At 43.8% G+C, this 144,179-nt stretch overlaps 1 protein-coding gene across 1 annotated transcript; it reads right to left on the bottom strand.

The window, feature by feature from the left end:
* Positions 1-43,277: 43,277 nt before the first annotated feature.
* MYOZ1 (myozenin 1) lies at positions 43,278-109,496 on the bottom strand. Its single transcript, XM_069753241.1, has 6 exons — positions 109,269-109,496; positions 92,091-92,193; positions 71,174-71,364; positions 46,746-47,013; positions 44,942-45,125; positions 43,278-43,956 (listed from the first exon to the last, which is right to left on the bottom strand). Exons 2-6 carry the CDS (start codon positions 92,158-92,160, stop codon positions 43,725-43,727), a joined length of 945 nt encoding a protein of 314 aa, XP_069609342.1. The 5' UTR covers positions 92,161-92,193; positions 109,269-109,496; the 3' UTR covers positions 43,278-43,724.
* Between the last annotated feature and the right edge of the window lie 34,683 nt (positions 109,497-144,179).

Consider the following 144,179-nt stretch of genomic DNA (forward strand, 5'->3'; position numbering starts at 1 on the left):
AGCACCTTAAACAATAACGGTTGAGCACCTATTATCCTTTGTAAATATATGTGTGGTCAGTACAAAGGACTAGCACATGACTTATTCCATCCAAGGACCATACTGAGGACCAGGGGACATTCATTATGGGTGGAAGAAAGGTGATGCCCAACGACAAGAGCTATTAATGGCAGACATTATAACTGCTTTTAAAAAAGGGCTGGATGATTTTCTCAATACACATAGCATTGCGAGTTATAATCAATTTAGTGACAAAATGTATAATTGGCGGAGAAAGGTTGATCTTGATGGACAGTTCTTTTTTCTGTTTTCAACCTATGTAACTATATAACTATGAAATAGGTGAGGTGATGGTCACACCTCATCTATTCATCCTCTCTATTGACCTCTCAACAGATCACAGACATTGCCTAAAAACAGGAATCAATAACTCATCTCCACATCGTTGGTTCCTGTGGTTCATGTGACTGCTGAAAAACATATTTCCAAATGCTATTAAGCAAAGCAGAGCATCAGCTTAGACAAGCCACTGCCATAAACGTGTACAGAAATATAATTGACTTAAAATCAGAAAATACAAGCAATAATAAAAAAGTGTCAACCTGGTTTTAATTAGAAAATTAAAAACCTAGATGACATATTGTCTTTAACTTTGATGCCATGAATCATAATTGAATGTGCTTTATCGCAAGTGAACACTGTGCATGAAAGGTAAACCCTGCTTTGGAATGACATTTTACTTATTACAGTTTAGATCTACACAAAAAGTCACTATGTCAATTAATTATTTGCTTATCTTGTACCACATTTTAATTACATGATGTTTTATTGGAATTTTAGACAGGAAGTTAAATTTACACCTTTACTGAATGCCTGTCACCAAAGAACATCACATTGTAGAAGTTTGGATGACAGTTAACAGAACCCTGCTGTTAGATCAGATGTGGAGGCAAATCTAAATGTTAGGCAATCCAAAACTATAAATCTAAATATTTCTTCACATTTGAATTGTATTTTTAGTTAGAAAGTGAATTTTGCTTTACAATTCTCCACTCTTTTAGGCATGATTACAGAAGATCATGATTTAAGCCTCGTTCAGACATCAGTGAGTCAAGTACTTATTAAATTCTATTGGCCTGTTCATCAAGTGGTCCACAGAAAATCAGAGCGACATATCTGAGTCACCGATTGATAGTACCCATACAAGTCCATAAGTTCATGAAAATCTCCACTTTTATAGACTTACAATAAAACATACAAAACCATAGATAAAATGGATTTTACTGGAAAAATGTTAAGAAACTTTCTTTCTAGGTTAATGGCTTGCATAAAAGAGGCTAAATAGATAAAAGACCAAAAAATGCTCCTTTACACATAGGGCTATGATCACACGCAGTGCTTTTGCTGCTTTTTTGCATGTTTGCGTTGCTTTCAATTGTGAAAAAGCATTTAACAGGAAATGTATTGTTATCATGTTAATACCTTATCTGGCCATGTGGTGTGTGAGACATGATCAGACACATACTGTTTAATTTATGAAGGCGGGACTCTGAAAGTCACAAAAAAAAATTTCAGAGTCATCAAGCGGCCTTCAGTATTTGTAGAGGGCCACTAGGCGGACCTTTCTATTGTTAGAGGGCTAGAAGTCAGCCCTCTCTATTGTTAGGGGGCCTCTAGGTGGCCCTCATTATTGTCAGAAGGCCATCAGGCAGCCCTTAATCTAATTTTAGAGGGCCAGCAGCCAGCACTAAACAATTTTGGAAGGCTAGTAGAAATCTATGCTTTGCATAGCCATATATTGCTACTGCAATATAATTTATCTATCTGAGGTGGGCACATTTTATTTTTCGCATACAGCAAAACTTGAAACTTGGAGGGCCAGAAGGTGGCGATCACAATTTATAGAGGGCCAGCAGGTAGCTATTACTATTTTTAGAGGGCCAGCAAGTGTCTTGTGGACGGATGAGACCAAGATAGAGTTTTTTTGTAACGCACATCATTTTACTGTTTACTGTAAATAGTAGGTGGCCTAAAAATAAAAGAACACAGTAGTTACAGTCAAATATGGTGGAGGTTCAAAGATATTTTGGGGTTGTTTTGCTGCATGTAGCCCTGGGTGCCTTGAGTGCATGCAAGGCATCATGAAATGTGATCATTCCCAAAGGATTGTAGTGTAGCGATGTAGTGTCTGAATCAGAAAGCTGGGTTTGCGTCTTAGGCCCTGGGTCTTCCAGCAGGACAATGACCCAAACATACTTCAAGAAGCACCCAGAAATGGATTGAAACAAAGCACTGGAGTGTTCAGAAGTTGTAATTCCAGCTCCAGTAGCGTAAAGTCTCCCACCACTACCTCTTACATACAGATGCTACAGAGAAACTTTGAATGGACACATTACATTAATCTTGTCAGCTTTGATGAACTTCTGAGTACAGATCACCGTAAAAAAAATGAATCGGTCAATGAGTGCATAGAAAAAAGCAGCAGCAAGGCTTTTTTCCTATGACTAAAGGCACTAACTTGCCAGAAACGCATCAGCTTTCATTTTAATTTTTTATGTTTTGACTTCAATAAAATTTTTACTACTTGGATGGTCGTGCTGAACTCCACTTCCCCCCCCCCCCTTCCATTGCTTCTATTTGGCTGCCATCACTGGCTGGACAAGCACCCTCTGGGATCACACTAATTGGGACTCTTCATCATACGGCCTGGCAAGCTGAACTCACTCTCCATTTTGCGGTGCAAATTTTTTAATTCTTCAACTAGGGCCTTCTGGTACTGCAACATTTTATTAGACTGCTCCGCCACGGGAAGGATAGATGTAAAGTTTTCTTTGTAGTGTGGGTCTAGAAGGGTGACCAACCAGTAATTCGTGTTGACCAAAATGCGTTCAACACGAGGGTCACAGGAAAGGCAGCGGAACATGAAGTCAAGCATGTGTGCCAGACTGCCAACAGCCAAGACTTTTCTGTCCCAACCAAGAGGATGACTGTCTGCTGAAAAAAATTGGCAGGAATAATAGAACAGACAAATTTGCCTACCTCACTTGTAACTGTGCTGGAGCGACATAGGGATGCTATTTCTAAAAAAACAACTTTGGCTTTTTTTATTTTCATGTATTACTGGCACAGTATAACTGGGGTATAATATTTGTCTAAAAATTGTCAGGAATACTAGCATAGTAAAATTTGCCTACCTAACATGGACTTTTCACACTGCAGTATCAACATAGCGATGCTATTGAGATCCAACTAAGTCTGGCTGTATGGTTTTTATGCACAACTGGCACACTATAAATGCCATATATTATTTCACTGGAGTATTACTGTATCTGGAAAATTTGCATACCTCAGATGGACTGGTTATACTTCAAGAGCAATATACCGATGATATTGGGATCCAACCAACTGCTACAGTAAAAATGGTGTACAATATTTCTCTGCTCAGAACTATTTGCAGGATTAATAGCAAAAATATTATTAGCTCTGAGAAAGGCTTCTGATGTGAGTTGCAGCTGAAAGGAAGGAAGTGCAATTAGCCCTATCCTGTCCTACCCTATCTATTCACCACAATCAGTGCTGCTAACAGCAGTATTAATATTGCTTATAATTAGCCCTAAGAAAGGCTGTTGTAGTTGAAAGAAATAAAAATGTGGTTGAATCCCTGCCTAACACGCAGCTGCAATTCTGTCCCTCTTTCAGCAGCACCTCTCCCTGCTCTGCCTGTTTCCGGGTTATAGTGTGCCGAGCATAGCGTCATGAGTCTTATATAATCAAACAAATAATGCAGCACTCTGTACCACCATAGCATACAAATATTAAACATGAGAATTGAATTGCATTACTGCACTAGAAATAAGAAAACTTGAGAACGCTTAGTGCATAAATTGGCCAATTCATGCATACCTGGAAGCCACGTTAAGACGATTCTCATTTCCAAGACCTAACTTAATGCCAATCCTCTCTTAGAATAAAGTCTTCATCTGTATGTGAAACTTAATGTGAATCCTCTCTTAGACTGAAATCTATATCTCGGTGGAGGGGTAGGGTCCTGCTGTGATTAAAAATGAGTCTTATAAAGTCCTGATGATGCTATGCAGCCAGTTAATGACAGTAATGCAACAACCAAGATGGCAACAACATTACTGTGACTGACAGGCAATCCCAGCATGTTTATTGGCTATTTTAAAAATGACAAACATGTGGGGCAGTGATTCGAGCATCTGCTCGAGCATTCAAAAAATACTCGCCGAGTAATCAAAAAATACTCGCCGAGTAATCAGCACCACAAGCAAACTGATGCTCAAGCAAGTAACAAGTAGTGACGAGCACGCTCTCATTACTAGTAACTAGCACTCGAGCATTTTAGTGCTCGCTCATCATTAATAGATAAAAGAAAGTATGACTACAGGGTCAGCCCACACAGTATTTGGATGTCTGATCCAGACCTGTCATCTGTCTGTTTGTATGTCTGATTCAAAAGAAGACCTTTTGACCTACTCTCACCAGGGCTTGCAACTCCCAATCCCAATGAAACTTTCCCAGTTAACAGCTGAAAGAACGCAGGATGCTCTTTGTTCTGCATTAATCTCAGTGCTGCCATCGAAATTACTGCCATTACTGCCTTATGGGGCTCAGTGAACATAAGTAAAGAGTGGGGGCCCCCTCTTTGGCTTCTGCTCACCGGGTCCCAGGGTATCGAGTACCAGCACACTGCCATCGGCAGAGTACAAGAGTACATCTCTGTGCAGGGAGGCTGGGAGCTCTCACAGACGTGACGGCAGTGCAGCTTCAAGTGAGTCCCTCTGCCTCCTCTATGACGCACTGCTAATGGCACATACGCGATGACATCATCGTGTATGCGCCGCCCTGTAAGAGCACCAAAATGCAGGTCCAGAAGTGGAGCTGCACAGGATCGTGTGAGAGGTACTGTAAGTATAGAAAATGTTTTTTTTAATAGAATTAATTAAATGTTCTTGGGGGACAGCAAGTGATGCATTAGTAGTGGGGGGGGGAGAGTGTCCACCAATGGACCTAGTGGGTAAGAGCACACGGAATGACCTAATAGTTACTAATAATATAGGACGAGCTCTGAGACGTGGGAACTCTGCTGACCGCAATCCCTAATCCTATCACACACACTAGAAATAGCCGTGGATTGCTCCTAACGCTCCCTATGCAACTCGACACAGCCTAAGAAACTAGCTAGCCCTAGAGATAGAAAAATAAAGCCTACCTTGCCTCAGAGAAATTCCCCAAAGGAAAAGGCAGCCCCCCACATATAATGACTGTGAGTAAAGATGAAAATTACAAACACAGAGATGAAATAGATTTAGCACAGTGAGGCCCGACATACTGAACAGACAGAGAATAGGAAAGGTAACTTTGCGGTCAGCACAAAACCCTACAAAAAGACCACGCAGAGGGCGCAGAAAGACCCTCCGCACCGACTCACGGTGCGGAGGCGCTCCCTCTGCGTCCCAGAGCTTCCAGCAAGCAAGACAAAAATCAAAATAGCAAGCTGGACAGAAAAACAGCAAACCAGAGAAAAACAAGCAGCAACTTAGCTTCAGCTGAGAAGACAGGTCACAAGAACGATCCAGGAGAGAGCTAGACCAATACTGGAACATTGACAGGTGGCATGGAGCAATGATCTAAGTGGAGTTAAATAGAGCAGCCAGCTAACGAATTAGCCTCGTCATCTGTAGAAGAAAACTCAGAAGCCGCAGCTCCACTCACAACCACCAGAGGAAGCCCATGGACAGAACCAGCCGAAGTACCATTCATGACCACAGGAGGGAGCTTGACAACAGAATTCACAACAGTACCCCCCCCCTTGAGGAGGGGTCACCGAACCCTCACCAGAGCCCCCAGGCCGACCAGGACGAGCCAAATGAAAGGCACGAACCAGATCGGCAACATGAACATCGGAGGCAAAGACCCAGGAATTATCTTCCTGACCATAACCCTTCCACTTGACCAGGTACTGGAGTTTCCGTCTCGAAATACGAGAATCCAAAATCTTCTCCACCACATACTCCAACTCCCCCTCAACCAACACCGGGGCAGGAGGATCAACGGATGGAACCACAGGCGCCACGTATCTCCGCAACAATGACCTATGGAATACATTATGGATGGCAAAAGAAGCTGGAAGGGTCAAACGAAACGACACAGGATTGAGAACCTCAGAAATCTTATACGGACCAATGAAACGAGGCTTAAACTTAGGAGAGGAAACCTTCATAGGAACATAACGAGACGACAACCAAACCAAATCCCCAACACGAAGTAAGGGACCCACACAGCGCCGGCGGTTAGCGAAACATTGAGCCTTCTCCTGGGACAATGTCAAATTGTCCACCACATGAGTCCAAATCCACTGCAACCTATCCACCACAGTATCTACACCAGGACAGTCCGAAGACTCAACCTGCCCTGAAGAGAAACGAGGATGGAAACCAGAATTGCAGAAAAACGGCGAAACCAAAGTAGCCGAGCTGGCCCGATTATTAAGGGCAAACTCAGCCAAAGGCAAAAAGGACACCCAATCATCCTGATCAGCAGAAACAAAGCATCTCAGATATGTTTCCAAAGTCTGATTAGTTTGTTCGGTTTGGCCATTTGTCTGAGGATGGAAAGCCGAGGAAAAAGACAAATCAATGCCCATCCTAGCACAAAAGGCTCGCCAAAACCTCGAAACAAACTGGGAACCTCTGTCCGAAACGATGTTCTCCGGAATGCCATGTAAACGAACCACATGCTGGAAAAACAATGGCACCAAATCAGAGGAGGAAGGCAATTTAGACAAGGGTACCAAATGGACCATCTTAGAGAAGCGATCACAAACCACCCAAATGACCGACATCTTTTGAGAGACAGGGAGATCCGAAATAAAATCCATAGAGATATGCGTCCAGGGCCTCTTCGGGACCGGCAAGGGCAAAAGCAACCCACTGGCACGAGAACAGCAGGGCTTAGCCCGAGCACATGTCCCACAGGACTGCACAAAAGAACGCACATCCCGCGACAAAGACGGCCACCAAAAGGATCTAGCCACCAAATCACTAGTACCAAAGATTCCAGGATGACCAGCCAACACCGAACAATGAACCTCAGAGATAACTCTACTAGTCCATTTATCAGGGACAAACAGTTTCTCCGCTGGGCAACGGTCAGGTCTATCAGCCTGAAATTTTTGCAGCACCCGCCGCAAATCAGGGGAGATGGCAGACAAAATTACCCCCTCTTTGAGAATACCCGCCGGCTCAGGAACACCCGGAGAGTCGGGCACAAAACTCCTTGACAGGGCATCAGCCTTCACATTCTTAGAGCCTGGAAGGTACGAAACCACAAAATCAAAATGGGAGAAAAATAGCGACCAACAAGCCTGTCTAGGATTCAACCGTTTGGCAGACTCGAGATAAGTCAAATTCTTGTGATCCGTCAAGACCACCATGCGATGCTTGGCTCCTTCAAGCCAATGACGCCACTCCTCGAATGCCCACTTCATGGCCAACAACTCTCGATTGCCAACATCATAATTGCGCTCAGCAGGCGAAAACTTTCTAGAAAAGAGTGCACATGGTTTCATCACCGAGCCATCAGAACTTTTTTGCGACAAAACAGCCCCTGCTTCAATCTCAGAAGCATCAACCTCGACCTGAAACGGAAGCGAAACATCTGGCTGGCACAACACAGGGGCAGAAGAAAAACAATGCTTCAACTCCTGAAAAGCTTCCACAGCCGCAGAAGACCAATTGACCACATCAGCACCCTTCTTGGTCAAATCAGTCAACGGTTTAGCAACACTAGAAGAATTACTGATGAAGCGACGATAAAAATTAGCAAAGCCCAGGAACTTTTGCAGACTCTTCACAGATGTCGGCTGAGTCCAATCATAAATCGCCTGGACTTTAACAGGGTCCATCTCGATAGTAGAAGGGGAAAAATGAAACCCAAAAATGAAACCTTCTGAACTCCAAAAAGACACTTTGACCCCTTCACAAACAAAGAATTTGCACGAAGGACCTGGAACACCATTCTGACCTGCTTCACGTGAGACTCCCAATCATCCGAGAAGACCAAAATATCATCCAAATATACAATCAGGAATTTATCCAGGTACTCTCGGAAGATGTCATGCATAAAGGACTGAAATACTGATGGAGCATTGGAAAGCTCGAATGGCATATCCAGGTACTCAAAATGACCCTCGGGCGTATTAAATGCTGTTTTCCATTCATCGCCCTGTTTAATACGCACAAGATTATACGCACCACGAAGATCTATCTTGGTGAACCAACTAGCCCCCTTAATCCGAGCAAATAAATCCGACAGCAGCGGCAAAGGGTACTGAAATTTAACTGTGATCTTATTAAAAAGGCGGTAATCAATACAAGGTCTCAAAGAACCATCCTTCTTGGCCACAAAAAAGAACCCTGCTCCCAATGGTGACGACGACGGGCGAATGTGACCCTTCTCCAAGGATTCCTTTACATAACTCCGCATAGCGGCGTGCTCTGGCACAGATAAATTAAACAGACGGCCCTTAGGAAACTTACTACCAGGAATCAAATTGATAGCACAATCGCAATCCCTATGAGGAGGTATGGCACTGGATTTGGGCTCATCAAATACATCCCGGTAATCCGACAAAAACTCCGGGACTTCAGAAGGGGTGGATGACGAAATAGACAAAAATGGAACATCACCAAGTACCCCCTGACAACCCCAGCTGGACACAGACATAGATTTCCAATCCAATACTGGATTATGGACCTGTAGCCATGGCAACCCCAAAACGACCACATCATGCAGATTATGCAACACCAAAAAGCGAATATCCTCCTGATGTGCAGGAGCCATGCACATGGTCAATTGGGTCCAGTACTGAGGCTTATTCTTGGCCAAAGGCGTAGCATCAATTCCTCTCAATGGAATAGGATACTGCAAGGGCTCTAAGAAAAAACCACAGCGCCTAGCAAACTCCAAGTCCATCAAATTCAGGGCAGCGCCTGAATCCACAAACGCCATAACAGAATAGGATGACAAAGAGCAAATCAGAGTAACGGACAAAGGAAATTTCGACTGTACCATACCAATGGTAGCAGACCTAGCGAACCGCTTAGTGCGCTTAGGACAATTGGAGATAGCATGAGTGGATTCACCACAGTAAAAACACAGCCCATTCCGACGTCTGTGTTCTTGCCTTTCAGCTCTGGTCAAAGTTCTATCACACTGCATAGGCTCAGGCCTATGCTCAGAGAACACCGCCAGATGGTGCACAGCTTTGCGCTCACGCATGCGCCGATCGATCTGAATGGCCAAAGACATAGACTCATTCAGACCAGCAGGCGTGGGAAATCCCACCATGACATCCTTAAGGGCTTCAGAAAGACCCTTTCTGAAAATTGCTGCCAGGGCACATTCATTCCACTGAGTAAGCACAGACCACTTTCTAAACTTCTGACAGTACACCTCCGCTTCATCCTGACCCTGACACAAAGCCAGCAAGATTTTCTCTGCCTGATCCACTGAATTTGGTTCATCATAAAGCAATCCAAGCGCCAGAAAAAAACGCATCAACATCACGCAATGCCGGATCTCCTGGCGCAAGGGAAAATGCCCAGTCTTGAGGGTCACCACGCAACAAAGAAATAATGATTTTTACTTGTTGAGCAGGGTCACCAGAGGAGCGGGGTTTCAAAGCTAGAAACAGTTTACAATTATTTTTGAAATTCAAGAACCTAGATCTATCCCCAGAAAATAAGTCAGGAATAGGAATTCTAGGCTCTAACATAGGATTCTGAACCACAAAATCTTGAATGTTTTGTACCCTTGCAGTGAGATGATCCACACAAGAGGACAGACCTTGAATGTCCATACCTACACCTGTGTCCTGAACCACCCAAAGGTCTAGGGGAAAAGAGAAAAAAAACACAGTGCAAAGAAAAAAAAATGGTCTCAGAAGTTCTCTTATCCCTCTATTGAGATGCATTAATACTTTGGGTCACCTGTACTGTTATGACCTGGTGGTAAGGACACCAATGGACCTAGTGGGTAAGAGCACACGGAATGACCTAATAGTTACTAATAATATAGGACGAGCTCTGAGACGTGGGAACTCTGCTGACCGCAATCCCTAATTCTATCACACACACTAGAAATAGCCGTGGATTGCTCCTAACGCTCCCTATGCAACTCGACACAGCCTAAGAAACTAGCTAGCCCTAGAGATAGAAAAATAAAGCCTACCTTGCCTCAGAGAAATTCCCCAAAGGAAAAGGCAGCCCCCCACATATAATGACTGTGAGTAAAGATGAAAATTACAAACACAGAGATGAAATAGATTTAGCACAGTGAGGCCCGACTTACTGAACAGACAGAGGATAGGAAAGGTAACTTTGCGGTCAGCACAAAACCCTACAAAAAGACCACGCAGAGGGCGCAGAAAGACCCTCCGCACCGACTCACGGTGCGGAGGCGCTCCCTCTGCGTCCCAGAGCTTCCAGCAAGCAAGACAAAAATCAAAATAGCAAGCTGGACAGAAAAACAGCAAACCAGAGAAAAACAAGCAGCAACTTAGCTTCAGCTGAGAAGACAGGTCACAAGAACGATCCAGGAGAGAGCTAGACCAATACTGGAACATTGACAGGTGGCATGGAGCAATGATTTAAGTGGAGTTAAATAGAGCAGCCAGCTAACGAATTAACCTCGTCACCTGTAGAAGGAAACTCAGAAGCCGCAGCTCCACTCACAACCACCAGAGGAAGCCCATGGACAGAACCAGCCGAAGTACCATTCATGACCACAGGAGGGAGCTTGACAACAGAATTCACAACAGGAGAGCAAATGCTGAATTGGGAGTGAGGGTGGGGAGAGCAAATGATGAATTGGTAATGGAGGGGTGGGGAGAGCAATTGCTAAATTCGGAGTGGGGGATGGGAAGAGCAAATGCTGAAGTGAGAGTGGGGGTGGGGCAGCAAGTGCTGAATTGGAAGTGAGGGTGAGGAGGGCAAATGCTGAATTGGGAGTGGGGGCAGGGAGTGCAAATGCAGAAGGGGGAGTAGGGGAGGGCAAATGCTAAAGTGGGGATGGGGAGGGCAAAAGATGAATTAGAAGTGGGGAGGCCAAATTCTGAAGTGGGGGTAGGGGAGGGCAAATGCTAAAGTGGTGATGGGGAGTGTCATGATCCCAATGGCAGGGGATCACAAAAGGACAAGCACAAAAACAAAACAAGCTCTAGGGTGATGGAACCTGAGCTGACCGCGATCCTGAACCTAAACACACAACTAGCAGTAGCCGGGGAACGTGCCTACGATGATTCCTAGACGTCTCGCGCCAGCCGAAGGATTAACTTCCCCTATTAGAAGAAACACAGACCTCACTTGCCTCCAGAGAAACACCCCACAGAAATAGCAGCCCCCCACATGTAATAACGGTGAAATGAGAGGAAAGCACAAACGTAGTTATGAAAATAGAATCAGCAAAAATGAGGCCCGCTAAAGCTAGATAGCAGAGGATACAAAAGTGAACTGCGCGGTCAGCGAAAAACCCTTCAAAAAACCATCCTGAAATTACTTGAACTCATGTGCCAACTCATGGAACATGAGGAGTAATTTCAGCCCACTAGAGCAACCAGCAGCAAGGAATCACATATCAGCAAGCTGGACTAAGACAAAAATAAAGCAAAACGTGGAACAGGAAAATCAAAACTTAGCTTGTCCTGAAGATAACAGACGCAGGGAGCAGAGGTAAAAAGACACGCTGATTACATTGATAGCCGGCGAGGAAATGACAAAAAGGCCAGGTTAAATAGGAAACTCCCATAACCTGATGGAACAGGTGGACACCAGAGACCGCAGAGAACACAAGTCACCCAGTACCATCAGTAACCACCAGAGGGAGCCCAAAAACAGAACTCACAACAGTACCCCCCCTTTGAGGAGGGGTCACCGAACCCTCACGAGAACCACCAGGGCGACCAGGATGAGCCCTATGAAAAGCACGGACCAAATCGGCAGCATGAACATCAGAGGCAATCACCCAAGAATAATCCTCCTGACCATAACCCTTCCACTTGACCAAATACTGGAGTTTCCGTCTGGAAACACGAGAATCCAAGATCTTCTCCACAACATACTCCAATTCACCCTCCACCAGCACCGGAGCAGGAGGCTCAAGCGAAGGAACAACAGGTACCTCATACTTCCGCATCAACGACCGATGGAACACATTATGAATAGCAAACGATGCCGTGAGATCCAAATGAAACGACACAGGGTTAAGAATTTCCAAGATCCTATAGGGACCGATGAACCGAGGCTTGAACTTAGGAGAAGAGACCTTCATAGGAAGAAAACGAGAAGACAACCACACCAAGTCCCCAACAAGAAGTCGAGGACCCACGCGGCGACGGCGATTAGCAAACTGCTGAGCCCTCTCCTGGGACAACTTCAAATTGTCCACCACATGACTCCAAATCCGATGCAACCTATCCACCACCATGTCCACTCCAGGACAATCAGAAGGCTCCACCTGACCAGAGGAAAAACGAGGATGAAACCCCGAATTACAAAAGAAAGGAGAAACCAAGGTAGCAGAACTAGCCCGATTATTAAGGGCAAACTCGGCAAGCGGCAAAAAGGAAACCCAGTCATCTTGATCAGCAGAAACAAAACACCTTAAATAAGTTTCTAAAGTCTGATTAGTTCGTTCCGTCTGGCCATTCGTCTGGGGATGGAATGCAGACGAAAAGGACAAATCAATGCCCATCTTAGCACAGAACGTCCGCCAAAATCTAGACACAAACTGGGATCCCCTGTCAGAAACGATGTTCTCCGGAATGCCATGCAAACGGACCACGTTTTGAAAAAACAAAGGGACCAACTCAGAGGAGGAAGGTAACTTAGGCAAGGGTACCAGATGAACCATCTTAGAAAAGCGGTCACACACAACCCATATGACGGACATTTTTTGAGAGACAGGGAGATCCGAAATAAAGTCCATGGAAATGTGCGTCCAAGGCCTCTTCGGGATAGGCAAAGGTGACAACAATCCACTGGCCCGAGAACAGCAAGGCTTAGCCCGAGCGCAAACTCCACAAGACTGCACGAAAGAACGCACATCCCTCGACAAGGAAGGCCACCAAAAAGACCTGGCCACCAAGTCTCTAGTACCAAATATTCCAGGATGACCTGCCAACACAGAAGAATGGACCTCGGAGATGACTCTACTGGTCCAATTATCCGGAACAAACAGTCTTTCCGGCGGACAACGATCAGGTTTATCCGCCTGAAACTCCTGCAAAGCACGTCGCAAGTCTGGGGAGACAGCCGACAAAATCACCCCATCCCTAAGGATACCAGTGGGCTCAGAATTTCCAGGGGAGTCAGGCACAAAACTCCAAGAAAGAGCATCCGCCTTCACATTCTTTGAACCTGGCAGGTATGAAACCACAAAATTGAAACGGGAGAAAAACAGTGACCAACGAGCCTGTGTAGGATTCAGACGCTTGGCAGACTCAAGGTACATCAAATTTTTGTGATCAGTCAAGACCAGCACACGATGTCTAGCACCCTCAAGCCAATGACGCCACTCCTCAAATGCCCACTTCATGGCCAAAAGCTCCCGATTACCAACATCATAATTCCGTTCAGCGGGCGAAAATTTTCTAGAAAAGAACGCACATGGCTTCATCACTGAGCCATCGGAGCTTCTCTGTGACAAAACCGCCCCCGCTCCGATCTCGGAAGCATCAACCTCAACCTGAAAAGGAAGCGACGTATCTGGCTGACGCAACACAGGAGCAGAAGAAAACCGGCGCTTAAGTTCCTGAAAGGCCTCCACAGCCGCAGGAGACCAATCAGTAACATCAGCACCCTTCTTAGTCAAATCCGTCAAAGTCTTAACAACACTAGAAAAATTAGTTATGAAGCGACGATAAAAATTAGCAAAGCCCAAGAACTTCTGTAGACTCTTAAGAGATGTAGGCTGCGTCCAGTCACAAATAGCCTGAACCTTGACGGGATCCATCTTAATAGTAGAAGGGGAAAAAATATACCCCAAAAAGGAAATCTTCTGGATTCCAAAGAGACATTTAGAACCCTTTACAAACAAAGAATTGGCCCGCAGGACCTGAAACACCTTCCTGACCTGCTGAACATGAGACTCCCAGTCATCAGAAAAAAACAAAACATCATCCAAATACACGATAATAAATTTATTCAGATATTCACGGAAAATATCGTGCATAAAAGACTGGAAGACAGAAGGAGCATTAGAAAGTCCAAAAGGCATCACCAAATACTCGAAATGGCCCTCAGGCGTATTAAATGCGGTTTTCCACTCATCACCCTGCCTTATCCGCACAAGATTATACGCACCCCGAAGATCAATCTTAGTGAACCATTTAGCCCCCTTAATGCGAGCGAACAAATCAGTCAACAATGGCAAAGGATACTGATATTTGACTGTAATCTTATTCAAAAGACGATAATCTATGCAAGGCCTCAAGGAACCATCTTTTTTGGCCACGAAAAAAAAACCTGCTCCCAAAGGGGACGAAGATGGACGGATATGTCCCTTTTCCAAGGACTCCTTAACATAATTCCGCATAGCAGTATGCTCTGGCACTGACAGATTGAACAAACGACCTTTAGGGAATTTACTGCCAGGAATCAAATCTATAGCACAATCGCAATCCCTGTGAGGAGGAAGCGAACTGAGCTTAGGCTCCTCAAAAACCTCCCGATAATCAGACAAAAATACCGGAACCTCAGAAGGAGTAGATGAAGCGATAGAAATCGGAGATGCATCATCATGAACCCCCTGACATCCCCAGCTTAACACAGACATTGTTTTCCAGTCTAGGACTGGGTTATGAGTTTGTAACCATGGCAGACCAAGCACTAAGACATCATGTAAATTATACAGTACCAGGAAGCGAATCACCTCCTGATGAACGGGAGTCATACGCATGGTCACTTGTGTCCAGTACTGAGGTTTATTCATAGCCAAAGGTGTAGAGTCAATTCCTTTCAAAGGAATAGGAACTTCCAGAGGTTCCAGACTAAACCCACAGCGATTGGCAAATGACCAATCCATAAGACTCAGGGCAGGCCTGAATCCACATAGGCATCAACGGAAATGGATGATAATGAACAAATCAGAGTCACAGACAGAATGAACTTAGACTGTAAAGTACCAATGGCAACAGACTTATCAACCTTTTTTGTGCGTTTAGAGCATGCTGATATAACATGAGCTGAATCACCACAATAAAAACACAATCCATTTTTCCGCCTATAATTTTGCCGTTCACTTCTGGACTGAATTCTATCACATTGCATTATCTCAGGTGCCTGTTCAGAAGACACCGCCAAATGGTGCACAGGTTTGCGCTCCCGTAAACGCTGATCAATCTGAATAGCCATAGTCATGGACTCATTCAGACCTGTAGGCGCCGGAACCCCACCATAACATCTTTAATGGCCTCAGAAAGGCCATCTCTAAATTTTGCAGCCAGAGCGCACTCATTCCACTGAGTAAGCACCGACCATTTCCGAAATTTCTGACAATATATTTCTGCTTCATCTTGCCCCTGAGAGAGAGCCAATAAAGCTTTTTCAGCCTGAGTCTCTAGGTTAGGTTCCTCATAGAGCAAACCCAATGCCAGAAAAAACGCATCCACATTGAGCAACGCAGGATCCCCTGGTGCCAATGCAAATGCCCAATTCTGAGGGTCACCCCGCAGGAAAGATATAACAATCTTGACCTGCTGAGCAGGGTCTCCAGAGGAGCGAGATTTCAAAGAAAGAAACAACTTGCAATTGTTCCTAAAATTCAGAAAACTAGATCTATCTCCAGAAAAAAACTCTGGGATAGGAATTCTAGGTTCAGACATAGGCGTATGTACAACAAAATCTTGTATATTTTGAACCTTAGCAGCAAGATTATTCAGGCTGGAAGCCAAACTCTGGACGTCCATGATAAACAGCTGAGGTCAGAGCCATTCAAGGATTAAGAGGAGGAAAAAAAAAAAAAACCAAGCTGCAATTAAGGCTAGGCAGCAAACACTGAGGAGGGGAAAACAAAAAAAAAAAAAAACTTCCTCAGACTACTTTTCCTCCTACTTCAGCCAAAACGATGACCAATTTTTTAGGGCCGGCTATACTGTCATGATCCCAATGGCAGGGGATCACAAAAGGACAAGCACAAAAACAAAACAAGCTCTAGGGTGATGGAACCTGAGCTGACCGCGATCCTGAACCTAAACACACATCTAGCAGTAGCCGGGGAACGTGCCTACGATGATTCCTAGACGTCTCGCGCCAGCCGAAGGATTAACTTCCCCTATTAGAAGAAACACAGACCTCACTTGCCTCCAGAGAAACACCCCACAGAAATAGCAGCCCCCCACATGTAATAACGGTGAAATGAGAGGAAAGCACAAACGTAGTTATGAAAATAGAATCAGCAAAAATGAGGCCCGCTAAAGCTAGATAGCAGAGGATACAAAAGTGAACTGCGCGGTCAGCGAAAAACCCTTCAAAAAACCATCCTGAAATTACTTGAACTCATGTGCCAACTCATGGAACATGAGGAGTAATTTCAGCCCACTAGAGCAACCAGCAGCAAGGAATCACATATCAGCAAGCTGGACTAAGACAAAAATAAAGCAAAACGTGGAACAGGAAAATCAAAACTTAGCTTGTCCTGAAGATAACAGACGCAGGGAGCAGAGGTAAAAAGACACGCTGATTACATTGATAGCCGGCGAGGAAATGACAAAAAGGCCAGGTTAAATAGGAAACTCCCATAACCTGATGGAACAGGTGGACACCAGAGACCGCAGAGAACACAAGTCACCCAGTACCATCAGTAACCACCAGAGGGAGCCCAAAAACAGAACTCACAACAGGGGAGGGCAAAATATGAATTAGGAGTGGGGAGGCCAAATTCTGAAGCAGGAGGTGGGGAGGCCAAATTCTGAAGTGGGGGTTAGGATGGGGAGAACAAATGATGAATTGAGAGTGTGGGTGGCGAGTGCAAAAGCTGAACTGGGAGTGTGGATGACTAGAGCAAATGATGAATTGAGGGTGTGGGGAGCAAATGATGAACTGCGAGTAGACAGTGGAGAGAGCAGATGCTGAACTTGGAGTGGAGGTGGGGAGAGCAAATGATGAATTAGGAATGGGGGGTGGGGAGAGCAAATGATCAATTGGGAATGGGGGAAGCAAATGATGAAGTAGGGTAGGGAGAGAGCAAATGATGAAGTGGGGGTGGGGAGAGCAAATGGCAAATTGGGAGTGGGCAAAACAATTCATGAATTGGGAGTGGGGTGAGAGCAAATGACGAATTAGGAGTGGGGAGAGATAATGATGAATTGGGAGATCTTACTTTGAAGAGCAAATGATGAATTGAGGGTAGACCACAGCAAATGATGAATTGAAGGTGGGGAGAACAAAATGATAATGAATTGTGTGTGGGGCAGTGTAAATGATGATGAATAGAGGGTGAGGGTGGAAGAGAGCATATGACATAAGGAATTGGGGCAGAGGGTTGCATGTAAATGTAATGAATCAGGGGAGCGGGAGGCACAGAATGGGGGCATTGAGAATGCAGGAGTGTGACTGTTAATGAATTGAGGAAAAGAGTACTGATGTTAACTAATTTATATATTTATTGGTTGGGGAAAGTGGCTATTTATAGTTAGTAGGGGCACAGTGGTGGATTACAATTTATATTTTGAATGGTGGGTTGCAAATTAACTATATATTAATGGCGTGTATCTGTATTCAGCGGCGTAGTGTAGAAGTTGGGGAATGTGCTCTGGAAACGAGGCACTAGGTAACTGTGTTATTTTATGTAGAGATGAGTTCTAGCTGGAAGAAGTGACTGGCGATCTGACCTGGATGAAGGAGAAACGCGAAGATGAAAGACTTTAACTAAAGATGTCACCGGTGAGTAAGTGTGTTTTCTGCACTCTGACACTAAATACAATGTACATAGCATATGTGTATAATGTCACTGATGATACCCGTACTTTGACACAATATACACAGCTCCTGTGTATAATGTCACTTGTGATCATTGTATTACCTGTACACTATATACAGGGCTCCTGTATGTAGGGTCACTGGTAATTACTTTATGACCTGTACACTGACACTATATACAGAGCTCCTGTGTATAATGTCACTGGCGATCACTGTATTACCTGTACACTGACACTGAACTATAAACAGAGCTCCCGTGTATAAGTTCACCGGGGAGCCCTGTATTACCTGTACACTATATACAGGGCTCCGATGTGTAATGTCACAGGTAATTACTGCATTACCTGTACACTGACGCTATATAAAGAGCTCCTGTGTATAATGTCACTGATGATCATTGTATTACCTGCACACTTACACTATACACTCCATACTATGAGAAGAACCCCTAAGTATAATGGCACTTATGATAATATTAATATTGTGATTTTTTTAATTGATGATCAGTATTGTAGTATTTGTTCACTATGTGGTGGCAATATGTAAGGTGGCCAGAGTGGTAGTCATAGGGCAGGGCTGCTATTCCAGCACACCCTGGCACTCTGCAAAGAAAACACCGTGTCCTAACTGTTCTGTGATTTGTGTGCAATGTAAGTCACTCAGTTTTAGATTGGAGTTCTCCTCAGGTTGTATGGTCCTGGTTCCAGATGTCATCACTCACTGACTGACAGAGTCCAAGTCCATTTTTAACAAAACAACTTTATTCAGCAAGTTCAGTACAGTTACACACATCGCACAGTAATTCTCACTGATCATAGATCCTTTCCTCTGTGTTGTCCCTTGCTCTCCTTGCAATTTTTGATCTGGTAACATACCCTCCAGTACTGGAGCTTCCTGATTAGCCAGACAAGTTCTTGCCTGGGATCCTCGCCCATTTTCCCCTCTAAGGGCAAAATAAAGGAAACCTTTTCCAGACCGTAGGTTTCAGACGTTCCGAGTGACGTTTCCCACTGAAGCACGCCCCACTTTTCAGTTTTTGAAATTCCACAAAAATTTTAAATAACCAATAAATTTCATTCAACTTCACAATTGTGTTCCACTTGTTGTTGATTCTTCACCAAAAATTTACATTTGGTATCTTTATGTTCGAAGCATGATGTCACGCCGTTGATGGTGATAAAGGGGCAGGATGGTGTACTGGGACCCGCACCTGTCCCTGCCACTATAAAGGTGCCCTGGCTTTCCCTTATCTCAGGGGTGCCTATAATGGTTAGGAGGCCTGAGCCGCCAGCATATCCCTGTCTCCTATGCAGGTCCTATCAGTGGCCCCTTCTCCCCCCCAGGGAGGAGGACTGCACCAGTGTATAAATATGACAAGTAAACATGGTATGCAGACAAGGTAACTAAAATCTCAAACTCACCAAATGCTCACACAGCCACAGAGGAAACACAGAGAAGGGAAGAGGGGGGAAAAAACTAGGAAGGAAAACAGGTTTAACATGAAACCAAAACAGCAGACAACAATCTCTGTAGATAAACCTCCAAGCTCCTAATACCACGCTACTTCCCACTTCAAGCCAGGCAGCAGAACTGATCACTGACAACAGTTGTAGTCAAAGCTGAGTCTATATAGGAGAGGAGATTACAAAAACCAATTCAGCTGAGAGACCAAGCTCTCAGCAACTTCAGAAACTAGGTTTAACTCCTGCCCTGCTGGCACAAGACAGCCAGGTCAGAATTCAGGAGAAGAGCTTCTGTTCATCGTGTCTGAATGAGGCCCAGAGTGCTGCGGTTCTCTGGAACCTCTCTGTCGCGGTAGCCCCGTGACACATGATAGGTGGGAAAAGGTTGAAAAGTTCCAGGGAGCCGAATACTTTCGCAAGGCACTGTATGCGGCATTATTGGTCATTTTAAAAATGTATGTGACACATTCCTTTAAAGAAAAATAAATAAAAATATACCTAAAAAGGGCATTGGATATTTTAAGAGATATTTAATAAGCTAGAGTAGAGCTCTGACAAAAAAGTGGTGGTGGCAGCTTGAAAAATCCTTGGTCCAAAACAAAATCTGCTGGCTATGTGTGTGATCTGATGTTCAGTGGGAACTGTTAATGTACAATTGGTGAGGACATGGTGCAGAAGTGGAGTTTTTCCAAGGGAGGGTGGTGGAAAGTTTTAGAGGTGTAGGCGGAGCTGGGTGGGTCAGCTGAGTCTCAAAGGGGCCCGAAAATGTTGCCAGTATGGCACCCTGAAAAGTGGCAACCCTGATCTCGGCTGCTACATTGACGTGTTTACTACCAGGCTGCTTTAGTGATTTTCATTCAGTTTCAGATAGCTCATTGACACGTTGAACTAATACATCTTTAGGATTTTGGAACTGTTATGGCTCTCCTGGTTAGTTGTATTTGTTAAGCCATAGTTCTGGTTTAACAGCTTGAACCAGAGACATTTGTCTTCAAAATACAGTGCAGCTGCACAAGTTGGACAGCAGAGCTGGATTAAGTCGGCACCTGGAGCGTATGGAACAGTGGGACTGGAAATTCAGTCAGTACCTTCGTACAGCTGAGCCGAGTATTCAGACTGGCATTTTGGAACATCAGAATGAAGTACATAGACTTGCACCTTGATACAGCTAAGCCAAATGTGTAAACAGCACATTAGAACAGCACACTGGAGTATGTAGACAGTACCTTGATGCAGCAGTGCTGAGTGTGCAGTCCGCACCTTGAAACAGCAGAGCTGGGTGACCTGAGACTAGTTAGCTAGCAAGTCTCCTTTGGTGAATGTATACTGTAGAAGAGTACAGTAAAATAACAGAACTGGGTTTGAATAGTGGCTTATGAGACATTGTAGTCAGAGTATCAGCGTATCCTATGTGATGTACAGAGAAGATTCTCATTGTATCGTATCTAAAGTATATAGCAGGGTCCTGAGTGATGTATACAGCAGCCCAGTGTATCCTATGTAATGTATACAGTACTCTCAGTGTATCCTGAGTGATGTATAAAGCAGTCTAGGTGTATCCTGAGTGATATATACAGAAGTCTCAGTGTATCCTATGTGATATTTACAGTACTCTCAGTGTTTCCTATGTGATGTATACAGCAGCCTCAGTATATACTATGTGATGTAAACAGTAGAGTTTTGTTGTATCCAATGCATTGCAGCTTCAGCGTAACTCACTATCCTCTTACATATGTAAGACAGAAATAATTGTGCAGATCTATGAAAATATCTGTCAGAAAAAGAACAAAATGAGAGTGCAGATTGCAAAATGAAAGCTGCTCTATGATTGATTGTTATGAGCAGCAAAGCTAGTTTTTCCGTTAGACAGTTTGATAAGTCTTCTTCACCCACATTCTTAGTTGCATGGGAGGACTTTCAGAGGGACAAGGACAGTGGAGCCGGGAGTGGAGGGTGATAACATCCACCTGTAGTTCACAGGAAGTTAGAAAATGACTTCCTGTCAGCATATTAGCAGGTGTTATGGGCTGTTTTTCAAATTGGTGATCACATGACCCAACTTCCTACAAATGAAGAGAAGGAAATAAACAGATGTAACTCAGGTGAAATGCGATAAATTCAATTAAACAGTGACAATATGGATGGCGAGTAAGCATTAGAAATACTAGTAAAAAATGCAGTAATTAGTAACATGATAAGCAGCAGACATAGGAGCTATCTGTATAGATGCAGGTGATTACTATGTAACCACTGTGTATGGGGCAGGCTCAGCACCTGAGCTCTATTCATACACCTACATGCGAAATCAGGCTCGGACTGGCCGACAGGGTAACAGGGGAATCTCCCGGTGGGCCCCTGTGTAGATCTGGGCCCCCAACCCCACTGTATGGAGAATGCAAATCCAAGAAAAACGCAGTCATAAGTCCCAATATATAGAAATATACAAACTCTATTCAATTATAACAGGTGCACAGTAAAAAGTGGGAAAACCACCCGTGCCATCAACAGCACGCACAAATGGACAGGAGACAATGCACACTAACCCATGTATTGGATAACATAACCACATCAATACACAGCATGTATACAGATCAAAAGAAACACGTAACAGCGATCCATAGCAGTGTCAAAGTATATACATACCGGTAGTACAATGGTGAGTACGTGTGCGCATCAAAGACCCGTCCCCCCCAACGCACGTTTCGGCGAATGCCTTTCTGAAGGGGTGACTGGTGAACAAACTGACTTAAAATATATACTCACAGGACCGGAAATGATTGGAACAATGCCCATGACTCACGGTGACTGTCCCGCTCGGCCCCATGTGATCACAGGGCAGCGGCACCGCGGTATCACAGGCCGGAGGTGATGTATATGTTGTGGGAATGAAGAAGCTGAGCCGCCATCTTGGTATAGACAGAGGAGGACATGCGCAGATGTAGCTATGTGGTCATAGACTACAAATGGGCAGTACTTGGCATAATTCGCTTGATTCACTCAGTACAGAAAAAAGCAGCATCTCATCATTCATTAACCACGCTACGCAGTTTATTATTATATAGAGAAATAGGTAAATTTGTGAACGAAGGTAGTATAATATTTGCATGCAGGTGCAAAATGGGCCCCTCCAAGGTCAATGTTACTGGTGGGCTCTTGTCACCCCAGCCCAACACTGTGCGAAATGGATAGACGTTGACTCTGAAGATAAACCCCCTGCAACCAGAGGCAAAGCTAATGGGGGTTTCTAAGTAGCATTCAAAAGTAATCTTAGATATCTGTTACATAAGAAGTCACTCATTTTATAAATGATTCATGCTAGGTAAAAAGGGCCATTACAGATCTTCGTTGGGGTCATAAGCTTCAAATGATCTTTCTGGTAGCGGCAGCTAAATCAGGACATGATGTGCAATGTGAAGTTTTTTCAGTTGTTTCCCCTCAGCAGATTCAGCACCATATCTGTCCTACTTCTGATTCATACAGCTATAGAAGTCCCTCCCATATGGTTCTGTGCTTAATACCTTGTGGTCTGGGTCTTTGGAGAATATGCCTAGATATTTAACAGTTTTCTGACATGGAAAATAGTCAAATGGCATAATAAAAGTAATGTGCGAGCATAGTCATGTTTGCTATGGAGCCAATCTACTGCCTGCTGGAGTGGGTGGGGAAGCGAGCGTACAGATAAATCATCATGACACATTTTCAGGAAATTTAATTGTATACTTATTTGCAAATAATGTGTCAATTTGTGTGAACTTCTGCTTCATTTAGTGATAAAAGGAGTGTTCATCTGGAAACACAGACTTTCCTGTGTGACACATGATGTGTGGGTGACTAGAAAGGAAACCTTCAATAATTCCTTTATCAAGACACAACTAGAAAGACGAATTATCATCTCACAAAATTTCTTTAAAAATCATCATTCAATCGTGCGGTAAATCTATACGAGGGTTTGCAAAGTACGTGGAGCTTTTATTTCTTAATAACACATGAAGACAATTTTTACAGGAGGAGAAATAATTGTGAGAAGAGCTTCTATTTGCTTATTAAAAATAAGAAGCATGAAAATTTAAGTTGCGTAAATTTCCTCAGAAATATGGTGGCATAAGACCAGGGCCAGACTGGCCATCGGGCACTTCTGGCAAATGCCAGAAGGGCCGGTGCCAGGAGTGGGCCGCTGCCGCTATCAGCGGCGCCAGGGCCGACTCCTCCCACCAGCGCCGACTCACCCCCCTCCCGATCGCCCGCCCCACCCAACCCCACCCCACATTCAACTATACTGGCGCAGCAGATACAGCTGTAATTATATGTGTGTGTGTGTTGCTTCCATGTGCCTGTATGACGTCCCTACAATGCCTGGGCATGCTCCTGATGAGGCAGCGGATGGTCTTCTGAGGGATCTCCTCCCAGACCTGGACTAAAGCATCCGCCAACTCCTGGACAGTCTGTGGTGCAACATGACGTTGGTGGATGGTGCGAGACATGATGTCCCAGATGTGTTCAATCGGATTCAGGTCTGGGGAAGGGCGGGCCAGTCCATAACATCAATGCCTTCGCCTTGCAGGAACTGCTGACACACTCCAGCCACATGAGGTCTGGCATTGTCCTGCATTAGGATTAGTGTTGAGCCACCTCCCTAGTGTTCGGGTTCGGTTCGTCGAACAGGGAGGTGTTCGCTGAACTGTTCGTCGAACGTTCGACGAACACCGTCGAACCCCATTGAAACCAATGGCAGGCAAAGACATACAAACACATGGAAAACACATAGAAAACACCTTAAAAGGTGTCCAAAAGCTGACAAACTGCTCAGAAGACACAACAAACACATGGAAAAGTCACAACTACATATAGTCATGCGAAAAGAAAAGAGGTGGAGGAGTAAAAGGAGGAGGAGACACAGATATACAGTAGGCATGTCATGCCCTTCTAAAATCAAGAAAGGCTGGAGTAAAAATCTAAACTCACTCTACCAACACCCAGACGTCTTGACAAAAAAAATAAAAAAATAAATATCTTTAGGTAGAATGGCGGTGGGTCCATTCAGAACACTTTCCTTAGAAGACGTAGTGGTACCCCCGTTGGGAGTTGTGCCAAAAAATGAACCCAATACATTCGGACTAATTCACCATTTGTCATATCCAAGGAGCAGGTCAGTAAAAGACAACATGGACGCGGAACCAAGTACAGTACTATGTACTGTACCTCCTTTGACGAGGCAATCAGGCGGGTCAAGAAGTTGGTAAGGGGCACCCTAATGGCAAAAACAGACATTGAGGGGGAGTTCCGGTTACTACCTGTACCTCCTAATAGTGTCCTCCCATTGGGCTGCTTCTGTGAAGGAGCATACTACATAGATCGCTGTTTGCCCATGGGGTGCTCCATATCCTGCTCACTATTTGAGGCGTTTAGTTGGGCTAGATGCCGTTAAAAAATAGTACTTAGGTAAACAGGCGGTGTAGCTTGCTTCATGGGTGGGGTACGCTGCTGAGTTGCACCAAATTCTACTAGGCCCAAAAGGATTTCCTGTGCTAGATGCTGTTACAAAATAGTAGTTAGGTAAACAGGCGGTGTAGCTTGCTTCATGGGTGGGGTACGCTGCTGAGTAGCAGAAATTGCTACTAGGCCCAAAAGGATTTCCTGAGCCAGATGCCGTTAAAAAATAGTAGTTAGGTAAACAGGCGGTGTAGCTTGCTTCATGGGTGGGGTACGCAGCTGAGTTGCACCAAATTCTACTAGGCCCAAAAGGATTTCCTGGGCTAGATGCCGTTAAAAATAGTACTTAGGTAAACAGGAGGTGGGTGGCTGGGTTACTCTGCTGACTAGCAGACACTGAAGCTTTGGAGCAGACCTCTGAATCCCAGGTCATAGTATGAGTAAACAACTCTGCAGACGGCCCCACCCACGTGGAATTGACGATGGCAACGTCATGTAAAACCCAGCAAGAGGACTAAATAAAGAGTCTCCATTTTTTCCAAAAAATCGGCCACAGACACCACTTAAGTGGCATCAATTTCGCCAGAGTTTTTTAAAACAGTTGGTGAGGTGATTTTCAAAAATCATCAAGCTTTTAGTCTCCCCAAGATGACACAGGGGTAGAAAAGTCCTTGCGGATCCAGGATTTGTTCATCTTCATGAACGTTAGTCTGTCTACATTGTCACTGGACAGCCGCTTGCGCTTAGAAAACTGAACAACTCTTCAGAGTGTCCAAGTGTAGGATTAGCTGTCTCAGAGCACTTGGCATGGTTGGAGGAAGGAGGATCAGGGTGAGGAATATCCTGGCCACACTCACAGCTACTCAGACTTGACTGTGTGGAAGACAAGGTGGTGGTGGTGGCTAAGTGACTGGAAGCATTATCCGCTATCCAACCAACAACAGTTTCACACTGGTCTGGCTTCAATAGTGGTGTGCTGCGGTCCCCTAGAAAGTGGGACAGGAAGGTCGAGAGAGAACATGTGGGTCTTTGTTGTTGCCCACTTTCACCTTGCCCCCGACCTCGTCCTCTGGATGCACCATCAGCATCACGTCCACTTCCCCATCCCTTGCCCCTTGCCTTAACCATTTTAAATGGACTACTGAACTATTTCAAATGCTCAACACAAATGTCTTTATTAGTAGTGAAATAATATCTGATTAGTATGCCTACAAATCTACGATTTTTCAAACCCAAACACCAGGCAGGCCTCAGCCTGACCTAACAGACTGTATTCAATTTTTGGGGCCTTTTTTTAAGTTAATTTATACAAAATAGTGCTGTATATAATTTGAGTATAAGACAGCCAAAAAATAAGTACACCGGCCTACAATGCCCAAACTTGGAGTTGAGATATATGAGGGCTCTCACAGAAATACCACACTGGCAAATCTGTGGCCTGTTTATATTATTGTATGCTCAATAGTGCTGTATATAATTTCAGTAACACACAGCAAAAAAAGTGGTCCTCCTGAATCGCCCCCAGACACAGGGCCACGCGTTTCGGTACAGGGCCTCTCTGGTTCGGTTCTGAGGCTGTCACGGTGGCTAGACCCGGTCCGCAACCCTGCTAAGGGGCATCCAATAAAGGTGATGCAGTCTGTCAGGGGTTCGTGACGCCACCTGTGGTGTTCGGTCAGGGTGACCGACGCTGCTGTGGGGTCCGCTGGGGTGATGGAATGGCAGCTGGATGGTATACCTTCCCACAGGTGAAGTATGTCCCCAGGGCTTCCCAGTAAGGTAGATGGTGATGGTGTGAGGTGCAGGCAATAACGAGGACACAAGGTTGCAGTCTCTTTACCTCTTTACTGAAGGCTTCAGGATCCTCAGTCCAGAGCACGTTCAACCGGGCTATCAGAGACCGGCTGGTCCGATGGGCACATCCAGAGTTTCCTTCGCAGATGGAAATCGTTGCCTACCAATAGCGCCTGTGTGTTGTAGTCCTACCCTGCTGAGCATTCGGAATAGTCCTCACAACTGCTGTTCTCGTTCGTTCGTTCTCTACAGCTTTCTTTCTCTCTCTCATTCTTTGGTTCCAGATGTTACTAGTTTCTAACATCCCCCAGATATGTTTTGGCTAGGACGCCACCCGTTTGACAGGAAGGCTTGGAGGTCTTCCGGGACCCTAGAGACGCCCCTCTCCCAATGTTGCCCCCTATGTCTTCGTAGGTGTAGAAGGTAGACAGCCAACCTATGATTAACTGTCCAGCGGAATTTGAAGTAAGGCCTGAAGTCAGTTACTCCTACGGTGATCCGGCCACCGACTACGCGCCTCAGTAAGATGTTGCCTCTCTTTCTCGACATGACTCTTACTGGCTCTCCTTTGTGCTGATCTCGTTTACACTGTGTTAGGGCTAGCGGAACACACCAAATAATAAGACTGATAGTGTACAGTGCGTTCGTAGCCCGGGGTCCACCGTGCAGAGATGGAACCTGCTGCTGAGTAATGACGGACTATATGGCGGTACTCATAAGTATACTCGCGTGGGTTAAACTTCACCCAACGTGAAGAAAGCGATCCTGTTGCGTCACAGGATCGCGGTACCGCACATAGAAGGCGAGCAAGCAGTCAGCGAACTTAACCCCAACTAGGATTGAAGTCCGATTAGACCACTTGCTGACACAACACCGCAACAGGGTGTGTTAGGAAACTCTTATAATTAGAGCACCGAAGTGCGAACTGTGCCGTGCTGGCAGGCACCACTAAGCACCCAGACGTGGGTCAGGAAGCGCACTACTGGCGCGTGGCGCCGCACTGGCGGTCACAGCAATAGACGCTGATACGTGTGTGACACGTTGAGTGATTTGTCGGGCGCTAGATAGCAGCCATACTCCATACGCGAACAGTCATACAATAGGGTAGGGGTATTTAATGAACGACTTGCACTCACAACAAACACACGTATTCAATTGTACACTAGCGCATGGCCGTGCGGTCATGCGCAGTTTATATAATTGCAGGACAGGAAGTGGCCACAGAAACTTTGCCCTTCCAGGGCCTGCCAAGAGGACCAATGGAATGCGCTGCAGAGCCAGAGCACATGACCCTCGATCTCCAACGGGAGATCTTGCTCTGGGCATGCTCAGTGTGCGCAAACAAGGACTTAGTCCCAGGGAAGTCCGCTCGCCGCTGACCAGCACTGACTTTAATGGCAGGAGCTGAAGAAGCAGCAGTAACTCTCTGTACAGAGTGAGAGCGAGCAAGACACTGGGAGCGACGTTCCTGCTGAGCAGACTCCACTGCGGCTGGAGGAGAATGGGAGACCGCAGCGGAGACGGATCGAGATTCCCCCTGTGCAGCAGCGGAAACTCGACTCCTAACACACTGTTCCACAATATCCTTCCCTTCGTGTCTCTCTCCTGGATACCGCCGCAAGGTAGTGCAGGCGCAGTTCCGTTACGTTCTGTTCTGTTCGCTAGGCACCTGCAAGGTTCCCACGCCTGACAGGGACCCCCCTGTGTCTTCTCCCTGCAACACCCCCTGCCACGGGATGTTGCCTGGTTCCAACCCAGTCAGCTTCTGACTAACTTCCTCCCAGCCCCTAGTTTTAACAGTGTGAGGAGTGGCCCAATAAATAAAGCCTTTTTCTCCCCCTAGTGGCTGGAGTGTGAAGTGTAATGTGTTCTGGTGATACCTGGTCAGGAGAACTCTTTAGTGCCATCAGACGTACCGCTGCTCCCCTTAGCGGCAGAGCGCTATACTGCAACGACCAGGTCTCTGGGGCGCTGCACTCCGGCCTACAATGACCAAACTTGGAGCACACAGATATATGAGGGTTCTCACGGAAATACCACACTGGCAAATATGTGGCCTGTTTATATAATTGTATGCTAATTAGTGCTGTATATAATTTCAGTAACACACAGCAAAAAAAAGTGGTCCTCCGGCCTACAATGACCAAACTTGGAGCATACAGATATATGAGAGCTCTCATGGAAATACCACACTGGCAAATATGTGGCCTGTTTTTATTATTGTATGGTAAATAGTGCTGTATATGATTTCAGTAACACACAGCAAAAAAAGTGGTCCTCCGGCCTACAATGACCAAACTTGGAGCACGCAGATATATGACGGCTGTCACGGAAATAGCACACTGGCAAATCTGTGGCCTTAGAATTTTTTTCTATGCTGAATAGTGCTGTATAGAATTTGAGTATCAGACAGCCCAAAAATAAGTACACCGGCCTACAATGCCCAAACTTGGAGTACAGAGATATAGGAGGCCTTTTTCGGTGAAGTTAAAACATCCGGAAAAAAAAAGAAAAAAAGTGGCACAAGGGGAGCACACACAACTATGCTACGTGTGCCTGACAAACTATGATTTTTCAACAGCCTCCTCAGTCTGACAGAACAGACTGTATTTTTTTTTTTTTGGGGGGGGGGGTGAATTTTTGGAAAAAAAATAGGTTTATAGTAAATAAGCTGCAGCAGCATTAGGCAGTTATGGAGCTTTGGGAAGGATGCAGTGGGAGCAATGGATGCACATACAGTGCCTGCAGCCCTTGCACTGATGTGGATATGCCGTGCCGTGCCTGCCTAGCGCTGCAATATCGGGACCCATGAATTAGCCATAAAAAGGACTTTTGGTTTCTGAGGAGTTGTGGATGTTAGAGTTGCAGACCTACACTAAGGCCGGGGTCACACTAGACCATAATACAGACGAGTGCAATGCGCTAAAAAATCGCATTGCGCTCGTCCCAATGTTAATCTATGGGGCAGCTCCCATCATCCGATATTTTCTCGGCCGTATTCAGGATCCGAGTGAAATCGCAGCATGCTGCGATTGTCAGCGTATCTCGGCCGAGAATCGCCAAGGTAAGTCTATGGGGGTGAGAAAAAATAGCACAGCACACGGACCATCAGTGTGACTTGTGAGAAATTCTCAGGCATTGGGCAGGTGACAGGAAAGGCTCAGCCATTATTTGCTCATTTTGCAAGTGTGTGAAAAAATCTCACCATACGGATGCCATACGGATGTCACACGGATGTTAAACGGATCATTTGATGCGAGAAAATCGCATCCTCGCACTGCACACGGATCACTGTTTTGGTAACATTTGTGCAATTCTCGTCCGTCAAAAACGGACCGTTTTTTTATACGTTGTGTGTGTCCCCAGCCTAACTCTAAAAACCACGATTCTGACCCTATCTCGGCAGCAGCTCTCCCTACTCTTGCTGAAACAGGAACAGAATGCGGCGAGCAGGGCGGTGCCTGGTCTCTTATACTCGGGATGATGCTGTGCGGCTCAGCCAATCACTGCACGACCACAACAAAGATGGCTGCAGTGTTTCATGGCTTGGCAGACAATCCCTGCACCATGATTGGGTATCTAAAGTCCACCAAAAACGCTGGGTGGAGACAACAGCTACTGCCGAATAATCCCGGAAATGCTTGCTGCTCGGCAAGTACCCCAAGTGCCCCGATACTCGGGCAAGTAACGAGCAGTGGCGAGCAAGTTCGCTCATCACTAGCTGCACTACCTGAGCCACTTGTGTGGGTTGTAGAGTCTGTCTCATGCTACCACGAGTGTGAAAGCACAACCAACATTCAAAAGTGACCAAAACATCAGCCAGAAAGCATTGGTACTGAGATGTGGACCTGCAGAACCACTCCTTTATTGAATGTGTCTTGATAATTGCCAATAATTTCTATCTGTTGTCTATTCCATTTGCACACCACCATGTGAAATCGATTGTCAATCAGTGTTGCTTCCTAAGTGGACAGTTTGATTTCACAGAAGTTTGATTTACTTGGAGTTCTATTCTGTTGCTAAAGTGTTCCCTTTATTTTTTTGAGCAGTGCATATATATATATATATATATATATATATATATATATATATATACACATATATGATATATTGTGATAAAGTTACTGGTAAGGTAATAGAGGGGATATATGTGTCGCTGCGCTTAATGGCATCAGTGATATGAAACCAGAATATTTTCCTCCAGCACACTAAATGTTGTGGGGGTTAAGTTAAAGTTGCATAATCGGCTGGTTTCATGTGGACCTTCATAGAGCGGGTGGGAGGAGGTCCACTTTATCTCCATCTGCACAGCTGCCAGGCCCTCTGTGATGTCATGACCATGTGGTCAATCACATAATGGAAAGAGCCACATGGTCTGGGGTTTAAGTAAATGGGCTCTACAGGCAGACTGGGTTCAGCAAGACTAGAGAGAGTGTTGCTCTAGAGCAGGGTGCCACCCGCAACGTATGGACTGTGTTGCAGAATTTTTGTTTTTTCTTTGTTGTTTTCCTGTTTTAGCCAGAAACGCTGAGTTTATTTTCCCTCGTATTGGTTCATCCCACTTAACTTTGTTCCTATTTTTCTACCTCCGTATACCACCATGTGTGTTCAACTACCACTATATATATATATATATATATATATATATACCGTATATACTCGAGTATAAGCCAAGATTTTCAGCCCAAATTTTTGGGCTGAAAGTGCCCCTCTCGGCTTATACTCGAGTCACGGTCTGTGACAAGGTCGGTGGGTGAGGGGGAGAGAGGATTGTCGCATACTCACCTTGTCCCGGCGCTCCTGACGCTCCCCCTGCCTGTCACACTGTCTTCGGGTGCAGCAGCTCTTCCCCTGTACAGCGGTCATGTGGGACCGCTCATTAAACTTATGAATATGGACTCCACTCCCATAGGGGTGGAGCCGCATATTCATTCCTCTAATGAGCGGTGCCAGTGACCGCTGACAGGAAGAGCTGCGGCACCCGAAGACAGTGTGACAGGCAGGGGGAGCGTCAGGAGTGTCGGGACTAGGTGAGTATTTTATATCCACCTGTCCACGTTCCAGCCGCCGGGCGCCGCTCCGTCTTCCCGTCCACTTGCACTGACTGTTCAGGTCAAAGGGCGCGATGACATACTAGTGTGCGCGGCTCCCTCTGCCTGAACAGTCAGTGCGGAGAGACGCCGAGACGGGATGCTGAGGAGCTGCAAGCAAGAGAAGTGAGTATGTGTTTTTTTTTATTATTGCAGCAGCAGCGTTATATATGGCACAGATTTATGTGGAGCATCTATGGGGCCATAATGAACGGTGCAGAGCATATATGGCACAGCTTTATAAGGAGCATCTCTAGGGCCATAATGAACGGTGCAGAGCATATATGGCACAGCTTTATAAGGAGCATCTATGGGCCCATAATGAACAGTGCAGAGCATATATGGCACAGCTTTATAAGGAGCATCTATGGAGCCATAATGAACGGTGCAGAGCATATATAGCACAGCTTTATAAGGAGCATCTATGGGGCCATAATGAACGGTGCAGGGCATATATGGCACAGCTTTATAAGGAGCATCTATGGGGCCATAATGAACGGTGCAGAGCATTATATATGGTGCAGCTTTATAAGGAGCATCTATGGGGCCACAATGAACGGTGCAGAGCATATATGGCACAGCTTTATATGGAGCATCTATGTCTCATAATGAACGGTGCAGAGCATTCTATATGGCACAGCTACAGTTAGGGCCAGAAATATTTGGACAGTGACACAAGTTTTGTTATTTTAGCTGTTTACAAAAACATGTTCAGAAATAAAATTATATATGTAATATGGGCTGAAAGTGCACACTCCCAGCTGCAATATGATAGTTTCCACATCCAAATCGGAGAAAGGGTTTAGGAATCATAGCTCTGTAATGCATAGCGTCCTCTTTTTCAAGGGACCAAAAGTAATTGGACAATGGACTCTAAGGGCTGCAATTAACTCTGAAGGCGTCTCCCTCGTTAACCTGTAATCAATGAAGTAGTTAAAAGGTCAGGGGTGGATTCCAGGTGTGTGGTTTTGCATTTGGAAGCTGTTGCTGTGAGCAGACAACATGCGGTCAAAGGAACTCTCAATTGAGGTGAATCAGAACATCCTGAGGCTGAAAAAAAAGAAAAAATCCATCAGAGAGATAGCAGACATGCTTGGAGTAGCAAAATCAACAGTTGGGTACATTCTGAGAAAAAAGGAATTGACTGGTGAGCTTGGGAACTCAAAAAGGCCTGGGCGTCCACGGATGACAACAGTGGTGCATGATCGCCGCATACTTAATTTGGTGAAGAAGAACCCGTTCACAACATCAACTGAAGTCCAGAACACTCTCAGTGAAGTAGGTGTATCTGTCTCTAAGTCAACAGTAAAGAGAAAACTCCATGACAGTAAATACAAAGGGTTCACATCTAGATGCAAACCATTCATCAATACCAAAAATAGACAGGCCAGAGTTAAATTTGCAGAAAAACACCTCAAGAAGCCAACTCAGTTCTGGAAAAGTATTCTATGGACAGATGAGACAAAGATCAACCTGTACCAGAATGATGGGAAGAAAAAAGTTTGGAGAAGAAAGGGAACTGCACATGATGCAAGGCACACCACATCCTCTGTAAAACATGGTGGAGGCAACGTGATGGCATGGGCATGCATGGCTTTCAATGGCACTGGGTCACTTGTGTTTATTGATGACATAAGAGCAGACAAGAGTAGCCGGATGAATTCTGAAGTGTACCGGGATATACTTTCAGCCCAGATTCAGCCAAATGCTGCAAAGTTGATTGGACGGCGCTTCATAGTACAGATGGACAATGACCCCAAGCATACAGCCAAAGCTACCCAGGAGTTCATGAGTGCCAAAAAGTGGAACATTCTGCAATGGCCAAGTCAATCTCCAGATCTAAACCCAATTGAGCATGCATTTCACTTGCTCAAATCCAGACTTAAGACGGAAAGACCCACAAACAAGCAAGACCTGAAGGCTGCGGCTGTAAAGGCCTGGCAAAGCATTAAGAAGGAGGAAACCCAGCGTTTGGTGATGTCCATGGGTTCCAGACTTAAGGCAGTGATTGCCTCCAAAGGATTTACAACAAAATATTGAAAATAAAAATATTTTGTTTGGGTTATGTTTATTTGTCCAATTACTTTTGACCTCCTAAAATGTGGAGTGTTTGTAAAGAAATGTGTACAATTCCTACATTTTCTATCAGATATTTTTGTTCAACCCTTCAAATTAAACGTTACAATCTGCACTTGAATTCTGTTGTAGAGGTTTCATTTCAAATCCAATGTGGTGGCATGCAGAGCCCAACTCGCGAAAATTGTGTCACTGTCCAAATATTTCTGGCCCTAACTGTATATATGGATCATCTATGGGGCAATAATCAATGGTATGGAGCATTATATATGGCACAGCTTTATATGGTACCTCCTTTGGGGCAATAATGAACGGTATGGAGCATCTATTTTTATTTTTGAAATTCACCGGTAGCTGCTGCATTTTCCACCCTAGGCTTATACTCGAGTCAATAAGTTTTCCCAGTTTTTTTGTGGCAAAATTAGGGGGTCGGCTTATACTCGGGTCAGCTTATACTCGAGTATATACGGTGTATATATATACATATATATATATATATATATATATATATATATACACAACTCGGGCAAAAAATAAGAGTCAACTGCAAAATGTTCAGTTTGTCTGATTTTTCTCTTTATAGGTATATTTTTGAGTAAAATGCAAATTGTTCTTTTAGTTTATTCACTTCTGACAACGTCTCTGAATTTTCAAGCAATAAATTTTGTATTTTTTTTTCTGAAAAGGAGAAATGGTCAAAATATAAAAAAAACAATGCCTTTAGACCTCAAATGATGCAAAGAAAAGAAGTTCATAATAATTTAGAAACAACAATAATAATGTTTTAACTCAGATTTCAGAAATCAATATTTTGTGGAATAAGCATGATTTTTAATCACAGCATTCATGCCTCTTGGCATGCTAACCACCAGTTTTTCACCCTGCTTCTGGCGCAAAAATTTAAGCAGTTCTTCTTTGTTTGATGGCTTGTGATTATCCATCATCCTCTTGATTACATTCCAGAAGTTTTCAATGTGGTTCAGGTCTGGAGATTGGGCTGCCCATGACAGAGTTTTGATGTGGTTTTCTCTTAATTTTTGCCAGAGCTGTGTATATATATATATATATATATTTATATATATATATATATACTAGATGGTGGCCCGATTCTAAAGCATCGGGTATTCTAGAATATGCATGTCCACGTAGTATATTGCCCAGCCACGTAGTATATTGCCCAGTCACGTACTATATTGCCCAGCTACGTAGTATATTGCCCAGTGACGTAGTATATTGCCCAGCCACATAGTATATTGCCCAGCCACATAGTATATTGCCCAGTCACGTAGTATATTGCCCAGTCACGCAGTATATTGCCCAGTCACATAGTATATTGCCCAGCCACGTAGTATATTGCCCAGCCATGTAGTATATTGCCCAGTCACGTAGTATATTGCCCAGCCATGTAGTATATTGCCCAGCCACGTAGTATATTGCCCAGCCACGTAGTATATTGCCCAGTCACGTAGTATATTTCCCAGTCACGTAGTATATTGCCCAGCCACGTAGTATATTGCCCAGCCACCCAGTATATTGCCCAGTCTCGTAGTATATTGCCCAGCCACAAAGTATATTGCCCAGCCACGTAGTATATTGCCCAGCTATGTAGTATATTGCCCAGCCATGTATGTCACAGGTTAAAAAATAAAAAATAAACATATACTCTCATTCCGAAGGAGCCCTTGTAGTCATGTCGCCTGTGTGCGGTGCACTCGGCAGCTTCCGGTCCCAGGGTTAGTAGCGCAGGACCCGTGATGACGTCGTGGTCCCATGACCGTGACGTCATGGCAGGTCATTCTCATGCAGGCGCGCAGGACCTGTGATGAGGTCGCGGTCACATGACTGTGACGTCATGGCAGGTCCTTGTCGCATACCATCGTTGCCACGGGAACCTGCCGCTTGCATGGAGCGGTTACCGGAGCGTCGCGAGGAGCGGGAAAGGCGGCGGAAGGTGAGTATATAATGATTTTTTTAATTTTTTTATTATTTTTAACATTAGATCCTTTTACTATTGACGCTGCATAGGCAGCATCAATAGTGAAAACTTGGTCACACAGGGTTAATAGCGGCAGTAACGGAGTGAGTTACCCGCGAGATAAAGCAGTCCGTTGCCGCTGGCATTAACCCTGTGTGAGCGGTGAGTGCGGGGAGTATGGAGCGAGCGCCGGGCACTGACTACAGGGGAGTAGGGAGGGACTAATCGGACTGTGGCCGTCGCTGATTGGTCGCAGCAGCCATGACAGGCAGCTGGCGAGACCAATCAGCGACTTGGATTTCATGACAGACAGAGGCCGCGACCAATAAATATCCGTGACAGAAAGAAGGACAGACAGACAGAAAGACGGAAGCGATCCTTAAACAATTATATAGTAGATATATAGATATATATATATATATATACTAGATGGTTGCCCGATTCTAACGCATTGGGTATTCTAGAATATGTATGTCCACGTAGTATATTGCCAGCGACGTAGTATATTGCCCAGTCACGTAGTATATTGCCCAGCTACGTAGTATATTGCTCAGCCACGTAGTATATTGCCCAGCCACGTAGTAGATTGCTCAGCCACGTAGTATATTGCACAGTCACGTAGTATATTGCCCAGTGAAGTAGTATATTGCCCAGCGACGTAGTATACAACACAGAGCCACATAGTATATTGCCCAGTGATGTAGTATATTGCCCAGTGACGTAGTATACAGCACAGAGCCACATAGTATATTGCCCAGTAACGTAGTATACAGCACAGAGCCACACAGTATATTGCCCAGTGACGTAGTATATTGCCCAGTGACGTAGTATATTGCCCAGTGACATAGTATACAGCGCAAAGCCACATAGTATATTGCCCAGTAACGTAGTATATTGCCCAGTGACGTAGTATACAGCACGGAGGCACGTAGCATATTGCACAGCCCATGTAGTATATTGCCCAGCTATGTAGTATATTGCCCAGCCACATATGACACAGGTTAAAAAAATAAAAAGTAAACATACTCACCTTCCGCAGGCGCATTGTAGCACTGTCGCCTGTGTGCGGTGCAGGCGGCATCTTCCGGTCCTAGAGTGTGCTGACGTCGCGGTCACGTGACCGTGTCGCGGTCACATGACCGTGACGTCACGGCAGGTCCTTGTCGTGCAGGCGCACAGGACTTGTGATGACGTCGCGGTCACATGACCGTGACGTCATGGCAGGTCCTTCTGCCAGACCATCCGTGCGACCGGAACGTGTCGGTTGCATCGCGGGAAAGGCGGCGTAGGTGAGTATATAATCTTTTTTTTTTTTGTATTATTTTTAACATTCAATGTTTTTACTATTGGCGCTACATAGGCTGCGTCAATAGTAAAAAATTTGGTCACACAGGGTTATTAGCAGCGGTAACGGACTGCATTACACGGTGGCATAAGGCGGTCCGTTACCGCTGCCATTAACCCTGTGTGAGGGCAGACTGGAGGGGTGTATGCGGGCGCTGGGCAGTGAGTGCGGGGAGTAAGGAGCGGCCATTTTCTTCCGGACTGTGCGCGTAGCTGATTGGTCGCGGCAGCCATGACAGGCAGCTGCCGAGACCAATCAGCGAACGAATAACCGTTACAGAAGGACAGACAGACAGACGGAAGTACCCCTTAGACAATTATATAGTAGATTATATACTGTATGTACACACGTATGTACTAATACTTATTTTGACATGGAGCTTGACTTCCCTGCACTTGAGGGATCCAGAACAAAAGATCCTGGAAGATCACAGCAGAAACTAGTTGTGGAAATCTTGTGGCTGTGACAAAGTCTTTTGTGATGTACTTGCTTTCTCCTCAGCATGGTGGCTATTCAAGAGAGCAGTAAAAGGTCAAAATACTTGGCACACTGTTGACACAAATGGGCTTAATAATTACAAGTTTTAACAATTGTTAACTAGTTATTTAATAGTATTTACAGTAAAGCTTATACTGAATGTGCAGCAGCTGGAATAAGTGAATGCAAGTCATAGATGTTTTGTTAAGTGGGAACTGTGGACAGATACCACTCCAAGTCAATCCCTGGGTCTGCAGCATCTGGCTGGAGGGTCAAAAGCGCGGTACAGGAGGGCAAAGACAAGGCATGATCAAACAGTCCCAGGTTGGGCCAGTCAGCACAGGGTCAGTATGATTTGCTGGGGTCAGGAGCTGAGAGGTCAGGACAGGTATCTAGCTGGGTCAGTACCGAGACTCAAAATACAGGTTAGCATGCAAAGGTACAAATAGGGCTGAAACTAACATTCGGGGGAGGAATGGTGGGAGGAGCTGCCTTAAAGGGACACTGTCACCTGAATTTGGAGGGAACAATCTTCAGCCATGGAGGCGGGGTTTTTGTGTGTTTGATTCACCCTTTCCTTACCCGCTGGCTGCATGCTGGCTGCAATATTGGATTGAAGTTCATTCTCTGTCCTCCATAGTACACGCCTGCGCAAGGCAAGATTGCACCATGCGCAGGCGTGTACTACGGAGGACAGAGAATGAACTTCAATCCAATATTGCAGCCAGCATGCAGCCAGCGGGTAAGGAAAGGGTGAATCAAAAACACAAAAACCCCGCCTCCATGGCTGAAGATTGTTCCCTCCAAATTCAGGTGACAGTGTCCCTTTAAATAGAAATTGCTCACATGGGATTGGCTGGTGAGCCAGATCTCTGCAGGACACAGCAGGGTTAAATTCCTGCACAGACGAGCCATGCCCTCTAAGGCCAGATGGAAGCACCATGCTGTGGCAGCCGTGCAGAGGAGTGCAGGAGATAAGTTCAGCGGCACGGCCTGCTGCGCGGAGAAACCGCACAGTGAGTGGAGCGGTGCTGAGGATACATTTTAGTTGCTGCTGTGACATACATCTTTTATTGTTACTTTCTTTCCTGCTTGCTTTCAGGATATTAGGTTCAGGTTGGCTTGTTAGATTGTAGCAGATAAATATCTATACAAATCTTAAGTCAAAGGAGTTGTCACCTTTCAAAAATGTTTGCTACAGAGGCTTCAGAGCTGCTAAGCGGTATGAGGCAGTGCTCAACCTTTTTTGCTTCCCTTAATCTGAGTGGTATTTTGTGAAATGGACAAGCACTTTAAAGGAGCTGTAAACTACTTGGACAACCCATTCTGAATCCCTATGAGTTTACCCTTAGTAAAATAAAGCACTTATACTCACTTCCAGCGCTGAGCCATTACAGTGATATCAGCTTTTGCTCTCCCCTGGATCATGTGATATTGTTATGTCACGTGATCACTGTGGCCAGTCAGCACTAGCTTGACTCTCCACTCATTCAGACAAATCAAGACATGTGGAGGAAGTAAGAGATGGTGTTGCTCTCTCACTTCTTCCATATGTCAATTAAATTCGGATGTCCATAGCATAGGAGAGTAAACACAGAGCTGATTGGCCGCTGTGAATGCGTGACATAACAATGTCATGCGATCCCCTTGAGAGCCAGTGTTGACACTGCTGGAATTGTGCCAGCGCCAAAGGTGAGTAAAAGTGTTATTATTTTACTGGAGAGAAACATGGCTATTCAGAAGTACTTGTCTGAGTAGTGGACAACCCATTTAAGATCAGGAATTTTGCTGGCAAAATTCAGTTTGGGTGTTGAGTGGATGATCTTATGGAATCAGTATAGCTATAACCGAAATTCGTACCGTAAGCAATTGTCTTTGTATATTAACTAACAAATATAAAATGTTTTAATTAGTGATGGGCAAATGTGCTCGGATAACATCCTCGTGTGTTAATCGAATGACCCCGACATGCTCGATCGCTGTTTCACAGCGACAAAACATGCAGGGATTGCCTAACAAACATGCAATCCCTGCATGTGTCGCAGCTGTAAAACAACTGCGGGTCTCTGTTCATGTATTTTTGTGAGCATGCCATAGACACTAGGTTAGCATAATAGGTTGTTACTAGTTTTAATAATTACGTGATTAATGTAAAAACTCAGCAGTCATGTGAAGCATGGTTGTCTGTTTTTATTTAGTATAATTGTCTGTCAGTGTCATAGCACAGTTTGGGGATTCGTTCCGGTGACCTGTTGTTGTATGGTCAATGCCTCTGCTTGCTGAGCTATTGTCCTTTCTTCCCTGTCCATATGCTGAAGATTTCCATTGTATTTGTTTTCCTTTCTTGGTTTGCTCCTCTCCAAGTGTTTCTTATTTTACCGTTTTTGGTTTGCCCTATCACATTCTGGTTGGGATTTTATTTGTTTACCCTTCACTACACTTCCTTACTGGCTATACCTCTTGGTGGATATATGTTCAGGAATTACAGCTGTTCGGTAAAGGGGTTTACTTTGCTTGGTAAACGTCAATTGCTTTCCCTCAAACTCCTTTTCATTTTTCCACTGTTAGGTTGCTATGAGGTTATACTTATTCATTTATTTTTGGTTCTCCTTAACTTTCCCTCTCTACTCTTAAATGAATGTGTCTTACTTTCTCACCTTGGGTTTTCATATCTCTCTTCACACTTTCTTTATCCCTTGTTGGCAGTGTGTTGCATTCTCCCTCTTGTTCCTTAAGGTACCATCACATTAAGCGACGCTGCAGCGATATAGACAACGAGCCTATCCCTGCAGCGTCGCTGTTTAGGTCACTAGGAGACGTCAAACACCTGCAACAGCTGAATGATGCAGGAGCGATCCAGTGACGTACTTATCGTTCTCGCTGGTTGTTAGCTCCATGAAAAACCATTGCAGGCACCGTTGATTTTGCTGTCAAACATGACGAATCACGCCGACCTGATGACCAAATAAAGTTCCGGACTTCTAGCTCTGACCAGCGATGTCACAGCAGGATCCTGATCGCTGCTGCGTGTCAAACACAACGAGATCGCTATCCAGGACCCTGCAACGTCACGGATCGCTGTCGTTCTCGTTGGAAAGTTGTTCAGTGTGAAGGTACCTTTAGGTGGTATGAGAAACACTTCGACAGCTTTTTAGGGAGTTAGGTCGAAGGTGTTGTTTTTAGTTGTGTGGCCACGGTCTTTCTTAGTCAGTTGGGTGTAGGTGTGGCAGGTCCTGTGTGTGAGTGTATACTTGTTCATTTCAGTCAGTTAATTACTGATTGGGTTTGCTCCTGTCTTGTTTCCCCGTTTCTTTCACGCATTTAAGATTCAGCCAATTTTACATTTTTACACATTCTGCCCTGTTGCTCATTGATCCATGTCACACAAGGGAACTGACCGAGGATTTAAAAGAAGGCCGCAGCAATGAAGAAGAGGAAAGGCAGATAATCAGCTTCTCGCCCAACACTCCCCTTTTGTATTGGTAAAATGTTTGTTGACATCTTTGAAGATTTGACTTAGTATGGATGACTAAGCAATGTGTTAGTTAAACTGAATCAGAATTATCTTAGTTGTATAGAAGCGCTCTCATGAAATGTGTTATTTATTTAATATATACAGTATGTGTATGTAGTGTAGTTTGAGACTATCAGTATACTCACCTTCAGCTGTCGTCTCCGGGATCCAGTGCCATTCTGCTCATATTCACTGTGATGTCACCGCTCTTCAGACGCTCCGGATCACACTGCACTCCCCTTGACCCGGACGTGCCTTTTACAAAGAGTAAACACAATGCCCCTAAGGCTTACATTGTAAAAGGGACTTCCGGCTCATGCATAGAACATAGAATGACCTGGTAACGTCACTGTGAAAAAGAGCAGAACGTTGTTGTATACAAGAGAAGACAAGAGTAGGTAAGTATGTTAAGATACTCACATTGCACTAAATACACATGTACACAGATTTAGAAAAAAAACTTCGTGGTAGGACTTCTATAATAAACGCTGCATATGTTTGATCCCTAGTTGGTGTTTCTCAATAAGTATGATTGTTTGAATGCGAGTTGTGATTAATTAATGTTGTCCCGTGTGAGTGATACAAGGCTAATTTGGTTGCACAATTATGTACTCTTTTTGGATATTTATAGACACTTTTCTGTTTCCAGAAAATTGGTTCCTTGGACAGTACCCAGTAAATAGACCCAGGGGGACATTAATTTGCTCATAATAATACTGTGCTCAGTATTGTGAAACGTATTGAACTAATATCTAATAAAATGAGTATGTCACGGAGTTACTGCGACAGAGCAATGCCAGAAGACCGCAGCGTCTGATGGCTCCTGCTTCGCCGCTGAGAACAAGCACTTCTCCGATGTATTAAATGTGTTTGTTTTCTTTCAGCAGGATAGGGGTTAATCCTCCATGTGGAAATTCCTGCATTCAGCTGTGCTTGGTTAGCCACTCCTCTCTCCTATAAAAGCTAGGCCTTCTGGCCAGATCCTTGTCTGAGTTAGCGCTTGCTAGATAGTGTCTGGAGAGCTGGAGGAGTTTATTGTGTGACTGTTGCTTGGTTTGTACACTTGGAAATTCCTCATCCTTACCTGCCTTATTTTCTTCCCTCTTCCTTCACATCCTGATGAATACCTCTATTAGTGAGAGAATATTTGTGCGAGTGGAATTTTCTTTTACCCTTGTCTTTGTTCCCTTGTCTGTCGGGTTGGTGTACTGCGGTATAGGGTAGCGCCTCTCTTCCCCGGGTGGGGGAAAGGGACAGATGCAGGGCTGCAGCTAGGAGACAGGGCAAGGGCAGGGGCCCCGCATCCTCGCCATCTGACGTATCCCGGGGAACAGGGCAAGCTAGGGCGCCCCCTAGTGCTAGGGCCAGGAAAGGTGCCACTGGTTCCTGTTTACTTGCCAGTCCTATTGTGACAGAGTAACTTTTGAACACTTGACAATTTCACTCTGTAATTTACAATCAAAGGTTTATCTTTCAATAGATTAAACTTTTTTTTAGATTTATATTGTAAGGCCCAAAAGCATCTAACATGAAATTGTATTTTTACTCAATATATTAATTAAACAGGTATTATATCTACCAAGTTATGATATGTGGATGTCCAACTACCAGAACCACCATGAATCCTGAAAATAAAAGGGCTTAGCTTTGGTATAGAGAGCAAAACTTCATAGTTTTTCCTTATGCAATTGTGCTTACAGACACCTGCTATTTAGGGAACGGCAGTACAGCTCCTTCCAGAATAATTGGTGTCCTGTCAGTAGGATCCCCATAGTTTAGAACATAATAATGTATGTTTCCAATATGCCATCACTTTCTATAATGGGAAAAATGTTAGTGATGTCTATGTAAACTGTATGACCCTGTCCACAAGCTATATGACCTAATTGTTCTTGCCCAATGCAACTAGTTACATTTCCACTTTCTTTTTGCAAGGTATTAGACTAAAAGCAAGTGTTTCTGTTGAATGAGAAAAGCTTTATTTTTACTAAGTGCTCATTTTCTTAGTGATGATACACCATATCCGGTATATAATCAAGTGACATGACATTCATCCTACACAACAAGGCTCATTTCTGTGCCCCATGAGGGTCCTTAAAGCAAAGACTCCATGATTTTGTAGATACTGTATGTGTTTATTGAGTCACACTAATGGAAAATTGTAAATCAAGAGCATGGATTGTGAATACATAGAATACATTTTACAGACTGCCCTTTCTGCCACAGTGCATATAACATTAAGCATTCAGTGTTCATTGCCTTCTGTCTCTTTACATTTTCTAAACCCTCTTACTGACTTCTTTAAACTTTTCTTAATTTCCATTAAACAAAACCATCGCGAAAAGCTTTAGTTTACATCAACATACATAGGGAGGCCTGGCTGATTTATAGAGAGCACATTAGGATATGGCATCGATGTGACCTGTACCATTGGCTGATAAGTAGTCACACCTCATTGCACATTTCCTTATGAGGTTTAGTGGCCATTGGAACAGGTCATATCTTTAAATTGTCATACCTACTGGCTACAGATTTTTTTTCTTTTTTCGAAATCTACCACTTTACAGTTCTTCCGTTTCAGCATCAGCGAGTACGTTTAGTTCAATGTTGAAGTGTGCACCATCACCAGATCCCAACCAGCCGATGGGTGTCCTGTTGAAGGATGGTCTGTTGATGACATTAGGGTTGAAGGCAGTTTCAGGCTCTGGTTCCACGGGCCCAGCATCAAATTCAGGCATCTGAAACGTCATCAGTTTAGATGCTTTCTCATACCCTCCGAAGGGCATTGCTGTCCTACAAAGATGGATAACCATAATTGGTGAGATGAGAAGTACTAAATCTTTTTTTATTACCTACAATTTTATTCATTCTGCTCTTATTTAAAGGTACAATTATACTCTAAAGTACTTAATAATTATGCTCTTATTATCAGGAGCTTTAGGTTCACAATATTGATTATTTTGATGATTAGGGTAGTATCAGACTATCTCAAACATACCTTCCAATATGCTAAATTTAATAAATTAGGTAATGGATCTAAAATAAGATTTAGCCTCCTTTATATCCCTCTTGATGGTATTTTGTGTTATAATTGGACATTCTGTTCAAATGAACAAATAAACATAGATAAATGTGCCTACAAGATTGTGGAAAAAACACCGACTCAGATATTTAAAGTGCCCTATGGATTTTATTTTGCTTCTTTGAAATAAAGTCCAGGATATTTACATTTAGTGCTGTTTTTGAAGCATTGATTATCTATTATAATATTATATTTATTATACGTGAGACCTCAAAGAACTAAGATCTTGAGTTCAAATCCAACCAGTGTCAACATCTATGTAAAGCTTGTATGTTGTCTCCATTTACATGTGGATTTCCTCCCACATCCCAAAAATATTTCAATTGGTCAATATCTTCATATGAAATAGGCTCCAATGTGTGTATTTCATGGAGGGAATTTAGATTGTGAATCCAAAGTGATGACAGAAACTAATGTCCAATTTTTTAAAGGTGTCTGTCTTTGCGCAGATCTGGCTCTGTGGAAAATGTTATTGTTAATAACAGTAATAATAATAATATTAATAATGATAATAGTAAAAAAAATTATTTTCTTTCTTTCTTTCTTCCTTTTTTTTTTTTTTTTTATAAAAGATACTACTCCTAATAACTTTCCAGTAAGGTCACTTACTTAACCTTGATCATTTCAATAGATATGCTCCAATTACTCTTGAGCTGTTCTGAAAACAAGCAGAACTGTTGATGGTTAGCTACTAACCTGTTGAACGATTTGTAACCACAAAGTTCGGCCTTGCTACCAAAATCCAATAGATTAATGCTTAGTTTTGTTGCTTGCTGCGGGTCCACTCCCAAAGCTTTGTCCCAGGGAGAGAGGTAAGTCTTAATGACAGTGATCTGCTTTATACCGTCACCGCCAGGTTGACTAGACTGAGCATTGGAAACTATATATTAAGTGAAACAAGACAAAAAAATTTCAGCCATAAATTATTGTGTAATTAAAAAAATATTAACGATACGCTGTTTCTCAGACTAATTCATATATAGGTATAGTTGATATAAAAAGTTAGGTAACTTTGTGAATATACTGCATTTCTTAAGTTGTGTTAGCTACATCAGCAGGTGTAGCGAAGAGACACGTTCATAGTTCAACTTTTGGAAACAGTTGATAAACTTGTTGTCAGTTGCATGGCTAACATTTAGCTATCATAGTGAAGCTCTACTGCTGGCCGACCCATTTCATAAGATTGTATAAAACATGGAGTAAAGAATGCATTTCCTATAATGCAAATCATCTAAATATGCTCTAAGCAGTCAATGAATCTATATACTGTAATGATAAGTATACTGGTTAATGATGAGCATATCCATTCAATGCTAAACAAAGTCATTTCAAATTATTAAGAACTTGCTAAACACAGCAAATTTGAACAATTTATGATTTGCTTCATGTACAAGGCATGTACAGGTTCTTTACATAAGATATCCTCAAATCATGACCTGTTGAGAATCACATGGCATAGCCAATCAGGAGGGACTGTCATAAACTGTATAAAACAGAAGTAGGGAATGCAGCACCCATTTTAGGGTGAATATGGTTAATGAGAGGATGTCACAACTCATAGCTTAGCCATAGAGAAATGGGGAGAAAACAAGAATACAGATGGAACTATACAAAAAGTGTGTGTGATAATACAGCAATGAAGATTAGTGTCTGAAGATCAGGCTGTTTATTACCAATGGTCACCATCCTTTTATTCATAGCCAGTGATCACTTTGAAATGACTAAATTTGTATTTTGAGCTAAATAGCTTGAAAAGGGCCGTTTACATCCTAGGAGGCATCAGGGTGTTACAGGCATCTCTTCAGGGCAATTGGAGGCTTTACCATATTATTGATTCACAGTGAATCAATTTGCTGTGAATGGTAATTGGAAAAATAGACAAAGCTGGCGAATTAGAATGTCAAAAGATTTGCTCATCTCTGATATTGGATAATATGGACTTTACACCTGCATAAATGTGAATGCAGCTCTTGAGTTTGCTGTAGACTATAATTCAGGATCTATACAAGGTGACTAATAAGTATAATTTAAATTATTTTTATTGATTTTATACAGTTTGTGACATAATATTGTGTTAAACTTCCATTTGATAGAAAAATGACTGATGAAAATGGCAATGCTTTATTTGATAAATGACTATTTCTTATCCGTATGTATTGTTATGTTTCTATTTAGCAATAGCACATATATATGTTTGACAAAAGGGAACATTATACCGAAGTCCTCGATTCTTGCCTTAATGCCACACAGTCTGATATTTTCCATAATGGTATGCATGCCAATATAAGATAAAGTCTCATACTAAATGTCATGAAGACTTATTTTGAGAAATGCAGTCGCTGAGAGGATGATTTAGATGTCCTTACTTTCCTTTTTTTCAGGACTGGATTTCTCAGTTCTGTTATTAAGTTAAAGGCTAGGCAGGATAGATTGAACTTATAAAGTGATTTTATTTTTCAAATGTTTTCCAGTAGAGTACATTTACTTTTGAAACAATTACCTTGTCCTCCTGCACCATCAACGCCCACAGAGCCCCCTTGTCCTCCACTGCCACTGATGCCTTGCTGACCTCCTGCAACACCTTTGCTCCCTGGTTTTGGTGGAGGAACAGGTGGGTGTTGACCTCCAGGCCCATGTTGTCCTCCAGACAGACTAGACACAAATTGTCCGCTGCCTTGTATTAACCCATAACCACCTCCTCCAACGCCTGCTTGTCCGCCGACACCTAACTGTCCTCCAACAGATGGTATAAACTTCTGGAAGTGGTCCTACAGAAGACAGAAAGATAACCATTGACTGTTCACTCTTTAAACCATGCTTAACACCTATCTGTCATAGATCTGTTTTCACCCCAGTACTTAGAGAGGTATTAACTCATATTGAGTGTCGCTATATCACATTTTAACAAACTAAATACAATTATCTCACTTATATAAATTATGACCTTTCAGCTCGGCAGTACATAATGGTCATTGCAACATTTATTCATTCTGTAATCATTGAAGTAAAACCTCAGATTTAGTTATAGCTATTAGCAGTGTGTCACCCCCCCTACTCCACTGGTGTTACTGTGCCAGTCATTATTTGCACTTTCCCATAAGACCCATAAGACGGAAACCTAATGGGTTATCAAATTAGTTTGATTTATCATAAAGTGCCACTTCCAACAAGTTATGAGGAGCTCTACTTAGGTGTTGTCCAGCTGTTCAGGTGTTTTCACAAGAATGGGGCCTAATAGAGGCATGAAAAATGTTATTAAAGGTCTACTGACAATTCAACATTTATTAAAGTAGACTGGTAGTGATGCATTGTGAGAGTCCAAAGATTCTGTTTATATAAAAAGGTATTGTCCTGAAGATGCAAATATTTTCAAAAGAGCTCAGACGCATATAAAAAAGGAGATAATTGATACTTGTCCTGGCCAATCACCTGCAGCCCCCTTTTGATGCTTACCCAGAATCTGCTGATCTTAGCTTTCTGGTTTCATCTCGAAACACTTGAAATGCCAGCTCTGCCATTCACTGGTCAAAGGGGTGGCACAACTCAGCCAGTATATGGCAAAGTGGGCATGTCATACCATGTTTGGTATGTTTAAATGGGACCTGGAAGCAGAGGCTTTTGTGAGCCAGGTGTCTGCACAAGAAATGTAGGATATCAGTGAGAGTGAGTACTGATTCTTTTTTTTATGGTAAAGAGAACCTATCAACAGGTCCAAAGTCACCAGTTTTTGTTCTTTTATTCTCGTTGCTTCCTTGACTGTTGCATTTTTTTTAGGTCCACCAAATTATTTCAGAGATGCTGGTCTTTTTATCTTGTGCTAATTTTGTGGTCATTTCCAAACGGGCATTACTCACAGGGTAATTATGTAAAACTGCCTAAAGACACACCCTGAAGAATCTTGTGAGTGATATCCCCTCGGTAACAACCAATAAAAATTAGCACATGAAAAGACCCATATTTCAGAAACCATATGACATTAAAAGAACAATACTCATGGGAGCAAGAATAAAGCATAAACTGGCAATTTTGGATATGGTGACAAATCCTCTTTAAGCCCTTTTAAAAATATTTTTTATGTGCTGGACAACTGATGTATAGATATGTAACATAAAACTTTTCCTTGCTGTTTCTTTGTATTTATCTATGCTGTATTTTACACATTAATGAGGTTTACAGAATGCATTGCAATGTGGTTAGATTACTGCTTTATGTGTAAGTGACCCATAAACTAGTATTTTGTCACAGACAGCGTAAGTGCATGCGCTGCGGAGAAAATCTGTAAACCAGCTCCTGCAACAGCTGTTCCAAAAGCTAAATATAGAGAGAAATATAAGAAGTAAAAACCAGGAGACTCACTGGGATTATATAACCCCATGTGCTTGGAGGCTTAAACAGCAGTATAGACCTTACCCCCGAGATAAGAAAAAGGTTCACTGGGTGTGTAACCTGCACGCAGCACCAGCAATGATGTTAATATTCTGATTACACTAAGAATTGTTTATCTTCTAATATTCTGAATATTAATTTAATGTGATATTAGTGTGAAAAAAGAAAGAAAGTGAATTATAATAGCTTCCAATATTTCAAATAATTCTTACTGGTGGCATTTTAATACCAGTATTAAGATGTTAATGCCATTGGGCAACAAAACCAGAACATTTTTATAATGATCATTTACCACATGCATATGGCAGAGCCGCGTAGGTGCGCCAGTGTATCATGCTCCAGCGCATGCTCTGTAAGGGAATATTCTCTCATACCAGCAATTCTGACATCTGGTAGAGTATGACACTTTTTTCTGTAGGGTTCATATGGAAATGTCAAATCAGACATATACAGGTGTTCAGTCCTTTTATGCACTTCTACGATGCCCTGTTATGGCTTTGTACAATGCAAAGCCAATGGATGATTATGGCCTGATGCCGGTTTCATGTATCTTTGTATCACAGTCCGAGTATGAACTGCGATTTACACACCAACCGTAGGTTTCCTCACCTGAACCATGAGGTAGCTGAGTTCTGGTCAAGAGACCCACTGCCAGTCCACAAATCGCGGTACATATATGGACTGTCATACACAGATGTGTGAAACCGTTGTATAAATGAGACTGATAAGGGACAGTGCATCAGTTCCACTTAATAAACTGAGCAGTCAAACATAATTAGTCCCCACAGTTAGGAAATATTTGCACTTTTTTTCATATTTTAGAAATTGCTCTCATTTTCTGAAAACATGTTATAGTTCATGAAAAATAGTACAATGTAATATAACAACTGCCAGCAGTACTCATGCGCTCCATTCTGCACATAATCTAAGACGACTAATATCCTCCATAATACAAACCTCACATCTCCGTCTTCAAGACTTCTCTTGTGCTTCACCAGTGTTCTGGAATACACTACCCCAAATGATCCAACTAACATCTAGCTCTCTTTAGACAGGCCTGTCACCTCAACTCACTACCCTAACTCTCCCCTGCTCCCTCCTTCTAAATGTTAATCACAATCTGCTCCCTCCTATTCACCTGTCTCCACATCCTATGTGCACCCAACAGCACTTGGTAACTGCACTAGACAGATCCTGGGTGATGACCGGATCAGGCGGCTTCATATGAAAACCCCTATTTATTATAATGATGGCTGGACCATACATAACAAGCACTTTCTACCTATTTTGTCCCCTATTTGCTTACAAATTGTAAGCTTGCATGCAGGCCCCCATTCCTCCTGTAACTGTTGAACTATGGCTACGTTCACATTTGCGTTGTTGTGTGTTGCATCGGCGACGCAACGCATGCAAAAACGCATTGTTTTGTGACGCATGCGTCCATTTTTGGCTTGATTTTGGACGCAAAAAAAATGCAACTTGCTGCGTCCTCTGCGCCCTGACGCTTGCGCCAAAAGTGACGCATACGTCACAAAACGCAAGACAATGCATGTCCATGCGCCCCCATGTTAAATATAGGGGCGCATGATGCATGCGTTGCCACGGCTGCGCCCGACACAACGCTAATGTGAACGTAGCCTATGTGTTACTTTGTACTGCTTCTTTTGTCTGCATGTGTCCCCGCTTAATTGTAAAGTGCTAAGGAATATGTTGGCACTATAGAAATAAAATGTTATTATATATTAAGTAAATGCTTCTAAAATAACAATTCTGGTCCATTCCTTCTTATAACTCTGCATTGCATTGTTCCTCTCTAATAAATAATAAAACTGAATGTTACCGTTCTCTTTGTCAAATGGCTGTGTCCCTCTCAGCAAAGATTGGATAGTGTCAGAGTGTGTAGGAACATCCCTCTACTAGTAACGCCTAGTTGTCATTTAAGAAACAAAATGCTTAAGAGAAATTCTAGAGGAATGGCACAAATTATAATAAAGAAAGCTATAGAGTTGGTATTGCAATACAAGTATTTAATAAGCCAGGTGTTAGGAAAGCTGACCCCACTCCATTTTAATTAGATCTATACAGTTATTTCTTTTCGGCTTGGGATGATTGAGGAGGCCATATGTGTTTCTATTTCCACCATGCTGTTGAACTGTATCTTAAAGCATTGCAGAGCCTCTTCTAAATGTTACTGTCTCTCAGCAACAGATACCAGTAAAGTTAGTCAACTTTCAAGTAGCACCTTGTGGTCATGAACCAAAACTTAGTCTCTACGCAATACACATAAGTCATTACTGTTCAAAACAAAATGCCATTGCCTGATATGAATGAGTACTGTCACTAATGCCACATCTCAGTCTCATCAATTATTGCCAAGTATTGCTTTTCTTTTGCCAGACATGGGTCTAGGAATTACATTAAAATGTGGTCAAAAATAAAGACAAGTCCAGAAAAACTTTTAGAAGGCCAATGTAATCTTCCATTACAGAGAAATTAGTGTTTGAAATTGATATGTAAATGAGGATGTAGATCTGCAGCCTCAGTCACTGCAGCTCTATACCCTGCCCAGCACCACCTCCTCCTGTTTAACTGTCACCCTCTAAGCTGTGTGGCTTAAGGCATAGGAGACATCAGTCATGTAGAAGGAGGCGACACTAAGCTGGAGTGACAGAGGCTTGAGATCTACCTTAGTCCATCAGTCTCTTTGCATATAATTTGACATGTCGATTCTTAGTAATGGAGGAATGGCCTGGCATGTAAAGGTATTGCAGAACTTGACTTTGAAAGAGCTACATGCACGTATAAATAGTTTGGGGTATAAAATCCAGGTGACAGATTCCCTTTAATACAACAAAGTAACCACAAAATATTTGGTAACCAGTGTCTCCTGAGAAGGCATCATGGGACAGGTTCTTCTGGAAGTTTTTTCTTGATTATACAGCGGTATATAAAAGTTTGTGCACCCCTGGTCAAAATTATTATAATTATGAACAGTTAAGCTAGTTGAAGATAAAATGATCTCTAAAAGGCCTAAAGTTGAACAGGACACATTTCCTTTGTATCTTATGCAAAAAAAAAATGTCTTTTTTTTTTTCATTTTAAAAATTAGAAAAAAGGAAAATGGGCAGATGCAAAATTTTGGGCGCTTAGTACCTAGCAGCACTCCATTTTGAAAGCGTTACAGCTCGTAAAATTTTTTATAGCCATCCAAAAGTTTTTCAATTCTTGTTTGAGGGATTTTCATAGATTCTTCCTTGGAAAATTCTTCCAGTTCTGCGAGATTCCTAGGTCGTCTTGCCCTCATAGCCACAGATTTTCAATGATTTTCAGATCAGGGGACTGTAAGGACCATTGTAAAACCTTCAGCTTGCGCCTTTTGAGGTAGTCTATTGTGGATTTTGATGTTTGTTTAGGAACATTATCCATTTGTAGAAGTCATCCTCTTTTCTTTTCTTTTCTTCCGATGATTCTTCCATGAAAGCCATATTTGTGCAGGTGTCTCTGAATAGTAGGACAATGAACCACAACTCCAGAATCTGCCATATCTTTTTGAAGGTTGTTTGAGGTCAAACGGGAGTTTTGATTTGGCTCTCTTGCAATCCAACAAGCAACTCTCACTAAAGTTTTGCTTGGTCTTGCAGAGCTTATCTTGACCTCCACTGTTTCTGTTGACTGCCATTTCTTAATTACATTTCGAACTGAGGAAAGGGCAACTTGAAAACGCTTTGCTGTTTTGTTATAGCCTTCTCCTGCTTTGTGGACCTCCACCTTTTTCATTTTATAGTGCTAAGCAGTTGCTTAGAAGAATCCATGGCTCCTGTTTTTTGTCAAAAGGTTAGAGGAGGCTGGGTTTTATAAAGCTGGGAAATTTGCATCACCTTGCCTTTTCTTAACGATAATAGTGAACAAGCCATAACCCTAGCAGGTGAATTAAGGTATGAAACTTTGGTCAAAGATATCTGAGCACACAAACCTCCAAGGGTGCACAAACTTTTACATTGGCCCATTTTCCTTTTTGCAAGTTTTAAAATTAAATAAAGGACAATATTTTTGTTTTTCCTAAAATACAAAGGAAATGTGTCATCTTTAACTTTAGGCCTTTAAGAGATGATTTCATCTTCTACGTGCTGAAGTGTTCACAATAACAGTAATTTTGACCAGGGATGCCCAAACTTTTACATGCCACTATAGTGATAATATGCTTAAAAAAGCCTTACTTTGTAGAATTGCTGTCAGGGTGAACAGTCTATGAACTAAAAACTACTTGTACTTTTTAGGTGTTGTGTCAGCAAACTAAAGTAAGAAAGACAGAACATGAAGAAAAGTAGCATCTTTATGGGTTATGCGGCTGCTGTGCCCTAATCAACCTTGACCTTTCACACAGCTGGTAATGTGCAACCTATCTAGTGAATTCTAAGATACCACCTAAGAGTAGTTCTAGGCACAACTGAACATAACCATTTCCAATCCAAGTTCTCTAGATTAAGGTAAAATCTTTACAAAGATTGCACATACACTCACATCTATATTGAGAGTAATTTGTAGGAGTAGAACATGTGCCCCATTGTAAACAGCAATTTATTCACTCAGATTGGTTGTAGACTCTTAGGAGGTGAAGTATTGTGTAAGGGGATTGTCTCCACATTTTACCAGTCAACACACTCCAGGGGTCTCCACCATCTTTCTCCCAGCGCAAAAGTCCTCTCTGTCTGATTAACACAGTTCAGGATTTTCCAGAACCTTCAAAAACAGACGTCCTCCATGTTGTTGACTTAAAAGAATGTCCGGTCTTGGGTCAAAAGTCTAAAGTCAGTCTATGAGCCTGCAAACATGTGAATCCTCACATTATATGCACTGCGCTTTCTGAGTATTCTCCGGTGCCGATAGCGGGTGATCATGTAACCGCAAGTATATGATTTAACTTATTCTGCCTAACTCAATAAATTTGCATTGAACGAGGCCTTGCCCATTATGCATGTGTCTCAGATATTACCTACGCAGATCCTGCATTATTTAACTATGTATGGTTAATTCCTTTTTTTCGGGAATTGTTAATATGCCAGATGTTAGTCTTTGGGTTTGTACCAGTCCACCTTTCTACATACAGTACAGACCAAAAGTGTGGACACACCTTCTCATTTAAAGATGTTTCTATATTTTCATGACTATGAAAATTGTACATTCACACTGAAGGCATCAAAACTATGAATTAACACATGTGGAATTATATGCTTATCAAAAAAGTGTGAAACAACTGAAATGATGTCTTATATTCTAAGTTCTTCAAAGTAGCCACCTTTTGCTTTGATGACTGCTTTGCACACTCTTGGCATTCTCTTGACGATCTTCAAGAGGTAGTCACAGGGAATGGTTTTCACTTCACAGGTGTGCCCTGTCAGGTTTAATAAGTGGGATGTCTTGCCTTATAAATGGGGTTGGGACCATCAGTTGTGTTGTGCAGAAGTCTGGTGGATACACAGCTGATAGTCCTACTGAATAGACTGTTAGAAGTTGTATTAAGCCAAGAAAAAAGCAGCTAAGCAAAGAAAAACGAGTGACCATCATTACTTTAAGAAATGAAGGTCAGTCAGTCCGAAAAATTAGTAAAACTTTGAAAGTGTTCCCAAGTGCAGTGGCAAAAACCATCAAGTGCTACAAAGAAACTGGCTCACATGAGGACTGCCACAGGAAAGGAAGACCAAGAGTCACCTCTGCTTCTGAGGATAAGTTTATCCGAGTCACCACCCTCAGAAATTGCAGGTTAACAGCAGCTCAGATTAGAGACCAGGTCAATGCCACACAGAGTTCTAGCAGCAGACACATCTCTACAACAACTGTTAAAAGGAGACTTTGAGCAGCAGGCCTTCATGGTAAAATAGCTGCTAGGAAACCCCTGCTAAGGACAGGCAACAAGCAGAAGAGACTTGTTTGGGCTAAAGAACACACGGAATGGACATTAGACCATTGGAAATCTGTGCTTTGGTCTGATGAGTCCAAATTTGAGATCTTTGGTTCCAACCACCATGTCTTTGTGTGATGCAGAAAAGGTGAATGGATGGACTCTACATGCCTGGTTCCCACCGTGAAGCATGGAGGAGGAGGCGTGATGGTGTAGGGGTGCTTTGCTGGTGACACTGTTGGGGATTTATTTAAAATTGAAGGCATACTGAACCAGCATGGCTAGCACAGCATCTTGCAGCGGCATGCTATTCCATCCGTTTGCGTTTAGTTGGACCATCATTTATTTTTCAACAGGACAATGACCCCAAACACACCTCCAGGCTGTGTAAGGGCTATTTGACCAAGAAGGAGAGTGATGGGATGCTACGCCAGATAACCTGGCCTCCACAGTCACCAGACCTGAACTCAATCAAGATGGTTTGGGGTGCTAAGCATCTCTGGGAACTCCTTCAAGATTGTTGGAAGACCATTCCCAGTGACTACCTCTTGAAGCTCATCAAGAGAATGCCAAGAGTGTGCAAAGCAGTCATCAAAGCAAAAGGTGGCTACTTTGAAGAACCTAGAATATAAGACATAATTTCAGTTGTTTCACACTTTTTTGTTAAGTGTATAATTCCACATGTGTTAACTCATAGTTTTGATGCCTTCAGTGTGAATGTACAATTTTCATAGTCATGAAAATACAGAAAAATCTTTAAATGAGGTGTGTCCAAACTTTTGGTCTGTACTGTATATATATGTACAGTGGGGGAAATAAATATTTGATCCCTTGCTGATTTTGGAAGTTTGCCCACTGACAAAGACAGGAACAGTCTCTAATTTTAAGGGTAGGTTAATTTTAACATTGAGAGATAGAATATCAAAAATAACATCCAGAAAATCACATTGTATAAATTATATAAATTTATTTGCATTTTGCAGTGAGAAATAAATATTTGATCCCTCTGGCAAACAAGGCCAAATGTATGGATGAGGGGCTGTGGTCAGATGAGGCCAAAACTGAACTTTTTGGCCACCAAGATAAATGATATTTCTGCCATCAAACACCGCTAATCACTCCAAGAACACTATTCCCATAGTGAAACATGGTGGTAGCAGCATCATGCTGTGGAGATGTTTTTCAACAGCTGGGAAAGGAGAAATGGTCCAAGTCGAGGGAACGACAGATGGTAGAAATATAGGGATATTCTTGAGCAAAAACTGTTTCTGTCTGTCATTTGAAACTGGGACAGATGTTTACCTTCCAAAAAGACAATGACCCAAGCATACTGCTAAAGCAACACTCAAACGGTTTAAGGGGAAATGTGTAAATGTTTTGGAGTGACCAAGTCAAAGCCCTTACCTAAATCCAACTGAGAATCCGTGGTCAGACTTGAAGATGCTGTTCATCAGAGGAAATCATCAAAACTTGAAGGAGCTGGAGCAGTTTTACCTTGGGGAATGGGCAAAAATCCCAGTGGCAAGATGTGGAAAGCTCATAGAGACTTATCCTAAGTGAATTGCAGCTGTAGTTGCCACACAAGATGGCTCTACAAAGTACTGACTTTAGGGGGGGTGAATAGTCATGCATACTGATGATTTCAGTTATTTTGCCCTATTTGTTTGCTTCACTAAAAAAAGAAAACAGAATGTTCACAGTTGTAGGCATGTATTTTACATGAACTGATGCAAACTCTCAATAAACAGTGAAATTCCAGATTGTGAGGTAGCAAAACATGGAATATGCCAAGGGGGTGAATACTTTTGCAAGACACTATGTGTATGTGTATAGTCATGGCCGAAAGTGTTGGCACTCTTAAAATTGTCCCAGATGATGAGGTATTTCTCCCAGAAAATCATTGCAATTACACAAGTTTTGTTACAAACAAGTTTATTTCCTTTGTGTGTATTGGAACAACACAAAAAACAGAGAAAAAAGGTAAATTGAACATAATTTCACACAAAGCCCTGAAAATGGGCCGGGCAAAGTTGTTGGCACCTTTCCAAAATTGTGGGTAAACAACTTTGTTTCAAGCATGTGATACGAATATGAAATATAAAAGTCCAACTTGAAACCAGATAAAAAGGGGAGAAGTTGTCTCATTCTTTGCATTGTGGATCTGTGTGCCTCAATAAGCATGGAGAACAGAAAAAGGAGAAGCGAACAGTCTGAGGACTTGAGAACCAAAATCGTTGAACAATATCAACAATATCAAGGGTACAAGTCCATCTCCAGAGATCTTGATGTTTCTTTGTCCATGGTGCACAACATATTTATTTAAGTTTATAACCTATGGCCCCGTAGCTAATCTCCCTGGATGTGAATGGCAGAGAAAAATTGATTTGAAGGTTGCAACACAGGATAGTCCAGATGGTGGACAAGCAGCCCCAATCAAGTTTCAAAAAAATTCAAGCTGTCCTGCAGGCTCAAGGTGAATCAGAGTCAAAGTGAACTATTTGTCGACATTTGAAAGAAATTAAATGCTATGGTAGTAGACCCAAGAGGATGCCACTGCTGACACAAAGACATAAAAAAGCTAGACTGCAGTTTTCCAAAATGTACATAAGCTAAAATCCTTCTGAGAAAGCATCTTGTGGACAAATGAGACTAAGATAGAGCTTTTTGGTAAAGCACATCATTATAATGTTTACCGAAAACTGAATGAGTCCTGCAAAGAAAAGAACACAGTACCTACAGTCAAATATAGTGGAGGTTCAAAGATGTTTTGAGGTTGATTTGCTTCCTCTGGCACTGGGTGCCTTGACGGTGTGCAAGGCATCATGAAATCTTAAGATTACCAACGGATTTTGGGACGCAATATAATGCCTAGTGTCAGAAAGCTGGGTTTGTATCTTAGGTCACGGGTCTTCTAGTAGGACAATGAACTCAGCCATAGTTCAAGAGACACCCAGATATGGATGGAATCAAAGCACTGGAGAGTTTTGAGGTGACAAGCAATGAGTCTGGATCTAAGTGCCATTGAACACCTGTGGATAGATCTTAAAATTGCTGTTAGGAAAAGGCACCCTTCAAATATGGGAGAACTGGTGCAGTTTGCAAAAGAAGAGCGGTCAAAAATTCCAGTTGAGAGCTTGTTGATAGTTGTAAGAAGTGATTGATTTCAGTTATTTATTCCAAAGAGTGTGTAGCCAAATATTACATTGGGGCTGCCAACAATTTTGTCCTGTCCATTTTGGTTTTTTTTTTGTGAAATTATTTCTAATTTGCCTCTTTTTCCTCAGATTTTTTGTGTCGTTCACATGAAGGAAATAAACATGTATAACAAAGCAACTGTAATTGCAATAATTTTCTAGGAGAATTACTTAATTTTCTGGAACAATGTCAATGGTGCCAAAACTTTCGGCCATGATGGCATATATATTATATATATCTACTATATAATGCTCTAATTCTGTTTGTTAGTCTGTAATGGAAATCCCCCGACAGACGCAGTCCGGCTGCGGGATTTGAACCACGCTTCGCTGATTGGTCGCGCCCGGCCGACCGCAACCAATCAGCCATATTGGCGCGGAATTTAACCCCCACTCATAGTGCGACGTAGTTCACTCACGTTTACTGAACAAGTTCTGTCAGTCACAGTGTGATGTAGTTCAGTCACGTTTACTGAACAAGTTCTGTCAGTCACAGTGCCACGTAGTTCACTCACGTTTACTGAACAAGTTCTGTCAGTCACAGTGCCACGCAGTTCAGTCACGTTTACTGAACAACTTCTGTCAGTCACAGTGCCACGTAGTTCAGTCATGTTTACTGAACAAGTTCTGTCTGTCACAGTGCCATGTAGTTCAGTCACGTTTACAGAACAAGTTCTGTCAGTCACAGTGTGATGTAGTTCAGTCACGTTTACAGAACAAGTTCTGTCAGTCACAGTGCCACGTAGTTCACTCACGTTTACTGAACAAGTTCTGTCAGTCACAGTGCCACGCAGTTCAGTCACGTTTACTGAACAACTTCTGTCAGTCACAGTGCCACGTAGTTCAGTCATGTTTACTGAACAAGTTCTGTCTGTCACAGTGCCATGTAGTTCAGTCATGTTTACAGAACAAGTTCTGTCAGTCACAGTGTGATGTAGTTCAGTCACGTTTACAGAACAAGTTCTGTCAGTCACAGAGCCACGTAGTTCAGTCATGTTTACTGAAAAGTTCTGTCAGTCACAGCACCACATAGTTCAGTCACGTTTACTGAACAAGTTCTGTCAGTCACAGTGCCACGTAGTTCAGTCATGTTTACTGAACAAGTTCTGTCTGTCACAGTGCCACGTAGTTCAGTCACGTTTACAGAACAAGTTCTGTCAGTCACAGTGTGATGTAGTTCAGTCACGTTTACAGAACAAGTTCTGTCAGTCACAGAGCCACGTAGTTCAGTCACATTTAATTAACAAGTTCTGTCAGTCACAGTGCGATATAGTTCACTCATGTTTACTGAATAAGTTCTGTCAGTCACAGTGTGACGTAGTTCACTCACATTTACTGAACAAGTTCTGTCAGTCACAGTGCCACGCAGTTCAGTCACGTTTACTGAACAACTTCTGTCAGTCACAGTGCCATGTAGTTCAGTCACGTTTACAGAACAAGTTCTGTCAGTCACAGTGTGATGTAGTTCAGTCACGTTTACAGAACAAGTTCTGTCAGTCACAGAGCCACATAGTTCAGTCATGTTTACTGAAAAGTTCTGTCAGTCACAGCACCACATAGTTCAGTCACGTTTACTGAACAAGTTCTGTCAGTCACAGTGCCACGTAGTTCAGTCATGTTTACTGAACAAGTTCTGTCTGTCACAGTGCCACGTAGTTCAGTCACGTTTACAGAACAAGTTCTGTCAGTCACAGTGTGATGTAGTTCAGTCACGTTTACAGAACAAGTTCTGTCAGTCACAGAGCCACGTAGTTCAGTCACGTTTAATTAACAAGTTCTGTCAGTCACAGTGCGATATAGTTCACTCATGTTTACTGAATAAGTTCTGTCAGTCACAGTGTGACGTAGTTCACTCACATTTACTGAACAAGTTCTGTCAGTCACAGTGCCACCTAGTTCAGTCACGTTTACTGAACACGTTCTGTCAGTCACTGTTCTGCCCATCTTAATGTGCAGAGAGTTAATTATCATGTTATTCAAGTTGTGGCCACTGGAGGTCATCAGTTGCCTACTTTTCATGTTGTTTACCAACCTTTCCCTCCTAAGAGCAATGTCTTATGGGTTAGTTCCGCCCGCATTCTTCTTGTGAAGACAAGCTTCAGTAGCCATTTTTCCTCAGATCTGCAGAGAGGCACACGTGCTCCTGTCTCGCTTACTTTCTTACCCCTGTCTTTACGGATCTCGGTACGTTTATAAAGGTTTAATGCATCTTATGTTTGTGTTAGTATTTAAGCCTTATGCAGCTCCTATAGTCAGATATAGTTAGGCAGATGTGCTTTGCAGCTTGCAGTTAGGTTAATGTATACTCTGCATGTAGATAGATGCATTCTTGTATAGAATAGGGCAGTGCTGTTAGAATTACTGTGTAATGCACTCTGTATAATTCTTGCTGTAATGTCCCAGTTATTTATGTGATTGCACCCTGTATGTGCTTATACTGAAATGCTGTTATTCTTTACAGTTTTTCACCAGTCATCCACTATGATCAGTCATCCACTATGATCAGTCATCCACTATGATTATTCACTGAACATCCACTTTGTACATCAACATCATTCACTATTCGATCATCTACTATGAATACTGTCCACCATTGTTGTTCAACGTTATAGTTTTGGTTATCATCACCCTAATAAATAAGACTTAAGCATCAACACAGTCTGTTTACTGGGATGTGGATGAAGGTTTAGCCGTATGTTGGAATCCACACAGCATCCTACGTGTAGGAAGACAGAACAGTGAAAAACGAGACAGCCAGTCGCAGGCGGTGATTGTAAAGTAAGAACAGATTAGCTGCCTTCAGTGAAACTGATAGCCGGTCGCAGGCTGTAGTTGTTCAGACTGTACGGACTGCTAACACCCACACTGCTCCGCATTCGGGTATCACAGCAGCCGCCATACAGCCGCGGGACTATACTGCAGCCCGCCAAGAGGAGCTACATCATTCCCGCCACGCGGAAGCTCACCGCACCTAGACTCAGTTTCCCGCCAAAACACTCAGCAGTACGCAGCTAAGCGCACAATGTCTCGAAACAGCACATCCTCACTCAAGACGAGGTCACGAGCAAGCTCTAACAGGTCATCATTAGCAGAGCTGGCTGCTGTCGCTCGTGCTGAAGCTGAAGCAGCCAAAGCGAGGTCCTCCTTTGCCGAGAAATAAATGAATCTAAAGCTGAGACAAGCAGAGCATGAGGCAGAAAAGGTACGTTTGCAGGCAGAACAAACTGCACGCCTGCAAGCAGAAAATGCACGTTTGCAGGCTGAAACCGCACGTTTGCGGGCAGAGCAAGAAGCAGAAGGTGCGCGCCTGCAAGTGTCTCTAGAAAGACTTATGGTAGACAAAGAGGCAGCAGCTGCAATAGCTAAGGCAGAGTACTTGGAAGCCATGAAGGATCCTGATTATGAGAGACGCAGCAACGTTCTTGGAACAGATCTAGAGCAGCAAGATCCAGCTCAGCGCGTCGCAGAGTACGTTCATCGACACTCCAGCATGGACAACACCCTCGACAGACTACAACGATCAGCCTACGCCGATTATCATCGATCCAACCCCGAACTTCACTACTACAAACAAGAAGACCTCCAACACAGAGGAGTCGACCACAGCTACCGTTCCACTGAGAAGAAGGTACAGCTCCCACCTCACCTTAAAGAGACATCTTTTTCACCAGAAAGGTACTATGCAGACTGTCCGAAGCCAAGAGCATCTCACAGGTATGGTGACGCACCACACACTAGACATGGCTATAACATACCGGCTCGTACGAACACTGATCAAGCCACCATAGACTTGGCAAAGTTCTTTGCCCGCCGAGAACTGGTAACAAAAGGACTTGTAAAGTTCACTGACAAAGCCGAAAACTACAGGTCGTGGCGAGCTTCGTTCCAGAACGCCATTCAGGGACTGGACCTTTCTAGTAGTGAGGAGTTAGATCTCCTGGTAAAGTGGCTTGGAACTGAATCGGGCGAGCATGCTAAAAGACTAAGAGACATTAACATAGAATACCCACACATAGGTTTACGTAAAGTGTGGGAAAGACTTGACGAATGCTATGGGTCCGTAGAAGTAATAGAGAATGCTTTATTCAAAAGAATTGATGATTTCCCTAAGATAGGGCCCAAGGGTTATCAAAGACTTAGAGAATTGAATAATTTATTGATAGAGTTACAGGTCGCCCAGAAGGAAGGTCACTTGGCTGGATTGGCATTCTTAGACACTGCTAGGGGTGTCAATCCAATAGTACAAAAACTTCCTTACAATCTTCAAGAAAGGTGGATTATACATGGTTCACGGTATAAACAAATTCATAACGTACCATTCCCTCCTTTTACTGTATTTGTTGAGTTTGTCACCCAGCAAGCCAAGATCAGAAATGACCCTAGTTTTGATTTCACTGTCATGTTCCACTACCCCTTGTGTCAAACCCAGTAAGACACCCGTGGCAGTCCATAAAACTGATATTGATTCCACAGGTCCTCCACACAAGACAACTAAGCCCCCTACGGAAGAGAGCAAACCTCAGGATGTCAGTAAGCAGTGCCCTCTACACAGGAAACCACATCCTCTACTAAAGTGTAGAGCCTTCAGGGAGAAGACTTTAGAGGATCGCAAAGGTTTCCTCAAGGAAAACAACATCTGCTTCAAATGCTGTGCTACGACCTCTCACTTCGCCAGGAACTGTGGAGCTAGCGTGAAATGTGCAGAATGCAGCAGCACGGATCACAATACAGCCTTGCATCCTGGACCACCTCCAGGAGTGTTGTCACAAGCAGAGGAGCACGATGAGAAACAGAAGAACACCGACGAAGACACCCCTGCGGTCACCTCTCAATGTACGGAGATCTGTAAGGGACTCAAGGGAGGAAGATCCTGCTCAAAAATCTGCCTTGTCCGAGTCTATCCAACAGGCCACAGAGACAAAGCGCTCAAGATATATGCAATCCTAGATGACCAAAGTAATAGGTCTTTAGCCAGGTCCATCTTCTTTGACAACTTCAGCATTGTAGGCCCCAGTTCTCCCTACTCCCTTAGGACATGTTCAGGTACCGTCGAGACGGCGGGGAGGAAAGCAACCGGATACAAAGTGGAGTCCATGGATGGCCAGACCTGTCTGTCACTACCGACCATCCTGGAGTGCAACCAGATTCCTGACAACAGGTCTAAGATACCTTCACCAGAGGTGGCAACGTATCACCCCCACCTGAAGCGTATAGCCCACCTGATACCTAAGTTGGAACCAGAAGCGCCAATAGCTTTACTTCTGGGAAGAGATATACTACGAGTCCACAAGACTAGAGAATATATCAACGGCTCACTGAATGCTCCATACGCGCAGAGGCAAGACCTTGGATGGGTCATTGTAGGAGATGTCTGTCTAGGAGGAGCACACAAGCCGGTCTCAGTCAACAGTATGCTTACCAGCACACTAGAAAATGGACGTCCATCTCTCTTCCAGCCGTGTCACAATAGTCTGCTGGCAAAGGAACTACCGAGCAGCACTCCCCTACCTTGCCCTTTCTCAGTTCCTATCAACGAAGACCACGCCTGTGAAGGTGAACAAGACCACATAGGATGTACAGTCTTCCACAGGACGAAGGAAGACAACAAGGTAGCGATGTCTATAGAAGACAAGATATTCCTGGACATCATGGACGAACAAATAGTCAAGGATACGGCGAATAGTTGGGTCGCACCTCTACCATTTCGACCTCAGAGGAGACGCCTACCCAACAACAAGGAATTGGTCTACAGCAGATTCATCTCCCTAAGACACAAGCTTCAGAAGTCACCTGAGACGAAGGAACATTTCTTTACCTTCATGGGAAAGATATTCCAGAACAACCATGCAGAGATTGCACCTGCACTTCGACACAGAGAGGAGTGTTGGTACCTGCCCATCTTCGGAGTGTACCATCCTAAGAAGCCAGGTCAGATTAGAGTGGTATTCGACTCAAGTGCCAAATGCGAAGACGTGTCATTGAATGATGTCTTACTGTCGGGCCCAGACCTCAACAACAGACTTCTGGAAGTATTACTCTGTTTCCGTAGAGATTCAGTGGCATTTATGGCTGACATACCACAGATGTTCCACTGTTTTCTCGTCAAAGAGGAACACAGAAACTACCTGAGGTTCTTCTGGTACCGTGACAACGACCCGGATGGAGACATCGCAGAGTACCGGATGCGGGTACACATCTTTGGGAACAGTCCTTCCCCAGCGGTCGCAATCTACGGCCTCCGACATTCTGCCAAAAAGGGTGAAGAAGAGTATGGCTCGGACGTCAGGTCCTTTGTGGAAAAGGATTTTTACGTGGATGACTGTTTGAAGTCCACACCGACAAGTGAGGCCGCAATCAGTCTTCTAAAGAGGACTCGTGACATGCTCGCTCAGTCTAACCTAAGGTTACACAAGATTTCTTCCAACAGCCGAGAGTTGATGGAAACCTTTCCCTCTGAAGTCTATTCCAGCGATCTAAAGGATTTAGACCTCAGCATCGACCCCCTTCCCATGCAACGGAGCCTTGGATTGCTGTGGGACCTGAAGACAGATACCTTCACCTTTCAGATCAGCAAGGATGAGAAACCCTTCACGCGCAGAGGAGTTCTTTCCTTCGTGAATAGTTTATACGACCCCTTGGGGTTCGTAGCTCCAGTAACCATCCAAGGAAAGCTGATGCTCAGAGATTTCACCCAAGACACTACTGATTGGGATGATCCACTTCCAGCGGGAAAGGCTGACCTGTGGGCAGAGTGGAGGAAGTCTCTTGAAGCCCTGACCAACCTTCGTGTGAAACGACCGTATGCTCCTGTGCCATCCACAGAGGTCAAAATGCAAACACTTTGTATTTTCTATGATGCATCAGTCAAAGCGATTGCAGCAGTAGCGTACCTCAAATCCACAGACGTAAGCGGACAATGCCATATCGGGTTCGTTATGAGACGGACGAAATTGGCGCCACTTCGGGAACACACGATACCCAGACTGGAACTTTGTGCTGCTGTCCTTGCAGTTGAGTTGGCTGAACTGATCTCGGATGCGATGAGTCTTAAGATCAAAGATGCAGAGTTCTACACCGATAGCAAGGTGGTACTGAGGTACATCTGTAACGAGACACGACGCTTCTACGTCTACGTCAGCAACCGGGTACTTCGGGTAAGAAGATCCACCGACCCTAATTAGTGGCAATACATACCTACTCACCACAATCCTGCGGACCACGCGACTAGATCCGTCGCTCCCAGTTATCTGAAGGACACTTCATGGTTCACAGGTCCTACCTCTTTGTACCGTTCGATGTCCCACATCAGCAGGCCTGAAACTTTCGAACTAGTGGGTCCAGACACAGACGAAGAGATCCGACCTCAAGTGTCTGCTCTACATACAGAGATTTCAAGTTGCCACCTCGAATCTCACCGGTTCAGCAGGTTCTCCACCTGGAAGTCACTCGTTCGAGCTATAGCTTGTCTATTTCATGTAACCCAGTCCTACAAGACAGCACTTTCTAGTGATTCTGGAGATCCATCCATCCTTACTCCTGCAATGTTACTCACACAGAAAACCTGTGTCCCGAAAGCTCCACTCGGAGAATTCAATGACAAAGACCTCTACAGACGACAATGGAGGCAAGTACAAAGCGTGTCCAACGTCTTCTGGAATAGATGGAGGAAAAAGTATCTCTCCACTCTGCAAACCAGGACAAAGTGGCAGAAAGACCGCCCAAACATTCAATCTGGCGATGTTGTACTCATCAAAGACAGTCAGTCACATCGGAACGAGTGGCCACTCGGCCTAGTCATTAAGACCCTGCCCAGTAAAGATGGGAAAGTGCGGAAAGTAGAGGTCAGAGTGTGCAAGCTTGGAGAAAACAAACTGTTCCTCAGACCCGTTAACGAGCTTGTATTATTATTTTCCCCAAAAGAACCTAATTGTGGCATCTGTTGACGCCAAGCGGGGAGTGTTCTGCCCATCTTAATGTGCAGAGAGTTAATTATCATGTTATTCAAGTTGTGGCCACTGGAGGTCATCAGTTGCCTACTTTTCATGTTGTTTACCAACCTTTCCCTCCTAAGAGCAATGTCTTATGGGTTAGTTCCGCCCACATTCTTCTTGTGAAGACAAGCTTCAGTAGCCATTTTTCCTCAGATCTGCAGAGAGGCACACGTGCTCCTGTCTCGCTTACTTTCTTACCCCTGTCCTAACGGATCTCGGTACGTTTATAAAGGTTTAATGCATCTTATGTTTGTGTTAGTATTTAAGCCTTATGCAGCTCCTATAGTCAGATATAGTTAGGCAGATGTGCTTTGCAGCTTGCAGTTAGGTTAATGTGTACTCTGCATGTAGATAGATGCATTCTTGTATAGAATAGGGCAGTGCTGTTAGAATTACGGTGTAATGCACTCTGTATAATTCTTTCTGTAATGTCCCAGTTATTTATGTGATTGCACCCTGTATGTGCTTATACTGAAATGCTGTTATTCTTTACAGTTTTTCACCAGTCATCCACTATGATCAGTCATCCACTATGATCAGTCATCCACTATGATTATTCACTGAACATCCACTTTGTACATCAACATCATTCACTATTCGATCATCTACTATGAATACTGTCCACCATTGTTGTTCAACGTTATAGTTTTGGTTATCATCACCCTAATAAATAAGACTTAAGCATCAACACAGTCTGTTTACTGGGATGTGGATGAAAGTTTAGCCGTATGTTGGAATCCACACAGCATCCTACGTGGAGGAAGACAGAACAGTCACAGTGCGACATAGTTCACTCACGTTTACTGAACACGTTCAGTCAGTCACAGTGCGACATAGTTCAGTCACGTTCACTGAACACGTTCTGTCAGTCACAGCGCGCTGAACAGATACTTCATCACTGTACACAATCATGATTTACGCTTCCTGTCTTCCAATGGGTCGTAAACAAAAATACACCAAGGAGGATGACAGAAAAGCAGCAGCAAGGCAACGACAACGTTGAGAGCAAGAGACACTTCAACAAACTGCCGCCAGACAAGCCCAGGATGCGGAATCTCACAGACAACGTCGCCAACAGGAGACACCACAACAAATTGCCATATGACAATGATAATGTATATATTTTACCTGGAAAATCCTGTGTATTTATTTGATTATTCTTAAATCTTCGTAAATAAACTACATACATATTCTAGAATACCCGATGCGTTAGAATCGGACCACCATCTAGTATATATATATATATTTACCGTATATACTCGAGTATAAGCCGAGATTTTCAGCCCTCGGCGGGTGAGGGGAAGAGGGCGCTGAGGCATACTCACCTAGTCCCGGCGATCCTGGCGCTCCCCCTGCCGTCCCACGGTCTTCGGTGCTGCAGCTCTTCAGCGGTCACGTGGGACTGCTCATTAGAGAAATGAATAGGCGGCTCCATCTCCCATAGGGGTGGAGCCGCCTATTAATTTCTCTAATCAGCGGTAACGGTGACCGCTGATAGAGGAAGAAGCTGCGGCACCGAAGACAGCTGTACGGGGGAAGGAGCCGGACGCCGGGACCAGGTGAGTATCGCATAGTCACCTGTCCACGTTCCAGCCGCCGGGCGCCGCTCCATCTTCCCGGCGTCTCTGCGCTCTGACTGTTCAGGTCAGAGGGCGCGATGATGCATATAGTGTGCGCGGCGCCCTCTGCCTGATCAGTCAGAGCGGAGAGACGCCGGGACCGGACGCTGGGAGCTGCAAGCAAGAGAGCTGAGTATGTGTTTTTTTTTTTTTTACTGCAGCAGCAGCAGCGACAATGGCACAGCTTTCTATGGGGAAATATGAACGGTGCAGAGCACTATATGGGGCACAGCTATAGGGCAATAATGAACGGTGCAGAGCACTATATGGGGCACAGCTATAGGGCAATAATGAACGGTGCAGAGCACTATATGGGGCACAGCTATAGGGCGATAATGAACGGTGCAGAGCACTATATGGGGCACAGCTATAGGGTGATAATGAACGGTGCAGAGCACTATATGGGGCACAGCTATAGGGCAATAATGAACGGTGCAGAGCACTATATGGGGCACAGTTATAGGGCAATAATGAACGGTGCAGAGCACTATATGGGGCACAGCTATAGGGCAATAATGAACGGTGCAGAGCACTATATGGGGCACAGCTATAGGGCAATAATGAACGGTGCAGAGCGCTATATGGGTCACAGTTATAGGGCAATAATGAACGGTGCAGAGCACTATATGGGGCACAGCTATAGGGCAATAATGAACGGTGCAGATCACTATATGGGGCACAGCTATAGGGCAATAATGAACGGTACAGAGCACTATATGGGGCACAGCTATAGGGCAATAATGAACGGTGCAGAGCACTATATGGGGCACAGCTATAGGGCAATAATGAACGGTGCAGAGCACTTTATGGGGCACAGCTATAGGGCAATAATGAACGGTGCAGAGCACTATATGGGGCACAGCTATAGGAAAATATGAACGGTGCAGAGCACTATATGGGGCACAGTTATAGGGCAATAATGAACGGTGCAGAGCACTATATGGGGCACAGCTATAGGGCAATAATGAACGGTGCAGAGCACTATATGGGGCACAGCTATAGGGCAATAATGAACGGTACAGAGCACTATATGGGGCACAGCTATAGGGCAATAATGAACGGTACAGAGCACTATATGAGGCACAGCTATAGGGCAATAATGAACGGTGCAGAGCACTATATGGGGCACAGCTATAGGGCAATAATGAACGGTGCAGAGCACTATATGGGGCACAGTTATAGGGCAATAATGAACGGTGCAGAGCACTATATGGGGCACAGTTATAGGGCAATAATGAACGGTGCAGAGCACTATATGGGGCACAGCTATAGGGAAATATGAACGGTGCAGAGCACTATATGGGGCACAGCTATAGGGCAATAATGAACGGTACAGAGCACTATATGGGGCACAGCTATAGGGCAATAATGAACGGTACAGAGCACTATATGGGGCACAGCTATAGGGCAATAATGAACGGCGCAGAGCACTATATGGCACAGCTATGGGGAAATAATGAACGGCGCAGAGCACTATATGGCACAGCTATGGGGAAATAATGATCTATTTTTATTATTGAAATTCACCAGTAAATGCTGCATTTCCACCCTAGGCTTATACTAGAGTCATTAAGTTTTCCCAGTTTTTTGTGGCAAAATTAGGGGGGTCGGCTTATACTCGGGTCGGCTTATACTCGAGTATATACGGTAATTTATATATATATTTATTTATATTTAATAACGGAGCTAAAGTGAATAGGTGTAGACGACGGCCGTTTCGTGCTGTGTAAGCACTTCTATGGGTCAGTTGACTGACCCGTAAAACGGCCGTCGTCTACACCTGCTGACTTTAGCTCCGTTACTCACTCTCCTGGCCATGGATTTTTAATGAAGATCAAATAAAGCAAATAAAGCAAGGAATTTTTAACAGATCGGTGAGTGCCTTCCTTTTACTTCTCATTTACACAAGTGGACTACAATGTCATTTTCCCACGAACACCCGAGATCATGAAGCACAGTATGTAACCGCATGGTTAAAAGACACACCTGATAATTAATAGCTTAGCAGCCTAACGGTGTTGGCAGTGCCATCTTCTGTCTCCTTTTCTATATTGAGATATATATATATATATATATATATATATACATATATATACATAGTGACAGTGTCACTGGAGCTGTATGTGAGGGAAGATAAGTGTCGTGAAGGTTGTTATCCTGCTTGATGTGAAACCTATAAGTTTCTATCCAGCATGTGCTGAGGGGTTAATCAGCAATTACAAAGGTTTGGGTTTTTTGTGAGTAGATGTAAGAGATGGGCAGAACGCCTACTCACCATATCTCCACCGCAAGGGTGTGGTTGGGGAAGTTTAAATGTCAAGCTGCTTTTTTGTTTTTTTCTTTGCTTTGTGTTAGGAGGAAGGAAGTCTCCAGGCCCAAGCTCTGGTGGGAGCTGAAGTGTGTTGTGTCCCAGAAGGAGCCATGTTCTGGAGGACTTTTGTATGAACTTTTTATTTTCATTTGTGATAGGAACGCTGTTTTGTGTTGCTATTTTGCTTTGTAGTTTATGAAGTAATAAACCATTCAGAGACTTTAATGCAAGTGTTCCTGTGTCTACCTTGGGGAGCAGCTGAGTGAGCCGACCTACCACAATTTATACATACTGTATATATTTCTCTTGAACAACTGTAGTCCTTCCTTTTGTTGTAAGTTTCTATTGTTTCAAGTCTCTTGTGTTATGTTGATTTCTTTTTGATTGCACTTTTAGTCTCATGAGGGTCAAAGTTACAGATAGAAACGTCACATTTGTTAAATTGCATTTCCTAATAAATCATGTTTTCCACTTGAATCATGCGACTGCCAGATAGGTTACCACTCCACTAGCAATGTAGAAACACTATCTGAACCCCGCATTCACAAAGTCATGTATATCCTTATTCATTGCTGCACTCATCTAGTTGGCACGTGACCGCATGCATGCAAATCACATATTTGCGGTCATACTCTCGGCTCCGGCACTTGAGAATCCCCACAGCATATGGTGCACATGCTGGTAGGATTCACAAGTCTGCAGTCACGTAGAGTGACTGGCCAGTCAACCCCCTTTATGAAAAGAGTCTCCTCTGTCTTTGCTGCTTCATCTTCTTGACTACTAGAACACGACAGGTAGCAGGTCCTTCTGTTTGTCTATGTAGTCAAAGCCATTTTCATCTCACTTTTTTGCACCACCTCAGTTTTACTCCTTACGGCAGTACTACACCAATATTCCCATCACCGAACCATCAGGCACTGCACAGGACTATGCTGATGCCCACCTACTTCCAATTAGAAGCCAGAAAACTATGTTTCTGGCAGCAAGGCAGTTACTAGATAGCTGGTGAGTCCTGACTTCTCTGTCAGGTTTAGCCATCTTATATCTGAAATGTATGAGCACCTCAATTATCATCTGCACTTCCATAATGCACTACTCCTTGGTATAAAGAAACCATTATAACTCTGAATTTAGTGCAGAATAAATGGTCATATAATTATGAAGCTGTACAAGAAAATTAAAGGATTTTCAAATATATTCAACATTTTATATAAATGTAAACTTTTGAATTCTATAAATGTTGTGTGAAGATGGTTTCTCATTGACTTTAGTGCATTTGTGCTTTGAAAATAATACAGTTAATAATTTCAAACCCTGTTATCATTGACATTCCATATACGGTACATTTGCTGAACCTTCAACTTTACCAGTGATTTTTCCAAAATTGCAGTTTGCAGCATTTTTTTTAATGTACTGTATTCTTTATGTCCAAACGGAAATGATCAAATATGGGACTATGTTACCACCTTGGGATAATAACAAGCCTCTCTGTTTATAATAACTAAAACATATCTTTTCATCAACTTACCAATGAGTTGTCAGAGAACACGTCAGGATTGTTCTCATAGATGAATTTTTCCACTCTCTTTTGACGCAGTTTAAACATCTTGGAGCCTTTATTGCTTAATAAAGATAGCTCCTCCAGCATGATATCCCTGGGAACGCTGATCTTCTTCCCTAAATTTAGCCTGGAGACATCCTGCTCTCCTTCTCCTGATGCTAAAATGATAATAGTAATATGTTAAGCAGTTTTGACATCTTAGATGTTAAAGCATTTATAAAGATTTTACCCAATGAATGCACTTAGCAGCACCCATGTAGGGTTGAGTTGTGCCGTGGACGGTAACTTCTATTAATGCCATTGTCTTCGGATGTACCATAAATGCTTGAATTATAGGTCATACAGTGATGTAAGTAATATCATCCACTCAAAAACCTAGGGAATTCAGCATAGCAGCCTTTCCAAAAAAATATGTTAAGAGTCGCAGAGGATGCAAGCTCCATGTGTCCTCCAGAGACTATTAGGATCAATGCATGTTCAAGAGTGACAGGTGAAGAGTTGAGTGCAACTGCTCTGATCATGGTCCTGCCCTAAATTAACTATTAATAGTGCATTTATTTAGTTTAGATAACAAAATACTGTAGGCACCCCTCAGCAATTCTACTAGCAAAGATATTTACATGGACAGACAAACAGATACTTGCTTTGTAGATTATCATCCATGTCTTGGATACAATTATAGTGGTATCATGCAGAACCCTATATTTCTCCCCAAATGCATTACATGTGGATGTCCAAAATTAGGCATCACTCACTATTAGAAGTTCTCAACCAAAGTCCATCATGGATGAAAGCTGAACATGTGTTACAGTTATGCTTTATCCTTGAAAGTAATGTCTGCAGAATTCCGCATGAGAAGCAGCTATCTACCAGACAGCAAGCTATACATACACAGAGAGTTGGTACAAATCAATTTTTTTGTCTCATTACATCGGCCAAGGCAGTGGTCTGCTGCCACTGGAAGGGAGAGGGGGTACTGCCTTTTACCTGACCTGTGCCACTTATTTTCAGCCGGCCTAGCTAATCACAGGAAGAGCTGCGAACGTCGTCAGGTAAGAGCCAGTACCCCCTCCCGATTTCAGCTGCCACAGACCACTGCCATGGTTGATGTGATGGGATATAATATAAATAAATACAGTATATAGCAATTCCTTTATATAATTAGATTCTGCGAAAAAAAACTAAAAATTTTTTTCTTTATATAGATAATGTACTGTCAACAGGGTGATGGTATTTAAAGCTGAGCTTCACAACTTAGGGTGCATGCCCATGATCTGGAATAGCAGCGTTTTGGATACAGATAACCTGCGCTGCATCCAAAAAGCTGTGTTCTAGGTTACAAGCACAGTGGATAGGATTTATAGAAATCCCATGTCCACTGTGCTTTTATTTGACGCTGCGGAAAGTCAGCAACAGTGGGGGTTTACGAGCCACATCATGTTAATTTCTGCAGCGGAGACTCTAATCTCCGGTGCGTAGTCTCACCCATAGCCATTCATTAGATGCGGTAAATCTTTGCGGTTCAATGAACACATGTGGATTTACCTGCATGATTAGAACACAGCGTTTTGGAAGCAGGGAAAATACGTTGTGCCCAAAATGCTGCTATATCCTGATCATGCGCACTTAGCCTTAAGAGTTTCTAGGGAAACACACTATTATAACAAACACACTATACTTCAATATTTGAGGCATGTATAGCTATGACTGTAAATTCAGTAGTCATTTAAAAAAATTGTGATATTGCATTGCTTTATCAGTGGTTTCCAAAAGACTGAATATAATAATAATTTTATTTATATAGTGCCAACATATTCCGCAGCGCTTTACATTATAGAGGGGACTTGTACAGACAATAGACATTACAGCATAACAATAAGCACAGTTCAAAACAGATATCAAGAGGAGTAAGGGCCCTGCTCGCAAGCTTACAAACTATGAGGAAAAAGGGAGACACGAGAGGTGGATGGTAACAATTGCTTTCGTTGTTCGGACCAGCCATAGTGTAAGGCTCAGGTGTTCATGTAAAGCTGCATAAACCAGTTAACAGCCTAAATATGTAACAGTTCAGACACAGAGGGCTAATTAAATGCATAAAGCATATGAGAACATGATGTGAAGAACCTGATTTTGGTTTAAGTTTTTTGAATGGACCACACAGGGATAGTTAGGTTAATGCGTTGAGGTGGTAGGCCAGTCTGAACAAATGCGTTTTTAGGGCATACTTAATACTGTGGGGATCGGGGATTAAATCATATTAACCTGGGTAGTGCATTCCAAAGAACTGGCGCAGCACGTGAAAAGTCTTGGAGACAGGAGTGGGAGGTTCTGATTATTGAGGATGTTAACCTCAGGTCATTAGCAGAATGAAGAGCACGGGTAGGGTGGTAGGCTGAGACCAGGGAGATGTAGGGTGGTGCTGAGCCATGGAGTGCTTTGTGGATGAGGGTAATAAGTGTGTACTGGATTCTGGAGTGGATGAACAACCAGTGTAATGACTAGCACAAGGTAGAGGCATCGGTATAATGATTGGTGAGGAATATGATCCTGGCTGCAGCATTCAGGACAGATTGGAACCGGGAGAGTTTGGTAAGAGGGAGGCCGATTAGTTGAGAGTTACAATAGTCCAGATGAGAATGAATAAGAGAAACAGTAAGAGTTTTTGCAGAGTCGAAAGTAAGAAAAGGGCGAATTCTAGAAATATTTTTGAGATGCAGATAAGAATAGCGAGCCAGTGATCAGATGTGGGGGTGAATGAAAGCTCGGAATCATGTATGATCCCAAGGCAGTGGGCATGTTGCTTGGGGGTAATGGTGGAACCACACACGGAGATGGCAATGTCAGGCAAAGGTAGGTTAGTAGAGGGAGAAAACACGAGGAGCTCAGTTTTTGACAGGTTCAGTTTCAGATAGAGGGAGGACATGATGTTAGAGACAGCGGTGAGACAATCACTGTTGTTTTCTAAAAAGGCAGGTGTGATATCAGGAGAAGAAGTGTATAAATGGGTGTTATCAGCATAGAGATGTGTTATGAATAGGTAATTCAGAACCACAATGGACCTTGAAGTTTAGAGCACAACAAGTGACCTGACAAAAACCACAAAACATAGGACGAGCTCTGAGACGTGGGAACTCTTCTGACCGCAATCCCTAAACCTATCAAACAACACTAGAGGTAGCCGTGGATTGCGCCTAACGCTCCCTATGCAACTCGGCACAGCCTGAGAAACTAGCTAGACCTGAAGATAGAAAAATAAGCCTACCTTGCCTCAGAGAAATTCCCCAAAGGAAAAGGCAGCCCCCCACATATAATGACTGTGAGTAAGATGAAAACACAAACACAGAGATGAAATAGATTTAGCAAAGTGAGGCCCGACTTACTGAATAGACCAAGGATAGGAAAGATAGCTTTGCGGTCAACACAAAAACCTACAAACAACCACGCAGAGGGGCAAAAAGACCCTCCGCACCGACTAACGGTACGGAGGTGCTCCCTCTGCGTCTCAGAGCTTCCAGCAAGCAAGCAAAACCAAAAACGCAAGCTGGACAGAAAATACAGCAACAAAAGGTAACACAAGCAGAACTTAGCTTATGCTGAGCAGACAGGCCACAGGAACGATCCAGGAGGAAGCAAGATCAATACTAGAACATTGACTGGAGGCCAGGATCAAAGCACTAGGTGGAGTTAAATAGAGCAGCACCTAACGACTTAACCTCATCACTTGAGGAAGGAAACTCAGAAGCCGCAGTACCACTCGTGACCACAGGAGGGAGCTTGATCACAGAACTCACAACAGAGATGGTACTGGAAACCAAATCTACTGATTGTTTATCCAATAGGGGCAGTATACAAAGAGAAGAGGAGGGGGCCTAGGACTGATCCTGGAGGAACCCCAACAGTAAGGGGAAGGTGAGAGGAGGAGGAACCAGCAAAAGATACAGTGAAAGAGCTGTCAGAAAGATAGGAGGAGAATCAGGAGAGAGTGGGTGTCCTTGAGGCCGCTTGAGTGTGGCATAGTGAGGAGGAGCTGATGATCCACAGTGTTGAATGCTGCGGAGAGATCCAAGAGAAGTTGCATGGAGTAGAGACCATTAGATTTAGCTGTTAGTAGATCATTAGAGACTTTAGTGAAGGCAGATTCGGTAGAGTGTAAAGAGCGGAAACTAGATTGAAGAGGGTCGAGAAGAGAGTTATCTGAGAGATAGCGGATAAGACGTAAGTGGACCAGGCGTTTGAGGAGTTTGGAGAAGAAGGGAAGATTAGAGACAGGTCTATAATTAGCGGCACAGTTTTGGTCGAGGGATGGTTTTTTAAGTAATAGATGTATGATGGCATGCTTAAATAAGAAGGGAAAGATACCAGAAGAGAGAGAGAGGTTGAATATTTTTGTTAGGTGAGAGGTGACAGCAAGGGAAAGGGACTGGAGGAGATGTGACGGAATGCGGTCATTGGTGCAAGTGGTCTGGCGAGAAGATGCAAGGAGCCTGATTACTTCTTCTTCTGTGACTGGTTCAAAGTCAGAGAGTGAGCTAAATGCAGTGGGGCAGGAAGGACAGTGCATGGTATGAGGGGATTGGGAGATAATTTCCTGTCGGATGTGGTCAATTTTTTTTTTAAGTAGTTGGCCAGATCGTCAGCGCGGAGATCCATGGTTGGGGCCTGCACTCTTGGGTTGAGTAGGGAATGAAAAGTGTCAAAGAGACGTTTAGGGTTTTTGGACAGTGAGGTGATGAGGGTGTTGAAATAGGTTTATTTGAATATAAACCCATTGCTTTATACCGACCAGTGAGAAAATTATAATACACAAATGAATCAATTAAATTCCTGATATATCTTAAAGCACTTTACATAATGCATTAAAGGCTTCTAAACACACTGATTTGATCGGGCCCAGCTGACCATTTAATGAGTATTAGGGCCTCTCAGCACTCTCCAACAGATGTCAGGATAGTGGATCTGGAAGTCTCACTTTAAATCAGGGCCGGGACAAAGTATTTTAGTGTCCTAGGCAGATGAAGACAATGGGCCCACCCCACCCCACCCCAGAGCAAAGGAATGGTTCAGAGACTAAAATAACAGGACCAGTAATGCACATCACCCCTTACCGTCCGATGGATTAGGGAGCAAACTCTGATGACCACTTCCACTAGAATTGTTGCCTTTTTCACACAAAAAATGTTATCAAAAGTAAAACAAAAGTGGTATACTTTAGGGATGTGACTTAACAGGGGGTGCAATTTCAAAATTAGATAAAGAATCAAAAAAATTTTCTGACTATTTACACAAAGCTGGAAAAAATAGTGGTATTCATCCCTGACATCTTATACTTTAAATGTAGAAGCCAAGGATAGTTATGGAGATTAATAAAGTATAACTATATAATAGGGGCTGTTTGGTGTCAATTAAAGTGTCCAGCATTTGACAAATACCCTAATGAAAATAAACAGACCATTATTAAAAATAAAGGGATACGTCTGATGGTTTTTATATTCATCAGGTGACAAATACAGCTTGCACAAAGCAGATAATGGTTCTGGTGATGCATTCCAGTTCTGGTGACATATTCATGCAGTGATGGTTGTTCTGATGCTATATTCATGTACTGATGATGATTCTGATGATATGTTCATTCATTGAACCATCATCAGAATATGAATATGAAGCCAAAATCATCAGTACATAATTAGAGCACCGGAGCCATCAATTTTAAATGGATATGGCACCAGAAACATCACCAGTAAATAAGTATATCACCAGAACCACCACCAGTACAGGAATGTAACCAGGCCCACCATCAATACATGAATGCATCACCAGAACCTTCCATTAGTACATGAATACATGACCAGAACCAAGTGTACTTGAATACAAGAACCAAGCTTAGTACAATGATCAATTGTAATATCACGTCAGCCCCATATACCCATTGTATTGCATGAACTTACAACCCCTCAACTCCCAGCATGTTCTTAATAATGGTAAAGCGATACTGGGAGTTGTTATTAACAGCCATCATCAGACTACAGACCATACAGGAATCATTGTACTGATGAAAATTAGTCAGTTTCACAAATAAACATTTATATCCAGGTACCTTATAGATTACATCTTCTCTGGAGTTGTCACTTTGTTTTCATCTTGTCTAGATGTCATAATGACTTTTTACATCCACAGCTGTTCTCTGCTGACCTCCCTCTTCTTCGGTCTTTTGCAGCTCATCCTAACACAGTGCCCTTAAAAAAAGTATGCAATTGACATGCCGTCTGCATAACAATATATGTCCATACTGTACCTTAAATAAGTCTCCTATGGTATATGACCTCCACACTGTCAACCATTATCAACTATAACCACCACACCGTCGGCCTTATGAACCACGGACTATACCATGGCTGTCCTTTTTGCAATTTTCCATTACACTTTATATATCTCCACACTATCCCCCCAACATACTAACCCATCTCCATATTATGCCTTCATTTCACACTGTCTCCTCTCCATATCCATTATTTGCCCTTTTTTCACATTATGCCCTCATACTGCCCACCGCCCTGCCTTCTTCACACTATAACCCCTCCTCAAACTGTCCCCCTTACACAGTATGATGGTCACCATAGACATACCTACTGTATGATGTCCAAACCACCCCCAGTATATAGCATTGTCACCACCACAGCCCCCCATATATAGCATGATGTCCAACCACAGACCCCCATAAATAGAATGATGTCCAAAACAGCCCGCATGTATACTATGAAGATACCCACAACACCCCATATTTATTATGGCCCACAAACAACACCCCAAACAGTCTGATATTCACTACATCCCCGTATCCAGTATGGTCACCACAGCCCCCAGTATAATGACCTCCACAGCCCCATATACAGTATGGTCACCACAGCTCCTCATATACTTTGTTTTATCCCTTCATAGCTACTCATTTCATGGTCCAAACACACATCCCCCGATTTCATGTCCCTCCATACCGCTTCTCATTTCATGCCCCACCACAGCCCTTGATTTTATTCCCCTCATCAGCACAGCACCTCCACTCATTTTATCCCCCATCTGTACAACTCCTCCCCTCATTTTATATTGTCATGCACACTAATATAAGATTTCAAATAAATAAATAAATTAAAAAATAGTCACATCACCTAATCCCGGATCTTTGTCCACCATCACCTCTGAGCAGCAGTGGGCTCTGAATGGGGTGATGACATCACTGCACCACTCCATCCAATGTCCCCTGCATGCACCTTCTCCAACAAGGAGAGGGCCGGAAGTGGCCTGCGTCTTGCTAGAGATCAACGGTGGAGCAGGGGCGATAACTAACCTTCTGTCCCGGGATGAGCACAATGCAAGTGCATTCGCGTCTGAGACATGAATGTAATTGAGAGCAGGAAGGGAGCAATGGCCTGGGTGCAGGACAGAGAGAGGGGTGAGCTGTGTCAGTGACTAACATCACACACCTCCATGTCTGTGCATCGACTGTCACTATGATGAATGTGTGCGGCCGCAAGAAGATGTCGGGCGACTGCAGGCATTAATATTTTGTTCAAAGTGTGCCCCTCGGTTAGGCAGCAGGTGTCCTGGGCAGGTGCCTACCCTGCCTACTCCTTGTCCCAGCTCTGCTTTAAACATGTTATACTTTTACTCTCAAGGAAGAAAAGTCTATAGCAGCAGCTTTCTCCCATTTCCCCATTATAAACAAATGAACGCTCTACAAAGCTGAAACCAGCAGGGAAAGAATCTTGCATAAAAAGATAAGTTCTTTGTATTTTATAGTTATCTGCAGCTGCAGAATTTGCGCAGAATGACAGGAGAATGACTGTACACTGTGTGCAGAATTATTAGGCAAGTTGTATTTTGAACACATGATACTTTTTATGCATGTTGTCCTACTCCAAGCTGTTCAGGCTTGAGAGCCAACTACCAATTAAGTAAATCAGGTGATGTGCATCTCTGTAATGAGGAGGGGTGTTATCTAATGACATCAAAACCCTATATAAGGTGTGCTTCATTATTAGGCAACTTCCTTTCTTTTGGCAAAATGGGTCAGAAGAGAGATTTGACGGGCTCTGAAAAGTCCAAAATTGTGAGATGTCTTGCAGAGGGATGCAGCAGTCTTGAAATTGCCAAACTTTTGAAGCGTGATGATCACCGAACAATCAAGCGTTTCATGGCAAACAGCCAACAGGGTCGCAAGAAGCGTGCTGGGCAAAAAAGGTGCAAAATAACTGCCCATGAATTGAGGAAAATCAAGCGTGAAGCTGCCAAGATGCCATTTGCCACCAGTTTTGACATATTTTAGAGCTGCAACGTTAATGGAGTAACAAAAAGCACAAGGTGTGCAATACTCAGTGACATGGCCAAGGTAAGGAAGACTGGAAAACAACCACCTCTGAACAAGAAACATAAGATAAAACATCAAGACTGGGCCAAGAAATATCTTAAGACTGACTTTTCAAAGGTTTTATGGACTGATGAAATGAGAATGACTCTTGATGGGCCAGATGGATGGGCCAGAGGCTGGATCAGTAAAGGGCAGAGAGCTCCACTCCGACTCAGATGCCAGCAAGGTGGAGGTGGGGTACTGGTATGGGCTGGTATCATCAAAGATGAACTTGTGGGACCTTTTTGGGATGAGGATGGAGTGAAGCTCAACTCCCAGACCTACTGCCAGTTTCTGGAAGAAAACTTCTTCAAGCAGTGGTACAGGAAGAAGTCGGTATCATTCAAGAAAAACATGATTTTCATGCTCCTTCACATGCTTCCAACTACTCCACAGCGTGGCTGGCCAGTAAAGGTCTCAAAGAAGAAAAATAATGACATAGCCCCCTTGTTCACCTGATCTGAACCCCATAGAGAACCTGTGGTCCCTCATAAAATGTGAGCTCTACAGGGAGGTAAAACAATACACCTCTCGGAACAGTGTCTGGGAGGCTGTGGAGGCTGCTGCACGCAATGTTGATCGAAAACAGATCAAGCAACTGACAATCTATGGATGGAAGGCTGTTGAGTGTCATCATAAAGAAAGGTGGCTATATTGGTCACTAATTTTGGGGGGTTTTGTTTTTGCATGTCAGACATGTTTATTTCTAAATTTTGTGCAGTAATATTGGTTTACCTGGTGAAAATAAACAAGTGAGATGGGAATATATTTGGTTTTTATTAAGTTGCCTAATAATTCTGCACAGTAGTACTTACTTGCACAAACAGATATCCTCCTAAGATAGCCAAATCTAAAAAAAAAAACACTCCAACTTCCAAAAATATTAAGCTTTGATATTTATGAGTCTTTTGGGTTGATTGAGAACACACTTATTTATCAATAATAAAAATAATCCTCTAAAATACAGCTTGCCTAATAATTGTGCAGACAGTGTATAAGTGTAACAAGGTGGAACGGGGTGGTAGTCATGACAAAGTCTCTCAAAGCAACAGTTCAGAAGCACCCGGCCCCTTGCACATAAAATGACAGTTCTAATCCCAGCCCTGGGTCACAGTGGGTTACCTCAGTCCTGCAGCTATTCTCCACAATAGGACGATGTCCTCCGGATGAACCACGCTTCACATTGTATAGGGCCCAACAGTGGCAACTTGTATTTTAGTAATAAAGGTGTAGAAATGAACAAGAGATGAATGATTCCTATTCTGTCCCTAGACACAGAAATGGCTGCAGCAGCAAAGTCCATATCCTGGAATCAGGACGCTTACAGTCCCTTTGGTGGGGCACCTATGTAGTATTGTGCACGTTTCACTGCCCATGGGTCCGGGGCAGCAGTTTCTGTCCCCCTCCTGTGGTATGGTGTGGCACCCCAGGAGTTCGGTTGCGACAGTGGCATTGCCTCCATCACAGGGGATGATGTCATGCCTGGAAGCAAGGAGGGGTCCCCTTACTAGGTAACACCAGCATACAACACATTCCTGACTCCAGACCAGAAGGGTTAGCTCTAGCACCCGGTTTCAGGGGAGCTTCTCTATAAGTTCTGGCCTGGAGAGGCAGATAGTTAGTCAGTAGTCTGAGAGGAGAGGAGGGAAGTCGAGGAGAACCTTGGGAGTGGAGCTGTAACCAAGCTCACCCCAGAACAGAGCGCTGACAAAACAGGATGCCAGAGTCCTTGGCTGTTTGGGTGCTGTACACCCTGACAGCTGAATCTGGAGGGCAGCGAACTGCAAGTTCCCTGGCCACACTGTACACAAGAGGGCACCACAGCAGATCAAGAGCCCGGGGCTGCCAGTGAAAAGACAGTGCTCGTGATAGGCTCATGCTGTCTGCCATACAGGTTAGAAGCAACACGCAGGAGAGGAACTTGAGCAGACCTTAAAGCAGCAAGGACCTAAGAGAACAGTGCAGAAGGAAGGCCTCCGAACCCACTTGGTTAGGTGGATCCTAAGTTACTTCCAGGCTGCCTGGACCCCATCATCACCTATTACCCATGCCCCGGACTGCACCTACAACTAACAAGTAAAGGTAAAGGAAACTTCAGTCCTTGTGTCCTCCAGTCATTTCCCACACCCTCAGTCCTGCACCCCAACGTCTACGATCCCTTACCAACTTTACTGGTGGCCCTGGGGCCTCGCTCCACCTATGGGGCACAGAACCATCCCAGCTACATCACCATCAGCCCCAGTGGTCCCCTTAAGCAGCGTCGGCCACTCATTGCCGAACACCACAGGTGGCGTCACGAACTAATCTCCCATAAACTTTATTCCCCTTTCAAATCACTTTTATTGGACACCCAGGGCCACAGACCGGGTCACTGCTGCTGTGACAATCCCCTTGAGGATCCTTCCGGCCCAGCCCAAGTACGCCACGGCTCTAGCGGGCGCTCCAATGGCATGCTCCCAATAGGGGAGCACATCCTGCCACAGCTTAGCCTGTCCGGACTCTGACCAGGAAGCAGGAGCTTCCCGCTCCCTTGAGGCTGCGAGTCCAGCCCCCTCAGTTAATTCTTTATTATCCATGAACTACTAATACATACATTGCAATGATAAAAAATTAAGACAGGTCAAACACAACACAGACATGACCATAATACATTTAGTGAACAGTGCAATACAATACACATTTATGCATAACCCACATACCAGGAAGGAGAGAGAGGAGGCAGATAAGGGTCTCCACCACCTCCTTACATAAATTTTGCTGCAGATCTAGTCATACTCATTGAATTTAAAGGGAACCTGTCAACAGATTTTGCCACTATAAGAAGCTGCCACTGCTATCAGGGCTTATCTACAGCATTCTATAATGCTGTAGATAAGCCCCCGGTCCGACCTGCAAGTGAAGAACACTAAAGGCCCCTTCACACTTAGCGACGCTGCAGCGATACCGACAACGATCCGGATCGCTGCAGCGTCGCTGTTTGGTCGCTGGAGAGCTGTCACACAGACCGCACTCCAGCGACCAACGATGCCGGTAACCAGGGTAAACATCGGGTAACTAAGCGCAGGGCCGCGCTTAGTAACCCGATGTTTACCCTGGATACCATGCTAAAAGTAAAAAAAAACAAACACTAGATACTTACCTAACGCTGTCTGTCCTCCAGCGCTGCGCTCTGCTTCTCTGCTCTCCTCCTGTACTGTCTGTGAGCCGGAAAGCAGAGCGGTGACGTCACCGCTCTGCTTTCCGGCTGACCGACGCTCACAGCCAGTACAGGAGGAGTGCAGAGCACAGCGCTGGAGAACAGACAGCGGTAGGTAAGTATGTAGTGTTTGTTTTTTTCACTTTTAGCATGGTAACCAGGGTAAACATCTGGTTACTAAGCGCGGCCCTGCGCTTAGTTACCCGATGTTTACCCTGGTTACCAGTGAAGACATCGCTGGATCGGTGTCACACACGCCGATCCAGCGATGTCAGCAGGAGTCCAGCGACGAAATAAAGTTCTGGACTTTATTCAGCGACCAACGATCTCCCAGCAGGGGCCTGATCGTTGGTCGCTGTCACACATAACGATTTCATTAACGATATCGTTGCTACGTCACAAATAGCAACGATATCGTTAACAATATCGTTATGTGTGAAGGTACCTTAAGTTATATTATACTCACCCGGGGGGCCGTCCTGTGCGGTTCGGTCCGATGGGTGTCGCAGGTCCGGCTCCAGTGCCACCCATCTTCTTGTGATGCCGCCCTTCTGCTTCTTCCTCGCTCCCTGGCATCAGCGCTCCTGCGCAAGCTTACTTCTCTGCCCTGTTGAGGGCAGAGTAAAGTATTGCAGTGTGCAGGCGATGGGCCTCTCTGACCTTTCCTAGCGCCTGCGCATTGCTGTACTTTACTCTGCCCTCAACAGGACAGAGAAGTATGCCTGCACAGGAGCGCGATGTCGGGGAGCGAGGAAGCAAAGGGAGTGTGGCGTCTCAAGAAGATGGGAGGCGCCGGACCGCCTTCCCAGGTGAGTATAGCAAAACTTATTTTTCTTCACTTGCAGGTCGGTCCAGGGGCTTATCTACAGCATTATAGAATGCTGTAGATAAGCCCTGAAAGGCAGTGGCCGCATCTTATAGTGGCAAAATCTGCTGACAGGTTCCCTTTAACCCCTTAGTGACAGAGCCAATTTGGTACTTAATGACCGAGCCAATTTTTACAATTCTGACCACTGTCACTTTATGAGGTTATAACTCTGGAACGCTTCAACGGATCCCACTGATTCTGAGATTGTTTTTTCATGACATATTGTACTTCATGTTAGTGGTAACATTTCTTCGATATTACTTGCGATTATTTATGAAACAAAACGGAAATATGGCGAAAATTTTTAAAATTTTGCCATTTTCAAACTTTGTATTTTTATGCCCTTAAATCAGAGAGATATGTCACAAAAAATAGTTAATAAATAACATTTCCCACATGTCTACTTTACATCAGCACAATTTTGGAAACAAAATTTTTTTCTGTTAGGGAGTTATAAGGGTTAAAAGTTGACCAGCAATTTCTCATTTTTACAACACCATTTTTTTTTAGGGACCACATCACATTTGAAGTCATTTTGAGGGGTCTATATGATAGAAAATAATGAAGCGTGACACCATTCTAAAAACTACACCCCTCAAGGTTCTCAAAACCACATTCAAGAAGTTTATTAACCCTTTACGTGCTTCACAGGAACTGAAACAATGTGGAAGGAAAAAATGAACATTTAACTTTTTTTTCCAACATCTTAATTCAGAACCATTTTTTTTTATTTTCAGATGTGTAAAAACAGAAATGTAACCATAAATTTTGTTATGCAATTTCTCCTGAATACGCCAATACCCTATATGTGGGGGTAAACCACTTTTTGGGCGCACCGCAGAACTTGGAAGTGAAGGAGCGCCGTTTGACTTTTTCAATGCAGAATTGGCTGGAATTGAGATCGGACGCCATGTCACGTTTAGAGAGCCCCTGATGTACCTAAACAGTGGAAACTCCCCACAAGTGACACCATTTTGGAAACTAGACCCCTTAAGGAACTTATCTAGATGTGTGGTGAGCACTTTGAACCCCCAAGTGCTTCACGGAAGTTTATAACGTAGAGCCATGAAAATAAAAAATCACTTTTGTTTACACAAAAATGATCTTTTTGCCCACAAATTCTTATTTTCACAGGGGTAACAGGAGAAATTAGACAACAAAAGTTGTGCGATTTCTCCTGAATACGTCGATACCCCATATGTGAGGGTAAACCACTGTTTGGGCGCACCGCAGAGCTTGGTAGGGAAGGAGTGCCGTTTTACTTTTTCAATGTAGAATTGTCTGGAATTGAGATCGGACGCCATGTCACGTTTAGAGAGCCCCTGATGTACCTAAACAGTGGAAACTCCCCACAAGTGACACTATTTTGGAAACTAGACCCCTTAAGGAACTTATCTAGATGTGTGGTGAGCACTTTGAACCCCCAAGTGCTTCACGGAAGTTTATAACGTAGAGCCGTGAAAATAAAAAATCACTTTTGTTTACACAAAAATGATCTTTTTGCCCACAAATTCTTATTTTCACAGGGGTAACAGGAGAAATTAGACAACAAAAGTTGTGCGATTTCTCCTGAATATGTCGATACCCCATATGTGAGGGTAAACCACTGTTTGGGCGCACCGCAGAGCTTGGTAGGGAAGGAGTGCCGTTTTACTTTTTCAATGTAGAATTGTCTGGAATTGACATCGAACGCCATGTTGCGTTTGCAGAGCCCCTGGTGTGCCTAAACAGTGGAAACCCCCCACAAGTGACACCATTTTGGAAACTAGACCCCTTAAGGAACTTATCTAGATGTGTGGTGAGCACTTTGAACCCCCATGTGCTTTACAGAAGTTTATAACGTAGAGCCGTGAAAATAAAAAATCGTATTTTTTCTACAAAAATGATCTTTTTGCCCCCAAATTTTTATTTTCACAAGGGTAACAGGAGAAATTAGACCACAAAAGTTGTTGTGCAATTTCTCCTGAGTACGTTGATACCCAATATGTGGGGGTAAACCACTGTTTGGGCGCACCGCAGAGCTTGGAAGAGAAGGAGTGCCGTTTTACTTTTTCAATGTAGAATTGTCTGGAATTGAGATCGGACGCCATGTCACGTTTGGAGAGCCCCTGATGTGCCTAAACAGTAGAAATCCCCCACAAGTGACCCCATTTTGGAAACTAAACCTCCCATGGAACTTATCTAGATGTGCGGTGAGAACTTTGAATGCCCAAGTGCTTCACAGAAGTTTAGAATGCAGAGTCGTGAAAATAAAAAATATTTTTTTTTCCACAAAAAAGATTTTTTAGCCCCCAAGTTTTTATTTTCACAAGGGTAACAAGAGAAATTGGACCCCAAAAGTTGTTGTCCAATTTGTCCTGAGTATGCTGATGTGCCATATGTGGGGGTAAAGCACTGTTTGGGCGCATGGCAGAGCTCGGAAGGGAAGGAGCGCCGTTTTGGAATGCAGACTTTGATAGAATGGTCTGTCGGCGTTATGTTGCGATTGCAGAGCCCCTGATGTACCTAAACAGTAGTAACCCCCCACAAGTGACCCCGTTTTGGAAACTAGACCCCCCAAGGAACTTATATAGATGTGTGGTGAGAACTTTGAATGCCCAAGTGCTTCACAGAAGTTTATAATGCAGAGTCATAAAAATAAAAAATATTTTTTTTTCCACAAAAAAGATTTAGTAGCCCCCAAGTTTTTATTTTCACAAGGGTAACAGGAGAAATTGGACCTCAGAATTTGTTGTCCAATTTATCCCGAGTACGCTGATGCCCCATATGTGGGGGTAACCCACTGTTTGGGCGTACGGCAGAGCTCAGAAGGGAGGGAGCACCATTTGACTTTTTGAGCGCAAAATTGGCTGTCGTGTTTGGAGACCCCCTGATGTACCTAAACAGTGGAAACCCCCCAATTCTAGCTCCAACCCTAACCCCAACACACCCCTAACCCTAATCCCAACCTGATCCATAATCCTAATCACTAACCCTAACGATAATCACAACCCTTACGTCAAAACAACCCTAATGTCAACCCTAACCATAACCCTAATCAAAACCCTAAATCCAACACACCCCTAATCCTAATCTCAACCCTAACCTCAAACCTAACCCTAATCCCAATACACCCCTAATCACAACCCTAACCTTAACCCTAATCCCAAACCTAACCCTAATCCCAAGCGTAACCCTAATGCCAACCCTAACCCTAATACCAACCCTAATCCAAACCCTAACCCTAATCCCAACTCTAACCCTAACTTTAGCCCCAACCCTAGCCCTAACTTTAGCCCCAACCCTAACCCTAGCCCTAAGGCTACTTTCACACTTGCGTCGTTTGGCATCCGTCGCAATCCGTTGTTTTGGACAAGAAACGGATCCTGCAAATGTGCCCGCAGGATGCGTTTTTTGCCCATAGACTTGTATTGCCGACGGATCGTGACGGATGGCCACACGTCGCGTCCGTCGTGCACTGGATCAGTGTTTTGGCGGACCGTCAGCACAAAAAAAACGTTCAATGTAACGTTTTTTTGTACGTCGCATCCGCCATTTCTGACCGCGCATGCGTGGCCGTAACTCCGCCCCCTCCTCCCCAGGACATAGATTGGGCAGCAGATGCGTTGAAAAACTACATCCGCTGCCCACGTTGTGCACAATTTTCACAACGTGCGTCGGTATGTCGGGCCGATGCATTGCGATGGCCCTGTACCGACGTAAGTGTGAAAGAAGCCTAACCCTAAATTTAGCGCCAACCCTAACTCTAAATTTAGCCCCAACCCTAACCCTAAATTTAGCCCCGACCCTAACCCTAAATTTAGCCCCAACCCTAACCCTAAATTTAGCCCTAACCATAGCCCTAATCCTAGCCCTAACCCTACCCCTAACCCTACTCCTAACCCTAGCCCTAACCCTAACCCTACCCCTAACCCTAGCCCTAACCCTACCCCTAACCCTAACCCTAGCCCTAACCCTAACCCTACCCCTAGCCCTAACCCTAGCCCTAACCCTACCCCTAACCCTAACCCTAGCCCTACCCCTAACCCTACCCCTAACCCTAACCCTAACCCTAACCCTAGCCCTACCCCTAACCCTATCCCTAGCCCTAACCCTAACCCTACCACTAACCCTAACCCTAACCCTAATTTTAGCCCCAACTGCTCTTCTCCTGCCGGCCGGCAGATGGAGACAGATGGCGGGCGCACTGCGCATGCGCCCGCCATTTTCTTTTCCCCAGAAGACGCCGGCGGCCAGGAGGAGCAGCAGGAGGACCCAGGGACACCGGTAAGTATAATAGGGTCCCCGAATCCCCCTATTTCTCTGTCCTCTGATGTGCGATCACATCAGAGGACAGAGAATTACACTTAGCTTTTTTTTTTTTTGCGGTCGCCGGTAAACAGTTAATTACCGGCGATCGCAAAACAGGGATCGGTAAAACCGACCCCGATCATGCTCTTTGGGGTCCCAAAGATTCTCCCGGGGCCGGCCGGGAGCCACGAGGAGCACCGGGGGAGATAGGTGAGTATCGGGGGGCGATCGGGGACCCCTTTTCTCCCCTTTTCTCTGTCCTCTGATGTGCGATCATATCGGAGGACAGAGAAATTAAAAAGAAATCACATTTTTTTTTTTTTTTGCGATCGCTGGTAAACGGTTAATTACCGGCGATCGCAAAAGCGGGGTGGGTAAAAAAAAAACCCGAATCATGTTCTCTGGGGTCTCGGCTACCCCCGGCAGCCGAGACCCCGGAGAAAATCTGACTCTGGGGGGCGCTATTTACTTTTTCCACAGCGCCGTTAATTAACGGCGCTGTGCTTTAAGTACCCTTAGCGGCCGCCGTTAAAAGGCGTATCGGCGGTCGCTAAGGGGTTAAAGAGAATCTGTCTCTTGATTTCACAATACAAACCGCATACATTCCTGCACAGATCCCTTGCACCTGATGCTACAAGTGTACTTACACATTGGAATGGCTCTATAATCCTTTATGAAAATCTAAAAGTTACCTGATTGATCAATCTTCTGTGCTTCTCTTCCCTGCTGCTCAGCACAGTCTGTAGCAGTCAGTCAGGTTGGATTGGTGGAGGCTCAAAACACTTGGATTCATGAGCATTCTCACTCATTAGCTATACTAGTAAAATGCTCATTTTAATATCATGATTATACAGCCATTCTGACATTGATGTTCAAAGTAAATATGCCAGCCTCATCAGGTTATTCACGGCAAAAATAACAGCAATTTACTTTTGTCACAGACATGGAATGATCTTGGAATCGAATACAAGTAGCTGTCAGTTAATGACAGTAGCAATTAAGGCTAGGTTCACATTAGCGTTTGAGTCCCGGGCGTATCATGCGCATGTGCAAACGCATGCAAAAATGCATGCAAATGCATGCTTGGACAGCGTTATTTATCTGCATTAGCTTACACATGTGAGTGCATGCATTTGTATGCGTTTTTTGCCTGCGTTTGGGTTTTTATGCGCATACGTTCGATATTTCCATGAGGGCGTGTCTCAATCAGTTCCTGGACATGTGCAGTCCGAAGTACGCAAGTGCATTAAACGCATGCGTGTGCAAGGACATGCGTACGCATGCGTTCCCATAGACAGTAATGCCTTTTTTTAATGCACTCATCCGCATGCGCATGCCTGCGTATATATGAGGAATTTTTGACACTTCCAAAAATGCAACAATGCAACATGTTGCTTTTGCCAGACCCCGCCACACACAGCGAAACGACGCATGCGTCCGCATCCACAGGCGAATGCCTGTAAACTCATGTCTCTGCGTACACCATGTTAAAGATATGTATGCAAAACGCATGCGGATGTATGCGGATGAAACGCTGCGTACACAGACACAAATGTAAAAGCATCCTAAGGCATTAATAGCAGTAATGGGAGCTAGCTTTATTTGCTGATTTTAGAGGCAAATGTCTGCTGTGTAATACAGTTAGCATTAATGATTTATGGAGCAGGTGCAGCTCCTGAAGCCCCTCCGCACACACCTCGACCTGCTCCCTAATTGGTATACCCATCATGGAGCATTAAGAGGTTAAAAAGTACATGTCACAAGATTTCACAATATAAGCAGCTTACATTATTATCTCTTAGACCTCATGAGACTGGGTATCTGAATGGCCAAATAATCCTTTTTGAAAGTCTAAATGTAATTTCCGCCCATCTAGTTTGATTGATTGCTCCTCAGTGTTCCTCCTCCATGCAGCTCAATACACACTGTAGCTGACTATTTGGCTGGGTGGGTGGTTGGAAACCACTTGGACTCATAAGCTCTCACTCTTTTTCTGAATTCATGAAATGCTCATTTTAATATCAAGATTATACAGCCATTCTGACTTGGATTAATAAAATAATTACAACAGCCTCATCAGTTCTATGAGATCTATTTAACAATGTATATGGATCGTATTTCACAATCCGATGACCAATCTGCTTTAGTTGTTCAAATCTGAAACAGTTGTTGACTTGCTGCAAAGTAAAAAATCTGCACCGCATTCAGATTTCTGCAGTGAAGGTACAGGTGCATCTCACAAAATTAGAGTATCATCAAAAAGTTAACTTATTTTAGTTCTTCAATACAAAAAGTGAAACTTAAATATTAGATAGATTCAATACAAACAGAGTGATCTATTTCACGTGTTTATTTCTGTTAATGTTGATGATTATGGTTTACAGCCAATGAAAACTCAAAAGTCATTATCTCTGTAAATTAGAATACTTCATAACACCAGCTTGAAAAAATTACTTTAAAATCCGAAATGTTGGCCTACTGAAATGTATGTTCAATAAATGCAGTCAATACTTGGTCGAGGCTCCTTTGGCATCAATTACTGCATCAATGCGGCATGGCATGGAGTCGATCAGCCTGTGGCACTACTGAGGTGTTATGGAAGCCCAGGTTGCTTTGATAGCAGCCTTCAGCTCGTCTGCATTGTTGGGTCTGGTGTCTCTGATCTTCCTCTTGACAATAGCCCATAGATTCTCTAAGGGGTTAAGATCAGGCGAGTTTGTTGGCCAATCAAGCACAGTGATACTGTTGTTTTTAAACCAGGTATTGGTACTTTTGGCAGTGTGGACATGTGCCAAGTCCTGCTGGAGAATGAAATTTCTAACTGCAGAAAACTTTTGGCAAAGGGAAGCATGAAGTGCTCTAAAATTTCCTGGTAGACAGCCGCGCTGACTTTGGTCTTGATGAAACACAGTGGACCTACACCAGCAGATGACATGGCTCCCCAAACCATCACTGATTGTGTAAACTTCACACTACACCTTAAGCAGCTTGGATTGTGGCCTCTCCACTCTTCCTCCAGACTCTGGGACCTTGATTTCCAAGGTCTATTGTGAAGTATCCACAATCAATGATGGTTTCGAGAGCCATGTCATCTGCTGGTGTAGGTCCACTGTGTTTTATCAAGACCAAAATCAACGCAGCCATCTGCCAGGAAATTTTAGAGCACTTCATGCTTCCCTCTGCCAACAAGCTTATTGGAGATTTCATTCTTCAGCAGGACTTGGCACCTGTCCACGCTGCCAAAAGTACCAATTCCTGGTTTAAAAACAACAGTATCACTGTGATTGATTTGCGAGCAAACTCACCTGATCTTGTCCCATAGATAATCTATGGGGTTTTGTCAAGAGGAAGATGAGAGACACCAGAACCAACAATGCAGATGAGCTGAAGGCTGCTATCAAAGCAACCTGGGCTTCCATAACACCTCAGCAGTGCCACAGGCTGATCGCCTCCATGCCATGCCGCATTGATGCATTTACTGAACATACATTTCCGTAGGCCAACATTTCGGATTTTATAGTAATTTTTTCAAGCTTGTGTTATAAAGTATTCTAATTTACTGAGATAATGACTTTTGGGTTTTCATTGGCTGTAAGCCACAATCATCAACATTAACAGAAATAAACACTTGAAATAGATCACTCTGTTTGTAATGACTTTATATACTGTAATATACGAGTTTCACTTTTGGTTTTAAAGAACTGAAATAAATAAACTTTTTGATGATATTCTAATTTTGTGAGATGCACCTGTGTTTATAATGCATAGAGAAGGTTGTTCAGCTTTCATCCATGTGATGCTATTGTATTCCCATACCTTATATCTTAAAAGCACCACATCTGGCATGTCTGATAGTAATATTCTAAGATCTTTTCACTCACATTGAAATAATAGACGCTCAGAAGGAAAGAGGAAAGGGAAGTTTTGGACTCTGATTCATGCTGCCCCTGGTTTGGACAGCAAGCCTGCATGAATCTCAGTACAGAGCACAGCTCTCCACCTGCACACTATCCAGAGCTCACGTACCCAATCAGTTTTAGTAAAAAAAAATATTTACTAAAAAGCACAAAAGGAAGAAAAATATTGTTCATTTAAATAAAAAAAAAAGTACATCTGCTTTGGATCTACTCACGGGTTATCTCCATGATGACCTTTGTTGCCTTTTTCCTCTTGTTTGGGGCTGGAGTTCCAGACAATGGCATTGCAGCAAAGACTTTATTAGGTTTTGTGTTTTTCTGTTAAAAAACCATACTTTATTATTAATTACAAAGAAAAAACTCAGTAATGCAATAATAAGTCAGATTGTTTGTCCTAAGCATTTACAAAGTTCAGATAAGTCTTTAAAGGCAATCTCTCAGTAGGAACAACCCTCCAAAGCCATTTATTTGGGCATGCAGGTCATAGAAAGTAGAATAAAATATATATATGGTACATTTACTTATGCGATCATTTGTCTTATTCCAGGGAAATACAAATTTGTCTTAATATGTAAATGAGCTGTTAAGATCTATGGGCCAGACATTGATCTGTATGAGAATCTGCCACCAGAAATTATTGTAAATGAAAGTGGGAGTTACCAGGGTGAGACATGTAGCTCAGGACAGCAGACTGTCAGTCATTAAATGTCTCACACTGGTAATTAAAATAAGCTGTGTATGCAGACTCTTGGGTATATATATGTGCAGATCATAGATCTTAACAGCTCATTTACATATTAAGAATAATGTGGATTTCTCTGGAATAAGACATCAGATCACAGATATCAAGGTATCATTTTATTCAGCTTTCTATGACCTGCATGCCATAAAGACGGCTTGTGAGGGTGATCCTACTGACAGATTCCCTTTTGTGAATTTTATGAAAACTACAGCAAGCAGCCCAGTAAGTGACACATAGCAGGAATCAAGATCTCTGCCTCTACAATTTGCTGCTCTCAGATTATATAGTGAAAACTTAGTGAAGAATTCCCTTTTAAAATACATATCATAAATTATATTCTTTCATATGGAAGCATATTTTATATAGTGTTACAAATATGTGTTATGATGACATATCGTGAATAAATACTGTAATTCAATGAATATGTTTTGTTTATGGGCTGTATCTCTATTGAATCTCAGCCCTATTCAAGTGAACTGGAAATGAAACCTGCAAACTTTTATTAGTAAAATCATTTAGCACTGTATGCCTAGGTGGGCCTTATTAGATTAATGTTGGTCTATGTGTTACTGTTGTGCATCGTCGGGTGCAAACTTTGAAAAGGGGCCTGGCATGCAGAAACAGAGGCACGCTGGCCAATGAATGCTATCAGAGTGATGAGAGTTCTCTCTGGCTGCCGTCTCTGTCCTCCGCATGGCGCGTCCCAATGAGTGTTCCATCTGTAACATAAGTGTTTATATATATACTGTATATGTGTGTGAGCATTAGTATGTATGTATGTGTGTGTGCAGATATTTGTTTTGGCTATGTATGATATGATACTGTAATTGTAAAGAGAAGAAGAATAAACCTGACTCTTTAAAAGGGTTATTCCCCCCAACATCCCCCAAGCCCCAGTGATCCTTAAAAGGGGATGTCCATTACTTGACAACCCCCTTCTCCTTCCCCATGTTTGGTCCCGATAAATTAAAAACACCTGCACTCACCTCCCATGTCAGCATTTGCATTCCTGGGGCTCTCTGGTTATTGTTATGATATTTGACCATGGTGACCAATCAGCGCTGGCGTCACTGTGTCCTCTTTTGGACATATAAGTAATCAAGAGATAGTCAGGGAGGTGGCTGCAGCTCACTCCCTCTTAATTACTTATACGTCCGAAGGAGGAGACACTGACGCCAGCGCTGATTGGGCACTGGGCTCACATGTCACTGGCACAGGCGGTGAGTACTGTAGTGTTTTTATTTTATCAGGGCCAAACATGGGGAATGAGAAGAGGTTGTCCTAGTATTAGAAAACACCTTTAAAACGGGGCTCTGTAGTCCCATCCTAAATGGAGCAGAGGGGTGCATGCTTTGCCTCTGCTCTATTCATTATCTATAGAACTGCTGGGTACTGCACTCAGCTATTTTCATCAGTCTTGTAGAAAATGAGTAGAGCAGAAGTTGAACATGCGCACCTCCATTCAGGACTCCACTACAGAGCTCTATTCTCAGGATCAGAAGTATTAGTGATGAGTAGTGTTGAGCATTCCGATACCGCAAGTATCGGGTATCGGCCGATACTTGCGGTATCGGAATTCCGATACCGAGATCCGATATTTTTGTGATATCGGGTATCGGTATCGGAAGTGTAAAATAAAGAATTAAAATAAAAAATATTGTTATATTCACCTCTCCGGCGGCCCCTGGACATCAGCGGGAGGATCCGGCGTCCGGCACGGCTTCTCTCTTCAAAATGCGCGCCTTCAGGACCTGTGGAATGACGTCCCGGCTTCTGATTGGTCGCGTGCCGCCCATGTGACCGCCACGCGACCAATCAGAAGCCGCGACGTCATTCCTCAGCTAAAGTCCTAGAATGAGCGCCTTCTAGGACCTGAGGAATGACGTCGCGGCTTCTGATTGGTCGCGTGGCGGTCACATGGGCGGCACGCGACCAATCAGAAGCCGGGACGTCATTCCACAGGTCCTGAAGGCGCGCATTTTGAAGAAAGAAGCCGTGCCGGACGCCGGATCCTCCCGCTGATGTCCAGGGGCCGCCGGAGAGGTGAATATAACAATATTTTTTATTTTAATTCTTTATTTTACACTTTAATATGGATCCCAGGGCCTGAAGGAGAGTTTCCTCTCCTTCAGACCCTGGGATCCATGAGGATACATTCCGATACTTGATGTCCCATTGACTTGTATTGGTATCGGATATCGGTATCGGCGATATCCGATATTTTTCGGGTATCGGCCGATACTATCCGATACCGATACTTTCAAGTATCGGACGGTATCGCTCAACACTAGTGATGAGTGAGTGTACTCATTGCTCAGGTTTTCCCGAGCACGCTCGGGTGGTCTCCGAGTATTTATGACTGCTCGGAGATTTAGTTTTCCTTGCCGCAGCTGCATGATTTACAGCTACTCACCAGCCTGAGTACATGTGGGCGTTGCCTGGCTGCTAGGGAATCCCCACGTGTAATCAAGCTGTCTATTAGCCACAAATCATGCAGCTGCGGCAAGGAAAACTAAATCTCTGAGCAGTCACAAATACTCGGAGACCACCCGAGCGTGCTCAGGAAAACCTGAGCAACGAGTACACTCGTCCACTACTACTAGGCATCCTAGCGTTTGGACACCCAGCAATTAGCAAGTTATCCCATCTCCCATGGATCGGGGATAACTTGATTATTGGAGGAATAACCCCTTAGGGTATGCTTCCACGTTCAGGAAACGGTGCGTTTTTGACGCTGCGTTGAGCCGCAGCATCAAAAACGCAGCATCCAGATGTTACAGCATAGTGGAGGGGATTTCATGAAATCCTGTCTCCACTATGCATTAAAAGACGCATGCGGCTTACCCGCGAAAACGCACATGCGGCGCGTCTTTTGAGAACGCAGCATGTCCTTACATTGCAGAAACAACGCAAGAACAGTGCAGGTGACCTGCCAGTGACCTCAGGTGCAGATTTGTTCAGGATTTAACCTGCATAAAATCCTGACCAAATCCTGATGCAATCCTGAACGTGGACACATACCCTTAAAGCACCACTCCAGAATTTTTTTTTATTTCAGAGCTGGAGTGGTGCCATTTTCATAAGGTTCCTGCACCTAATATTATAGTTTACAGTAATATCTTCAGCTGTTCCCAGTGCAGATCAGGTCCCGATCCGCTATCTTGTGACTGCAATTTCTGACTGATCGGAAGTCAGAGGAAACAGTAACAAGCACTCAATGTAAGTCAATGAGAGCCCGAACAAGGTTCTCATAGACTTACATTGAGTTGTGACTTCACAAACACTGGAGTAATCCAGCAGATCACAACCTGCAGAAGACTGACTGGAGCGGCACTGAGAACAGATGAAGATGGCGATGGGTAAGTATAAGACTAGAAGCAGGGAACTTAGATTAGTGGCACCACTCCAGCACTGCAATAAAAAAAAACACTGGAGTGGTGCTTTAAGGCTAAATGGCCTTTGTTTAGCATATACAGAAGGAGGCATATGTTAGAAAATTGCCTCCTATGGATTTCTTACAGTATAAAAAGTGCAGTCTACTACATTATTCCATACTTTTATTTGTAGTATACTATCAGATAACAGATAGACACATATACAGCTCTGGCAAAAATTAAGAGACCACCATATTAAAACCCTGTCATGGGCAGCCCAATCTCCAGACCTGAACCCCATTGAAAACCTCTGGAATATAATGAAGAGGATGATGAATCGTCACAAGCCATTATACAAAGAAGAACTGCTTACATTTTTGCGCCAGAAGCAGCGTGAAAGACTGGTGGAAAGCATGCCAAGACGCATGAAAGCTGTGATTAAAAATCATGGTTATTCCACAAAATATTGATTTCTGAACTCTTCCTGAGCTAAAACATTAGTATTGTTGTTTCTAAATAATTATGAGCTTGTTTTCTTTGCATTATTTGAGGTCTGCAAGTACTGTTTTTTTTAAAAATTTTGACCATTTTTCTTTGTCAGAAAAAAAATACAAAATGTATCGCTTGGAACTTCGGAGACATGTTATCAGAAGTTTATAGAATAAATGAACAATTTACATTTCACTCAAAAATATACATATAAAGAGAAAAATAAAAAAAAACTGAACATTTTACACAACTATATTTTTTGTACACCAGGTTCACAGAGATAAATGCCAAAGAAAAAATTGAAGTGACAACAGATACATTTTTAAAACTATATTAGTGTTTATTCAATTAAATAAAAAAACATAAAAAGATATTGAGGAACACAAGATAACTGGAAAGAATGGAGATTACAAAAAGGAAATTACATCAGACATAAAATTGGCAGTTTTCCTAAATACAGCAATGTTACGCAGCAAAAAAACTAGAACAATATTTATATATGATAAAGTGCATTGTTATACATATAATACAATAAAGTGCTTTCACTAATTTCATTAATTGGGGGCAGCACGGTGGCACAGTGGTTAGCACAGCAGCCTTGCAGCGCTGGGGTCCTGGGTTCTAATCCAACCCAGGACAACATCTGCAAAGAGTTTGTATGTTCTCTCCGTGTTTGCGTGGGTTTCCTCCAGGCACTCCGGTTTCCTCCCACATTCCAAAGACATACTGATAGGGAATTTAGATTGTGAGCCCCATCGGGGACAGTGATGATAATGTGTGCAAAACTGTAAAGCGCTGCGGAATATGTTAGCGCTATATAAAAATAAAGATTTATTATTTTTATTATTTATTATTAATCAATTCAATATTTCAGATTGCCACTAGAGGGTAGTATTGCTCACTAGGAGTCAAGCATCGCTATATTTATATAACATTAATATATTTTATTCTCTGCCATTAGAGCCAGTGTAATCTTTTGAAAGATTGAAGTTTTGTCCCTTGGATATGGACTTATTAATTATTTAAGGACTCTTTTTGTCTTGAATTAAACTGAATATTTTGCAGTGGTCTCTTAATTTTTGCCAGAGCTGTATATATTAGGCCAGTCCCACACGTCCAGATAATTCCAGTACCGGAAAAATCGGTACCGGAGTTATCCGTGTCCGTGTGTCCGTGTGTTCACGTGGCACATCAGTGTGGCACACGTGCGGCAGCCGTGTGCCGTCCGTGTGCCGACTGGGTACCACATGCACCGTGCAGGAGACAGCGCTACAGTTAAGCGCTGTCCCCTACTTTGGGTGCTGAATCCAGAATTCATTCCTTCTTCCCAGCAGCGTTCGCTGGAGAGAAGGAATGAAAAATCTTTTTTTTTTTGTTAAAATAAAGTTCCCGGTAATCTCCCCTCTCCCACCCCCTGTGCGCCCACCCGCTGGCATTAAAATACTTACCCAGCTCCCTCGGCGCTTCCTCTCAGCGTCGCAGCTCTTCCTGTATGAGCGGTCACGTGGTGCCGCTTATTACAGTAATGAATATGTGGCTCCACCCCACAAACACTGACATGTCTCCGTGTTTTGCACACGGACACACGGTCCGTGAAAACACGCTGACATGTGCAGAGACACATTGATTTTAATGTGTCTACGTGAGTCAGTGTCTCCGGTACGTGAGGAAACTGTCACCTCACGTACCGGAGCCACTGACGTGTGAAACCAGCCTTAAAGGGGGTTGTCTACCCCTGGTGAAGTTTTCGGCAAGTCCGTCAGCTTGCTGAATACTAGCGGTTAGTAATGCACACACTGTTAGGATTCGGCTCTGCCACTTCCATCAGTCATCACGTGACCACAAATATACCCTTTTACATGCTTTCTATTACTTGCAAACTAGAGTCGAGACGAATCCTAAGTTTGCTTGCTGAAGATTTCTTCAAGGTTAGAGATTATCAAAAATATTCGTAGGACCATAGTCTAGTGGCCATGTTGCTAGTCCATAGCTGCCAGGCCAGAGCACTGCAGACTTGCTCTGTCAGAATCTCCGATTAGTTGGCCTGATAGCAACTATGTCGTGCCTGATGTAGTATGCATCATGATATGGTTGTTATTAGGGGAAAGCGAGTGAGGATGGGGGGCACCGTTGTCCGATCTGCATAGGATACCAAAACACCTTTCCCACACCCTAGTCCCAGTACTAATGTACTGCAGGATGCAGAAGGCCCCCATGATAGAAGGTAGAGGCATGTATTAATTGAGCAGAACCTAAATTAGCTCAGTGGAAAATCTATTCACACAGATAAACATAGTCACAGTCCATAGAATTGCAAATCTGCTTTACTATGACCAAAACAAAGCCTATTATTACAAAGAAAATTAATGATCAAATACAGCTACAATTGATAGCGCCTCTCTAGGGAAAGTGCAACCAATCCAAAGCTGCTAGTAAACTATGTGTCAAAGTAAAGAATAAGTCATTGCCCACAAAAAGCTAAAGCATTTGACAACATTAAGTAAGTCAATCTGAAATAGCCATTGATGTGCACGTGTACAGTTTTTTGTAACTTCTTTTAACTACTTCAGGGTTTGGAAATCGTGAAATCATTCAAAGAAGTAACATATTCATTCTCTGAGCGGCTTCATTTGGAAGCTGCCAGGCTCTTTAGAGTTGAAAGTATAAGGAAAAAGATGCCGGTGAGGGAGCAAAACAGTGCCATAAAAAACAATGGCAAAACCACCAGCGATGCCGTTTCAGGAAAAGACCATTGACTAGGAAAACTTTGGCGGCTCAGCTGATAATTTAAAGATTTTGTTTGCACACACCCTTAGGCTACATTCACACATCCGTGTTAGTATTACCATCCAAGATAAATGGAACAATTTTTTATCAGGTGTCATTCTAGTTGTTTCCTTGTTGCTTTTGTATTTTTCTCATCCCTTTTTTTTCATTGAAGCAGGTTGACTGTCTGAACTTTTTTTCTCCATTGACTTTTAGTAATGGGTCAATTAAAAATAGATTAAACTTTGATGGGAAATTGAAGAAGAAAGTCTGTCTTCCTAGTTTCATCTGGGTCGCATGGATCTCCATAGACTTGATAGAGTCTCAATGATAGAGTCTGATCTGCAAAAATGGATGCAAATAGGATCTGATCTGAGCGTTATGGACTCGAGACATGGACCTGTTTTTAAAAATGATGTGTGTAAAGCTGAATGAAACTCTATGGGTCAGAGTGCTATGGAAGATAAAAACGGATGGTAACAAGTATCTGTTGATCTTATGTGGAAAGAAACTATGGTCCCTCCCCAAAGCATTAGCAAGAACAGGCCAAAGGGTTATAAAGCAAATTACAGTCATGTCTGACTTGGTTTGCAAAATCCATGACCAGTATGTAGGACACCATTGATCTGTGTAATAACGCTGTCTGTCTTCAGTGTATTACCTGACTGTGGCGGTAAAGTCTCTACATTTGCAGAATATTTTGAGCCAAGAATGGGATTGGCTCCTATCAGAACACAGGAGGGAAAATGTTCTGCTCTTGCTTAGGAAGGGTTTTCCAATCTGCTTCTTGACACAAAATACCCAGCTCCCACATGGAGCCACATTACTCTCACCTAAAAGTTGAACTCAAAAGAAACAATGGAGGAACTGTAACAAGATGGATACATTTAAAAAAATAACATTTATCTGGAATAATTTGTGAATAAACCTGGAAACAGAAGAGAAGACATTTTTATAAGAACCATGTATTATAATCATCAAGTGTTGAAATAATGTATATATGACTGCCCTCAGGGACACACATAGAGTCCGCACAGTTCCAAGGTCATTCTTAAGATGAGATCCCTGCTCAGGTGCTCTCCACCCATTACAATAGAGGATGATATGATCAATACCCCCTTAACAGCCACAAGAAACACAACAGAGAGAAGGTCGTTATTGTTTGGCCGAAAAGTTTGTATCATTTGTACTATTTCTTGGATTTATACCTATCTCGAACTACGTTTTAATTGAGTATTTTGGCGTGCTTGAAAAAAATGCTCGAGTCACCGCAGCTGTTCGACAGCCGCAACCCATACAGGAAATGCCTGTTGTTAGGACATCCCTTCATGTGTCGCAGTCGCTGCGACTCAAGCATCTTTTTCGAACATGCCAAAGATACTCTATTAACACACGACAATGCTCGGATAACACCTTATGCAAGCACGCTTGCGCTTCGCTATTCCTTTTCACATGTATACAAGCACAGCTAAGATGAATTTTCACATAGCCTTAGGCTAGGTTCACACTGCGTTAGCAGCAGCCCGTTCAGCACATACGCTAACGGGCTGCTGTAACGCAAGTGCCGGCGTTTGCATCGCGCTAGTGCAGATAGAGCATCTGCTAGCTCTATCTGCACTAGCAGTGACGGACCCGGAAACGCTGCAGCCCGCGTCTCGGGGTCCTTCACTCAATGACGGCACATCACTAGAGCACACCCATTGTGGGCGTGCGCTAGCGATGCGTCCGACATTGCAGTCTATGGCGGCATTAACGGACTATGTTACACCGCGTTATGCCGCGGTGTAACGTAGTCCGTTAAATGTACCACCATAACGCAATGTGAACCCAGCCTTAAACCTTCATGTACGTTTATATGCTCATAGGATTAACATTTGCTCTGTTCAAACCAACCTTTAAGTCTTACGAAGTCTGCAAATACAGTACAGTGTCATGCCCAGTTACAGGGCAGAGAAGCTCAGCAAACTGATGTATATTTTTGACAGAAAAGACCTCCTATATATTGTGTTTTCTCTGCTTAAATCCCTTCTATTTCTCTGCTTTCATATCCAGTGGAAAGTCGCTGTATGACTATATATACAGAGATACTGCAGTTGTCAATCACTTAGTAGGCCCACTTGATTCTTAAGCATAGAAAGAGGATGGATTTAAATAAATGAAATGCAAGATAAACTATACTCTTCCCTGTAACATACTGCTCACAGACTACAAACAGAGCATGACAAATTTTCTTTAAAGGGAAAAATGTCAGTCAATTAATGCTGCCCAAACCACGGGCAGCATGAATCTGAACCTGGCAGCACGATTGCAGTCTCGCATGTTTTTTTCAGAGGCATTTCAGAGCAAAAATAATTTAAAGATCTGACTGCGGACCATAGGCAGAAAGGACACTAGTCTATTCTGTGCGTGTGCCTACAACCTCCGGCCAGACCTTTAACTGATTTCTCTCAGAAACGCCAGATCGTCAGCAAAAAACATACCCGTCTGCATTCATGCTGCCATGCTCTGATTCGTGCTGCCCAAACCACGAATAAGCTGGCAGGTTGCCTTTAAAATAATAATAATAATAATAATTTTATTTATATAGCGCCAACATATTCCGCAGCGCTTTACAAATTATAGAGGGGACTTGTACAGACAATAGACATTACAGCATAACAGAGATCACAGTTCAAAATAGATACCAAGAGGAATGAGGGCCCTGCTCGCAAGCTTACAAACTATGAGGAAAAGGGGAGACACGAGAGGTGGATGGTAACAATTGCTTTAGTTATTCGGACCAGCCATAGTGTAAGGCTCGGGTGTTCATGTAAAGCTGCATGAACCAAAATAGGATTTATTTTGATAATTTTCTTTTTGAAATAGCATCTCTAGTCGTCAAACTAGCAAATACTTTTGTAATTTGGTGAAATTGTAGATAATCTTTTGGTAATGCCAGTGGCCTGCAACTCTAATACCACAATAGTCTGTACTACTGGTGGGTTACAAATAGTGTTGAGCGAGTGTACTCGTTGCTCGGGTTTTCCTGAGCACGCTCGGGTGGTCTCTGAGTATTTATGACTGCTCGGAGATTAAGTTTTGATCGCCTCAGCAGCGTGATTTACAGCTATTAGCCAGCTTGATTACATGTGGGGATTACCTACTGTAGCAATCGGGCAATCCCCACATTTACTTAGCCTGGCTAATAGCTGTAAATCATTCAGCTGCCGTGATGAAAACTAAATCTCTGAACACTAACAAATACTCGGAGGTCACCCAAGCGTGCTCCAGAAAACCCGAGCAATGAGTATACTCGCTCATCACTAGTTACAAACTGAAAACCACTGGTTTTAGCCAAATGTGTTCAGACAGGAAATTCAACAATTCAATAGGATTAATAGTAAACTATTAATCCTAAACTAAATCCTAAAGTAAACCAAAATGCCTTCTCAATGACTGTCTATGTTCCGAGAACAATCAATTACTGCTCATTTTGTGAGTATTGGAAGTGTGATCGGCCTGTCTATAAAAGCTTTTAAATGAGCGTTGATCAGCAAACAACAGTGTAAACCTACCCTTAGAGTATCACAGAGTGTCCCTTTGGTTCATACTATAGAGCAGACCTACACAACATATGGCCAGCGCAGCATGTGGCCCATGAAACGATGTTGTGCAGCTATTGTAGCTGTCCGGGGGCGTCTGCTCCTTCTTCCCATATTCAAATGTATTAGCGAACATCGGATGCGAATACATTTGAATGCTGCGGCACTGGGATTGAGGCAGAGAAAGCATCAGCTTGCAGCAGAGTGATGATGTAAACACCCTGATGACGTCATCACACTGCTGCCTGCGCCGGGGCCACACAGGCAGAGGAGACATCAGCCACTGGTAAGCGCTCCAAGAAGGAGACGAACATTAAATATCATGTTATTTTAAATGAGGGGCCCAGGAAAGGAAAGGGTAGTGTTTCTACGAGAGCACATAATGTGGTAATTTGGAACATTATGGGCATTTTTGGACATTATGGGGGACATTATAAGCCAATTTGGAACATTATGGGGGACATTGTGGAGAAATTCATACATTATGGAGCAATTTGGGACACTATAAGGCAATTTGGAACATTAAGGGGGTCATTATCAGGCAATTTGGGACAGTGGGTTGGGGATGACTTGGAAAGGGGCAGTTTGGAGGAGATATGAAAACGGGCAGTATGTGGGGGGACATTATGGAGAGGGGTTGTGTAAGGGATATTATGTGGGGAAGATATTATTATTTTGTAGAAGAGCAATGTTGGGTGATATTATCCAGAGAGGCAGGATATTTTGGAGAGGGGCAGTATAGGGAGATATCATAGAGATGGGCAGAGTGTAGGGGATTTTTGGGTGAAGGGCATTTGTGGGGTATTTTATAGAGGGGCAGCATGGGGAAGTATTTTTGAGAGCTGCAGTGTGGGAGATTATTTTGAAGATGAGCAGTGTGTGGATGGGGGTGTTTTGGAGAGGGTTGAGGGGGTATTTTAGAGAGACAGTATGGGTGGAATATTTTGGAAGGGGTCAGTGTGGGGGGATATTATAGAGAATTTCGGTATGTAAAAATTATTTTGTGCAGGAAGCACATTGAGGGGAAATTATTTAATCAGGGGAGATATTTTTCTTTATGAAGCAGTATAATAATGATTTTACTTTTAAGGGCATTGTGTCAGGATGTGCTCCTGAAGACAAAGAAGAGGCAAGCCTGGAGAAAAAAGCTTTGGGCATGGAATAAAGGAGTGAAATATATGGAGACAAAAAGATAGGAATAACTCCAACTAGAAAAGATATCACTTATAAGGTACCTGGATGTAAATGTTTTTTGTGATACTGACTACGTCTCATCAGTAGTGTTGAGCATTCCGATACTGCAAATATCGAATATCGGCCGATATTTGCTGTATCGGAATTCAGATACTGAGTTCCGATATTTTTGCGATATCGGATACCGGAATCGGAAGTTCCTATAGTGCAATGATGCACTATAGTGGAGTGTGGGTGGTGCGTGGGCGGAGACTGCGTGTGTGTGTACGGGCGGGGTCTGTGCGTGACCGTGGGGGGGTTTGTGCGTGTCTGCCGGAGGTCTGTGCATGTGTGCAGGGGCTCTGTGCATGTGTGCCGGGGCTCTGTGCGGCGTTCGGGGCTCTGTGCGTGTGTGCCGGGGCTCTGTGCGTGTGTGCCGGGGCTCTGTGTGTGTGTGCCGGGGCTCTGTGTGGCGTGCGGGGCTCTGTGCGGGCCTGCCGGGGCTCTGTGCGTGTGTGCCGTAGCTCTGTGCGGGCCTGCCGGGGCTCTGTGCGTGTGTGCCATGGCTCTGTGCGTGTGTGCCAGGGCTCTGTGCGGCATGCGGGGCTCTGTGCGGCGTGCCGGGGCTCTGTGCAGGTCTGCCGGGGCTCTGTGCGGCGTGCGGGGCTCTGTGCAGCAAGCCGGGGCTCTGTGCGGGCCTGCCAGGGCTCTGTGCGGCGTGCGGGGCTCTGTGTGGGCCTGCCGGGGCTCTGTGCAGCGTGCGGGGCTTTGTGCGTGTGTGTAGGCATCGTCCGATGGGACTACAAGTCCCATCGGACGATGCCTACTACAGTGACAGTGATTGACACATTAGCCAAAGATGGGACAGTAGTAGTCCCATCATCCGGCTAATGTGTTGAATGAAAAAAAAAAAACATACATGCTACATACATGCTGTTAGGGGTCAAGTTCCCACCTCTGCACAGGGGGAATCTCGGGCCATCTCTGCTGTAGTCTCCCATTCTTCTCCTGCTGCAGTGGAGCCTGCTCAGCGGAGACGTCAGTCCCAGCGTCTCGCTCAGTCTGACTCTGTACAAAGAGTTACTGCTGCTTTTCCTGCTTCTGCCATTGAAGTCAGTGCTGAGCAGCGGCGAGCAGACGCTTCTGGGACTAAGTCCTGCTTTTCTCGTTCTGAGCATGCCCAGAGTAAGATCTCTCAGTGGAGATCGAGGGTCACATGTTCAGATACTGCAGGTAAAGCCATTGGTCCTTCAGGAAGGTCCTGTAGGTGCTCAGGCTCTGTGGCAGCCTCTCATTGGTCCTTCTAGGTAGGTCCTGTACGTGCTGCAACTATTTAAGGCTCACATGGCCGCACGGCCATGCGCTAGTATCTTTCTATGTTATGTGCTTTGCGCCAGTGTGGTCATGTGGTCATGTAAGTTTGTGTTCCGGGACCCGGCTGAAATAAGCCCCTATAATGCTGGCATCTCCAGCGAGGAGATTGTGTGTGTATGTATTCAGGGACCTGGCTGAAATAAGCCCCTAGAATGCTGGCACCTCCGGCGAGGAGTTTTGTGTGATTGCATGACCACTGACTGCTCTCAGTTGGGTAGTTAGCCTGTGCCTCTGTGAAGTCTAACAGGGTGCAGTGCTTTGCTTTCACGGCTACTCTGTGAATTAACAGAGTTATTTCATACCGTCATATAGTTCTGCCGTTTGACGGCAAAAACCTGATGTGTGAAAGCAGCCAGATATATGGATAGATACATCTATGTATCTATAGATACATCTATCTATAAATATATCTATAGATAGATATATCCATAGATATATTAGGCCGATGTTTCTAAGGCTACTTTCACACTTGCGTTTTTAGCAATCCGTTTAGTCCTGTTACCAATTTTGAACTGCATTTAGCCTACTTTATTATTTGTCCCTACTAATTGTGTCTGCCACTCATTACAGTTTTCCTCCACTGAACAAAGCAATGCCGCCTGTTTAGTCCTGTTACCAATTTTGAACTGCATTTAGCCTACTTTATTATTTGGGCCTACTAACTGTGTCTGCCACTCATTACAGTTTCCTCCACTGAACAAAGCAATGCCGCCTGTTTAGTCCTGTTACCAATTTTGAACTGCATTTAGCCTACTTTATTATTTGGGCCTACTAACTGTGTCTGCCACTCATTACAGTTTCCTCCACTGAACAAAGCAATGCCGCCTGTTTAGTCCTGTTACCAATTTTGAACTGCATTTAGCCTGCTTTATTATTTCGGCTTACTAACTGTGTCTGCCACTCATTACAGTTTTCCTCCACTGAACAAAGCAATGCCGCCTGTTTAGTCCTGTTACCAATTTTGAACTGCATTTAGCCTACTTTATTATTTGGGCCTACTAACTGTGTCTGCCACTCATTACAGTTTTCCTCCACTGAACAAAGCAATGCCGCCTGTTTAGTCCTGTTACCAATTTTGAACTTTATTTAGCCTACTTTATTATTTGGGCCTATATCTGTGTTTCCTCCTCATCCTGCCCATTGCCCAGCCACTGCTAGATGAGTCTGCTGGTACATTGACCCAGACCACTACATTCCCCTTGCACTCTACACAGCCAGAATCTCACCCTGCTGAAAGTCAGGTTCCCCTTCTCGCATACTATTCAACCTTACACGGGGACAAAGAGGAAGGTGCAGATGAAAGTGCAGGTTCCTTCATCAGGTGGGGTGGCATACTCGTTGGCGACGTCACTGGCACAGGCCCCCTCATAGTACGCAAAAGTGTCTCTGCCAGTGGGAGGCACCACCCGCCGTCAAACACACTGCCGTACTTTGAGGGGCCCTGTGCCATTGCCAATGAGTGGGCCCCCCTGCTTGCTCAGGATCACAGCACTTGCAAAGTTGAAATACTTACCTCTCCCTGCTCCACCGCCGTGACGTATTCCGCGTTTCCTGGGCCCACGAAAATCTTGAGCCAGCCCTACCCCCCCACAACTTTAGCCAAATGACCCCCAGTTTTCAATGCCTAACTATTATAAAGTAAATTAAGATTGACAAGCTTAAGTAATAAGAATTGATGTTTTTGGCATTAAAATGGGCACTGCAGGTGTTTTCCTGTCCTCCACTCACTGCCGACTTTGATTCCCCATTGACTTGCATTGGGTTTCGTGTTTCAGTCGGTCCCCGACTTTTCGCAATAATCTGCCGATTTCACCCGACCCAACTTTTGACAAAGTCGGGTTTCGCGAAACCCGACTCTATCCGAAAAAAGTAAAAGTCGCTCAACTCTAGTTAGCACAACTACAATTGATTCAGTTGTTGTCCCTTGAACTAGCAGTTCAATCTTTGGTTACCCATTTACATTGGATAAAGATCGCACATAGGATGATTTGTATAAATGGTACCTCCATCAACATGCCAGACTAAACTGACCAATGAGTGGACATTCTTTAACTGAAATGTGCATGAAAAAGATGAACAACAAATGGGTGTGTCAAAGATTTGCGACCCAATTACACAAACTGTTCCATTAACATCTGCATATGAAAACTGCAGAAATAAAAAATAAACTAATTTAACTAATTTAAAACAAACACTTTTTAAGAACATGCAATATTAATCTACATTAAGCACTTCCCATTATACAATATACTAAAATCAATATTTAAAAAACATTGTACTATTTAAAAAGCTAAATATCTATTCCCTGAAGCAATGCCTGGCGCACTTCGAATGGAATCCCTGTAGACTACTGTAAATACAATTTCTAACATTTTTCATTTTTTATTTTCATCTACAGTATATTTCACTGTACAAACCTTTTACAGATCTTAAAACAGTGGGAGAAATGTATAAAGTAAAAAGTCACCCATTTTGGCAAACATCATTATTATGCAAACTGTACAACTTTCTTCCTTTTACTTTTCAAAAGTAAAGGCTGATACAGGCCACATTCTAATAAAAAAAGTACTATAATAACATGGAATAATAAAGAGAGAACTACAGTTGTATATTCATTAAAAAGATGGCACCTTAATAAATATGGCTCATCTTACTTTACCACTCATCAGTTTTATGGCATATAAAACACCTGTCTAAGTAAGTCTCCCCCAGTGACTTTAAGAGAGGCAAACATGCAGGGTATTTTAGATTAGCTCACGACTATATATACGTCATGCCTGGCACACACCTAGCTTAAAATGTCACAAGAAACCTCAGCTGGGCTTGCCTTGATGTTTGACATGTTTTATTACCGCATTAAAGAACATCACAGTTTCATGTGAAAGAATCTAAACAGCCGATATCACAAAGGTAAAGTTGACATTTGGAAAGTCACATTTTGTGGAGTAAATGGAAAAAAGAAAATTTGTATCATTATGATATAATTGTATCAAATCTGTGACAGTACAAAAAAATACCCAAATGGGTAATAGAAGACTCGTTCAAATAAAACTGATAAGTATGTTATATTTACGCTGTGACAAGAAAGTGTCAAGGACTGCTTGACCAATACCTAACACTAACTACCCTGCCAAGACCTCAAGGGAAGCCAGTAATATTATCCTGCCTAAATGTGAGCTGTGTGGCCATAAAAAGACTCATGCTAAATGTTACATTGTTACTAGTGTAGGGGAAGGCCAATTTACCTATGAGATAAAGCTGAATAATTAAAAAATCCAAAATTAGCAAGGACTTATAGAATAATCACCCTTAACTATAGGCACATGCGAACAAGAACGCAGGAAAAATAATATAAATTGTAATAAATAATTTTGGAAATGGGGATAGATTTTTAGCTCATTGACTTATTATTTTCTTATTGACCTTGGATGATATAAGTTCTTACAAATGTAACTTTTCAAAGTTAACCAGACACGTGCTAATTTTCCAGACAACTCAGTGTGCAAATCCAAAAGTTTTTGCGTTGTAAATATCTGGATATTTTCGGCATCGACTCCAAGCTGTGAAGGTACAAGAAGTTTCCAAAGGTCTAAGGTACAGAGGAGGGAGCCAGCCTAGTAAAAATCTCTGAAGGGTTCTTACGTTACCCATAGAGAATTTGGCTGCAGTCTATATTCATCTAGTTCTCGGGAGGTTAGCCCTGCTGTCTCAGCAGTATTCCCTTGTAGACATCTTCAATTACAGTACAAACATTTCATGACTTATAAATAAAAGTAATTATTGTATTACTATGTTATATTAAAGCAAAATGAATTACGATTTCTAATATTTTATAGAATTTGTTTCCTGTGCCCAAATTGCGGACATCGTCTTAAAAGTGATAATAATCCATACCTTGTATGAGAAATTGATAGGCCAATGTAGCAGTCTCCTATTATAGCTGTCGTGATCTGAATGTCCTTCTCTTGTTTGATTTTTTTCTTGGTTTCTTGGGGTTCTGTATGGGAGAGAGGAGCAGCAGTAAGAAGGACGTGTGTACTGGGGTGTCTGCACAGGACAAAGTGCTGATGCAAAGTGCAGTATATTTGACTCTTGGATGTTGCTTGCAGTGGCATCCTGGAGTTTATTAATAGTAAAAGAAGTAAGGGGGATCTCAGATGGCAAGAGCACAGAAGAGGAAAGGAAAAAAAAGGTGGGTCTCAGCAGTCCTGAGGTCCATGAAGTCTTAGTTTATACTGTGACGTAAATCAGCAATTAATATTTTATTCTCTGGGGGATTAATAAAATGGTTTAAGAATAAGAAGTGAGCAAAGAAAAATTATATGATGTCAGTGTACCTATTTACTGGATTTAAATTACGCCAATAGTTCTGCACGGCTAAGTGACTTAAAAGCAATGTCCCAAGATCGCAACTTATCACCTATCCACAGGATAGATGGTAAGTGTTCGAGCCTTGGGAAACACACCATTCACAACAATTTGAGTCCTGATTTCCCAGTTAAAATGGAGTGAGGGTCAAGCATGCATACTGCCTCTCTTTTCATCGTTTATGGAACTTATGAAGATAGCTGAGTGTTGCTTCCAGATGTCTATGTCAGTCCCATAGCAGTAGTGCACATGCTTGAACCTCACTCCATTCAAACTGGTCATATAAAGAAGAAATTGGACAATACAAGTTATGTACATTTGGCAATACCACACGTCCTTAAATAAGATGCCTCATTATTAGCCCCTATACACCTTAAAGTCAGGTGTTTAACTTATTATATTAATCTCTAAGCCAGAGTGACCAACTTTTACGGCTAAATGCACCAATTTTTAATAAATCAATTTCCAATTTATTTTTTAGCTTAAGGCCATTGGCTACTACAGATTGATATAAAATTGTACTGACAGAATAAAGTCAGGCTAACGTGTGGGTAGAGATAAGCAGAGGATCAAGTTCAAATAGAATTTCCTAAAAATTGCCATCTGATATCAAACACTATGTGATTCGATTAGCAAGGATTGCCAAAAAAAAGAAAAAACCTGCTGCCAATTCACACAGTTCTGAAGAGTTAGTCAGCATGCTAATGGCATCAGGCATGGCCACACAAGCCTCCCCATAGTGCGTTGCAGCAATTACTCTGAGCTAGGGCACATATCAAGGTTGTAACAAGGTGGAGGGCAAGGGGCATTGGGCATTTCACACAGAGAGACACTTGTCATGTACAGATATTGATAATTATGTGTTGGACAAAACCTGAGAACCCGACAGGGCTGACAAGTAGGTAAGCTTATTAGAGGAGAAAGTTGCTGGAATCAGCGATACATAGCACAGGTGACCTGCATCAAAAAGATATTCCTGGGTTAAATTAGCTGCACAATCTGTTTGTGTAGGAGGTCCTACGCTGCCTGAAAGGTCTAGTCGTGGTGGTGGCAAGTCTTACGTGTAGGGTTCTTGTGTGTGTGAGATCTTCTGCAAGTTGCTGGCAGATGATACTTCAGCACTCTGCAGCCTCTGTAAGTGGAAAATAATCCATTGACGTCTCGACTAGGAACTGCGGCTCTCTATCTATCAGCACATGAAACAACATCACCTGCTCATTTTACAAAAGTCAAATCGGCTAGCAATTTGAGCAAGCCTCAAGTTGCCCTCCTCCCCTTCTCACCACGTTCATCTTCCTGTCAGTTAAGTCACACCCTTTAGTAGACTTGGTTGGTGTCATCATTACCACCATTATTATTGTCATCTTGCTCTACCGTGTGTCATACTACTTGTGGACCCTTTCTCCTTCTCTGTTGCAGTGGAAAATATCCATCCTCACATGTTTGATGAGAAAAAAAACATATGCGCCTAGTCACCCACTGGTTTTTCAAGTAAACTTGCAACTTGTCAAGTCAATTGTGGTGCAATCACTGCCTTAAAAGCTAGTGGATTCTGCTGTCTTTCGAGAAATGATGGCGTGCTCTCAGCCTCACTGGAAGATACCCAACCACCATTATTTCTCAGAGAAAGGAGCGCCTGCTATCTGTTATAGTGTGCAGGAGAATGTAGTCCGCTCTCTGGACTCTTTGCTATAGATACCTGGAGCAGCATCTATGGCCAGGGATAATATTTAAGGAGATGGGCATACTGCCCATGTTCCCCCTTAAAGAACAAATGTAACATTTTATTATGTCATGTGAACTGTGACGTGAGTTGATAGTGTTGATATTGTGCTCTGTCTGACAGCAGGGACAGTAAGAATCATGATTTGGACTAATCTAGAGTGATGGTGTCTAAGATGAAAGGACAGAGATAGTTTCCTGTCAGAACGTCAGACAGGGCCATTGTGCGTGAAAAGTAGACCTAAGGTCTGATCAGTCAGCAGAGCTCTGTGGTTTTGGGTGTCCCTAATGTGATAGGAGACCGTGACAGAGGATAATGAGATCCTAGTGGAGAGAATAACCAAAAGGCAGAGAGATCATTTCAGAGATTGGTCCTGGGAGTACGGCCTTGAGTTTAAAATTCAGAGAGGTAATGGGCCAAGACAGGACAGAGTATGAGAGACAAAGAGAGTGCCCCAGTCTGGAGTTCCAGAGCATCAGTAACAGAGAAGCTAAGTACCGGCCATATTGGCAACCTAGTTTCTTTGGGGGGAAAGAAAATGCGAAACCGCTGGTTGAGAATAGGACTCTTGCTAACTGGTAGAAACAATTGTAGACAACAGTGCACAGTGTTGAACAAATAGGAACACCTGTGCCCATGCAGGGATTTAATTAAAGACAATCCAGTGCAAGAAAATCAATAACCCATATAGAGAAAAGATTGCACATAAAGGACCAAAAAGTATTATAAAATAATTTTTATTAAACAACTTATTGTTGAAAAGTTATATCTATTACAATGTTGTGGGATGATAAGACAATGAAAACTACCAATAATAAAACCACAGATCAGAGGCAAAGAGTTATATAGTAAAATAAAATACTGACACCAAAACATCATTATCATATTATGCCAATAAAGAATTAATTAGAGCCACTAAAAGAAGTCACCAAAAGAAAATCATCAGTGTCATCAAAAGAAAGTGGGATCTAGTCGGGTAACTAAAGAATAATAGTAAACCATAATTACCTCAGACCTGCGGTGCCACGACTGTTTCAGCTTGTGTGCCTACTTCCGGGGGAGAAGTATAGTAGAGAGGAACAGTAGAGATAAAGAATAAACAAGTAAAGAGAAAGGAACATGGACTGTGAGCAAAGATAATCTGTAATGTAAAGAAAACATTCATAAAATTGTATTCTTGCCATCTACTCTATATTTTTCCCACAAAATTATCATTGAGTAAAAGGTTTATTTTTGATGGGTGATCTCCATCATTGAATTCTTCAACATCTGGTCCTGGCCTGCCAATGTCATTGGAAACATGCAGCCTTAAAGGGCATATCGCCCCACACAGCACAAGTCCACACACCCAGCCAGGACCCCTGCTTTCATGTAACATGCCTGGGCGTAACAGATGAGCACCTTACCATTTACCACCCTGCACCACACTAAAAATGCACAAGTTTCACAGCCCATTGGGGAATGTTTTCAATGCCATCAGTGTACCACCACATCTACAACAGGTGGTGTGGCCTCTCCAACTGGGAGCTATTTCCGTTTCCACCACAAGGCATCGGTTATGTGTCAACTCTTACACCTTCTCCAATCCATGCTTGAAATCTTGGGGAGAAAAGTCTCACAGCGAACGAGTTGCTCTGAAGTTGTTACTCTCTTACATATTTTGCTGTGAGAGTAACAAAGTCACCGGGCACTGTAACAGGCTTACCCCCTGAGACTGTACGAGTGTCCGGGGACGTGATGGGAAAGCCAGGAACTCCTGCTGTGACATGAGATGCTGTTATGAGCATGGCTGCAGGTGAACAGGACCTGCAGCATGTGACCACCGTAGGAGTAGTTGGAGGCGGGGCTAGGTCCTGAACTCCCAGGGATGATGGCAGGAGTCGGGGAAGCCGAAAGAAGTGTCAGGCGAGCCTAGGTCAGATCAGAGGACAGTGCGGTAGCCAAGGGGAGAGACTAATAGTGTGGTAAGAGACAAGCCGGTGTCAGAAGCCAGAGAGAGACATGAGGTACCAGTACAACTAACGAGCAGGAGGTCAGGGAACAAAGCAGAGATCAAAACCAGGAGTATCACGAGAACTACCGAATCAGGAGACAAATGCAAAAGTGGGGAACAGTCCGGGTCATACACAAGCACGCAAACAGGAATAAGCAATACACACAGGTATTCACAGGGTCAGCTGCTCAGCTGAGATTGGATGTATAACTGACAATGGGCACAGCACAGGGGCGGGTAAATGTAGCCCTCCCCAACCCAAAGAGAGGCCAAATAAATTAATCCTAGAATTACTGCCAAAGAAATCCTGGGCCACTGGACCCCCAGGCTTCTCAGGAAGCCTGGCATGAAACGCCCAGACAAGACGGTCACCATGTACAGAATGGGCCAGGACCCATTACCGATCCTCCAGACCATACCTCCTCCAGTGTAGCAAATACTGCAAAGTATGGCGCACCCACTGGGAATCTACGATGCGTCCCACCTCGTACTCCATGTGACCCTCCACCAATACTAGGGGAACAGTGGACGAAGAATTTTCCTCAACAGTTCCCAAAGGTTTCAACAGGGACTTGTGGAACACGGTAGAAATTTTTAACGAAGCTGGTAGAAACAATCTACAGGCCACCAGATTAATAATGTCTACAACCTAATATGGACCAATTAATTTCGGACCCAACTTAGCAGAGGGAACTTTAAGCCTTATATTACAAGTGGACAACCACACCTTCTCTCCAACCTGGAACTTAGGACCTGACACCTTTTCTTGTCAGCAAAAAACTTGTACCTCCCCTGAGCCTTGGAGATGTTATGACGAACCTCAGCCCACAGGACCTTCAAACGCTGCACAGTACCCTCAGCCCCAGGACAACCACAGTCCAAGCATTAAAACTCCCCAATATGAGGATTAAACCCATAACAAGGAAGGAGGACATACCAGTGGATTGACTCACACAGCTGTTGAAAGCAAACTCAGCCAAAGGCAAAACATCACACCAATCATCCTGCCTGGTGGAGGCCAAACACCGCAGAATGTGCTCCAGGGACTGATTAGTGCGTTCGGTCTGCCAATTACTCTCAAGGTGATAGGCAGAAGAAAAGGACAATGTAATGTCCAATTTTTTACAAAATGCCCTCCAGAAAGTGGCCACAAACTGCACATCTCTGTCAGACACCACATTCATCGGCACACCATGCAGACAGACCACATGTTGCACAAAAAGCCTCGACAAGGTTTCTGCTGAAGGCAACGCAGATAAGGGTACAAAATGGGCTTGTTTCGAAAATCTGTCCACCACCACCCACACAACAGTGTTACCACTGGAAGAAGGGAGATTGGTGATAAAATCCATGGACAGATGAGTCTATCAGGAACTAGTAGAGGCACCAATTCCCCAGCCGGCTGGCTATGAGAGCTCTTAGAACGGGCACAAACCCCACATGTTGAAACAAATTTTTTTACATCAGTAACCAGTGAGGGCCACCAAAAATCCCTTGTCATTGTCTCCCGGGTGGCCGAAATCCCCAGATGGGCACTTAACACGGACTCATGGAACTTCTGAAGGAGTCTAAGATGAAATTGCTCCGGGACAAACAATCTGCCAATTGGCTTTGAACTGTGAGCAAGAGACTGGGCCTCAAAATTCTCTCACACCAACACAGATGAGATATCGGCCACAACCACCCCAGGTTGAATAATGGAGGATGGAGGTTTGGGAGGGGACACTGGATCAAAGCTACAGGATAATGCATCAGCCTTAACATTTTTTGATCCCAGCGAAAAGTAATGGAAAATTGAAACCGGGAAAAAAAAGGCGGCCACCGGGCCTGCCTGGGGGTCAGTCTTTTGGCAGATTCGATGTAAGCAAAGTTTTTATGATCAGTGACTGACCACAGTAGTAGGATGAACCGCACCCTCCAAAAAAACCTCCATTCTTCAAAAGCCAACTTGACTGCAAGAAGTTCTCTATTGCTCACATCATAATTTCTCTCTGCTGAAGAGAACTTTTTGGAAAATAAGTCACATGGTTTGAGGTTAGTCAGAGTGGCAGGTCACTGAGACAACACTGCCCCCACCCCCACCTTGGAAATGTCAACCTCCATAACAAAGGGTTCAGATAGATTCGGTTGAACCAATACCGGGGCGGTCATAAAACACTTTTTCAACACCAAATAAGATTTTACGGCAGACGTTGACCAGTTCTTTACATCTGCACCCTTTAACGTGAGATCAGTAAAAGGCCTAACTACCTGCGAAAAACCCTTGATGAACTTTTGATAGTAGTTTGCAAACCCCAAGAAGCATTGCAAACCCAATCACTAGTAGCCTGCACCTTCTTGGGATCCATGCAAAACCCCTCATTGGAAACAATCAAACCCAAAAATGATTACTCCTGTACAAAAAATGAACATTTTTCCAATTTTGCAAAAAGTTGGTTTTCCCTGAGTCTCTGAAGGACAGTACGCAAATGTTGTAAATGGGTTCGACTGTCAGGGGAGTAAACCAAGATGTCGTCAAGGTAAACAACCACAAAGCAACTGATCAATATCAGCAAACACAACATTAATAAAATTTTGAAAAATGGCCGGGGCGTTTGTTAGCCCGAAGGGCATAACCAGATTCTTAAAAATACCTTCTAAGGTGAGAAACGCTGTCTTCCATTCACCCTTATCAAATTATAGGCTCCCCACAAATCCAACTTAGAAAACCATTTGGCCCCAGACAATTGGTTACATAAGTCAGGAATGAGAGGTATTCACGGGGTCAGCTGCTCAGCCGAGTTCGGATGTATAACTGACAACGGGCACAGCATAGGGGCGGGTAAATATAGTCCTCCCCAACCCTAAGAGAGGCCACATAAATTAACCCTAGAAGTACTGCGAAAGAAATTCCGAACAAACCATGACAACAGTGCCGCTACACTAGCTCAGCTAGTCACACGGTGGTGACAACTGGGGCTATCTTTTTGATGTGTCATTATTCTCATTAAATTCTAATGTCCTGAAACTGCTGTGAAAATTGTAGATTTCAAACTTTACTAATCACCAGTCCTTACACACATATTTGTATACATGAAATCATGGCCGAAATTGCTTCAAATTATGAAGTATTTCTCCCACAAAATTATTGCAATTGCTCATGTTTTGTTATACACATGTTTATTTCCTTCGTTTGTATCGGAACAACACAAAAAACACAGAAAAAAGCAAACTGGATATAATTTCACATACAATCCCAGAAATGGTCCGGACAAAATTGTTGGCACCCTTCACTTAATATTTGGTTGCACACCCTTTGGATTAGACAAATGCAATCAATCGCTGCCTGTAACAACCAACAAGCTTCTTGCAACTCTCAACTGGAATTTTGGACCCCTCTTCTGTTGTCAACTTCTCCCGGACATATTTGTGCCTGCTCCCAACAGTAAGTTTAACCCCTTAATCCCATATGACGTACTATCCCGTCAAGGTGACCTGGGACTTAATTCCCAGTGACGGGATAGTACGTCATATGCGATTGGCGGGAGCATGGCCGATCGCGGCCGGGTGTCAGCTGACTATCGCAGCTGACATCCAACACTATATGCCAGGAGCAGTCACAGACCTCCCCCGGCACATTAACCCCCAGCACACTGCGATCAAACATGATCGCAGTGTTCCGGCGGTACAGGGAAGCATCGCGCAGGGAGGGGGCTCCCTGCGGGCTTCCCTGAGATGATCGGTACAAGGCAATGTGCTCACTTTGTACCGAGCGTCTCCTCCCTGCAGGCCCCGGCTCCAAAATGGCCACGGGCTACTTCTGGGTCCTGCAGGGAGGTGGCTTATCAGAGCAGACGTTGGTAAGCCAGGAGCAGTGCACATCAGATCGCTGATCTGACACAGTGTTCTGCAAAGTGTCAGATCAGCGATCTGTCACTATACAGTGATGTCCCTCCTGGGACAAAGTAAAAAAGTTTTAAAAATTTTTTTTTAAATGTGTAAAAAAAAATAAAAAATTCCTAACTAAAGAGAAAAAAAATATTGTTCCCATAAATGTTAGGGTTGGCGGAATGCACCGAGTATATATATATGTATAAATAGGTGCGTTCGCAACCCGGGGTCCACCGTGCAGGAGAGGAACCTGCTGCTGGAAAATGGCTGCGCTATATGGCGGTATAAGCGAACTCTGTTAACTCCACAGAGTCGCTAGAAATAAGATGCTGTGCCCTGTTAGCGTCACAGAGGAACACAGCTAACTGCTGAGCTGGAGGCAGTCAGTGGTCACGCACCCAGAAAAGCATATAAACAGTCCTCACTGGAGGAGCCGGTATTCTAGGGGCTTATTTCAGCCGGGTCCCTGAACACACACATACAGGCGCAACCACAATTAACAAGCTCATGACATGAGGTGATACTAGCGCATGGCCGTGCGGCCATGCGAACCTTTTATAGCTGCAGCATGTACAGGACATTCCAAGAAGGACCAATGGAAGGCTGCCACAGAAATTGATCAGGTACAGGGCCTTCCTGGAGGACCAATGGAAGTCGCTGCAGTACCTGAGCATGTGACCCTAGACCTCCACTGAGAGATCTTACCCTGGGCATGCTCAGTGTGTGCAAAGCAGGACTTAGTCCCAGAAAAGCCTGCTCTCCGCAGACCAGTGCAGGGTACAATAGCAGAGCCTGAAAAGGCAGCAGTAACCCTTTGCACAGTATCAGGTTGAGTGAGACGCTGGGACCGACGTCTCCGCTGAGCAGGCTCCACTGCGGCTGATCCAGAATGGGAGACTGCAGCAGACACGGCTCGAGATTCCCCCTGTGCAGCGGCGGGAACTCGACTCCTAACATTACCCCCCCTCCTAAGGCCCCCCCCTCCTTGGGCCTCACTACGCTCAAAGGCTTCAACTAGGAGCGGAGCGCGAATGTGTTCCACAGGTTCCCAGGTTCTGTCCACTGGGCCGTGACCCTTCCAGTCCACCAGATATTTCTTGCCACATACCCCCTTGCACCCCACGATATCATTCACCTCAAAGTCATCCGTGGATCAACCCGATGTCCTGGCAGTTGACTCGGAAAACTGGGACATATATACAGGCTTTAAGAGAGAAATGTGAAAGGTGCGGTGATACCAAGATGCGGAGGAATAGCCAAACGGTAGACCACAGGGTTGACCTGTTCCAGAACCTTGAAAGGGCCTATGTAGCGAGGTGCAAATTTAGTGGACTCAACTCGCAGCTTGATGTTAGGGCCGGAGAGCCACACTAAGTTGCCAGGAGCAAAGGTCGGAGCAGGGCGCCGGTGTGCATCAGCAGAAACCCTCATTCTCTCCTTGGAGGCCCGGATGGCATCCTGTGTGCGGTCCCAAATGTCACGTGCCTCCACCGCCCAGTGTGCCACCCTAGAATCGGTGGATGACACGGGCATGGGCACAGGAACACGCGGATGATGGCCGTAATTAAGGAGAAAAGGAGTCTGCCTGGTAGAGTCGGCAACGGCGTTGTTCAAAGCAAATTCCGCCCAAGGTAGCAAAGATGCCCAGTCATCCTGCCTGGCGGAGACAAAATGGCGTAAGTACAGTATGTGACCAGAATCTGGTTGGCCCTCTCTACCAACCCATTCATCTCGGGATGATAAGCAGAAGAGAGATTCAGCTCAATGCTGAGTAAACGACAGAGTTCTCTCCAGAACCGAGACGCAAACTGAGGACCTTGGTCACTGACAATTTTGTCAGGCATGCCATGTAGACGGAAAACATGTTTGACGAACAACGCCGCTAAAGCCCGTGCAGAAGGTATCCGTGGAAGCGGAATCAAGTGCACCATCTTAGAAAAATGGTCTGTGACTACCCAGATAACTTTACAGCTACGAGACTTGGGTAAGCCTACCACGAAGTCCATCCCGACCATCTCCCAGAGCCTGTCTGCCACCGGCAGGGAGTAAAGTTGCCCAGCAGGCCATTGCCGAGGAGACCGATTCTTGGTGCAGGAGACACACGCCCGAATACAGTCCCCGACGTCACGGGCCATATGCGGCCACCAGTACGTCCTCGCCAAGAGCTCACATGTCCTCTTGATCCCAAAATGTCCACCCACCCTGGACGAGTGAGCCCAAGAGAGAACCTCTGGTTGCAAATTAGATGGAACGAAAGTCTTGCCTGGGGGCACAGACTCTAGCAAAACCGGAGCCACAGTTCTCAAGCTATCTGAAGAGACAATAAGCCGAGGCTCCTCTTCCTCCTCCTCTGATGACACTACAGAGCGAGAGAGAGAGTCTAGGCACGAAGGTTCTTCTCCCCGGAAAGAAAATGGAGGGTGAAATGGAACCGGGAGAAGAACAGGGACCATCTAGCCTGACGAGAATTTAGCCACTGGGCTGTCTGTAAATATACCAAGTTCTTGTGGTCTGTGAACACCTGGAAGGGAAAGCGAGCTCCCTCCAGAAGATGTCTCCACTCTGAGAAAGCCAACTTCATAGCTAGCAACTCCCTGTCCCCGATGGAATAATTCCTCTCCGCTGGTGAAAAGGTCTTAGAGAAGAAGAAGCAAGGATGCTTCCGACCTTGAGCATCCTTTTGGAAGAGGACTGCTCCAGCACCAATGGATGAGGCATCCACCTCCATAATAAATGGCTTATCTACATTGGGGCGATGTAGGATGGGAGCGCTAGCGAAGTGTGACTTAATCGAGAGAATTGCCTTGGAGACCTCCTCCGACCACAACTTGGGATTTGCCCCCGTCTTGGTGAGGGCAACCAAGGGAGCCACCAAAGTTGAGAAGTGGGGAATGAACTGGCGATAGTAATTGATGAACCCCATAAAGCGCTGCACCACTTTAAGAGAATGGGGTTCCTGCCAGTCCATCACAGCCTGTAGCTTGGCAGGATCCATAGCCATTCCCTGGGCAGAGATGATATAACCAAGGAAAGGCAAGGACTCCTGTTCAAACACACACTTCTCCAACTTGGCATAGAGGGAGTCAGCCTGTAAGAGGTCGAAGACCTTGCAAACATCTCTCTGGTGGGAGTCTATATCTGGAGAGTAGATGAGAATGTCATCCAGATAAACTACGACCGAGGTAGTAAGCATATCCCGGAAGATGTCATTTACAAAGTCTTGGAAAACGGCTGGGGCATTACAGAGCCTGAAGGGCATCACCAGATATTCATAGTGCCCATCCCTGGTGTTAAAAGCTGTCTTCCATTCGTCCCCCTCACGGATGCGTATCAGGTTGTAAGCACCCCACAGATCTAATTTAGTAAAAACCCTTGCTCCCTGTAGCCTATCAAAAAGCTCAGATATCAGGGGTAGTGGGTACTTATTCTTAACGGTGATGGCGTTAAGACCCCTGTAGTCTATGCATGGATGCCGTTCTCCACTCTTCTGTACGAAGAAGAACCCAGCCCCTGCAGGTGACACTGACTTCCTAATGAATCCTCTTGCCAGATTCTCTCGGATATACTGTGACATTGCCTCCGTCTCCGGGAGAGACAATGGATAGACTCGACCCCGGGGAGGCTCAGCACCAGGCAAGAGGTCAATAGGACAGTCATAGGGGCGGTGAGGCGGAAGGGTCTCCGCAGCCCTTTTGGAGAACACGTCCGCATAGGGCCAATATTGCTTGGGGAGAGAGGATAAATCTGCGGGTACCTCAGTTGTAGCAACCTGAACGCTTTCCCTACATCTACCCCCACAAGATTCACCCCATCCTAAAATTCTGCCTGTGGACCACTCAATATGAGGAGAGTGATACCGTAGCCAAGGCATCCCTAACAGGATCTCATCAATTCCCTCAGGAATGACGAGCAGAGATATTATCTCCTGATGAGATGGCGACATGGACAGAGTGAAAGGGATGGTCTGGTGTGTTATCTGTGAGGGCAGTGTCGACCCATTCACCACTCGTACAGTTACTGGTTGAGCTAGCATTACCAGAGGAATTGCGTGACGTTGGGGCGAAGGCAGAAGACATAAAATTGCCCTCCGCCCCAGAATACATGCAGAGCTCTACCGAGTGAGTGAATGAGCCTATTGTAATTGTCCCCTTAAAGGACAATTTGGAGGCAAACGTCGCCGTGTCTAGTGTACCTCCACCTACTACCACTAGACACTGACATTTCCTCGACCACTGTGAACATCTGGTGGCAAGATGTCCAGACTGCTGGCAAACATGGCAGACCTTGTGTGCAGGAGCGGTCCAGGACTTAGATCCTGCTCGTGACACTTCCATGGCCTCATGTGACTCAGGGACCTGGACTGGAGATTCCAAAGGTTTGGCGAAGGTGGGAGCCAGGCGAAACCTCTGCCTACACTGGGCCCACTCTAACCTCCGCTCGTGAAAACGGAGGTCAATACGGGTAGACACAGCTATTAACTCCTCCAGTGTGGCAGGAATCTCCCTTGATCAAGAGCAAAAAAAGAAAAAAGAACCACTCTTAAAGACTGCACACCACAATATATACTTGAATATATAAGCAGGTAAACTTTTATTGACAAACCAATAAAAACATCTAAAACCAATGAAGTACAAAACTCCCCATAATAATCCCTATAAATAGCAATAGCTGAAAAAAAGAGCACGCATATGAACAATATGAAGGTAAATATATCACATTTAACACTGAATCATAATAATAAATCAGTATAATAATTAAGATACCAGATATGGCTCAAATATGCCCTATATACAGTGGGGCAAAAAAGGATTTAGTCAGTGAGCAATAGTGCAAGTTCCACCACTTAAAAAGATGAGAGGCGTCTATAATTTACATCATAGGTAGACCTCAACTATGGGAGACAAACTGAGAAAAAAAAATCCAGAAAATCACATTGACTGCTTTTTTATCATTTTTTTTGCATATTATGGTGGAAAATAAGTATTTGGTCAGAAACAAACAATCAAGATTTCTGGCTCTCACAGACCTGTAACTTCTTCTTTAAGAGTCTCCTCTTTCCTCCACTCATTACCTGTAGTAATGGCACCTGTTTAAACTTGTTATCAGTATAAAAAGACACCTGTGCACACCCTCAAACAGTCTGACTCCAAACTCCACTATGGTGAAGACCAAAGAGCTGTCAAAGGACACCAGAAACAAAATTGTAGCCCTGCACCAGGCTGGGAAGACTGAATCTGCAATAGCCAACCAGCTTGGAGTGCAGAAATCAACAGCGGGAGCAATAATTAGAAAATGGAAGACATACAAGACAACTGATAATCTCCCTCGATCTTGGGCTCCACGCAAAATCCCACCCTGTGGGGTCAGAATGATCACAAGAACGGTGAGCAAAAATCCCAGAACCACGCGGGGGGGACCTAGTGAATGAACTGCAGAGAGCTGGGACCAATGTAACAAGGCCTACCATAAGTAACACACTACGCCACCATGGACTCAGATCCTGCAGTGCCAGACGTGTCCCACTGCTTAAGCCAGTACATGTCCGGGCCCGTCTGAAGTTTGCTAGAGAGCATTTGGATGATCCAGAGGAGTTTTGGGAGAATGTCCTATGGTCTGATGAAACCAAACTGGAACTGTTTGGTAGAAACACAACTTGTCGTGTTTGGAGGAAAAATAATACTGAGTTGCATCCATCAAACACCATACCTACTGTAAAGCATGGTGGTGGAAACATCATGCTTTGGGGCTGTTTATCTGCAAAGGGGCCAGGACGACTGATCCGGGTACATGAATGAATGAATGGGGCCATGTATTGTGAGATTTTGAGTGCAAACCTCCTTCCATCAGCAAGGGCATTGAAGATGAAACGTGGCTGGGTCTTTCAACATGACAATGATCCAAAGCACACCTCCAGGGCAACGAAGGAGTGGCTTCGTAAGAAGCATTTCAAGGTCCTGGAGTGGCCTAGCCAGTCTCCAGATCTCAACCCTATAGAAAACCTTTGGAGGAAGTTGAAAGTCCGTGTTGCCAAGCGAAAAGCCAAAAACATCACTGCTCTAGAGGAGATCTGCATGGAGGAATGGGCCAACATACCAACAACAGTGTGTGGCAACCTTGTGAAGACTTACAGAAAACGTTTGACCTCTGTCATTGCCAACAAAGGATATATTACAAAGTATTGAGATGAAATTTTGTTTCTGACCAAATACTTATTTTCCACCATAATATGCAAATAAAATGTTAAAAAAACAGACAATGTGATTTTCTGGATTTTTTTTTCTCAGTTTGTCTCCCATAGTTGAGGTCTACCTATGATGTAAATTACAGACACCTCTCATCTTTTTAAGTGGTGGAACTTGCACTATTGCTGACTGACTAAATACTTTTTTGCCCCACTGTATATATAAAGCCTCTTGAATATTCACAAACCTCCAATATAAGGAGTATGAACGATGCCCGTAAAAGCCCAAATGAACAAAACGCTATGTCCACAAAGGCTAATTAGCCCCCAAAAAAACAACAAACAAACAAAAAAAAACAAAAAAAAACCAAAAGTACAACCGGTACCTGTATGCCTGCAAATCTGATGGACCACTTATATATGAAGCAGCGGTGAACAGCCAAGAATCCATACAAATGTATGCAGATGTGCTTAATGTCCCGTATGTGGGACTATAATAGCCGCATATCAATAAGTTATGCAAAGGTCCCAGGTCCAGCCAAAAAGATAGTACAAGGCAGATGAAGAAATGCCACCAAACGGGCAATGTGTAAAGAGGCAGGGATAAATATGGGGAAAGAATAAGGGTATATATATATATATATGTATAAATAGGTGCGTTCGCAACCCGGGGTCCACCGTGCAGGAGAGGAACCTGCTGCTGGCAAATGGCGGCGCTATATGGCGGTATAAGCGAACTCTGTTAACTTCACAGAGTCGCTAGAAATAAGATGCTGTGCCCTGTTAGCGTCACAGGGGAACACAACTAACTGCTGAGCTGGAGGCAGTCAGTGGTCACGCACCCAGAAAAGCATACAAACAGTCCTCACCGGAGGAGCCGGTATTCTAGGGGCTTATTTCATCCGGGTCCCTGAATACATTCATGCAATACTCCTCACCGGAGCTGCCGGTATTCTAGGGGCTTATTTCAGCCGGGTCCCTGAACACACACATACAGGTGCAACCACAATTAACAAGCTCATGGCATGAGGTGATACTAGCACATGGCCGTGCGGCCATGCGAACCTTTTATAGCTGCAGCATGTACAGGACCTTCCAAGAAGGACCAATGGAAGGCTGCCACAGAGCTTGATCAGGTACAGGGCCTTCCTGGAGGACCAATGGAAGTCGCTGCAGTACCTGAGCATGTGACCCTAGACCTTTACTGAGAGATCTTACCCTGGGCATGCTCAGTGTGTGCAAAGCAGGACTTAGTCCCGTGACGACCCGACCTATAAAACTGGCCCACTAGTTAACCCCTTCAGTGAACACCGTAAAAAAAAAAAAATAGGCAAAAAACAACGCTTAATTATCATACCGCCGAACAAAAAGTGGAATAACACGCGATCAAAAAGACGGATATAAATAACTATGGTACCGCTGAAAACATCATCTTGTCCCGCAAAAAACGAGTTGCAATACAGCATGATCAGCAAAAAAAATAAAAAAGTTATACTCCTCAGAATAAAGCGATGCAAAAATAATTATTTTTTCTATAAAATAGTTTTTATTGTATAAAAGCACCAAAACATAGAAAAAATCTAAATGAGATATTGCTGTAATCGTACTGACCCGAAGAATAAAACTGCTTTATCCATTTTACCAAACGTGAAATGGTATAAGCGCAACCCCAAAAGAAATTCATGAACAGCTAGTTTTTGGTAATTCTGCCTCACAAAAATCGGAATAAAAAGCGATCAAAAAATGTCACGTGCCCGAAAATGTTACCAATAAAAACGTCAACTCATCCCGCAAAAAAACAAGAGCTCACATAACTCTGTGGACTCAAATATGGAAAAATTATAGCTCTCAAAATGTGGTAACGCAAAAAAATATTTTTTGCAACATAAAGCGTCTTTCAGTGTGTGACGGCTGCCAATCATAAAAATCTGCTAAATAACACGCTATAAAAGTAAATCAAACCATCCCTTCATCACCCCCTTAGTTAGGGAAAATTTTAAAAAATGTATTTATTTCCATTTTCCCATTAGGGTCAGGGTTAGGGCTAAGGTTAGGGTTAGGGCTAGGGTTAGGGCTAGGGTTAGGGCTAGGGCTAGGGTTAGGGCTAGGGTTAGGGCTAGAGTTAGGGTTAGGGTTAGTGTTAGGGCTAGGTTTAGGGCTAGGGTTAGGGTTAGGGCTAGGGTTAGGGTTGGGGCTAGGGTAAAGGCTACAGTTAGGGTTGGGGCTAAAGTTAGGGTTAGGGTTGGGGCTAAAGTTAGGGTTTGGATTACATTTACAGTTGGGAATAGGGTTGGGATTAGGGTTAGGGGTGTGTCTGGGTTAGAGGTGTGGTTAGGGTTACCGTTGGGATTAGGGTTAGGGGTGTGTTGGATTAAGGTATTAGTTATAATTGGGGGGTTTCCACTGTTTAGGCACATCAGGGGCTCTCCAAACGCGATATGGCGTCCGATCTCCCCACATATTGGGTATCAGCGTACTCAGGACAAATTGGACAACAACACTAAGGGTCCAATTTCTCCTGTTACCCTTGGAAAAATACAAAACTGGGGGCTATAAAATAATTTTTGTGGAAAAAAAAATGTATTTGCAAGGCTCTGCTTTATAAACTGTAGTGAAACACTTGGGGGTTCAAAGCTCTCACAACACATCTAGATGAGTTCCTTAGGGGGTCTACTTTCCAAAATGGTGTCACTTGTGGGGGGTTTCTACTGTTTAGGTACATTAGGGGCTCTGCAAACGCAATGTAACGCCTGCAGACCATTCCATCTAAGTCTGCATTCCAAATGTCGCTCCTTCCCTTCCGAGCCCTCCCATGCGCCCAAACGGTGGTTCCCCCCCACATATGGGGTATCAGCGTACTCCGGACAAATTGGACAACAACGTTTGGGGTCCAATTTCTCCTGTTACCATCGGGAAAATATAAAACTGGGGGATAAAAAAATTATTTTTGTGGGAAAAAATTTTTGTTTTATTTTTACGGCTCTGCATTAAAAAACTTCTGTGAAGCCCTTGGTGGGTCAAAGTGCTCACCACACATCCAGATAAGTTCCTTAGGGGGTCTACTTTCTAAAATGGTGTCACTTGTGGGGGTTTCAATGTTTAGGCACATCAGTGGCTCTCCAAATGCAACATGGTGTCGCATCTCAATTCCTGTCAATTTTGCATTGTGAAGTTAAACGGCGCTCCATCCCTTCCGAGCTCTCCCATGCGCCCAAACAGTGGTTTACCCCCACATATGGGGTATCAGCGTACTCAGGACATATTGTACAACAACTTTTGCAGTCCAAATTCTTCTCTTACCCTTGGGAAAATAAAAAATTGGGGGCGAAAAGATAATTTTTGTGAAAAAAATATGATTTTTTATTTTTACGGTTCTGCATTATAAACTTCTGTGAAGCACTTGGTGGGTCAAAGTGCTCACCACACCTTGAGATAAGTTCCTTAGGGGGTCTACTTTCCAAAATGGTGTCACTTGTGGGGGGTTTCAATGTTTAGGCACATCAGTGGCTCTCCAAACGCAACATGTCCCATCTCAATTCCTGTCAATTTTGCATTGAAAAGTCAAATTGCCCTCCTTCGCTTCCGAGCTCTGTCATGCGCCCAAACAGTGGTTTACCCCCACATATAGGGTATTGGCGTACTCAGGTCAAATTGTACAACAACTTTTGGGGTCCATTTTCTCCGGTTACCCTTGGTAAAATAAAACAAATTGGAGCTGAAATAAATTTTTTGTGAAAAAAAAGTTAAATGTTCATTTTTATTTAAACATTCCAAAAATTACTGTGAAACACCTGAAGGGTTAATAAACTTCTTGAATGTGAGTTTTGAGCACCTTGAGGGGTGCAGTTTTTAGAATGGTGTCACACTTGGGTATTTTCTATCATATAGACCCCTCAAAATGACTTCAAATGAGATGTGGTCCCTAAAAACAATGGTGTTGTAAAAATGAGAAATTGCTGGTCAACTTTTAACCCTTATGACTCCCTAACAAAAAAAAATTTTGGTTCCAAAATTGTGCTGATGTAAAGTAGACACGTGGGAAATGTTACTTATTAAGTATTTTGTGTGACATATCTCTGTGATTTAATTGCATAAAAATTCAAAGTTGGAAAATTGCGAAATTTTCAAAATTTTCACCAAATATCCGTTTTTTTTTTCACAAATAAACGCAGGTAATATCAAAGAAATTTTACCACTATCATGAAGTACAATATGTCACAAGAAAACAATGTCAGAATCACTGGGATCCGTTGAAGCGTTCCAGAGTTATAACCTCATAAAGTGGTCAGAATTGTAAAAATTGGCCTGGTTATTGACGGGCAAACCACCCTTGGGGGTAAAGGGGTTAAATGTGAGATGGTCCCTAAAAAAAATTGTTTTGTAAATTTTGTTGCTAAAATGGGAAATCGCTGGTCAACTTTTAAACTAACTTTTAACCCTTATAACTTCCTAACAAAAAAATGTTGTTTCCAAAATTGTGCTGATGTAAAGTAGACATGTGGGAAATGTTATTTATTAACTATTTTTGTGACACATCTCTCTGATTGAAGGGCATAACAATTAAAAGTTTGAAAACTGCAAAATTTTTTCAAATTTTTGCCATATTTCTGTTTTTTCATAAATAAGCGCAAGTAATATCAAATGAATTACTGCTATCGTAAAGTACAATATGTCACGAAAAAACATTCTCAGAATCAGCGGGATCCGTTAAAGGGCCTCTGTCACCCCCTCCAGCCGTTATAAACTAAAAGAGCCACCTTGTGCAGCAGTAATGCTGCATTCTAACAAGGTGGCTCTTTTAGTTTTTGGTGCATTTATTCCCAAAATAAAGCGTTTTATAACTTCTCCAAAATGCCTGTCTTTAGACAGGGAGGCAGGTCTTAACCCCCCTGCTTGAAACGCCACACTGCCGTCACTCAAATCTTCAGGGGCGCCGGGTACCGCCCCCTCCGCGCTTTTTTTCCCATGAAATCCGGCGCCTGCGCTGTTTAGTACTGGCTGGTGCAGGCCGTCTGACGTCACATCCAGTCTTGCAGACTGCGCCTGCACCAGCTCTTTTAGTTTATAACGGCTGGAGGGGGTGACAGTAGCCCTTTAAAACGTTCCAGAGTGACAGTGGTCAGAATTGTAAAAATTGGCCTGGTCATTAAGCTGCAAATTGGCTCTGTCACTAAGGCCGGCGTCACACTAGCGAGTTTTACGGACGTATGAGCGCAGAAAATACGTCCGTAAAACTCGCAAAACAAACGTCCCAATTATTCTCTATGCCCCTGCTCCTATCTGCCGTATTTTACTGATCAGTATTATACGGCTTTCTACGGCCGTAGAAAATCGCAGCATGCTGCGTTTGTCACCGTACTGCGCAAGAAATACGCCAATGAAAGTCTATGGAAGCCCCAAAAATACGGATCACACACGGACCAGCAGTGTGACTTGCGAGAAATACGCAGCGGTGTTAGAGAGAAAAGCCGGTAATTCATTGCGGTGTACAGTAAAATCACACTGACAGCTTACAGAAGAATCGGTAGAATAAATGTGTACACATAGAATAGGTATATATATATATATATATATATATATATGTCAGTGAGACACATATATGTATATATATTAATATTTCATACAGCGCTAGATAGCTTTAAAGCCGGTAATTCAATTACCGGCTTTTGCTACCTCCTTCCTAAACCTGACATGATTTGAGACATGGTTTACATACAGTAAACCATGTCATATCCCCCTTTTTTTTGCATATTCCACACTACTAATGTTAGTAGTGTGTATATGCAAAATTTGGCCGTTCTATCTACTAAATTAAAGGGTTAAATGGCGTAAAAAATTGGCGTGGGCTCCCGCGCAATTTTCTCCGCCAGAGTAGTAAAGCCAGTGACTGAGGGCAGATATTAATAGCCTGGAGAGGGTCCATGGTTATTGGCCCCCCCTGGCTAAAAACATCTGCCCCCAGCCACCCCAGAAAAGGCACATCTGGAAGATGCGCCTATTCTGGAACTTGGCCACTCTCTTCCCATTCCCGGGTAGCGGTGGGATATGGGGTAATGAAGGGTTAATGCCACCTTGCTATTGTAAGGTGACATTAAGCCAAATTAATAATGGAGAGGTGTCAATTATGACACCTATCCATTATTAATCCAATACTAGTAAAGGGTTAAAAAAAAATCACAAACACATTATTAAAAATTATTTTAATGAAATAAAAACAAAGGTTGTTGTAATATTTTATTCAACGCCCAATCCAATCACTGAAGACCCTCGTTCTGTAACAAAAATAACATAATAAACCAACAATATCCATACCTTCCGCAGATCTGTAAAGTCCAACGATGTAAATCCATCTGAAGGGGTTAAAATATTTTGCAGCCACGAGCTTTGCTAATGCAACGTTGTTCGTGGCTGCAAAACCCCGGGGAATGAAGGTAAAGTATGTCAATGACCTATATTTACCTTCATTTGCGGTGAGGCGCCCTCTGCTGGTTGTTCCTAGATCGTGGGAACTTTCCTAGAAAGCTCCCAGGCTCAAGTTCATATGAGGACAACCAGCAGAGGGCGTCTCACCGCAAATGAAGGTAAATATAGGTCATTAACATACTTTACCTTCATTCCCCGGGGTTTTGCAGCCACGAACAACGTTGCATTAGCAAAGCTCGTGGCTGCAAAATATTTTAACCCCTTCAGATGGATTGACATCGTTGGACTTTACAGATCTGCGGAAGGTAAGAATATTGTTGGTTTATTATGTTATTTTTGTTACAGAACGAGGGTCTTCAGTGATTGGATTGGGTGTTGAATAAAATATTTGTTTTTATTTCATTAAAATAATTTTTAATAATGTGTTTGTGTATTTTTTTAACCCTTTACTGGTATTGGATTAATAATGGATAGGTGTCATAATTGACGCCTCTCCATTATTAATTTGGCTTAATGTCACCTTACAATAGCAAGGTGGCATTAACCCTTCATTACCCCATATCCCACCGCTTTCTGGGGTGGCTGGGGGCAGGTGTTTTTAGCCGGGGGGGGGGGGGACAATAACCATGGACCCTCTCCAGGCTATTAATATCTGCCCTCAGTCACTGGCTTTACTACTCTGGCGGAGAAAATTGCGCGGGAGCCCACGCCAATTTTTTCCGCCATTTAACCCTTTAATTTAGTAGATAGAACGGACAAATTTTGCATATACACACTACTAACATTAGTAGTGTGGAATATGCAAAAAAAAAGGGGGATATGACATGGTTTACTGTATGTAAACCATGTCTCATATCATGTCGGGTTTAGGAAGGAGATAGCAAAAGCCGGTAATTGAATTACCGGCTTTAAAGCTATCTCGCGCTGGAAGAAATATTAATATATATATGTGTCTACTGACATATATATATATATATATATATATATAGACAGTATATATATATATATATTTTTTTTTTGTGACGCATGGATCCCTTCTATAGCGGTATGTTGGTTTTGCAAGCCTGCGAGAAAAACACGCAGTACGGATGACATACGGATTACATACGGAGGATGCCATGCGCAAAAAATGCTGACACACCCTGCCTATGGAGGAGCTGTGGACCACTATTTTGGGGACTTTTCAGCGTATTACGGCCGTAATATACGGACCGTATTGTTTTACGCTGTGTGTGATGCCGGCCTAAGGGGTTAATTAGATGTTTTCACTGTTTACTAACATGTCTTTCATCCTGAGTACAGGTCCTGTCCATTGTGTGCTGCCTACTGATTTCAGGAAATTAAAATTGCAGTAAGCAAATTTTATTAAGTTTTCAGTCCTTTGTATGTCATTTCTAAGATATATGCTCATCTGTACATTTTCAAAATCAAAAGGTTATCCTATAGAATATTTTTTTTTATCCCACCACCCCCCCCCCCCCCCATCTATGATTTGATCCTTTCTAACTTTGTAAAAGATGTAGAGAGCAAGATTATAGAATGTGACCTGATATATGATTTTCTATTGCCATCTAGTGGAAATATTGTAATATTACACAATGACAAAAGAACAATCCTGAGGCTCTGTGCACACGTTCAGGATTTCTTGCAGAAATTTCCTGAGAAAAACCTGAAATTTTCTGCAAGAAATCTGCATGCGTTTTTTGCGTGTTTTTCATGGAAAAAAACGCATCATGTGCACAAAAATTGCGGAATTCATTCTAAATGATGGGATGCATAATGTATGCTGTTTTTTGCAGTTTTATAGCAAAAAAAATGCGAAAAAAATGCGAAAAATCAGCAACGTGTGCACACAGCCTGAATGTTACGTTGTATAATTGAAAGAAATAGAAGCATTGTACATTACAAAAGGGAGCAAAGTACTTTAGCCATCCTACAAAACCAAGAACTGCTCTACATAACCTGTAAAGAGCCTCCTAAGGCTCCTGTCACAGTAGCAGTATTTGGTCAGTATTTTACATCAGTATTTGTAGCCAAAACCAGGAGTGGAACAATCAGAGGAAAAGTATAACAGAAACATATTCACCACTTCTGTATTTATCACCCACTCCTGGTTTTGGCTTACAAATACTGATGTAAAATACTGACCAAATACTGCTAGTGTGACGGCAGCCTAAGAGAGATAGTACAGAGTAATGAGCAAGCAGGTAGTTCCTTAACCCCATAAAGGACACTTTCGAGGGATGGGGGGGGGGGGGGGCTCTTTGTTTTTTCATTACTGTGAGTCATTGCTGTTTAGTTTTCAGCTGACATAGCCACATAAAAGCTTATATTTTGTTTGTGTTTTTTTGCTTTTTTCATAAGACTAGTTGCATGTTGTGTTACATATAATGTATTCAAAATCTTTTTTTGGGTGGGAGAAGGGGGCAACTAGATCTGAAGCAGATAACCATAATTGCATCAAAATGACAGAAAGTAGCCCAGTAAGTGACACATCACTGGAAACAGGAACTCTGCCCCTACATTATGCTATTCAGGTGAGGTTAGCAAAAACATGCTGACATATTCACTTTAAGTAGAACTTTGCATATGAATTGTGCACTTTTTGTGTTTTTACTAAGATTCATAAAATGGTCATTTAAAGACCTGGGCTTGTTCTTCAATTGGAGTCAACCCATCTATTTGTACTTATAGATAAGTTGTCATTTAAGTTCGTAAAAGGAAGGTCTTATCTGGACGCACCTTCTCCATGCCCATAAGAACATCCATCTAGCTATCACGGACAATCAGGAGGAAGCATATTGTATTCAGCTAGTGCTCATGCCTGCACAGAATGGAAACCTACACACGTGGTCAAAATTGTTGGTCCCCATCGTTTAATGACAGAAAAACCCACAATGGTCACAGAAATAACTTGAAGCTGGCAAAAGTAGTAATACATTTTAAAAAACGATGTAAATGAACAAATGAAAGTCAGACATTGCTTTTCAACCGTGGTTACACGGAATTAAAAAAAAAATAAAACTAATGAAATAGGCCTGGACAGAAATGATGGTACCCTTAATTTAATATGTTGTTGCACAACCTTTTGAGGCAATCACTGCAATCAAACGATACCTGCAATTGTCAATGAGACTTCTGCACCTCTCGACAGGTATTTTGGTCCACTGCCAAGAGCAAACTGCTCCAATTGTCTCGTGTTTGAAGGTTGCCTTTCCAGACGGCATGTTTCAGCTCTTTCCAAACTATAAAGCTCAGCACAAATGTTGCTGTAACACATTCAGCTATTGGTGATTTGATTAGGGGTGTACACTGCTATTACTATAGTTACACATAGAGACTAGAGATGAGCGAACATCATCGATTCCCTCCTTATTCGGCAAGCTATAGTGAAGTGCCCTTCAGGGCCGTGGGGATACTCAGTACCGGGCCGGTTCTTAAAGGGATGTGGTCACGGCAGCAGTGACCCGGTCCATGGCCCTAGGCGTCCAATAAAAGAGTCAATGAATTGAAAGGGGAAATAAAGTTGAAATAAAGTTGATAGGGGTATTGTTCATGACGCCACCTGTGGTAATCGGCAATGAGTAGCCAACGCTGCTTAAAGGGACCGCTGGGGCCAGTGGTGTTGCAGATGAGTAGGTTCGGCTCCCCACAGGTGGAGTTGGGCCCCAGGGATACCAGAACAGTTTATGAGGGATGGTGGATGTTGGAGTGCAGGAATGAGGGTGCAGGAAATGATTGGAGGACACAAGGACTGTAGTTTCTTTACCTTTAATTGCAGGTGCAGTCCGGGGCACTGGTGACAGGTGATCATGGAGGTCCAGGCAGCCTGGAAGCATTTCAGGATCCACCTAGCCAGGTGGATTTGGCAGCCTTCCCTCTGCGATACTTCCTAGGTCATTGGTGCCTTAAGCTCTCCACAAGTCCCTATTGCAGTCTGTCCATGAAATAGAGCATTGCCTGCATGGCAGGCAGCTTGAGCCTGTTCCAGGTGTCACTCCCTCGTGGTGACTCCGTGCTCTAGTATGCTGCTGTACCTCAGGGTGTCAGCTGGGCTAGGAGAATTGCAATCTCCTGCCCTCCGGATTCAGTTGCTGGGCCTGCAACCACGGACTCCAGTATTTTGCGCTCAGTCCTGGGGTGAGCTCAGTCGCAGCTCCAATCCCTCAGGCTCTCCTCTCACTTCTTTCCTCTTCCTCAGACTAGCACTCGCTGACTAACAGTAACTAACTCCACCTCCAGACCAGAACTTATAGGGAATCTCCCCTGAAATCAGGTGTTACAGCTCCCCCTTCTGGTCTGGAGTAGGAAAGGTGTTGCATGCTGTGTTACCTGCTAAGGGGATCCCTTCTTGCTTCCAGGCATGACATCACCGCCCTGGGAGGGAGGCAATGCCACTGTGGCAACCGGACTCCTGGGGTGCCACATTAGCGCTTACTGAAGAAGCTGCAGTGGGAACCCGGATACCTGGAGCGCTCCCGGTAATCAGGTGTCCGGCACCGCCGCTGCATGTGTCGTGGCTGTGTGACAGTCACAACACATGCATGGAGAGCCTGTGTGTTGTGACTGTCACACAGCCGGGACACATGCAGAAGCGGCGCCAGACACCTTATCGGGGGAGCACTCCAGGTATCCAGGTTACCGCTGTAGTCTCTTTAGTAAGCACTATAGCTTTCCGAATAAGGAGAGAGCCAACGATGTTCACTCATATCTAATAGAGGCATAGAGAGACATACATATAGGGATAGCAGGCTATTTTAGCAAGGTCCAGACAGCAAGAGTGAACAGTAGTGTTGAGCGATACCGTCCGATACTTGAAAGTATTGGTATCGGATAGTATCGGCCGATACCCGAAAAGTATCGGATATCGCCGATACCGATACCAATACAAGTCAATGGGACACCAAGTATCGGAAGGTATCCTGATGGTTCCCAGGGTCTGAAGGAGAGGAAACTCTCCTTCAGGCCCTGGGATCCATATTAATGTGTAAAATAAAGAATTAAAATAAAAAATATTGATATAATTACCTCTCCGGAGGCCCCTGGACATCACCGCTGGTAACCGGCAGCCTTCTTTGCTTAAAATGAGCGCGTTTAGGAACTGAGAATGACGTCGCGGCTTCTGATTGGTCGCGTGCCGCTCATGTGACCGCCACGCGACCAATGAGAAGCCGCGACGTCATTCTCAGGTCCTAAATTCCTAGAATGAGGAGTTTAGGACCTGAGAATGACGTCGCGGCTTCTGATTGGTCGCGTGGCGGTCACATGAGCGGCACGCGACCAATCAGAAGCCGTGACGTCATGGAAGTCCCTAAACGCGCTCATTTTAAACAAAGAAGGCTGCCGGTTACCAGCGGTGATGTCCAGGGGCCTCCGGAGAGGTGAGTATCAATATTTTTTATTTTAATTCTTTATTTTACACATTAATATGGATCCGATACCGATTCCCGATACCACAAAAGTATCGGAACTCGGTATCGGAATTCCGATACCGCAAGTATCGGCCGATACCCGATACTTGCGGTATCGGAATGCTCAACACTAGTGAACAGTGATTAGGAGGCCTGCTCTGAAAACTGCAGTGATGGTGATCTTGCAAGATTTATAACAGCATCTCTTCAAAAGCTGAGAGGGAGGGGAAGGGACGTGAGTAACAAATGGCCGTATAGAAATTAATGGGTTGGAGAGAGATGGTTGTGATATTAGGAGTTAACTCCTTTCCTGGAATGTAACTACTGTACACTCTCAGCTAAGGGCTAGGCAAGCACTAGTGGCTGAGCTCCATGGAAATCAGCTGTACACTCGGTATATAACCGGCAGTCAGCCGATCACTTTATTTAAGCAATTAACTGGGAAGATTCCATCTTAAACGTCACGGGGACCAGATCTCTTGCTACCTAATGAAACATTTTTTAGAATATTGAAACACATAAAAATATATGAATCTTAGCCCATCCCGCTCGTATTTCGGTTCCTATATCTGGGTCATGCATTTGTTGCCTCCACTTTTTTTAAATAGGTGTCAGATGCACATTTAATAAGTCATCTACCATTAGATGTGCATCTAGACACATACCGTATATAAAAAAAAGATTGTGGGAGATTGGAAGACCTACAAACCCAGTCGTTTGACTTGGCCAAGATAGAGTATTTAACCTGTTCATACTGGAAAAACTGATTTGTGTGTAAGTGGTAGTTGTCAATCGGCTCCTCTTTAATTACTCATCTCAGGTCCCAGTATAAAATAAATATATGTGTATATATGTATCAGTCTGTAATTGTTAGTTTGCTTACTGTAAGTGATATCTGTAATTTATATGTAACCCCTTCTCATGTACAGCACCATGGAATCAATGGTGCTATATAAATAAATAATAATAATTCATCAAAAAGTTTATTTTTCCATTCCCTGTTGGATTCCAGGCAATACGTTTCTAGAGACTCAAATAGATAGATTATATTTTTTAATATTTTTCAGGTTGCTATAGCATCTCTTTGAGGAAAGTTTTGTGTGTGAAGTAGAGCCACCAGATTCCATGGCTGGGTGTAGTCACAGTCCAAATCATATACAGAACTATAAATCCAGTCTATCAGTTGTCAAGAAAGGCAAACTATATTATCATTTCTAATCTTAGGTAGATTAACTCTTTCACAGATTTTAGTGGCCAACAATTGTTCTAACTGATACACGATCTATATCCTCTCTATAAAAAAGTCTAAAGGTACCTTCACACATAACGATATTGTTAATGATATCGTTGCTTTTTGTGACGTAGCAACGATATCGTTAATGAAATCGTTATGTGTGACAGCGACCAACGATCAGGCCCCTGCTGGGAGATCGTTGGTCGCTGAAGAAAGTCCAGAACTTTATTTCGTCGCTGGACTCCTGCTGACATCGCTGGATCGGCGTGTGTGACACCGATCCAGCGATGTCTTCACTGGTAACCAGGGTAAACATCGGGTAACTAAGCGCAGGGCCGCGCTTAGTAACCCGATGTTTACCCTGGTTACCATCCTAAAAGTAAAAAAAAACAAACAGTACATACTTACCTAACGCTGTCTGTCCTCCAGCGCTGTGCTCTGCTCTCCTCCTGTACTGGCTGTGAGCGTCGGTCAGCCGGAAAGCAGAGCGGTGACGTCACTGCTCTGCTTTCCGGCCGCTGTGCTCACACAGACAGTACAGGAGGAGTGCAGAGCACAGCGCTGGAGGACAGACAGCGTTAGGTAAGTATGTACTGTTTGTTTGTTTTTTACTTTTAGGATGGTAACCAGGGTAAACATTGGGTTACTAAGCGCGGCCCTGCGCTTAGTTACCCGATGTTTACCCTGGTTACCGGCATCGTTGGTCGCTGGAGAGCGGTCTGTGTGACAGCTCTCCAGTGACCAAACAGCGACGCTGCAGCGATCCGGATCGTTGACGGTATCGCTGCAGCGTCGCTTAATGTGAAGGGGCCTTAAGAAAGCTTTGTTCAAAGAGATATCAGTATTTTTTAGTGAGAGGGGTAAAATCAGAAAATTTCCATTAGTTTAGAATCATCATTTTAAGCATGCGCCCTCGGCCCATAAGAAAAAAGGAACATCATGCAACCTGTTTAGTTGAGTTATTTTCATAAAAAGGGGAGAAATTTGGTTTATAAGGAGAAGGGAGTATTCCCTATTTTTATACATAGATATGTTATATGAGAACTTAGGATCAAAATGTTGCAATATGAGCTTTTCATGTCAGTTAGCTTATCAGATACAGCCAAAAGTAATTGTTTACATTTGGAGGTATTCATTTCGGATCCAGAAAATTCCACAAATGAATGTAGGAGTTTCAGAATCCTAGGGCTCTTTTCCTGGAAATTAGGCAGAAATAAAAGTATAGCAACCGCAATAAGGCCTCCTGAATCACTTCTTATTAAATGGTAATGTTGAAAGGTGTGGGGGTTAGACAATAATGATTCATGAGCAATGTTGAGAAGTAGTGGCAAAAGTGGCAACCCTGTCTAGTACATCTCAGTAAAAAGAAGGGAGCAGAAAGAAAGCTTGAAATGTAGATTTGTGCTTTTGAATGAGTATAGCGTTCGGTTATAGGAAGAGACAAGGGCGGACACCGACAGCTTGGAGCCCCTGTGTGAAATGTGTCTGGCCCCCCTTTCTTATAGCGACAAGGCTACCGATATATACATGTGTATATATATATATATATCTTTCAGAGTCTCCTTTTATTATGTATATTGCAGTCCCTTATTACACAGTGCCCTCTCTTGTTATGTACAACTAGCTATTGAACCCGTTCTACGCCCGGGTGGCGAGCATTTATATTGGTATATGGTCTCCATCCTGGTATGTGCTGCTCCATCCTGCGTCCCCATCCTGTCATGAGCTGCTCCATCCTGCGTCCCCATCCTGTCTTGTGCTGCACCCATCCTGCGCCCCCATCCTGCCATGTGTTGCACCCATCTTGCGCCCCCATTCTGCCATGTGTTGCACCCATCCTGCGCCCCCATTCTGTCATGTGCTGCTCCCATCCTGCGCCCCCATTGTGACCTGTGCTGCTCCCATCTTGCGCCCCCATTCTGACATGTTCTGCATCCATCCTGCGCCTTCATTCTGTCATTTGCTGCTCCCATCCTGGCCCCCATCCTGTCATGTGCTGCTCCCATCCTGTGCCCCCGTTCTGTCATGTGCTGCTCCCATCCTGCGCCCCTGTTCTGTCATGTGCTGCTCCCATCCTGTGCCCCTGTTCTGTCATGTGCTGCTCCCATCCTGCGCCTGTTCTGTCATGTGCTGCTTCCATCCTGCACCCCCGTTCTGTCATGTGCTGCCCTATTCTGTCATGTGCTGCTCCCATCCTGCGCCCCTGTTCTGTCATGTGCTGCTCCCATCCTGCACCCCCGTTCTGTCATGTGCTGCTCCCATCCTGCGCCACCATTCTTTAATTTGCTTCTCCCATCCATATGCCCCATACGGTGCTCCATTATGGTTGATGGCCCCCATAAGATGCTCCATAGTATATTCCCCCGTACACTGCTCCATTATGGTTTATGGCCCCCATAAGATGCTCCATAGTGTATGCCCCCGTACACTGCTCCATAAAGGTTTATGGCCCCCATAAGATGCTCCATAGTGTATGCCCCCGTACACTGCTCCATAAAGGTTTATGGCCCCCATAAGACGCTCCAGTGTGTATGCCCCCGTACACTGCTCCTAAAGGTTTATGGCCCCCATAAGACGCTCCAGTGTGTATGGCCCCATACACTGCTCCATAAAGGTTTATGGCCCCCATAAGATGCCCCAGTGTGTATACCCCCGTACACTGCTCCATAAAGGTTTATGGCCCCCATAAGATGCTCCATAGTGTATGCCCCCGTACACTGCTCCATAAAGGTTTATGGCCCCCATAAGATGCTCCATAGTGTATGCCCCTGTACACTGCTCCATAAAGGTTTATGGCCCCCATAAGACGCTCCAGTGTGTATGCCCCCGTACACTGCTCCATAAAGGTTTATGGCCCCCATAAGACGCTCCAGTGTGTATGCCCCCATACACTGCTCCATAAAGGTTTATGGCCCCCATAAGATGCTCCAGTGTGTATGCCCCGTACACTGCTCCATAAAGGTTTATGGCCCCCATAAGACGCTCCAGTGTGTATGCCCCCGTACACTGCTCCATAAAGGTTTATGGCCCCCATAAGACGCTCCAGTGTGTATGCCCCCGTACACTGCTCCATAAAGGTTTATGGCCCCCATAAGACGCTCCAGTGTGTATGCCCCCGTACACTGCTCCATTATGGTTTATAGCCCCCATAAGATGCTCCATAATATATGCCCCCGTACACTGCTCCATTATGGTTGATGGCCCCCATAAGATGCTCCATTGTATATGGCCTGTATGCTGCTGCGATATATATAAAAAAAAAAAATACCATACTCACCTATCGTCGCTGGGCGCCGAGTGCTGGGGGGCATGAGCAGGCGGGGACACCGGCGCGCTGTGGGGGTCAGGTGCCGGTATTGCCGCTAGCTCAGGCCCCCCAGCACTTGCTATATTCACCTGTCCCCCGTTCCAGCGCTGCGCGCCGCCATCTTCCGGCTCCTCTGGCTGTGACTGGTCAGTCAGAGGGCGGTGCCGGCGCGCATTAAGCACGCCATCGTGCCCTCTGAACTGTGACCGTCACAGCAGAGGACCGGGACACGGAGCCGCACGCAGCGCTGGAACGGGGGACAGGTGAATATACTCACCCTCCTGGCGCGTCCACGGTCCCTGCCTCTCCGGTGGAGATTGCGGTGTGCGTTCAGTGTTTACGCATACTGCGATCTCCTGGGAGCGTCACTTTGTGGGGGACAGACTTCGCCGGCGCTTGCGCTTGCGCAGTCTATAAAGGCTTCGGACAGAGTGACGCTCCCAGCGTTATATTATAGATGTGCAATTACAGCTGATCGAGCATGAGCATAGGAAAGCTTCTTTTCTAATGGAGGAGCTGATGGACTGGTCATCTGGTCTGCTCCATCAGCGACATTTTATAATCTAACAAGAGAAGACTCTATGTAATTAAAGAGGGTGCTGTGCATGACAACATTAACAAGAATACACTATGTAAGGGACGTGCTATATACTGTATAGCAAGGCATAATGCTATATAATAACAGGGTATGCTACATAACAAGGGACGACACCATATATAACTAGAGAGGATGGTACCTAATAAGGGACGGTGTTATATATAATAAAAGAGGAAACTATGTAACTAAGTATGGCACTATACATAATAAGTGAGTACACTATATACTAAGGGACTGTGCTATACATAATAAGTGAGTACACTGTATACTAAGAGACTGTTAGACATAATAAGTAAGTATACTATACATAATAAGTGAGTACACTATATACTAAGGGGCTGTGCTATACATATACAAGGCTACATTCATGTATGCCTGTGCAGTGTCGGTCTGTTATCCGCTTTTACAGACACATTGAGCATGTCCTATTGTGATCCTCAAAATTGAATCAGAACAGGACATTCTCTGACCCTCAGGGATCTCATTCTTAGATCCGTGATTTTCATGGATGTGTGACTTGACCTATAAGACTCTAGAGTCTGAGTTAAAAAAAAATCTGGCAGCACACTGACATTTCACACAAATGTGAGAATGCAGCCTAAGGGATTTTACAGATAACATTATCACTCCAAGTTAAGGTACCTTCACACTAAACGACGCTGCAGCGATACCGACAACGATCCGGATCGCTGCAGCGTCGCTGTTTGGTCGCTGGAGAGCTGTCACACAGACAGCTCTCCAGCGACCAACGATGCCGGTAACCAGGGTAAACATCGGGTTACTAAGCGCAGGGCCGCGCTTAGTAACCCGATGTTTACTCTGGTTACCATCCTAAAAGTAAAAAAAACAAACGCTTCATACTTATCTTCAGCTGTCTGTCCCCGGCGCTGGGCTTCTCTGTACTGGCTGTGAGCACAGCAGCCGGAAAGCAGAGCGGTGACGTCACCGCTCTGCTTTCCGGCCGCTGTGCTCACAGTGAGTGCAGGAAAGCACAGCGCCGGAGGACAGACAGCGGAAGGTAAGTATGAAGAGTTTGTTTTTTTTACTTTTAGGATGGTAACCAGGGTAAACATCGGGTTACTAAGCGCGGCCCTGAGCTTAGTAACCCGATGTTTACCCTGGTTACCAGCGAAGACATCGCTGAATCGGTGTCACACACGCCGATTCAGCGATGTCAGCGGGAGAGCCAGCGACCAAATAAAGTTCTGGCCTTCTAGCCCCGACCAATGACATCACAGCAGGATTCTGATCGCTGCTGCGTGTCAAACTGAACGATATCGCTAGCGAGGACGCTGCAACGTCACGGATCGCTAGCGATATCGTTTAGTGTGAAGGTACCTTTACACAGTGCAGATACAGAATATCTACATCCAGGCACTTACTGCTGATGTCTCATCTGATTAGAGCACTCGCTCCTGTTTGTTCTCCATCTGATCAGACCATCATGTCGACATCTCCCACCCGCAACTCCTTTTGTCACGATGATCACTGCAACCCTGAAATAACAAGGTAACATATATTGTATACATAAATGTGTCTCCCCCCTGAATACAGAAATGTACCCCACTATTACCGTAATATACTATTAGCCATGCACCAATCAAAATATAAAATGATAAGCAGCACTGTGCCCCCCCCCCCGTTAACTATAATTTCTGCTGCCCAGTAAGGCTACGTTCACATTAGCGTTGCGCCGCCGTGCGTCGGCGACGCAACGCGCGACGCACGCTAAAACGCGCGCGTTTTGCGACGCGTGCGTCGTTTTCCGACGAAAATCGGACGCACAGAAAATGCTACATGTAGCGTTTTCTTGCGTCCGACGCTAGCCTCGGAAACGACGCACGTGGCGAAAAACGCCACCAAAACGACGCACGCGTCCCCTATGTTAAACATAGGGGTGCGTCGCCGCTGCGGCGCCGCTGCGTTGCCGCTGCGTCGCCGGCGCAACAGCGACGCACATTGGCGGAACGCCAATGTGAACGTAGCCTAATATAAATTATTCAGTCTGTGACTCTCCCCAATTATTTTTAAGACTATATGCACATGGAAAATGTGTAACATTTTACAGCACATGCAAAGTGAATGAGATCCCTGAAGTCTCATGTATATATCTCTTTTTTTCCTTGTAGTTTAAAATCTGTATAATGTCAATTCTTGCAGCAAGTTTCACCCATACTAATGAATGAAGGAAAATACGCAACAAAAGCATGCCAAAAACATGGCAAAAAATATGTTTTACACAGCGTTCTTCCTGCCAACACATTAAGATATGTAACAGAATTTTCTTGGGCAAATCCTAAACTTGTGCACATACCCTTTGTTCCTGTCCTGTGTCCCCTCATTCATTATAAGCACTTGATAAATTAATAATGAATTTGGGGGTGGGAGAAGACCTTATCAGGTACTGAACATTTTCCGCCACCTTCCAATTCATTACAAGTCCCTGACAGCGTCTTCTCCCACCTTTCAGTTCATTATAAAGTGTCCTATGCACCTTACCCCCTCCGCTCCCCAATAAATGTATAGTCCCTGATGGCATCACAAGAAATTGTGAGATGAGGGAGGATGCTATCAGTGACTTAGCATCCTCCTCCACCACCCAATTCATTTTACATCCGTATCTAACATCCTCCTCTCCCTGTTCATAAGTCCATTATAAGTAAAACCCCTTCCTCCCATCCCAATCCCCCACCCCCCATTGTCCTTTCCCCAACTACATCATTGTCCGCTCCGCCACCTCCATCATTTTCCTCTCTCGCACCTCCAACTTTCTCCTCATCCTCACCCCCATCATTGTCCTCTCCGCAATGCCATCATTGTCCTCCCCTAACCTCCAGCATTGTCCTCCCCACCTCCATCATTATCCTCTCCCCCACCCCCTCATTGTCCTCTCCCCCTCCTCCATCATTGTCCTCCCCCACCTCGATCATTGTCCTCCCCCCACCTCCATCATTTCCTTCTTCCCCACCTCCATCATTGTCCTCCTCATCTCTATCATTGGCCTCTCCACCATCCACATCATTGTTCTCTTCTCCCACTCTGCCCCTGATTGTCCTGGACCTCTCCCCAGTGTATTGTTTATAAACCACCACTCACCTCTTCTTCTGTTCCCCTGCAGCATTGCCACCAGCAGCACCTTTGTCTCTGATACAGGATACAGATCTTGAAAAATTAAAGCCTTATGTTTCTTGGAAAATGACAACATAAGCATTTTTTTTTCTTTTTACAAATGTCTGAATTTTTTTCATCACTTAAATACGAAAAAGATTATACAAGTTTGGTATCTGTGTACCCATACGGACCTGGAGAGTTTTACCATATAATCAGCATTGTAAGTAAAAAATCCAAAAAACAATTGTGGAATTGCACTTTTTTTTCCAACTTCAATGCACACAGATTTTTTTTTTTACCATTTTCCAGTACACTATATGGTAGAATGGAAGGTGGCATTCAAAAGTACAATTGTTGCGCAAAAAAAAAAAAAGCCCTCACATGGCTATGTAGGGGGGTGATGCTGTTATGGACAGTAAGGAACACGCTACCACTTTAAGAGACAGCACCCCCTTGTCTGATGTGATGGAATGTTCTGCTCCCCTGCAATAGTGTGTGGTTGAATATATGGACTCTTAGTGGCATACATATGTGAAGACACAGTCATGGCCGAAAGTGTTGGCACTCTTGAAATTGATCCAGAAAA

This window comes from Ranitomeya imitator, chromosome 2 (genome assembly GCF_032444005.1).
Source record: "Ranitomeya imitator isolate aRanImi1 chromosome 2, aRanImi1.pri, whole genome shotgun sequence".
NCBI lineage: Eukaryota > Metazoa > Chordata > Amphibia > Anura > Dendrobatidae > Ranitomeya > Ranitomeya imitator.

Coding starts and splice junctions, on each gene's coding strand:
- MYOZ1 (XM_069753241.1), bottom strand. CDS start 92,160: ATGCCATTGTCTGGAACTCCAGCCCCAAACAAGAGGAAAAAGGCAACA. Junction 47,014..71,173: donor TGTTCTCTGACAACTCATTG/GTAAGTTGATGA, acceptor TGTCTTCTGTAG/GACCACTTCCAGAAGTTTAT. Junction 43,957..44,941: donor GGTTACAAATCGTTCAACAG/GTTAGTAGCTAA, acceptor CCATCTTTGTAG/GACAGCAATGCCCTTCGGAG.